The sequence below is a fragment of the Gymnoscopelus microlampas genome (assembly GCF_963454915.1).
Source record: "Gymnoscopelus microlampas genome assembly, chromosome: 18".
Lineage (NCBI taxonomy): Eukaryota > Metazoa > Chordata > Actinopteri > Myctophiformes > Myctophidae > Gymnoscopelus > Gymnoscopelus microlampas.
This window is the reverse complement of record NC_139955.1, coordinates 35,520,568-35,638,606: the sequence shown is the minus strand read 5'-3', so window position 1 is coordinate 35,638,606 and position 118,039 is coordinate 35,520,568. Positions and strand designations below refer to the sequence as shown.

Below are 118,039 nucleotides of genomic sequence, written 5' to 3'. Positions count from 1 at the left end.
AAAATGGCAGCCACTGCTATGCTCTATAGTAAATGGCCGGGTGCAGGTCCCTTTAGGGAGTCACCAGCCAAGGATGTAAAGGCTGCCGAGAATCTGCAGTAAGATATTCTGCGGACGGAGGGGCCTTCTGAGCAACAAGTTAAGGTCTGACTCTGCACTGCTCAAGATATCATGGAGAAGGAAGGCCACATACATTTTCATGGACACTAGGCATGGATTATGCATCCACATATGCCCTGAGCCTTAAGCCCCCTTTCTCCTTGTGTCAGTACTAGCCAGCCTCATCTGAGGATGGTCAGTAGTGATGATTGGCTATCAAGGGACGTTTCAACAAGGCAGTGACTTCAACTGTAAAAGAGGATTAGGAGGAGGGATTAAGTGTCCATGGTCACAGTGAGTCAGTGTCTATGACCATCTGCCCAAACACCACTGACCAGCCAATAAGAGATTTACAGGGATCTCCTGTGATAATGATAGCCTCAATGAGCACAATGGCAGCGGAGACATGGGCTATTGGGCTAGTCATGTATTTTCATGAGCATATTTCCCAGTGCGATGGTATTGACATTTTCCAGCAGACCAGTAAATGCGTCAAAAAAGAGCAAATAAGGATGGCCACACATGCTGCCACACTGAGAAGTGATGCTGGTATATTACTGTATGTCTCTCACAATCTATGGTCAATACGTTTTCACTTGTATCAACAAGAGAAGTATCTAACATCTAGTTAAACAGGTCTCTCAAGTTTAAATAAATATTTCTAATGATTTCAGAGGGAGATAGTTAGACACTAATAACATCTGGCACTGGAACTGATGATATACTGTACCACATGAGACTAGGAGATTTGAGAAAAGCTTGTTTTGTTTCTCTCAATGTCCTTATGTGCAGCTGTGAAACCATGACTTGCCAAGTCAGATGGCTCACTTGTCGACTTCCGCTTATTGACTTGTCGACTTGGCCGTTCACAACACCATTCTTTATGCATTTGAGAGTGAACAAAAACAATCCAATCCAATCTAGTCCAACCAATCTAGCACCAATACCAACACAGAGTGTTCTGATGGACTACAATCTGGTGAGTGTGTTTATTTTCTTTGTGGTGCCAGCCGCTTACAAGTGACAATGGCCGCGTTTCCCAAACGAATTTGAGCTCCTGCGTAGCCTAGAAGCTGCGTAGGTGCCTCCACGCATCTGCGCAGTAGCAACCCCGCTGCGCACTATCTTCGTTAGTAGCAGCTGTGTGTGCCCAACGTCTCATCTAAATTGGCTTCAGTAGACACCATCTTCGTAGGTTCCGTTTCGTCTGTGCTAAAACTACATTCGTGAGACAGCATGTGCGTGAAGAGATCCTGGACGTAGCCTACGTAAAGCCTACGTCAACTACGTAGTGCTATCCTACTATAGTTTAAACACCCTTTGCATACATATATCTATATATACAGGATTTTGCAAGAATACTAAGATAAAGTCGCACCTTTATCTAACTTACCTTTATATGAATTGGACACTTACATTTTTATAGGTACATTCTGTAATGTATTAAAATGCATTTTTTTAAGGTGACATTTCAATGATCTTAAATAAACACTGCGGCCATTGTTCGCCGTTCCAAAAAATTCAGAGGATAGAGGGGGCGTCCCCCTGCATGATTGACAGCTTAACGCGTAACGGGCGACGCCTCCCCCAAAAAACAGACATATATACAACAAACACACTGCGACATGCCGTGTTGATAGCTTGCAGATCTGTTATTTTGGGTAGGGCGAGCGGCTGCAGTGCTTCGTCCTCTATGCATGAACCCGAAGTTTACAAATCGTACTCTCACGGATAATCCGATCATCTAATAAAAATATTAAGCACATGCCAAGTTAACTAAAGGTATATAAATGATGCTGAGCTAAATATGTTTCCTTAATTTCGAAGTTTTATAGTTAAACGTTATGATGAAAGTGCAGTTCCTCTCACAAAGTGACAGCTGTTGCGCTCGGCGAGCGCAACAGCTTGCCATGTTTATGAATGGTTAAAACATCTTTTGAAAATAGCAGATCTACAAGCTCACAACGTGTCACAAGCTTGTAGATGCGCTGTTGCGCTCGCCGAGCGCAACAGGTGTTACACGCGGCCCAGGGCGCTCGTTACAAAATGCTTCGTAGGACAGTACTCCCCTCCTACTGTGGGCGGGGAGTATGCTGCGCGCATTCTGTCTCACGAATGTACTTTTACCACAATCGCAGCCAGTTTAGATGGCACGCAGGGGCACAACCACCTGCTACTAATGAGGGTAGAGCGTAGGTTTGGCCGAGTCCCAGCTGTGTAGGAGACGCTTGCGCAAGCTGCGTACGGCCACGCATGACCTGAAATCTACGTGCCTGCTCTGGTACTGCGAAGCATGTGACGTCACACGTTAGACCCGTCGTCGGACCTGCGACGATGCTCTACGCACGAGCTCTTTGGGAAACCCGGCCAATGTGTGTGTGTGTGTGTGTGTGTGTGTGTGTGTGTGTGTGTGTGTGTGTGTGTGTGTGTGTGCATGCATGCATGCATGCATGCCTGTCTCCATGTGGCATGCACAGCTGCAACTGATTACAAGACAAACCGGCAACTGATTAAAACACAAACAGGACAGCACAGCACTCAGACACATGCCACTTAAAAAGAGCACACACTGACCAGCACTGCCAACAGTGCACACTCGTACCACTTATAAACGCGCGCGCACACACACACACACACACACACACACACACACACACACACACACACACACACACACACACACGAAGGCAAAGCGGGAAGGAAAAGCATGAACGCCCACGCACGCACGCATGACGCAGACACACACACACACACACACACACACACACACACACACACACACACACACACACACACACACACACACACACACACACACACACACACACACACACACACACAGAGTGACAAGCGCACATGCACACCCACTCAAGGGCAGCAGCTTGCCATTTTGACCTTTAATTAGCAGCACCTGGGGGTGATTGGCTTCAAGTTGCGCTGGAGAGTAGCCTATTGATATGAATAGACAGGTTCTATTCATATCAATAGGCATGTAGGCTATAGCTCAATGAAATAAACTCATCAAAGACACGTACTGCTTACTTCATACTTTGTGTGATTCTTTTATTTTTTCACATTTACCATTATATATTTTATTTCCATTTCCTAGTGGGGTGGTAAATGTTGGTACATGTTAACATTTTCCACTGCACTAGAAACGTTGGGAACATTTACAAGCCCACTGTTAACATTTACCACACCACAGGGAAATAACAAACGTTAACATTTATTATAACGGTTTAACTTGATATATGTATGTATATATAATGTGTGTGTGTGTGTGTGTGTGTGTGTGTGTGTGTGTGTGTGTGTGTGTGTGTGTGTGTGTGTGTGTGTGTGTGTGTGTGTGTGTGTGTGTGTGTGTGCGCGCGCGTGCGTGTTTATATATATTTATTTAGTTTAGCGAGCTGGTTTGGTGAACTACCAATTGTCTTTAGAGAAAACACGAAGATATGCCACAATAAATTAAATAACTTCAATGAATTGTAACATGTAATGTTTTGTAAGAATCCATTCAGTTTGGCTTAAATATGTAGTAGAAGAAAATGCTGAATAGGTTGAAAGCTTTTTCTGTTGGTAACACAGTTTTGGCTTGGACGAAAGTGAGTACTTTGCATCTAATGCATCTGCACTAAAAAGCATATAAGACAAGTGACTTAGTGCAGATCAGCAAAATCCTACCCAAACACATTATGCATTCACTGAGTGGAAAGCCTCTCGATTATCGGAAAGTGCTTAATCTGGACCAATCAAAATCTGCCCCATATATTCAGAGAGGTAGTCGATGACAATCAACAGAAGTTGATGAACTTTATGCTTGGCTCAATAACTCAACAAAACAAACAGAACTGCATATTGCATTTTAAATTTACAATTTTGAAAGCTCATCATGGAGCATCAAATGGGACTGATTGAGGTAGGGAGACAGAGATGAAAAGGAAGAGAGGAGAGAGAGAGATAGAGATAGAGGGAGAATGAATGAATGAATGAATGAATGAATGAATTGCATTTCTCAAGTGAACATCAGCTCAAGGCTTGATGGATATTATTGATCACTCTTGCAAACCTAATAAAATGAATCTGTTTCCCAATAAATTAACGTTCAGCCCATTCCTCTAAAGGCTTCTTCTTTTACATTTTTGACTATGGCTAAGGAAATACACAGAGAAAAGTGTGTGTGTGTGTGTGTGTGTGTGTGTGTGTGTGTGTGTGTGTGTGTGTGTGTGTGTGTGTGTGTGTGTGTGTGTGTGTGTGTCGGGGGGCGGGTAGATAGATTTTATGGTTGAATAAAGTGTATACCAAGTAGTTTGGGGCAACTCCGCACGCAAGTCCATAAATGGGTTGTCACTCTGAGCGCGCGCTGCGTCGTGGTTGTGAGAGGAGTTTGAATGGGAGAGAGCGTTTGCTCCCCTTGTGCCCAGAGTCCTCATCACTGCCTGTGTACTGAGGGTGCCACGTTATGGTTGTCCACGCACGAGGGTGGAATTTCAGCACCACGGACAGCGCCTCCAACTTCAGCACCGATGCCACCGCCAGTGTTCTGGACTCGTCCTCGGTGCTCCAAGGCTCCTCCGGGCTGAGCCGGACTGGCCACACGGTGGTGGCAGTATTCCTCGGGCTCATCCTGGTGCTGGGCATCTTCAACAATTGCCTCGTTCTCCTGATCTTCGCAAAGTTTCGCTCCCTGCGGACGCCCATCAATCTGATCCTGTTGAACATCAGCGTGAGCGACGTTCTCGTGTGTGTTTTCGGGACCCCCTTCAGTTTCGCTGCGAGTCTGCAAGGAAGATGGCTCATTGGAGAGCACGGCTGCAAGTGGTATGGTTTCGCAAATTCACTCTTTGGTAAGTGAAACAGGCGCATATTATTCTAAGATCACGGGAGGTCTGTTCACTTGCCCTCTACCTTTTCTAATGTGTAGCAACATGCGTGCACTGTTTATTTGAATGTAATTTGCTGAAAAAGCGTTGAAAGAACAACATTCTGGAGTCAAATGAAAATGCCCAAATAACATTATTTGGGAGATTGTCTTCTTCTATTAAAGCTAGATTTCTTTTCTTGGGCATTAAGATGATGGAATTCGTACTGTAGGATCAGGCTGTGTTGCTGAAAATAAAACTAATAGGCAGTGTTTTGACCATGACAGCCAAGTGTATTTTCGGTTGAAGCCTGGGGCACGTGACAAATCACCACCAAGCACCAATTATAGGAATAATAGACAACGACACACACACACGCGCACACACACACACACACACACACACACACACACACACACACACACACACACACACACACACACACACACACACACACACACACACACACACACACACACACACACACACACACACACACACACACACACACACACACACACACACACACACACACACACACACGAAATACCTCTTTAAATACCTCCGAAATGAAAAAATAAAAATAAACTAGTATGACCATTACTATGCCAAAAGTAACCAAAAAACTATACTATAAAGAATTGTCAAACATTGGCCAAATTGTCAAATATGACCTAAGAAAGAGGTAAACATTTTGAAAATAGACGATCTCCAAGCTCACAATTGCGAGGCGTTGTGAGCTTATAGTTCGTTATTTTCACAATATTTATCTGTGGAACCCAGTCAAACAAAATGTAATGCCTCATCTCCTACAATTGGAAGTGCTTGTCAGGGTGGGGGGTCACCAGTTTAAATATGATTATTTTGGCGGGTCACGGCCTGAAAAGTTGCTCTAGGACAGAAACACTTGCTCTAGGACAGTGGTCCTCAACCTTTTTAGGCAGCGACACCCCAAAATAATCATATTTGAAGTGGAGACCCCCCACCCTGACAAGCACTTGGAATTGTAGGAGTTGAGGCATTACATTTAGTTGTTAGCTTGTAGATTGGCTATTTATTTATTTTTTGCCTCTTTCTTATATTATTTGACAATTTGGCATTTTTTTTATAGTATAGTTTGTTAGTTACTTTTGATGCAGTAATGGTCTTTTTTCTTTACTTTATTTTTCTTTAAAAAAAAATCTAATTGTCACTTCACCGTCATCTGGAGACCTCCCAAAAATAATGTGGAGACCCCCCCGGGAGGTCCCGACCCACAGGCTGAGAACCACTGCACTAGGACACAACACACAGCCAGGAGGAGCCGGGGAACATTCCAGCTCCTGGATTGCTTCTCTGCCTCCTCAACTTAAAATGATTTTATTTCATTTTGAAAGTCTCTTGAAACTCATTCCATGCTATAGGAGCACACTAGCTAAAAGCACTGCTTCCCAGCTCGGTGTTGACTCATTGGATCTCAAGAACCAGAAATAGAAACAGTTGGAGGAGTGAACCGCCCACTCTTCCTCAAATATGAAAAGCAATGAGACACTTGGTTATCAGTGAGATCGTTGACAGCAATGTGTTCTAGACTTTAAAAAGCTCATTGCGGTAATTACTACACTGGGGGATAATTCATGAGTGTAAGTAGGAAGGAAGCATGCACAATTAAACCAAGAAAATGGGACCCAAGTCCTCTATTCCATCAGGTAATTAAATGCATTCATCGGCTATGCCAGGCCCAAAGTAGCCCCAGATTATATGTCTGGCTTTATATCACTGGAGCTGAGTCATCTGGCTGGCTAATGGGATAATGTGAAGAACTCATATGTATAGAAATACAAGACGAAAATAGGTGGCCATATAGATGAGTGTGTAGAGACTGAGTTAGTCTGGGAATCGTCGGTTCATCCGTCGGCCCACCCTGTCTGCGTCAAAGTGTCCCTGAGCAAGACACTTAACCCCTTACTGCTCCCTGGGTGCTGTATTAGCACCCACTGCTCCTAGTAGTTAGTATGCAGGACAGATTTCATGTATTGGCAAAAGTACAGTGACAAATACCCCCAACAACAACAATTTAGCTTGCAAGCCAGCTGTACTGTATGTTGCTGAGGTTACTGCGCTGACAACACGACGGGTTATTGTAAGGAGTTCCCGCTTGGGGCTAGGGTTAAAGCCAAATATCTAGGCTCTCTCTCCCTCCCTCCATCTCTTCCTCTCTCACTCCCTCTCTCTTTCTACTTCCTGTCCCTCTCTCTCCCTCTCTCTCCCTCTCTCTCCCTCGCTGATCGAGCTCTGGTTTGTGACACACAACAGAAACCATTGCCTAACAACACAGATTTGCACTTATGTTGGTGATCCCTCTATATTTGGGTGTAATATAGGTACACATTTTACAGTTCCTTTTGGAACGTGGAACATAACCTTTTTAGGTTGTGCCCACTGTCCTGCCATAAGAATATATTGTATGCAGTGGACGACAGTAACAATGTACATTTACTTGAGTACTGCCTTTGTATTTAGTACTTGTGTACTAAATATATTTTGTACACAATATATTTATTAATTTATATTTATGACTTTCACTCCACTACATTTCAAAGACAAATAATTGTACTTTTGACTACATTTCTAGTAAGGGAAAAAGTACAATTAACCACTTAAGCCCTATTTCATCCTATATTAAAATTGGCTAATGGGAGGACCAGCAAGCCGGCGGACCACGTCATCAGGCTCATGTCACTATGACTCAGCCATAACCAAATAAGGAGTTCCTAATGCAGGTACGCCCAAATATGGAATCAAACAAATCAGTCAGCTGTAAACTCCATATATGGGGACAAAAGAGGGCATGCCCATATATGGGCATGCCCTCTTTTAAGGACTGAGGACTGACCGATACAGAGATCTCCATATATGGGCATATCGTTTAGAACGGCGGTGAAACTTGTGTGAACTAGTATAATGAAAATAATAGATCCACAGTACAAGCTCAGAAAGCGTTACGATTCAATGCTTTGTACTTCAGTATTTCAACAAATAATTTACTGAGCGACTTTCACTTGTAGTCGAGTCACATTTGACCAGGAATATCTACAGTATACTTTGACTCAAGTACTGGGGTTGAGTACTGTACTTTGCCCACCACTGACTGTATGGCTATATATATATATAATGCTAGATTATTAACTTAACCTCAGCAATAATGTGTAACCCGTGTTGATCATGCGTCCCTTTCCAACGCTCTCTTGCTTCCAGGGATTGTGTCGCTGGTGTCCTTATCCATACTTTCCTACGAGCGTTATACTGCCGTGCTGTGCTCCACCAAGGTGGACATCTCCAACTTCAGGAAGGCGTGGCTGTGTGTGGGGATCTCCTGGCTCTACTCGCTCTTCTGGACCCTGCCGCCCCTCCTGGGTTGGAGCAGCTACGGGCCCGAGGGGCCCGGCACCACGTGTTCGGTCCAGTGGCACGTGCGCTCGGCTACCAGTGTCTCTTACGTGCTGTGTCTGTTCATCTTCTGCCTGTTGCTTCCCCTTCTGCTTATGGTGTATTGCTACAGCCAAATCCTGAAGACCATCAGGAGGGTGAGTTTGCACCTTTCAAGTGCAGCACTTATGACGATGCAATGTTGTATCGGCAAGTAACATTTTAGTTTCTTCTCAATGCATATGCCAACAACACCACGTTGCTAACATTTACAACTGCGGGATCAATGCAGACCTCGGGGATCACTAAGAATTCCTTGTTTGGCACAGCATAGTATATAATCAGTTGAAAGTGAAAATGTGCATCTTTACAAATTAGACCCAGAGATGACTAGAATATAAATCCATATGATTATTGGTCTTAGTTGAACTACTTGTTTACTCAAGAGTCACAAGGTCAGACTGCATACACATAGTAACACAGGTATTTGTTTGAAATTATAAATCATAGAATCACATTCCCTATCCCATGACCAGTTTCCCCTCATGAACTAAAACCTCACACTACCAAATTGAAAGTGGTGGCAATGAATAAATCATACAGTACTGTAGAATCTACACCTATGGCGTATATCAACTTACATTTGAGTAAAAGAAAAGGGGATCCAAACCTAAGGAATGAATAAGTAAATGAAGAGGCTCCAGGAAAGGTTTTCACATTATAAGAATATTGGATCATACAGCTCCAGGTGGGTGGATTGATTTGTTTTTATCTTATCTAATTTGAAACATATCACCAAATTGCTAAGCAACAGAGGCGCAGTAGGGGGGCCTGGTGGCTTCCAGTATAATACGATTATTCTGCATGCTTGCTAAAAGAGATAGAAAAGGAATCTTTCCATTTGGTTCTTGGGGCTGATTTGCAACTTCTATTGCCATTTCGAAAGTCCAAATTTGGAGTAATGCATGCGGTAGCTTGTGCACATGTAGCATAATATGCTTACTGGAGGCAAGTTTGCTGACACTGGGCTAGTTACTGCATCAGAAGGTAGGTATGATAACGGAGGCAAATTACGCTGATGACAACACTTAAAACTCAAACTTGTATTGCAGTGGAAAAAGGTACCATGTATTGAAAGGTTTAGACAAAATCAAGAAAAAGACAAACAAAAACACAGTATGGCCATTCACAGTTATATATATTCAACACGATCCAAACAAGGCTCCTTCAATAAAGCAACCAGCTCAGTCTTTAACCCTGCACTCCCCAATCCCCAAGCCCAGGTAAGGCAGTCAGTGTCAAGTCAGAGGGGCATGTGTGGGGCAGTGTGTGTGTGTGCGTATGAGATAGGGGTTTGGGTCAATGGTGTGTTGGCTGTTGCAGATTGTCCTACCCGCCCTGGCAGGACCAAGAAAGCTGTGGGCCTCCAGTGTAGTGTTGAAGATCAGGTTCGAATCACTCCAAGTGGGGTATGTCGCCATCATCCTCAAACATATCAGAACTCCTCTGTCGGCTCATGGTCTCCGAAAAACCTGGCCTGTATATAACATAAAGGCCAATGTAAAATGCTTGAACTAAATGACAACCAAGTTTAACAAAACAGTTTTACAAGAAAAACACTGAATATTGAAATGTTTTATGTTTGAAATGTTATTTAAAGTTTAAAGTCATCATGTTTCACTCACCAATCTGATTTCAGTCACATTGTTATGAATTGACACCAGCAATCAGCAAAAGGAATGGAAATTTTAAAAAACAGCTGTTTTTGAACATACAATAATGCATCAAAGGTACATTCTGAATGTAAGCAAATGTGTCTCAGTACCGACCTGCAGCAGCTCCTGTACTGAAGCATTTACCTCACTACTGCAGGCTGACACTACTACTTTTACCAAGGTGTGACTAGTTTGGGACTGCTGATTGCTGTGACTGGAATACCCACCCACAGGAATGCACAGACAGCAGTCACATTGCCATTGACACCAATACATTTAACACAGCATTGACACAGAATTGTGCCCTACACACAAGATGTGCTACAATTATAGTTGCCAGTGGCCCAATTCCAGCATTCATTTGGCATTTCCCCAAGTTCCTCTTCTTGTCTGGGTTGTCACACAGAGAGTGAAAGAATAAAAAGATGGGGACCAATTACTGTATTGAAACCTGGGTGTTCATTGCGACCGTAGGTCGCATTTACTATAGAAACCTGCTCCAGGTGTCCGTCCGTCCCTCCGTCACACACGTCCCGTCACACTTTTGCCTCCGTCACACACGTCCCGTCACACTTTTGCCCTGCTCATATCTCCGCACCCGTTGCCCCGATCCATGCCAGATTTTGCACACACACTCCTTACCTGCCAAACTACACCCTCCAAGGACCCCCGGACCTCCAGGGACCCCCAGCTGCCTCGGGGACCCCCAAGTGTAAAAAATGAGCACATGTGGACAAATTACCAAATGACCACCCCAACGGGGCTGCTCACGGGGCATTCCCGGGGACCACCCACTCCTGGTGCTCCAGAACGGATGCAAAAGTGGTGGCGCCCCCAGTGGAGGACCCCCTGCCACTGCAGCTCACATAAAATGCCGTAACTCGGGCTAGGAGCGTCCGGGAGAGCCGCGGCCGGTACCTATTCGTCCGCCAAGGCAACGCGGACACCCCACCCCTAATTTCTCACATGGCCCTCTTCTAGCGCCACCTTCAGGCCGCTTTTCACAACACATTTTTGCCCACTACTCCTACAGTTTTGCCCCTAAAAACACGCAAATTGCTACACACTACACAGTATGTGTACACTCATGTCATCAACATGCCTGCCACCACATTTCTTACACCACCAAACAAAACTATACATTGCCCACACAACTAGGAACCAATCGCCGTTACAGCCCTCTTCTGTATACATGTGACCTACGGTCGCTTATCTCCCGATTAGGGAGTCTTACTGGTTTAGGGATATATGAGATCCGATGCAGTGGTGATACTGTACCATATGAGCATCATTAAAAATGACATTGCTACCATCGATATCTCAGAAAGGTAATTTCCTGCGACAGAGACAGAATGTAGAATCCAATCTAGATGGGGGAAATTGATGGCCGTTATATACTGTACAGTATATGGGACATGGACAATCAAAGCTGAGCTAAACTGTGACCAGATTGTTAAAGTGGGAGGAACGACAGTATTGGGTGACTAATGTCTATGGGGATAGTGTCAATCTGAATGTAAACAGGAATGTTGACACACATCCAGTAGAATTACTTTGTTACAACGCAGGCTAGGGGTCACTACTGTAGGTGTAACATAAAAAAATTGAGTCTCTCTTTCCCAGTCCCCAAACAGCCAGGCCACGCAGGTTTATAATCCCAAGAATTAAGGATTTATTTTTAATATAAAAGCAATGTACACATTACCTCAGGTTGGGATCATATAAGCATAAATACAAAACAAACCTTTTCTTACCTAGCATAAAGGAAACCAAAAATACAGATATCTTACCTAATATACTAGAAAAAGTGCTCCTCGGAGCACAGGTCTCCGCCAGGTCAGGTAGGTTATTGTGGGCCAGCAATATCGTTGGAATATGAAGAATTGCACAGATCCATCTTGATCACATGACTATAGAGATAATGTGTAGCCTACCGATATGCATGATGTTTGGACAAAATCTGTAGGAGTAATTTAACATTTTTTTTGGGGAAAAATCGTCCCCCTGGTGGCGCTATAATAGGGCAATGTCAAAAGGGTGGCATTTGTTCCTCAATGTAGTGCGAATGTGCGTGCAAAGTTTCACCGCAATCGGACGTTGCATTCATGATTTGAGGCATTTTGTTCAAAACGAGCCACTCCTGCAAACTTTAGATGTCAGTCTTAGCCAATCAGGGTGGAATATGAAAAATCAAACAGATTCTTCTTGATCACATGACTACAGAGATCATGTGTACTGATTTGCGTGACATTTAGATACAATTTGAAGGGGTAATATAAAAAATGTGTTTTACATAGGTCGGCCTCCTGGTGGCGCTATAAAAGGCAGATGTGAAAAAGGCAGGGCAAAGGTTTTTCCTTGGCATCTAGGGATCTGGCATCTAAGTTTTACGCAGGTCGGTGCAGTTATAGTTAAAAACGCGAATCGGCCTGTTATAGCACCACCATGACGCTGATTTGAAAAGTTTCAATTATTTGAGGCATTTTGTTCAAAACAGAGCACTCCTGCAAACTTTGGAAGCCAATCTTAGCCAATCAGAATGGAACATGAAAGAGCCGTTTTTTTATACGAAAAAAAATGTTTTGCAAAAAATCAACCTCCTGCTGGCGCTATAACAGGCCGATCTGAACATTTTGGGGCAGAGGTTCTGCTTTGGCATCCAGGAAGTGTGTGTGCACAGTTTCGCTGCGATCGGCCCAGCGGTGCCAGAGATTAGCTGCTCGCAGACAGACACACGTACGCATGGACGGACGGACAGGGTGCAAAACATAGTCTCTGCCACACCTTGTCCTGGCGGAGACAATTAATAACAAAAAGAGAGGTCACCCACCCCTACACACACAGAACTTTAACCCATGGCAACGGCAATTCTAAAAGCAGGACAGAGTGCTGGTGTTTGGAGGCTGGCTAGAACGATGACATCTGATAAACAGGAGACTGTCAGCGTTATAGTGCAGTCCACCAACACAGGATCCAATCACCACCTATAGTTAGCCAGTCACATTCAGACACCACTCAGTCACCATTCACACCAACTGGCAGTCAATCAGCCACCCAAACACACCAATGAGGGAAGAAAGATAATACACAGGGCAACACTAGCCTGCAGGAACCAGACTGCTTCGCTACGTTTGGCTGATTTCTTTTTTTTACAGTTTTGACAGGGTCCTAATTGACTCATATTTCATTCTATTTCCAGTGCATGAAGATACTGTACTGGTACAGAGATTTTGCACATTTAGCGTAAGATTTCAACTTTGAAATTGCACTAAAGTAAACATTCAAGTTTGGGGTCACCAAAAAGTGGAGAACCCCTGGATTAGATTGATACACAACAGCTGTGTTTTCATACCCAGCACAAAGTCTAATTAGTTTTAGCAAGGCCAGGTGTGACTGCTAAAATCAGCCATCACCCACCCTACAATGCTAAAAGTACAGTATATCAAGGGGTATGCACATTGGATTTTTCCTTCTTCAGTACAGATGGAGCAGTGCCATCTGTTGTTGACTAAACAATCTCCTCTAGTCCCATCCCAGGCCCTGTTCCATCCACCAATCTAACCCAGTACATTATTACATCTTATTACACGGCTTGGTTGAATGCTTGATTCTGATTGGTCAATCATCGGTCATTATTTCTTGATAATGACCGATGAGCTCAATAACAGACCGCTGTCTAATCAAAGACTCAGAGCACCTGCTCATGTCAACCTGCACTGTTTGGTTTTATGCTGTAATCCAACATGACAGCCATGTAAAAAACAAACAATGTCATTTACAACTAAACGTTGCTCTCAAGAATGTTTTTTGAAAACAAGTGAGAAATAGATGATGCAAAAAGTGATTTTATTTGATCCACTACACTTCCTTGTTTATCGTGGCGCACCAACGCAAGAATATCAAAACACTCGCCCCAAAACACTGTCGCCCCGGGGCAAATCCGGCTGTATTATAGGCATATATAGTATATACCTGGTGGTATATACTATATAGAATGGTGGCGAGTGTGTTTTGGGGCGAGTCTTCGGGTTACCGTATGGAATACTGTCATTTGTTTTCCGAGGTGGACTTCTCCGCCCAGCCCAATACTTATGGAATACTTTCAATGCCGTAAGCAAGGAAATACTTTGTTTTGTTGTTACTTTTGGGTCCATTTTTTTTTTTTTTTTTTAAGTAGCCGTGTAATAAGCAGGATAATGTATGGGAGGTGGTCATTATTGAAAATTAAAGCCCTTCAGGGTGATTATCCACCTCCGCGATAATCACCCTGTCTGGCTTTAATTCTCAATAATAACCACCTCCCCATACATTATCCCTTGCATATTTCATGTGTCCTCACATACTGAGAGACTGAAAAAGGAGAGAATTGGAGGAATATAAGTGTGCGCTCAGAACAGAAGGCAATTTAAATTTGAATTGATCCTTCTGTCCTTCACATCTCAAAGGATGCCATGTGCAACAAGGTGTAGGTGAGATTGAAAAAGAAGAAGGGGAGAATGGGAGGAATATAAGTGTGCACTCTCTGAATATGAGGCAATATACACTCATATGCTACTCAAGTTTATGTTCTGCATCTATGTGCATGCTAACACACTTTCTGCACAAGACCCACTGGAGAGTACTTCACTTTTATTTACTTCTTATGAATATCCTACTTTGTGAACATATTTCACCACTTTTCTTTCCTTTTCTTTTTACTGCACAAAATGTTCAGTAATGTCAGGTATTTATAGTATAAGCTGTGATATACACCTTTTCATACAATGATGGCTCACATGTTCCTTTCGTTCTATGCCTCAAGTCATTACACCATAGATTATAGATAATTGTAAATGCCTATCTTAATTAAGAATATAGTATCGTATTGTATCTCTATTACCATCATTGACGGCATCTCCAATGCCATTGGCAACCGTGTGACAGTCATTCCCTGACAATGGACAACCAGAAAAATGAATAGACATGCCTAAGAGACAGAGATGTCATTTCCACTGCCTTCTCCTATATATATCATTCCACTCAGTGGCAACGCCTCAATGGCCCTAATTATGTCAGCAACACTGTGGCAAGTTGAGATGACAAGTTCCTCTGCTTGGGACAACAGAGCAGGTTGCAGGGTGAGTTATGTCTGCACAGGCTCCCATTAACATCTGTAACAAAACATGTGTTTTAAAGGTTATACGGGGCACAGAGTTAGACAATCATATTGTGGGAGGCCAACACTGTATGTGGCTACTCCTGTTGATTTGTCCAGCGAGTTCAGAATCGGGTGGGGGTTCAGGGGCCAGGAAAGCAACGTCTCCTATTGGATATCAGTGACTCATCCGCACCTCAGAAGGGATTACATAAACCGAGCATTCACCCAGGGAATAGGTCATTAGGAGCTCTGGACTGGCGGTCGAGTCACTCTGTGCGCCTTGATGTCACCTGTACACATGAATGAATCACCTGTGAGGTATTTTTAGATTGTAAGAGAAGTCCGTCTTGTCTCTATTGGCTACACGCTATTATGTAAGTGACAAGCCTTTTCTCTTGGAGACGAGAGCATCTCTGCAGACTTGATTAGTGTACTGGTGAATGCGTCTCGGCCATCCACCCGCCACTTTCCAACCGAGAACCCTGCCTCAGGGATTTTCTTAGAAACAAACAGGGCCATCAACCTCAGCCTACAGTACCTCTGGTGTCTAAAAGGTGACTTAAATTCAAATTAGTATCATTACGGATCAAGCTTGGATTTCATGTTTTTATTTTATTTTTTATTCCTGGCTGTCAGCAGCATATTGAAATGCCAGACACAATACAGCAATATTTTGCCTAAGTTTATTTGTACTAAATAGGCTCCAACCACTTCAAAACACACTTTTTGCTACTACTCAGATTTTGTCCAAATCTCACACAAACCAAGATGATCAAGATGTATTAAGTTAGATTTTTCAGATCCCATCCCAAGTGGCTTTGACCAAAGTTCAAAAGCGTCCAATGTTTTCAGGCCCTGGGTACGCAACCCGGCCTGGCGGAGACCTGTGCTACGAAGAGTAAACCTTTCTTGTTTTTTATGTATTTATTCCACTGTGTAAACCTGTGTAAATGTAAAAAAAATATCAATTTGAGAATAAAATGACAAAAAATGAGAAGAGGTGACCGACAGAGGCGTTGGGATCATGACAGGGCAGTCCTCTGATAAAGCTCTACCACTGGGCCCTGCATGCTAATTTTAACTCCAACCTCAACACCTACAGTAGTATCCTGCTGCTCAACTCCACCACACATAAAACACCAAGTAATTGGCGTGTAAAATAACGAATACGTAATGCTGGATATGTTTTGTCTCTAAGCCTACAGGGTTATTTTTCTGCTTTAGTTAGATATACTAGGCTGGACCAGGCTGGACCAGAAGTACAAAAACCCTTAATGTACCAAAATAGCCAATCCCATGCCTCACCCCTAGCCCTATAGACACTTTCGGCTGTAGATCTTTTCCAGGCTTTTCTCCTCATGAGATGACATAAGACATTAGGTAGATAGCCCGGAAAGTTTGGAAACCGAGGGCAGAGTGAGAGGGAAGGACATGCAACAAATGTCTACAGCTGGAATCTAACCTGAACTGATTGCACACAGTCAAAGAATAACATTTTGTGTGACACTATATGAAACTGAAATGAATGAATAGTGTCATTGATCAGAGCATCTCCTGAAAATGACTGACTGATGTGGTTGTTTTGGCCATGTTTGCTTCTTTCTCCTCTCCTCTTCCCTGTGTCCAGGTGGGTAAGGTCAACCTACTGTCGGCCCAGAGGCGGGAGCAGCACATTCTGCTGATGGTGCTGTCCATGGTGTCCTGCTACCTTCTCTGCTGGATGCCCTATGGCATCATTGCCCTGCTGGCCACCTTTGGTCGGTCGGGCCTGGTCACCCCGATGGCCAGCGTGGTGCCCTCCATCCTGGCCAAGCTCAGCACCGTCGTCAACCCTGTCATCTATGTGTTCCTTAATAAGCAGGTGAGGGGGTCCGCACAGTCGAGGAGTGGGTGAGGATTTGCACAGGCAACGTCGCTGTTTACATACTGTTTTGACCGGGACTGAATTAATGAGGATTCGTGCAATTTCTTTCTTTCATATCCCCTTAATGTTTTTCGATTTTAGCTCAACCTTGAAGTTATTGTGGCAAACACGGGGGGCTGTTATGAACTCTGAGTGGATTTGTTTCAATGAATTGGTGGCGTAAGGATATTAAGGGGACACATGATTTCTCATGATTGTCATATTAGCAAAAATTAGCTTATCTGTTGTTTATTGGATACAAAATATGTATTACTGAGGGCAAGGTCAACATAAAAGTAATAGCCAAGATATGGCCTTTTATTTACTTTGTGATACAAAATGACCGTGACATTGATCTATAACATGCGACTAACACATATCTAATGGTAATGATATCGAAAAATTAAGGGTCTGGTCCATGGACAATCGGGAGGACTACGGTATAACACTGGGGCTTCTGTGACATTAAGGACCCTGTCTAGACTTGTAATTATCTTGTCCTTCTCTGTGTGCTCCTCAGCACCGTCCCCCAGATGCTGCATACAGTATTTAAGACAAAGGTGGCATACTTATGTGGCAACAACAAGAGCTCTATTGAGCCAGGTCGATGTGAGGGATAATGTACAATGAGCCAAAAATTATTGGAAAATAAATCCAGACAGGGTGATGCGGGACCGATGCGATGAGGTCCTGCTTTACCCTGAAGGGATTTATTTCAAAATCAATAATTTCACACAAGGTATGGATTTACTACGGCTTTTTTTATTAGCTTGCAAGCTTCATCTTCCATAGTAACCTAATCAGATGCAGAGCAGCGGTCTGTTATTCAGAACAGTGGCCTGCTTTCAGGAAATAACAGTCGGCGGAATGCCTTGATTGACTAATCAGAGTCGAGTATTCAACAAAGCAGTATAATTAAGTAATAATAAGAGATGTATGTGTATGTGAGTGTATGTGGAAAATGACTTCACACAAATGTCTAATGCATAAGTCCATTATCTGTACTGAGTATGTGATTGATTGGTATTTTCCTTAGTTTAATAGGTGCTTTGTGGCCTTCTGGAAGTGCAGAGAGGAACCCCAGTCTGCCCATGGCTTTAACACCCAACAGAGCAGCAGAGAGGTACACCCGACACCAGGGACACAGTCCTTTCGCCTCAGCATTGCCCACAAACATGTCTCCCCCAACTCCTTACAAACCCACAGGAGCCTTAGTAACCCTGCAAACAAGATGTCCCTTGTTGTCCACTACACTCCATGATGGTTCTCAAAACCATGCTTTAAAAACCATTACATGCACCTATGTTTGCCTTCTATCTGTATTACTCAAGACTTATCTTGCAAATGAATGTAAAGTAAAAAAAAGCCTTTAAATGTTTGCAAACCCTTAATGCTCCATGAGTGCCATGTTGTTTCTGGGGCTGAACTATGGGTTTATCCCAGTAGAACCTAATAATATGAATATACTGAGTTATTTTGGATTTACTTCCGTCAGTATCTTTGTCTTCAGAGATGTTCTATTGCCTTCCAAAAGCAGAGCATTACATGAGCACAAGGGGAGGGCATTGATGAAAAAAATATTTGATTGATTATTTATTATTGATTATTTTATATATTGTATTACCTAGAAAAAACATATTTTATGTATTTGTTTTTTAAATGTTGATCAATCAAAGGTAAGTTAACAGTAATGGCGTATCACCTTCATACTGTTAATGCCAACACCAGTTAAAAGCCGGGTGCCACACATGATGACAAGTTAGTAGATTCATTGGATTTAAATGAATTGAAGTGAAAACATATCTTTAACCAGATACAATCAAACCACTAAAAGATATTAATTTCTTTCTGATGTCAGCTGCAGTGCCCCCTTAGGGTGCAGTGTCTTCACTCTGCCCTCTGCCAGGCTTATTCAGGCCTATCCTTGTCTGTAGTTGCAACTGTTGGTAAAAGCAAGTTGGAAAATAAGCACATGGTCTGTTTTTACCCTCCTATTTTTTATGCATGCTTGAATATACATCAATTTCACTCCGGTGTCACTTTCAGGCCTCTACTATACAGTCCACCCCTACGAGCATTTGATTCTAGTTGTAAAAAGTAAGCACAGGGAGTGGAAGCCTGACAGGGAATGACATTATGGCAACACCCGTATACGGTTCTCTTCAGTAACAAAGGTGCGTTGAGGCGTCCAGTTTTCAAAGTAAATGTACCAACACAATGCTATACAAATCAATGGCCATATCATCAGACATTATCTATGGTCAACCAAAAGCATAAATATATATCAGTGTCTCCTACAATACAATATAGGGAAGACCCAGTACAGAATGTGAAAAAATTTACATTGATCTTTGGGAATAGCGCCTTTTTATTGCACTTTATTGTTAGAGCAAAATGTTTGTAAATGTATTGTCTACAAATGAATGATTCATTGTTTGACAACAAGTGCAGATACTCTGGGTTTTAATGTTGTTTGCACTGTAATCTATTACTGAATCATGGCTCTCTTATAGTAGGACATAGGAAATAGGTAGGAAATAGGACAACTATTTGAAGAGCCACATTTTGTGGCAACAGACTGAACTGTAGCTAAAACAAAAATTCCCTCACAACTACTACTACAAATAAACCACTAGGGGAAGCTATGAGCCATTGAAAATGATATACATCCAGTGCAATTTATAGGAACATATATGTACAATACATGTTGCATGTCGCTTTAGCAGTTATTTAAGCAATTGATGAATATTGTCTTGTCTGTATGTGTACAGTATGGGTATAAACTATCATATTGTTATTTTTTGTTATCGTTTCACATTTTCCCAGATGTTGTAGCCAGGTTTTTTTATATAAAAAGAACTGAAGCATTTTGTAGCTCAATGTAGGCATTTTTGTACAATTTCTTCTTTTGGAAATGTGCTTTAAAAGGTGTTTCTCAAAAGGAAGCACCAGCAATGGCTTCCTAGTAGGAGATGAATTCATTTACATTACGTATTTTCATTGCAACCACCTGCATATTTTGTCAATACATTTTGACAATAAAAGTTACATCTAATTCTTGTATGATGTTCCTTATATTCTTTATGTGGGAGTCAGAAAGTCACCTACAGTATGTGTCGAAATGTCCCTGAGCAAGACACTTAACCTGCTCCCCTGTGCTGCATAGCACCCGGTATTATTAATGGTAAATGCAGAGTACAAACTTAAGGTACAGTATGTGCAAATGTACAGTGACAAACACACCTACAACAACAACTAAAGGGGACTAAATTATAATATTTGTTTCCTAAATCTTTGAAGGCAGCTCTCCTACCGAATAATAGTCAGGAGAAGGCGTGCTCTACTCAAGGGAAGTCTTGAGAAGTAGTCTCTTGAGATTAACTGGGTGCAGATTCTTGAGAATACATACAATAAAGGATTATCCGCACTCTCTTCAGTTATATTCTTGATTTATTTTTAAAGATGAACAGCCGCAGCAGACAGTCTATTTGGATAAACAGACGCGTTTCGGCACGTCGGCCTTCCTCAGCGTTTCAAACTAGAATACATCAAAAAGGAAGTGACATATATAACTATGCGATAGTGTACAGCTGATTCTCATTGGTCAACACAGCTTGTAGATCTGCCAGGTTAACTGTTGCAGGCAGCACCATTGCACATAACGGTCCATTAATGCTACTGTATTTGAAAAAATGTAAGGAAAGAAACCACCTCCCCAATGTATTATTCTATTACATTATCTTTTTAAATAATTAATTAAATCGATTAGTTCAATTAACTGTTACACCCCTAATCTCATCCTCTGTGTCCCCATTCACAGCAATCTTCCTGTCTACCAAATGTCTCACTGTCATGGTAATTGTGGGTAGGGTTCTCACCACACTTTAAAATAGAGTTGCATGGAAACCGTCTTTGCCCGCCAAAAGACTGGTTGATACTGACTCATTGTGCAACCAAGAACAAGGTAAGTAGAAGTAGGCTAGTAAGGCTACCACACCTTGGTTGCATCCGCTACGTCGACAAGCATTCTTGTTGCTCTCTGACCAGCGCGTCAACTTAAAATACTATGTTGTCTTACCAGAACCTGTGGGTATACCTGAACACAGGAAACTGAAAGTGGCCTCATTCAAAAAAAGAAGTTCCTACCCACATTAACCACTCCCAGCATAATACACAGTCCACCATGGCTTATACACTACAGTGTAGACTTAGTGTACAAGTGCTGTGTCAGGCTTTCCTCAAGATACCGACGAAGTCCCGGACCTAGGCTCTAAAGTAGCCTGGCAGCACATCGCGGGTTCAAGTCCCGTTCCCGACGACCTTTGCTGCATGTCTCTCCCCATCTCTCTCTCCCTGTTTCCTGTCCATCTCCACTAATCACTATAAAATAAAGGCAGAAAAAGACCCCCCCCCCCCCCCCCCCCAAAAAAAAAGATACTGACGGAGATATAATAATACTGTATGTTCTGTAAGAAAGTTGGGACATGAATACAAATATTACACACAAAAACAATTATGACCTGCTCCAAGTCTATAAAAAAAAAAAAAAACAACGTTTTGGCTCACAAGGGAATGCAGAATTTGGATCGATTCACATTTTTCCTCAAAAGGGGGGCACTCACTCTATGGGCATTATAAATGTCGCTATTAGAAAAAAAGTGGTACATAATGTTTTTGCAGCAGGGAATATATGTTTTAATTGCAAGTGAAGAAGACAATATGCATTTTTTCCCTATAAGATCAACTGACAAAGAAAAAGTTGTGCTTGACTGTTCAGCCAATACTTAACTAACTGTAACTATATTGTTCACCTCTGTCATAGTTATAACAATATACTTACAGTTAGAGTGCTTGTTGTGGACAGTAACAGTTTGCAGAATAGATTTAGAAAATTTCTAAACATTCTCATCAAATATGGTTTCTTTGCTGTGGTTCTTTGCTCTCAAACATACCCTGAGCACTTATTTCCAAGTGAACAGGTGGATAATTCTGTGAGTCTTACATTGCATAGTAACTGTTCCTTTGTTGCCCTAGGAACAAAAAAAAGGTGCAAAGCTGAAGCACCTACGAAACCAAGATGTGTGCATGCCTGTACACAAGCACACCTCGTGACCTCTGTCACACAGCAGCACATAAAAGCGGTCAGAACTTCCTGAAAGTAACAAGAGAAGAACTGACTTGCTGGGCAGCACAGTTGTTCAGAGGTACATGGGATGTTACGGCTGCCAGGCCTCTCTGGGTTTCACCATCTCTCTGTAAAATGATCAACACGTACCACACTAGCATGGCTCCTCCACCCATTCCTCCACGACTGAGCAGGATGGACCTTATTCCAGGTCCATCATATGGACACAGCAAGTCTCTCATTAGGTTTCTGGTTGGAGTAGCATTGCTCCATTTGCTGCTGTCTGCTGGAGGATTCATCTGGTTGTATCACATTGGAAGGAAGGTAATTATCACTTTTTTTCTGGTTATAAAATACTTTTTGTACTGATTACACAGGTAATAAGGATGAAGACATTTATTTTAGTGAATCTAGGAAAACAATAAATAGGATTTATTATTATTATTGTTGATATCATAATTTTTATAATGCCTTTTTTATTGGAAACCAAAGTGACAGAATAAAAGTTGAATACAATCTACTGAGTACATTCTTGTTTCCTAGACATATCATTTGTAACTACCGCTTAAAGATAATCTATTTCATTGTTAGTTAACCTCAGTTATTTAAATAGTCAAGAGTTACTGTAACAATTCTGCATAAAAGATGTGTATTTCAATATAGAAATACACATGTGGATATTTTAATACATTTTTGACTGATCTCTTAAAATATCAATGTTATTACCAAAATTAGATATGTGTTAGTTAAATGACAGTTAAAATACCACCTTGCTATCATTCAAAGAACAATTCATCTAAAGAAACAAAAGGTGTGATGTACCCAGAAAAAAACATTTATACTGTAAGTGCCTGTAGTTATGAGGAAGCAACACCTTTTTTTCTCTTTCCTTTTTACAGAAGGACGCAAACGACACAAACGCAAAAGGTATGCAAACATTTACTTACATCTCATATCTTTTGCAGTATGTTGCAAGAACATCTGAGAAAGCTCTGCACAGATACAGTGTCTGACTTTTCTGTTCTCTCTTTCAGCTGCTTTTGTCTCTATGGAAGCATCTTCTCACCCTATCATGGCGAGCATGATAGTGAAGCAGCCACAACCGTCAAGCGAATGTAAGAATCTATATGTCATACTTGTGAATGAATCACCCCAATGATAAGAAGCAAAAAGAGTGGCACATTGAACTTCAGAATAAATGTACCTTTCCTCTCTCTATAGCGCCAGGATACCTGCCGTGGAACATGGACCGATCGAACCTCAGGGACGTCGGTTTCTCCCACCCCACCTGGGTGACGGTGGAGCAGCCTGGTGACTACATGGTCTATGCCAGGGTCGGCTTCTCCAAGGGGTCCAGGCTCCCTCTGGCAAGCAGAATCAAGCTGAGGCACGGTGAAAAGGGCCAGGAGGAGGACATAGTGAAGGCCTACTGCAGCCTGAGAAGCGACATCACTAACATGTGTACGGCCTCTGGGGAACAGCTGATCACTCTGAAGGCAGGGGACCAGCTCGCTGTCTGGGTGCAAGACCTCTCCTCGGTGGACTATGAGAAGGAAGCCACAACGTTTTGGATGTACAAGCTATAGGACACATACAATACGGTACCGTGGATGGATGTAGGTCATATGAGGGTTACCTTCAGCCATCATGGAGAGGACTCAATGCCATTGTGGATGCGTTGAAATAGGACAGAACCAAGAGACTTATGGAATGAGCAGTTTGATGGTTTTGCATCTTTGATGTCAAGAGACTACATTGTTGAACTTTAATTTATTACAGCTGGATTGTATTTATTGATTTAAATTAAATCTATGTGCAGTAAAATGATTTTTAATATTTAAACCAAAACAATGTTCTATTTCTTCTCCTATGTTAAAACTTCTGTCACTCTATTTTGAGAGTTTTGTCAGAGATACACAGACACAAATTGGAGATGAAATTGTTGACACTCGACACTCTAAATTATTCACTAGATTTGTGTAGCACAAGTGGAATTGCACAGATGTTTCAGAGATAGACAGTCAAGCACACTGAAGGGCATCATGCAAGCCAAAAGGCCCCCTAAATCAATTAGAGAAGGGGGCATGTAGGTCTTTCCTATGAAAAAAATAAACAAAAAATAAGTTTCTGCTGATATCTGACATTCAAAGACAGCTCACTACCATAACACATCCGAGGGATTGGCTAGCTGAGTGCTTGCTACTAGCCAACTAGTAAAGCAAACTATGCCTATATTTCTAAATTGCAATTAAGTGTGAATAACTTATTGCATTTAATGTGGTTAGAAACGTGTTAGAAAAGGGATTGATTGATGCTCTAGTTAGCCTACTAACCTCTGTAGCCAAATCTCTAGCAAGAGTTTTGTATGCCTGCTGTTGCACAACCTTTTGGGGGAAAGAAAACATAGGGAAAGGGTGTGTGTAACTTATGGAGGTATGGCCTATGACATAATTATTAGAAAATGTTTGACTCAAAATATAAAAAGATCATAACTAATTTATTATGGAAAATAATAGCCAACTGTGAAAACAAATTAGAGGCACATTTCTCATTATTTTCAGATACTAAATCATTATTTCAATCGAAGTCATCATTTTGATTGTCTCGTTATGCGATGCGATTTTGAAATACTTATTTCTAGATACATTATTATTTTGAAATAAGTCAAATAGCAAAAACAATGTACAGTAAAAGTGTAGGCTAATATACATTAGGAAGGCACAGCACAGACCTTTTTTGATTGATTGATTATTGAATATTTCATAGATATAAAAACAAATATTTAGATCTTAGTAGGCCTTAAAATGATTGGTGAATTTGATTTTTTTTAATGGGTGACAATCTTGCAATTTCTTCCAGCAATTTTGTTGATTGAAAATAAATGAAATATAAATGCCCAAATGTTTAACAATGCACTGTGATGTCAAATGAGTCATCAGCACCAGTTTTGGGGAATGTATTAATTAATACTGTAATGTTATTACTTTCCCCAGTAATTAGGAGTGTAACTTATTACAATTGCCAAAACAGTAATATTAGTTATTGGTCCAAGTAACTTTGAGTTATTGAACACGATTCGTTTTTGACCGAGATAGATATATTATTAAGCCTATAATTTATATTCCATAGTAAGAGGTTGTCAGGTGCGTAGAACAGATCTACAACTAAGGTGTCAACACATTGGGGGGCAAAAGCAATATAGTAATATAACTTGTAATGTAATTACACTTGATACCAAGTAATGTCATGTAAGTCATGTAATGTTATTGCTTTTTGAAAGAGTAATAAGTATCTAGAAAACTATTACGCCTCCCGAGTCATTTGCCCAACCATGATCTTCACAAGTTGTTGCTGAGCTAGAATAGATATATTTAATTCACAGCCACAACTAACAAACTAGCTAGCTAGAGCCAATAATATTAATACATATACATATATTGTTGCTGTCAGGAACAAACCTTGTATGTCCCTATTTCATGACCCCGCCCCCAATAAATGAATTTTATACTTTGAAAGTGCCAGTTGTAGGCATTACATTAAGTGTGACTCAGCTCCAGTGCGAGGGGTTGTGAGCTTGTAGATCAGCCATTTTCACAAAATTTGCCTCTTTCTTATGTAATATTTGACGATTTGGCCAATTTGATGTTGAAAAGGTCTTAAGTCATTAGATAATAACTTTAGAAAATGTGCAGATTCCCCATAAAACTTATACTGTATGTTAGTTTGTTTACTATTGTGTGAGAAAACAATGTTGCACATTAAGCTAATCATCTGAGGTTTGGGAACCACTGTTCTATTGAGTGCAAAGCAGTGGCAGTTATGTTAATTGCCTTAAGATGAAGTTTAAAAAACCACATTCCAAAATGCTGTGCTATGCAAAATGCTCCGATGCCACACAGCCTACTGCTGCCTTTCAGCAGCCATTGTCACAGCATGGAAAGTGTGAATGTTTAATGTACAATATAGCGCTGGGAGGAGGATGCCCGCTCTCACAGGATGTCTGTTTCACTCACTCCTTCCATCCTGTCAAGAGCCTCTCGCTACCAAAATCTGCATAACCCACCGAGTCCATAAGCTTCTACTTGTGTGTGCATGTGTTCCTGCTCATACAGTACGTGGAAAACACGGTCTCGGTGGATTTCCCAGTGAGAATAAGTGAACGCAGTAATGCTAATGCTGTGTGGAAGGTGCATGTTAACCGTGTTATGGAATTGACATTATAGTGAGATTTTCATCTGGTATTTTTTGTAAAGGTCTACTATTAAAACCCTTTAACACCGGGAGAACATCTTTGTCATTATAGATTTTAGTGTTGGCTATTCAAAAATAGCAGATCTACAAGCTCACAGCGAGCTTGTACATCTGCTGTTTTTGAAGAAAAACATTTTTTAACACAAATCTTCTCTTCTTGGGGTCCCTGGCACAAAATATTTTCAGATGGGGGGTGTGCAGCCAAATACATTTTGGGGGTCCTTGACATGAAAAAGTTTGAGAACTACTGATTTAGAAGACATTTGTAGAATCGGCCTCAATGGTCGGTCTTAATGGGTTGAGATGGGACAATGAAAGAGGAACAAGGAGGCGGAGGCAGGGGAGGGATGACATGCATGGGGGCATTTTGATCCTAAGACAGTGAACAGAGACGGAAAAGGCCGGAGAGAGCGTGCTGACATGCAGGAGGGTCAGGTTCAGCTGCGAGAAGCCTTATTTATGTGGCATGCGCTCTTATAGGGGGCACCCCAGGATTCTCAGATTCTAGCTGAAAACGCGAAGCCGTCTGTCAGACTACAGCTACAGGAGAATTTACAATATTACACTTTTTTTATTAAAAAGAATTGTCGTCAACATAACATGGAAGTTTGCAGCGTTTAGAAAAGGAAAAAAAAAGCATTACAATATAAGAACAATGATACAATTGCATAGAACAATATTTCAAAAATGAAAACACACGATGGCCCGAAGTCACAAGTTTTGACAGACAAGATGAAAACGGCCTTTGTCTTCATTTCACTGACAAGTGCTCAATGAGGCCATCAGGCATTCAAAACTACAGTAAAATAAGACACTTTATGAAAAAAACAATTCAAGAGCAACAGCAACAATCGTAATCTCAAGTAAATACAAATATCCAATGAGACAATGACATACATCTGTACAGGTAGATGACATGCAGAGCTTCTACAATGCTGATGACCATATCATGAATACAGCGGTAGGTATATTCCTATAGACCTGGCAACTGAAAGATTCCAAGGACCAAGTGTCTCATTTGTAAATACTGATTAGGGATCAGCCTGACCTTTGAGGTTAAATCAATGTGGGCATAACTGATCTTTAATCAGTCTCCTATAGTACAAGGCAAAGGGGGCAGAGCCGATAGCTTACCTACTGTACGTATGCTGAGGCCACACTACACTCTCTGGCCTATTTTGGTTGGGGGGGGGTTACTATAATCAAGATACAGGGACGTGCACAGATAGACTCTAGGTGGTGCTGAAGCACCTGCCCTTTGCCCTCTTGACCAGAAGTGCCCTTTTGAAAAAAAGTTGTTGTTTTTTCAGTTTACAGCAGGGGTCTTCAACAGGGGGTTCGGGGACCCCTAGGGGGTCCTCAGAGTTACTACAGGGGTCCGCCAAATCTTTATGTGATATGATTTTTCTTTTTACCATAACCACTCGAAACCTAGCATCCCTTTTCTGAGGAGAACTTTAGCCAAAAATAGCCGATCTACAAGCCCACAACGCCTCGCGCTGTAGATCGGCTATTTTTGGCAAAGAGGTATAGGTGTAGAGGGAAAAAAGAGCAGACCAAGTAAACAAAAGAAAGTATAATTTACTTGAGCACCTGCCCCTCAAAATGTCTGTGCACGCCACTGTCAAGATAACATTATTGCAAGTGTTTTTCCCCCATAATATCCGGCCTACTGTGTCTGACCAACACATAGGTCAGGTACCAAAGCAGTCACTTATTGCGTGTCGATAACAGCCCCGTGCTAGTGCTGTGCAGCGAGCGCTGACATCAGAGTTAACAGTGCATGCACTACACCCTGTTAGCAGACAGAGCGCTATATGTGCCCCGTGAAAAACGTTGCATTGTGACAAAACAATAAAGCCTTATGAAATGTTAGTCGGGAACTCAAGAGATGCCCAATAGCATCTAGACGTTATTACTGAAACCTTTCCCATTATCATCTAGTCATTTTCACTGAAATATTAAAGTGAACCACCAGTTTAACTTTCAACATAACACATCTTACATCTATTCTAATTCTTAATCTCTTGTGAGGCTTGTCAACAATCAGGAGGCACTTGAATAATATTTTCCTCTCCTTTGCACAAACAAAGAAATCCGTCTCTGGATCAGCTACTGTACATAGGATCCTGCCAACAAACCATACGGGGCATGTGTTCAAAACGCAGAGCGTGGAATACAAGTCGGCCTCACTTCGTTAAGGCTAAAATTAATTATACTTGTCAAGCAGCCCCGTTTGCCGAACGAAAATCATTTTAAAATACATTTTCCGTAAAAAAACGTCATTTTCGTTGCGCGACGAGGTATAAATTAGTCCTTAGATCCACTGGGATATTGTACTTGCGAATTTGTTCTTTTTTTCTACACAAAGCCAACATGACTGCTCAGATGACTACAAAATCAGTGGAGCTCAACTGAATCCCAGAAAGTGGAAACAAAACAAAACACATCTATACACTCAACACAAAGAAATGCTCGGAGGAACAATAAATAAACAATACTTGTTTAAAAACCAAAGTAGAGCAAAGCTATGCCATTAGTAAATATTAAAATGTTATTTGTGTACATTTTAGTATGAAAAGTATAAGCAACATCCTCATTTCTGTGTATTCTATACTACATATGATACACATAGTTTTAAGTCTTTTCTAGTCTGTTATGCATCCCTGATAGCTTTGGACTATATATATATACAGTATATAGATAGTTAATAGCTAGATTATCACATTTCTAATGCAGTATATTATACTGTAGAAATACTGTACATTCATGCAGATGGTGGACACAGCAGAGAGCTGCATTTTGAACTCTGGACAACAGCTTTGAAATCAGCTCAATGAAATTTGTGCTGGCCTATTTTGATAGTCAATTTAACCACTTATATTTTATTGTAAGATGAATAACGAAAAACAGACAATCTACAACCTCGCAACACGTTGTGAGCTTGTAGATCAGGTATTTCCGCTATTTTTTAAAGTTATTTTTTGTTGTTGCAGGTTTTAACCTGTAATGACATGCCCAAAATAGGGACGTCAGGTTGAAAGTGGTTACATTTGAAATGTGTCTAGGCCTACGAAAACAGCTTAGAGATTCGAGATGTCTACAATGCTAGAAAGAACGAGTGCCAAACACATGCTCGGTAAAAGCTTGATAAATGTCTCCGTTTCCCAAATGGATAGCAGTGGGTCCTCTGAATAACAGATGAAACACATGAAACGTCAAAAAATGCTGTAACAGTCATGAAGGAAGGGGAAACCCCGGCGAGAGCCAAGTTCCTTGGTAAACCAAGTGCATGCAAACAGAAACACCTATAGGACTTAAGATGGCTTTTATCTCCTTTTGCATTTCCTATTGTATGAAAATTGCCTGCACCAGATCACTACTGGACATTGTGTACCATAGTCACTTTAGTTCATCATTATTACCACCAGTGTACCATAAATATCTCGTATGACAACTATGTTAACATATGCTATTTTATCTATTTGTATCCTTTTGTTTGGAGTTGTATTACATGCCGCTCTTGTTCTTGCTTATCCTACAGTAACGTATTGAAGTGCCCCTGGAGTGCTTTCCCTTATCTAAGGACAGGTCTGTTGGTTGAGGGGCAGTCACAGTGCCTGGTAGCCAGGAGGAAAATGTGCTAGAAAACGTCCTGTTTGATTGGTCTCTTGTTTTGCTGGGACGTTTACGGAAGAACCATGAGTCAATACCGCAATGTCCTTCAGTGAGGTTAGATCAGGAAGACAAATTTAACATCTTGTGACTATGTCGAACAAAGGGTCCAGTATATGAAGCCAGGGAATTGCAAAGCAGTGCGCTGAAGGGAATCCAACTCTGGTATGTCAAGGGACTGAATGGACAGTTGGACACACAACACAGGCTCTCACACACAGAAAGACATGCACGTACACACACACACACACACACACACACACACACACACACACACACACACGCTTCACAAGCTGGCTTACACAAACATCCCCAATACGTACACAGAACAGGCCACATTAAGGAGAACGTTGAGTGTAGGAGGCGTGTTCAGTGTGCGCCGTCCTCCCAGGTACAGTCATTCTTCTGTTTGGCCAGTTTCCTGACCACCCTCTCCAGCTCCTTGCGAGACTTCTGCTCCTCCTCCAGAAACTGCTTCATCCACTTGTTTTCCTGTATTGGATGAACATTGACAAGACATGGCTCAAGTCAACACGACTCACACCCATCATCTTCCTGCTGTGCATGCCACAAACTGCCAGTAATGACCAACTGGCCTGGCAAGTTAAGGCAGAACCCCACCCCAGACCAAGATATCGATATACAGTACATTCTCCACCACATGAACCAGAGTGCCCACATGGTTTCAATTGACAAAAGACTCGACTACATGCTTATTAAATATACCAGCAGGTTGTAAGCTGTATCTTTAGGATCTGTTATTCATAGAGAACAGTAGGGACAAGGTGAAATAGGTGGAAAAACATGGTCTGTGAGAACATTTATCTTAACAATGTGTGTAGAGTGTGTATTGTGAATTGCTTGTTTGTGCTGGTGTATTGCACAGTAATCCCCCCGCCCCCTAATAATGGCATTGAACTGAATATATAAAACTCCTATGTTATAGGAGTCATAAGGACCTATGACGTACCTTTTTCAATTCATGGACCTCGTCCTTTAAAGCGTACACTGCATCAACCAGACTTCTATGAGGGGGGAAAAGGAGTTAGAAGAGTAAACCCTGGAGGATGGAGACAACACACCAAGGAGGCTGCTTTTTTTGTGGCTAATGAGTTCAACCACGCAAATCTTCACAAAGCACTGCCGAGGTGCCATCAACACATCAGCTGCTCAATGTGAGGACTTAACACATTGAGACCTGAAGCCAATTTTACATGTCTCCTAAATCCCAACAGTTTTCTGAAAAACGTATGTTTCTATATCAGTGGTGCTCAATCTTTTTCATGTCAGGGACCCCCAAAAGGATATGTATTTGGCTGCGGACCCCCATCAAAATATGTTGTTCCAGGGACCCCCCAGAAGCAAAGATTTGAGTTAAAAATGTTCGCTTTAAAGATATACATATTCAAAGATTTGCACACATTTTCACGAATTTTCAAAAATAGCAGATCTACATTGTAGATCTGCTATTTTTGAATAGCCCAAAGTGTAAAATAATGCTTCTTAGCTCAAATCTAAAAATGACACAGTTCCAGGTCTTAATGGGTTAATACTACAGACTGGCATGTTTTCTGGGAATGGTGGAGAACATTGATCCCATCAGCAAGTGCATCGATGACGTAGTAAGGCCAAAACAGGAGCCGTGGATAACCACTTAACCCTTTTGTTGACCAGTGTCCCCCAGGGGTCTATACTTCGCCCCATTTTCCCCCCTCTACACTGAATCTCTTCGCAGAAAATCTACACGCTCACCACAACGTTTTTGTATGCTTGCAGATCGGCTATGTTCACTGAATGTTCTACTATAATGACATGGCCAGAATAGGGATGCTCGGTGTTCACGTGGTTAACAAAAATGTGTAAGCCAAGCTTTTGCTGCTGCTCGATGTGCGTGTAGTTAGGAGTCGGACCCTAGACAGGAACAAGCCGATGAACAGAGTGTTGATATCAAATGATAGGGCACTTTGTTGTAACACTAGCTACAGGCGACTCAAGGTCGTGTCTGCAGGGTGATTCATGTTGCTCGTCGCCGTAAACAGATCAATACTACAAGTGTATAACTCTGATGATGGGGCACCAGAGCGCATCTAATTACAGACACTGATCCAGGATCAGCACAAATGGCGCATGCATGTTGCATCCATCAGCATAATCACACGTTCTCTCCGAGGTGAATGCCGACCCCCTTACTTTTCCTCAATCACGGTCTGTCCATTGCTCTTCATCTCCTCCACGATGATCTTCTCTTCCTCCGGTAGCAGCACCTGAGGGACGCACTCTTTCCGCACTGCTACACACACACGCACACGCACACACACACACACACACACACACACACACACACACACACACACACACACACACAGGTTAGCTTAATTTAGAGTGTAAAACTAGTTAGTTTGATTCATGGCTATGGCTTCCTATCCATGGGCTGTTAAAAACAATAATGATGATAATCATTCAACAGTATTTACATAGCACTTTTCATACAAGAATGCAGCTCAAAGTGCAATACAATAAATAGAAAAATAAAGAAAAGATAACTAATTAAAACGTGCATTATACACCAGTGGTTCTCAAAGTGGCTTCCAGGGGGTCCCCAGCAAAATGTGTTAAAACAGCATCACAATAATTTTAACACCTTTATCCATTTCGTTGGCTATTAACTCTTTCATTGCCACACTTATTTCAGACTGTGTCGTCCCAGTGCCACGAAAAATGTGCATTTTTTCTTCCGTTTCATTTTTAACATTGAAGTGAATGGAGCAGCATTTTTTGGGATAGCGTTATCTCCTAGTTCCTTTGAGATAAACAAAAAAAAACAAGACTAAAAAATATATATATATATATTTTTAAAAAAAGAAATTTAAATAAAAAATGTTTTTTTTTTTTTATAATTTCGTCATTTCCATCGGACGGGAATTCCCGTTTTTGGCAATAAAAGAGTTAAAAATTGCAGATCGACAAGCACTTTTGGAAAAATCAAAAAAACTATATTTTGTTTAACACAAATCTTCTCTTCTGGGGTCCCTGGCATGACAGACTTTCAGATGGGGGTCCGCGGCCAAACACATACATTTGGGGGTCCTTGACATGAAAAAGTTTGAGAACCACTGTTGTACACAAGACATACACGGGTACACACACACAAACATGTGCAGGGCTACCTGCGGTAGTCTGGTGTAGACTGGCACCCGTGCAGTATGCCTCAATCACTTTGAGGATTTGTGCGTCTTCCTCCAGAGCGGCGGTGCCTGTGGACCACAGCCAAACAGAAGCCAGAGGTTATCCTTCATCTGCCCACCTTGGCCACACACACCCACACATATACACCTAGGGGCTTTGGGGGGAAGTAGGAGCTAGCATGAAAGATTCATAATGTTTTGTTGCGTTTTATGTGGTAGTTCCATTCTACTGACCGCAAATGAGATGACCCAGATTCCTACATATCCACAGATTCCTACATACCGCCCCACCCAACCACCCACACACCCACCCCCACACACACACAGAGGCCATGACTTTAACTGTCAAGCAAAAACATCAACATTACAACATGGTAATGTTGTATTTAATGTAAATTTGTGCAATTGTATTATTGGTGATTTATAATCCCATAAACGATGGGTTGTGTCTTGGGACAAGACACAAAAATATTTAATTCATATACCTATATCTACAGTATGGCCATACATCTACTTCAGTTGTTCAAGTTATGCTCAACTCCATTTTGCTAGATGTGAGTGAGTAAAATTTACATAACTTTGAATGTTTTTACATTCAAAGTTAAAATGAACAGAGAACACAACTTCTAATACTATATATATATATTAGAAATAGCAGAGTTCACCGTAGTGAGATTTGTAATCTTGTTTCACATTTACTCATGATCCTCATCATACATGACGCATCACCGCCATACAACCTACTTTTCCTGAGAAGAGCGTCGTCGTCAGACGGCTTCCGCTCTTTCTTTCTGTTTCCGGGCAGGAACTTCTTCATGGGCCGCGGGCTCTTGCTGGAGTCCTGGAAGAGTGTGACAGAGAGTGTAAGAGCACATGGCTAACCACTACGCTGCAGCACCAAACCGAGCAGTACTGCAACCCCCCCATAAACAAACAAACAAAATATATATATATATTTTTTTAAAGTACACAAACAAGGAGGCACGAAGCATGTGTGATGGCGGTAACCAAGGCGACCGGGCATTTGGTACTGCATGTGAAAAAACAGGTCTTTCCTTTATGTAAGTTTGTGGTATGACATATGACTCAATTTCCAATCAAAACCACTTCTTTATTGTGGGCAAAATGTATGTAGACCGTAGATGATATGAATGTATCATGTGTAAGGATAATTCCTTTTAACAGGTCGTTCATGAAAGTCCTTGCGGTCTTGTTTCCAATGAGAACCTGTGAGCAATTAGGGGTTAAGAGTCTTACTCAGGGACAAATTTCATTTCATCGACACATGCTGGCCTGGCCTGGAAACGAACCTGGGGCAACCAGGGCCTCTGGCTCCCTAGGCGGGCTCACTAACCACTCAGCTATGGCCGCCCCAATGTATTTGCAGTGATAAATTGATGTGACATGTCATTCTTTACCCTATTGTGTTTAATGGGTAATGTTACAGAACTATAATGTAACCATATATGTCTGCTTATGTACCACTGACAACATTTTAGACAGGAAATAAAAATATATAATACGAATCATAATTTAGAGATACAACTCTCCTGAAATGCAATGGATGCAAGTAATGTGAATGTGAATCTCATTCAAAATGTTTAATATCCCTAAAGGCATCCAGGTGCTCTCCCATTAGCGTCTCAAGCCAGACTACCTCTTCCATAATCTTCGAACGCTATAGTCACTAAGTACGCTCCGGTAAAAGTTGAGAACAGGAAGCTACCACCTGCTCTTCAGACCGGATGGGTATTCGACCAATCACGACTACAGCGTTAACGAAATTATCTTTTGGAATTTCCATTTCTGCTAAAGCAGCTAGCTACGTTAGGCTTCAACTAATTTAGTTTCCAGTAGGAATTATTTGACATCCACTTTTATTTTCTACTAATTTTCAGAGCTTCCGAAGTACAGACAGTTAGGTGAAAGCATTCGGGAATTGTGTGAGTCAACATCTGACCTGAGAGACTAGATAAATGAGGGATATGTTCTGTGATGCCGTTTGTGGTTTTGCTTCATCCGATGAATTTCAGGTGGTAAGACTCAAACATGCACTGATGACAATGATGTGCTTTTAGTAAATCGCATTCGCTTGTGAACGCCACATACTGACAACAACAGTACTGGAGGTTGGGATGTTTCCATGGCTGGCAAAGGGACAAGGCAAGCTTGCACAAACAAATAAGCAGCAATCAGCAAACCCATCCATGTAGCTTTTGTTCAATAACTGTCATAAAGTCACACGCAGATGCTACATGTACTAAATTAAACAGAGCACTTTACCCATTTTCAACGTTATCTTCATATAATTGGTCTTCACTAATGCTAATTATAAGATGGCACCAATTCCGTCTACTCACTTTGCGTATCATTGATGGTTATGGTCCTGCCTACCAATGACATTATCGATGTGGATTCCAAGCTAATACAAACTACAGCCTTTCTCTTCCTGGAAAGTTAGCCATTGTTCTTGCATTAATAAAAAACAAACAAAAAAACAAACAAGTTTGATTTAGTTTGAAATAGCCAAACCTGCCTACCAATGTCAACGGTAGGCAGGCCTCCACTGAGACACAGAGCGAGTAAACAGAAATGGTGCTATCTTATAATGAGCATTAGTGAGGCCCAATTGTAAGAAGATGGGTTGAAAATGGGTGAAGTGGTCCTTTATCCACCTAAGCCTGACACCATCATAAAACGAAGGCAGGCGATCTACAAGCTCACAAGGCATCGCTATGTGCAGCGCTGTGACCCTGTAGATTGGCTATTGCCGCCGTTCCATCCCGCCTTATAACTGTGTCCTCTTTCTCAATAACTAAGGATAATAATAAACTACTTTCTGCTGAATGCAACACTGACAGGCTCTGAGTGTAGTGGATGAAAAAAGTACAGAGTACAGAACAGGAAACAGAGAAAAAAGCAGAACGAGCAGCAGCATGCCACTTACACATACAGTACAACACACACGCACATTCACGCTTTCCCCTTCCCACACACAGAGAGGAAGAGAGTTGTTCTAACCTTACCTTCATGATATAAGACATCCTCTACAGAAGACAGAACGGAGGAAGAGAGAGACAGAGAGAAAAGAGAGGGAAGATGTGCATGAGAAATATATGATGTGAAAGAGATGTGACAATTTGAATGGTGATTTATTTCTCCCGCACACACACCCACGCCAATCCTTGTTTAGTGATACAGAATAGGGAGATAAATTCCTATAGAACAAAGAAATTAAGTATACGATGGAGAGATGGTTTAAAAAAAGAAAAGAAAAAAAAATGCATGCATAGTCAAAAAAAGAACCCAGATGAACTCTATAGAATAGACCCTTGGGTGGCACCTATATTCTCATGCAGGTACTGGAATGAGTTTTTGGACACAGAAAAATGCGTATTAGGTGGAAAAAGGGCAACAGAGATGCAGCCTTTTTGGATAACTGTTGCTAAAGGGCAACTATGACTCATGACCCTGACCTACATGTTTGTGAATGCCGCAGCATGCTAATGTGTCGTGGGAGTCCTCAGCGGCTAACGACTAGGTGCTCATTCTGTGAACCATGCTTTTTTGTTTTTGTTTTGTGTGTGGGGGGGGGGGGGGGGGGGGGGGGTTACACAATGCCAGAGCGAGGTTAAACTTTCTATCTGGTGCAACTGACCACAGCTGGGAGAGCCTACTGTACTGATCAGAGGACATCAGCCGACCGCTGCAAGGATGCTGCCTTTAGGTGCGTTTTCCATCGTAATGACAAGGCAGCGTGAGGGACTGAGGGATATACTGCAACTGGAACAACTCAAGCATTGCGCTCATTTAACAACCCCCCCACTCGTGCATAAAAACCCTTTATTCTCTGTGATTCTCTGTTTGAACCAGCATGTTCTTTGTGTTGAGAAAATAATTTTCTTTTTGAATAATTCCAAGACAGTAACTTGGAAACTTCTCTTGAGTAATCATTCTATTTGTGGACATTGCTGCTCAGATGACTCTGTGGGTTTGAGCTGCTGCAGATTGAAGGAGAAAGATAGAGAAGGGTGGTGGGGCTTATTGTGGCTTGTCTCCAGGTTGCGTTCTGACTCACCGGTGGCTATGAGCGTCTGTGCTTATGAGTGAGAGTAATGCTGAGATAGCGTATTATAGAGCCTATCTATAATAAAGGCATATAAAAGCCCCCAAAAAAATCTAAAAAAGTGTTAATATTTAAACTGCTTCTCGATTATTTAATACGGTATACAGTATTTATTTTAACATTAAGTAAAACGCCAAGAAGAGTAGCATCATGATTGTGCGAAGTAAAGAGGATAAAAAGTATTTCCTCATTTAATTCTGAGTAGTAACATTCTTCTGGTGTGCAGTGAGATTAAGTACCTTGGACATTGCATCTGATGATCTAACAGATGACAATGATGGACCTCGAGTCTGCAATAATTGCCCAGCCCTAGCGTATTGTACGCTTGTCTGTCTGTCTGGACCCCGTACCTCTTTGTATCCCAGCGCAGCAGACGGTTTGAGGGGAGGTGCGGGACGCAGGCAGCTGAGGGACCAAGGCTTGCTGATCTTGGGTGGCTCCAGGGGGCCGCGGCTCACAGCGCTGAAGCTGCCCAGATGGGACAGGTGAGAGGGGGCGCCAACCATGCTCAGAGGCTTGCCCTCTGAAGGCTGCACAGGGCGTGCACAGACACACACACACACACACACACACGCACAGACAGAGAAGACATGAGAAGTGTGCGCTAATCAGAGATGGGTCTTTCGCAACATCCGCCCACGGTTTTGACACTGCAGGGTGTGAAATCTGTGAAAAGACTCCTCACACTTAACCATGTCCAAGTGCACAGTTCATTATCAGTTTACAGCAGTTAGTTTACAGCAGTTTTTAAAACCTTTGGTGTCCAAGGCACACAAAAGGGCAAGACAAAATCTCAAGGCACACCTGTATCCTTGCAAAAGAGCCTATAATATGTATTGTACATTATATTTCTTAGGTTATAGAATTTGCCTCTGTAATGGGAAATGAGTGCACACAAAATACTGATATAGTAAATTAAATATATAATAATGTGCGGTTGTCACACAATCTCAAGGTACACTGTTTGCGAATCACTGTGTTACAGTATAAGGGTGTTTTGACGTGCGTGTGTTTATCTTTAACCTTTAAGATGGTGCCCACAGGGCTTCCTCCTTTGGTAAATGGCTGAAGATGTTCCAACCACTCCTGTAACTCCTGGGGGTTACTGCAGAACACAGTGATACGGTCGATCATGGTTCCTGCGAAACACACACACACACACACACACACACGCTTACTTCAACGCTAGTTCACCGTCCTACGCACTTTCCATTCCTCCTTCACACTTTTCGGTGGGTCTTTGCAGATCGGTATTCATTGGGCTGCTGGCCCTGACTGGCTAATTTCACTGCCAGTGCAAACTACACTTTACATAAGAGGTTATTCCTCAGGGAAACCATTACTAGACCAGACATTTATACTCAGCACGGCCTGACTTTTGGCACGGGATTGTGGGGATTGCATGTATTTTAATTGACTCCCGCAAATGTGGCTCTCATAATGCTTGCATAATCTGCCCACCGCCACTGGTGGCAAATGTCTAGCAGCCAAATGGCAGGTTTTAGCCTGTCAGAAGTACATCCATGGAGACTGCTGTCATGTCAGCAGCAGTTTGATTATCTTTTTTTTTCTAAAATAAAATTAAAATTTTGGTTTTAACAAACTCGTTAAACGGAAAGACATGAAGCAACGGACACTGAATAAAATAATAGAGCACAGAGACAAGAGTAAGAGGTAAGAATAAGACAACGTTAAGACCTTTAGCTCACAAGTAGTGAGCCCAACCCCCCCCCCATGTGAAGCATATAAGGGGGGAATTTCCCACATTTTTCAAAATTATTTTTTCAAAATGAACCCTGAATCAGTGTGTAAGGGTTGCCACACGGTCAAAGTCATAAATATGTCACCCAACATGCCACCTCCGCATCAGCATGTGACCATCGCACCAGCATGTGACCAGCACGTGATGTGTTTGAAATTAATTCAAGGACCCCAACGGAAACAAGTCCGCAAGGACTTTTTTGGTCAGACCTTTTAGACAAAAGTATTATAAATGTAACTGTGTTGTTTTACATTCTTGTGCCTAATATAAAATTCAATCAATCAATCAAACAAACAAACCACACAAGGCCGTAAAAACGAGAAGTGTTGGAAATTATGAGCAAGCGTTAAGGAGCCGTAAATAAAAGCACAGAATGACTGTAGTCTTTAAGGTGATACTCATTGATAGAATTGCTCCAGTATGAGTTATCTCAGTCACTTGTCGCTTGCCGTATTACCTAATCACCACTTAAGTAATATCAATATCAATCACTTTCCTAACACTGAAGTGTTAGGAAATGAGCCTTTGGTCCTGTGCATGCGGTTGTCACTTGCCTTATTATCTAATCACCATCTAAGTAATATCATCAACATCAATCAATTTCCTGACACAGAGTCATCAAAAGAAGCCTTTCCCAGGTCTACTTCAGTGTATTGTGTGATGAGTCAAACCTGTGATGTCAAAGGCATAGTGGCTGTTCTCCACGTCCTCTGCTTGCCTGGTTACAGTGGCGCCTGTCAAAGGCAGTCTTCCCTGAGGAAACACACAATGAAAAGAGGAGAAATGTGAGACGCGACATAGAAATAAGACACTCAGATCTTGTAATTGCTTTAGGATATGAGGTGAAACTGAGGAGGCACCAGCGGCGGAGCTTGCCTTTCCTGCATATAATGAAATTATATACTCAACTATAATACAGTCCAGGTTAAATTGTAAATGGAATCGATGATATCATATATATGTATTTTTTGTGTGTTATTATTGTATATAGACGAATCCACAGAGCGCTCGCCTGGCGCAATCATAACTGCGGTGTCAGAATGCACACCGCAGCAGGAGTCTGACACCGCAGCCACAGGCAGACGCTCTGTGGATTTGTCTATAGGCAATAGAGCTGAAATTAGAAATTGGCATGGTCTAACTCTTACTACACCAAGCGTAAAAAATCATTTTCTAATATTTCATGTCTGAAAATGTATCAGTAGGCTTAAAAACATAAAAAAAATTGTAGGACAATAGTGTGTAATAGTTCATAACATTTAACCGTTCCAATGTATATATTAGTATTTCATAAAACAAGCAAAATTCTAAGGCATTGTCTAGATATTTGGTCATGGGTGTCTGTCACCCACTGAATCTGCTTATTGGTGACAAAATGTGACGCCACATTTTAGTTATTGTCATTACATATCTGTAATGTATAATGTAAGCCATGTGAGGTTTGAGGAGTGCCATGGCAGCGATAAAAGCAGGGCAAATATATTCTGTTAAAAAAAGAAAAGAACTGGGCCAGGTGCTCTCTGTTGAAGCTCACCTGATAGATGAAGCCACTCATCCTGGGACTGGCAGACAGCATCACCAGCACACTGGGGAAAAGCATTAAGTAGCGCTCCTCCTTTTCCTGTAGGAAACGTACACACACACAAAGTTGGTTTTGCTAACTTTTGGGGAGTTTGATTCAAGTCCATATATCCTTACTTACCCTAACCTTCACCAATCTAACCCTAACCACAAAAGATGCCAAATCCTAACATTATCAGACAGCAGTCCGAAAATGTGGCTTACAGTATGTCAGGAACGAAAACGCACGCACACACGCCACCTGCATGTTATTCATGATCTATGAACTGTAACTTGGCCAATTTCAAGAAGCTTGGACCTGCCAGATGTGTGTGTCGGTGAGGCGACAGCTGAACCTTTGTCTGTTTTTTCCTGTGAGCTGAGTTTATGTCATGCATATTATCACTGCCACCAACAAAACCTGGTGCTGCGGTTCGCAATATGCTAACTCAAATTCACAAACACACAACAAAATAGTGAAGAGATTGGTAAAACAAAACACACTTGAAAGACCACCACATTGCAGTGAAACTGAAAGTAGACCACCCGATGTGGTAAGATCAAGCCTTCCCTGTATACTTCTTGGTTTCTTTGAGTAAGCTGCAAGCTTCTCAGGCAAACCGATGTCGAATGTCAAATATCAACGCTCAAAATAATAATAACGTCAGGCCTGATGTGAATGTGAACCTCAACAACCAGGAAATGTAACGTGGAACTTCCTGATAATCTGTGTAATCCTTACATGTATAACGCTATTTGTTGCAGCTGTCTAAATTAGACCAACATTGTTGGTCTAACAGCAGGGACAATTCATCTTTTTCCTACTTTTCCTTTGTGATTTTGCGCATGACTGAATGAGAAACCACGCACACTTTCACTGATGTAACTTTCCTGCACCGGAAATAAAAAATATCCTAGTCTGAACCAATTTTCTGGCAAATGATGTGCTTAATCTGGCACTGGTACCAGTTTATTTTGAAGGCTATTGATGGGAAATTACCACCATATATCACACTGCTGTGGAAAAACAGAACTTAGCAGACCCGCTCAAACAACTGGCTTACACTTAGGGTTCCAAAATCTGCTTTCTACTATGACGCTCCAGTTTCATATAACAATCTACAACTCGCGTTAAAACTTAATGCCCCAATATCCTATGGACACTTTAATGACCTGCTCTCAAATCTACCTACCTCACTATGTAACTGTTTTTAACTTACTAGTTTTCCATTTTAGTCTTATTTTGTTGTTTCTGTGTTTTATATCTGTGTGTGTCATAGATTTTTGTGTGTGTAATCTCAACAGAGTTGCAAATGAGGGTAAACCTCAATGCTCTTTTCGAGAATAAATAAAGGTTTCAATCAATGAATAATACACAAGAGGCCATGGTATATTGTTGAACATTTCACGGCTACGGATGTGGTTGCCTCTAGCCATGATATACAGTACTGTAATATGTTGGCCAGCAAATAGCAGCAAGATCCACCCACAATTGTAATTAAAAAACATTATATAACAACATGTTGCATAGCTGTTGGTTGTCCTCATTATAAAATGGAGAACTTCAATTCTTTCCAAGGTATACTGTTTGCTTGACCACAAATACTAATAATGTTATTTAGATAGCATGTTATTTAGACAGAAAATAGGTGTGAAATGTACCTGGTATGCTAGTTACTTTATGCACTTAATTTAATCTTACACTCTACTTACATGACCATTTACACTATCGTTTGTTGACTAGGGTTCACTTCAGTTACTTTAATCTTTGCACTTTGTAAATCGCTCTGGATGAGAACCTGTTACTGTAAATGCCTTAATTATAAATTATAATGAGGAGTCCCAATTCGATTAAATTAATTTCTACACATCATGTAATGCATTCTAAGAAGCCCATCTAACTTGGACGCAGATCTGCGTCCTATTAGATAAAACCGTGGGCTGCCAGAGTAATCTAGGACGCAGATCTGCATCCTAATGTTTAATTTGGTTAATAGACAATCACGCTGTTTTATTTACATTCCGAGATCATTTTCGCTTCCCAGTCACATCCGCTTCACCCGGAAGCAATTTCAGCGATTTCCGTTTCCGGTTTTAGCTTGAAAAATGCGCTAATGCGGCCAAAACACGTTTTTTCACACGGTATAAAAAAACAAACGGGAGAGCTCCACTTCTGTTTTCTTTAGTCTGGGTGACGAACAGTCATCGGCGTCGTGTATCACATCGTATTTAAGCCCGATCAGCGATTGTCGAAAACGTCACATCCGGTTTATGACGTATTTGACTGTTTGAGCCTGTTGGGGGGGGGGGTGAGTCAGCGAGTCATCAAGGTGTCATTTTGCTGCTCTCTGGTGGTCTATCCTCGTATGTGTTTAAAACCATGTCCAGAGAAACTTAAATGCATTTAATAACAAAAAAAGAAAAACACGCTAATCGCTGGCAAGGGGGTGAGTACATTATGAATAAACTCTGGCAGTCAATGTGTTAATAATTACATCCTGCATCATCAACCCTCGCAGTAGACTTGTTCCGATACCGATACCAGCATCGGAAAAGCTGCCGATACTGCCAAAAATGCTGGTATCGGTATCGGCGAGTATGCCAGTCTATGCCATTCCGATATCACGTAATTTATCACATGATGATCATTCATTTACAGTCATATTTTGACTTCAGTTGATGTTGCACGACTGTTTTATACTCTTACTGTAGTACTTACATTATAATTCTACTGACTAACTAGCACATTAACAATTATTAATGGATTTTTTATTTATTCCTTGATCAGTGGTTCTCAAACCTTTTAATCGGAATCGGTATCGGGAAGGAAAAAATGGTATCGGTACATCTCTATTGAGCAGCACTACTCGGAGATCCAGGCCCTTGCTATGTCATTACTGTCATGCTATTGGCGGTCTCTCACCTCACTGGCTCCGTTCTGCATGTGGACCTGGGACATGTAGGCCACAAGGCCCAGGCTCTTCATGCCGTCTCCCTCCCATCCCCTCACTGGCTCTAACAAGATCTGCAGCTCCAGATTCTTGCGCTTCCTCAGGTCCTGGCACTGAGTCTGTGTGCACACACACACACACACACACACACACACACACACACGCACAGTAAAGCACGCATGGAGAAACTGTTACACTACACACACTGTCAATGCATATTCAAGACATTAAAATCACATATTGAGGCTGTTGTTGTAGAACAGAAAGCAGGGTTCCTCAATTCAAAACAAAATGTCCACTTTCCATTATATTTCAATTACACACTTATGTAATTTTGGTCTGGTCAATGCAAAATATGTAAGAATGCATTATTTTTTACATGCACACACCTCTAGAAGGTGACCAGCTCTCATCAAGATACAGAAGATAGCTAGCTTGTAGCTTGGATAACCTACTATATGAGCTGCGATAGAAATACAGATATCCAAACCAAGTTTTCTAGGTACTGAACGCATGAATAGGCTTTATTTGCCATTTCAACTGTTGTGCCCAAAGAGCCTGGATGCTACAAGAACTGGTTGAGTAAAACAAGAGGCTAATAACATTGTTCTAATAACATTGCAGCTTCCCTGTACAATCAATATGTTTAGGAAGTTACTAGGTGTGCAAGTTACACTAGGTGTGAACTGTGTTACACAAAACTTCCATTTCGGTTTTCTTTTTCTTCTTTTTTTACTCAGAAATATATGAGAGATGAAACATGCTATGGTTAGACAGAACACCTCTCAGGTACCAGGTGGGGGTTTTCCCTTTTCAAAAAAAATGAAATGAAATGAATGAATGAAAAGACAAAGTAACAATGGCATGTTCCATCAAACCGTGCACTGTAGGAACTTATGCAGATGATGATGCACTACAGAAACATTATAGGTGTGTCTGGGGTTCCAGGGTCAGTATACGTTTTCTTTTTGAAACCCGATTGTTCCAGGCTGCTGCCATTTAATCACACCCACAATTGGAACTACATAATCACCAGGGATACAGAGAGAAACAGGGCAATTTAATATATTCACTGAAGGTTTTCCAACCAGGCCATCTGAAAATGTGTAGCGTTTCCCACAAAGACCATATTATAATAAAAACCCAATAAGAAGGCAGTTTTTTTAGCTCATTACTCACTCGAGACTATTGAGTGTGGGTGTTTATCAGTTAATCTACCCTCGAAACACTTTACTGGTCACGTGAAGAGCATCTCTTGAGGGGATCGTGCAATATGCTGTTATGGTTCAATTAAGATAACATTTTCCACTTTTACAAAGACAAAATAGAGAAGGCAATTCATCAAAAAATGTCATTGCTGCATGTCATTTCATCATCTCTCACTCCTGCCATTTCCAGTCTCTCTCCACTGTGACTATCAAATAAAGCCTTGAAAATGCCCCCAAAATATCTTTAACCCATTAAAACCGGGAAAGAATCTGTGTCATTTTAGATTTTAGCTATATATACTGTATATAGCTAGTTTAAAAAAACAAATCTATTAGGATTTAGAACAGTGGTTCTCAAAAACAGCAGATCTAGAAGCTCACTTCGAGCCACGCTGTGATCTTGAACATCTGCTATTTTTTGTCTTTTTGAATATTGTTTTTTTTACACAAATCATCTCTTCTGTTGGGGGGTCCCTGGCACCTTTTTTGTTATGGGGGTCCGCGGCCAAATACATATCATTTTGGGAGTCCTTGACAAGAAAAGGTTTGAGAACTACTGGTTTAGAAGTCATTTGTAGACTCGGACTCAGGTCTTAATGGGTTAAAAAATAGAAAGAAATGCACAGAGCTGATTCAGTGTGTGGTATCAGACCTACCACAAGGCTCTTAAACACTGCTGTCGCCTTTACTATGTCAGTGTAGTCTGGATGGGCCTCCTGCAGTAGACATAAACAAGACAATGCATCAGCTCATATTTTATACATAACAGCCTATATCAGTGGTTCTCAACCTGTGGGTCGGGACCCGGGGGGGGGGGGGGGGGGGACCTTTTTAATACCTCAAAAAAGAAAAGAAAAATGCCATTACTGCATCAAAAGGTAATCAACAAACTATACTATAAAAACTGGTGAAACATTAGCCAAATTGTCAAATAATATTAGATTGTCTATTTTCACAATATTGATCATATAGTCAAACATAATTGAATGCCTCAAATCCTACAATTCCAAGTGCTTGTCAGGGTGGGGGGTCCTCAGTTCAAATATGATTATTTTGGGGGGGGTCACGGCCTGAAAAAGGTTGAGAACTACTGGCCTATATGACCTCTAATATGTTCAGCAACAAAAACAAGTGGTCATTAGAACAAGAACACAGAGGAGAAGGGGATGTACCTCCACGTGTCTCTCCAGCTCCTGCAGCAGAGTGGGGTATTTGTCCAGCCTCATGAAGGGTTTGCTGAGACTTGTTGTCAGTGTCAGGATCCCCGGAACACTGGCACCCTGGCTCTCCATGAACTTGTCCAGCTCCTCGCTGTTCACACACACACGCACACACACACACACACGCACACACACACACACACGCGCACACACACACACACGCGCACACACACACACACACACACGATGTACTGCTTGTTTGGCACATGCCATTGACTTGCATGCATTTCCTAACCATAAAGTTGCATTCCATAAGATTTAATGTCCTACTCGGGAATTGGTACCCGGGTCTCCCGCGCAAGATCTGACATTACTACTGCTGCGTTAAGACGGAAAGCCTGTTTGAGCTGGGGGAGCTATTACACTTGGAGTTACATGCAATACCTCTTGTCAACCAGTAGTGGTCCTATCCGACCAGAGGATATACATTTATCACTAGAAGAGCAAGTAGACAATACAACCACCCCAGTTGTGCTAGTTATTGTATGAACATACTCTACCATACAGATTGGTCAAAATAACCAGTTTTTTCAAAACAAAAAAAGCTTCTCGAATGCAGTTTTAAAACAAAATATCTGTCTAATTAAAATTGTAAATCTGTCTGAACCCTACCCTTAGTTCCCCTTCTCCTAATGTAGTGTGGGAAACAGTTGTTGTAAAACAAACACTTTTTTCATTTACAATTAGGACACCACAGTATAGTTCAACCACAAGTGCATGAGAGAAAACACAGCGGTAATGATATACAGGAAGGAAGTTCAGACCAAAACAAGTGAGTAGGGCAGTTTAGTTTAAATCGTGCTCAATTCCCACGTAATGGTGTTGATTTTAAATAGGTCCATAGTGTTCATTTAACTCTGAAAAGGTTTTAGAATTTGAAATGAAAATTTCCAACGACGTGGGCCCTATTTTATACGCCGTTGTACGATGGTGTAAGAGTCAATGGTGAAATAGCTCGCAACACATCATTGCATCACTACTTTATAGGCAAAAATGTTCGCCTATATTGACATGCCCAATATAGGGAGCCAGGTTGAACGTGGCTAACACTCTGGATTTTGCTAGGTAATAATGACACCCATGTACGTTTCCATGATCTGAATTGTCAAATACGTATCATTTGCCAAAACGTAATGTGAAGGGAAAGGCTCCTGCACACAAAAGATGAACACAAGCTTAATGTGATTATCAGATCTGCCTGTCAACTTAACCACAACAATACATATCCTGTCAACAGACAGCTTCCTGTGTGTGGAGTTCCATTTTAAACTGTAGCACCATTATTTACCCTGACAACTGCCAAACTGCCTCTGCAATACTACAAGAGAGCACATTGTTTCAATGGCACAGTGCCTTACTGCCTTACAGTTACTTTGTTTCCCTATTACTGAGACCTATTACAGCACTCGACACTAAAGCCAGAGTTGTATCTAGTTGTGCGTGGGTGTCGCACACCGAAAATAGACGATTTACGAGCTCTCAATGCGTTACAGCTTGTAGATCTGCCATTTTTGGTAGAAGCTTGCAGATCTGCTATTTTCAATAGAAGCAAGGCACTTTGGTTTATCTAAATTACACTGGAGAAGCCCCTGAAGTGAAGCCTTTGTTTATCTACTATTTACTAATGTGAGAATGTCTTGTAAAGTGAAAAATAACATGCTAACAAAATGCATGTCTAGATTTATGTCCACCTATGCACTTCGACATGCAGCCAGGAGGAGCTGGGGATTGAACTTTCAGATTCCAAAACGGCCGCTTTACCTCCTTAGCCATTGCTGTCTGTAAATGCAACAATTACCATTGCACAGCCTCTTGCCTGATCAAAATTACTCTTTACAGCTATGTGCGAAGGCGTCTGAACTGAAATGGACAACCTCCTCTTGCATGCCACATGTGTGAAAGGGCTTATGTCCCGGACCGGATTCCCTGGACAATTTCCAGAGTTTATACTCATAAAGAGAGTACAGATTTGCATTTGTGCCTTTCTTTCAATCTCATTCTATGTATACAATCCAATGCGGAAACAAATCTTTTTTTGCACTCCTCTTTCCATGGCAAAATCCACATGTGTACCCACCAATGGAATTTAAGCTTCTCTCACTGAAGGGCCTGCCACTATTCTTCTGAAACAAAAGTTGAGCTTAAGTTGCTACTTGCCATTTACAGAGAGAAAGCCTGTCACCTAGTGGCTCAATGAAGAACTACACCATCATCAAATGCAATTTTTTAATGGACAAAACTGTATAGAGTCTAATGAGGCTATTTCCTAATTCTGTCTAGCCTACATGTCAACTTGTCACATTGTACAAATGCATTGCTAAAAAAAAATATCATTTCTTAGTTCTTGAATTTTAGGATTTTGTGGTCATTTATATGCTGAGAAAGTCTTCTTGGAAATCACTTTAAATTCTGGACAAATCCACCTATGCACTGACACTCCGTTTCCAATACCATCCATATTTTTGAGAAAATCTTTAGAAATTCAACTGCTAGCTGTTTCTTTGACTCAACAGTGCATGGCTGTACTGTGTGATAAGGGGAGAGCCTTATCAGATTTCCTCAACTCACTATCGGCTACGGCTCGATCTCTTCTCGTAGCCCTGATTCCAATTGTTATACTGGTACTTCCTCCTTATCTGATCCTCTAGGATCAAAAGGAACATTTCTATAAGCAGTAGGTGTCTAGACTAGTATTTCAGGTTGCCTGTAATGTTGGTGATCTAGAAAATAAAGCTTTTTTTTTTAACGCTTGCACTAATTGTAAGATGCAGTATTAAGTCAACTAACTAATGTCACAGTAACAAACAAAAAGCACAAACATCCACCCACTTAAGTTCCAGGTGCCGGGCAGAAGTCAGAATCCAAAAAGAATAAAGTCTGCACACTGGATCATGCTCCAAAGTTTAAAATGCATTGGTTTCCACCATTTGGACGAGACGTTTCGAGCATCACCGGCTATTCAACTAATTAAAGGTAGGGTAAGTGATTTGCATTGGTTAAAATAAGTGTTAAATAGCTCTATATTAAATACTCTATTGCTATAGAGTGTTTGTCCAGTATTAGGAGTCTCCTTGTCTCTCCACCTCTTTATTAAACAGAAAATGCATTTCCGTTTCATTTCCAATTTTATCCAACCAGGATAGAGAACTCAATCAGGATACAGATTAAACAAGTGAAATTGGAAGTGATGACACTAAGACATGAGCAGACAAAATTGGAACTGGAACACTATACAAATTAAGCTTAAAAATGAGATTTTGACACCTACCGAAAAATGTATTTTTTGTTTATTAAAGAGCTGGAGAGACATGGAGACTCCTGTTACTGAACAAACACTCTATAGCAATGATTACTATCAGAATATAGTGCTTTAACCTTTTAACAAAATACTTTTTGTTTTAACCCAAAAATATCACTTACCCTACCTTTAAGGTCTCAACATAAAAAAAATGTACTTTAGGGTATTGTTTGTTGTCACTGCACATTAGCATACAGAACATGACATTTGTCCTCTGCATTTATCCATCTTAACTATTATGCCCGGGAGGCAGTTAGGGGATAAGTGTCTTGCTCAGGGACACTAAGACTGGGTGAGCTACCCATTCAGCTATAGCCGCCCCATGTCAACAACATCCTGTATTCAACTCCCAGCTCAGGTCCTGTGTCGTATTTTATCCCACCGGTTTTGTCCCATCGTAACGAAGCAAAAATAAAATCTTATCTAACCGTCAAAAATACAGATGTGAATTGATTTCTTAACTGTACGAGGGCTGACCTGTGATCAGTGAGGATGCAGACGGCGGAAGGGTGGCTGGAGCAGTACGATAAGTACAGAGTTCGGATCTGACAAATGAGGTTGAGATAGCAGCCTGCCACACGTTGCTGGCCCTCTGGAACTCTGCAATACCATACACAAAGAGAGAGAGATAGAGAGAGTCAGAGAGTGAAAAAGATGGAGTGCAACATATGGATGTTTGCTCACAACGCGAGGCGTTGTGAGCATGTAGATCAGCTATTTTCAAAATGTTACCGTGGTCAATGTTTGACCATTTTTATAGTATAGTTTGTATAGTATAGCATTCATTTCAGAGGTATTAAAAAGGTCTTAAAAGTCCTTCTATTGCCACTTTAGAAATGTGCAGATACCCTGTATACACTTATACTGTATGTTGGCTTGTTTACTGTTGAGTGAGAAAACAATGTTGCACATTAAGAAAATCTTTTGAGGACCCCCCAAAATCATGTCAGGACCCACAGGTTGAGAACCACTGTAGTAGAGAGTGAAAATGACTTGAACAGTAAAGTCTCGACGCTGCTGTGATTCAAACTGCATTCAGTTCGTTAGAATGTAGATGCTTGGAATAACATCTGACTGAAATGCTCAATGCCATTATCATTTGCTCAGCAACCACAACAGAGAGATCTGTAAACATTCCCGTTGTACAGGACGTAACCGTATGCAAATGAATAGAAGGTGCGGGTTCAATTGGACATACTTGGTGCATTCTTCCAGCGCCACGCACAGGCCCTGTTGGAAGGTGAGGATCTCCTCTAGATTCCCACACAGACTGCTGCTGTCTGCACTGCTCAGCCTGCACACAAAGCAAGACCAAACAAGCTGATTGCTAGCCACAGAGCTGCTGTAATTCATTCAAATCATATAATCACTTTATTGTCAAGTACGAGGTGATTTGGCATGCGGCTAAGCGACACAACCCAACATTAAATGCTTAATGTAAGACTACTGACAAAGCACAACTGTGTTATGTACAACATAAAGTGATGCATGCGTTAACATTTTGCTGTATATGATTTGCGTAATGAGGACTCTGCGTCTCCTCCTTGTCATGTGACCCTTACTTGTCGCTGCCTTGCAGGGGTCGTAGGTAACAATTCAGCACCGTCTGTAGTTCTTTGACGAACTCCCGCTCGTGTTCCAAGATGTCCTGTACCACCTACAGTGTAGGAATAAATATGACACAGTCAGAAGCAGAATTGGTAAATTCTTTAATGCTTTGCCAAACATTTATTTAAAAACATGGGGTTTCAAAAGAACAGAAATAGGGTGACCATTCAGTGATATGTTAAAGCAGCACTATGTAACTTTCCTCTTCTACCCCGGATTTGAACCTGGTTTCCTGTGCAGGTGCTGACATTTTTACCATTGAGCTAATAGAGCCGCCCTGCTTGCTCATACATTGAATCTTGACCATCAGGTCAAAATTCGAGTCAGATCCTGTGTCTAGGTCATGTCTCACATGACATTTGACACAATTTACTGTAAATGTCTCAATAGAAGAGCAGGGAGACAAAATACAACCACCCCAATTGTATAAGTTGCATTGTATTAACACATTCCAGAGGTCTTTTTTTGTTTTACTTCCCCCACTGCCAATGTTAAAAAAAAAAAACACAGGAGCCGAGATACAGGATTTTAAAGTAATAAGTTAACCAAGGAGTGAATGGAGCTAGACATCTTTGGATGGCTATATCTCTGGTTCTGTGTGGATACATTGAAAATTGAAAAAAAAAAAAAAAAAAGATTCCCCCCCCGCAATCACGGTTATACTCGTGACTGGCAGGTAATGTTAACATACCGTACAGACTGGACAAAAATATATTTTATTCATAAAAAAACAATAGTGAGGCTTTCATTGAGTCCACAAAAAAAGCAAAAATTTGAACATTTTGGGATTCCTGCAGGACATGTTGGCATCTAGAAATAATATCTCCATTATAAGTGTCCTGCATAATGCCTACTCACCACACTGTAGTAGTTCTTGGTGAGCGGAGTTCCTTTGGGAGACACTGGTTTGTCTGCAGGGCCAAGAGAGGAACAAGGTTTTTCACAGCACCAGCAATTAAACATCATAAAAAACCTTACAGACAATATAAATGCATCAATCGATACTATGAACGGATCATTATCACTGTTCTAGATCAACATATTCCTGTGGAAAGCAAAACGTCCCGAGTGAAGAACTTACACCCGTTGAGTTGTCAGGGACAGATGTGGACTGGAGGCACACAAGTTATGTAGAGCATTGGTGCAAGAGAAATTAGACATTTGCCCGGGACCCAAACTAGTGAAAATAGTGATCTAAAAGCTCAAAACGTGTCGCTGCCACATTGTGAGCTTATAGATCTGCTATTTTCACTATTTCTTAAATGTTTTTATTCATGGAAATGTGTTTGTTTTTTTATTTTATTTATGAAATACAAAAAAAAGGGGGATATTTACTCGAAACCCATACAATTGTGTCCCACTGTTAATTGGGAAACAAGTGATGTAGAGGTCTAAAGCGGTCACACTTGAATGAAAATGAAATGACAAGTGTCACCGCTCCCTTAATGCCCCACTCACCGCAGGGCTTGATCTCGCGGACATAGTTGCTGGGGAACCAGCCGGTCTTGCCGCCGAGCGAGCCCTCCCACCAGCCTCCCTCCTCCTGCCGTGTCACCACGATCAGGTCGGCCTTGTTGAACGACAACTCGTCCTCGTTGTTCTGCTTGAAGTTGAAGCGCGCCTTCACCATCACCTGCCCACCACTGCCACCACTGCCGTTCTCACACATCTCCTGTCAGGGCAGAGGGCACAGAGGGTGAGTTTAATGAGGGCCCTTACCAGAGTAACTTACGAAGTGCAAGATCAGAGTAAATGGCGTGAACCCTTGTCAACAAACAACAGCGTAAATGGTCATGTAAATATAGTGCAAAGACAAAAACTAAAGACACTTCGTCTTGTCGTGTCGGGATGAAAATAGCAGCTCTACATATGCTCACAACACATCACAACATAGCCTGCAGATCTGCAATTTTCGAAGGTTTTCTATGAACATTTTTGCCTATAAAGACATGCCCAAAATAGGGATAGATTATTCATCGATTTTTTTAAAAAGAAAAATCACACAGAGAGAGAGATAATTTACAGCCCAAGAGAGAGAGAGAGAGAAATAGATCAAAATGTGCATGTGCTGTTTGTGTGAGAGAACGTACCGCTGGCTTAGATTGTCTGCGCAGAGAGCCTTTGGACTTGGCAGAGGACAGCGTGTGTGAGGAGATGGAGTGACTAGGAGATGAGGCACCGGACTGCGGACATGATCTCTCAGTACCACAATCTGTGGACACACAGACACACACACAATGATATTTGACTGGTATTTGGCTTGTGAATCTCTGACGTGTTCCTCTCAGGGAGACACCACTACTGTGAGACAGACACACATGTACTGCACACCTGGGGTTCTCAAGCCTTTTCATGTCAAAGGACCCCCAAAACTATATGCAATTATATGACCCCCAGAAGATTTGTGTTAAAAATTCTCACTTGCAAATCTACGTACGATATCATAATGCGGCATAGTGATGCGCTATGAGCTTGTATATCTGCTATTTTTGAATAGCCAAAGTATAAAATATGGTGAAAATGGTTAAAATGATTGTGATGCTATATTAACTTATTATGCTGGGGACCCCCTGGAACCCACCCAAGGACCCGGGACCCCACTTTGAGAACCCCTGCTGTACACACAAGATTTGAAGCAGTTGCATAATGTTTTATGAGGCCAACAGCTTGATGGCCGTTCATCTGCGGATGAGCTGCTGTTCTGCTCAGCCCCAGGGACAGTGGGAGCATTATGGGCTGGCACACACACACACACACACACACCTAGACAGCATGACAAAAATCGCATCATCTAACACAGTAGTTCTCAAACTCTTTCGTGCCAAGGACCCCCAGATTGATATGCATTTGGCAGCGGACCCCCATCTGAAAAGGTTTTGTGCCAGGGACCCGCAGAAGAGAAGATTTGTGTAAAATCTTTCAAACACATTTAAAAAAAAAATCATATAAATGGATAAAGTGGTTAAAATTATTGTGATGCTATGTTAACTACTTTTGCCAGGGACCCTCTGGAACCCCCTCAAGGACCCTGGGGGTCCCCGGACCCAACTTTGAAAATCAATGACCTAGACAGCATGACAAAAATCGCATTAACTAACATCCATTGAATACTGCTCTGTGCCAGGGGAGGGCCAGTAGTAGAAAACCAAGGACCAGTGGTCGAATGCCCATAAACCTACAAATTGGTGAAATTAAAAGATATGCCATGGACTTAAAGCAGAGGGCTAATAAAAAGACCCATTCTAATTTCCAACTACTTGAAATGGCTCCGTTTAAGAAACTCACTCGACCCTACGCCTCTCACCTGAATTGCTGTTCAGTGGCTCTGCGGGGAGACACTCTCATTCATAGAACATTTGACATGAAATCTGCCGTACCAATATCTGAGCCCGTGGGGAGTGCTAACACTTGGCCACTGTAGCAGAGGGGGATGTATGTACTGTAAGTAAACTGAGTATGTATGTAGGGCCAGGTGCTGCAATGGCAGGTCTGCAGATGCGATGACTGTTGGATCAATATTTGTTACCAGCACTCACTCGCAAACCCTGAGCTGAACACACTCAGTCATGACGCTGCATATAAGTATATGTACACTGTAATGCTAATTACAGGACTATATAAAAAATAATAACAATAAGAAAAAAAAAGATTTACAAATCTGTTGTCTAAATATTGACATGCAAATTAACTTAACATCTTTGTCTAAAATCCGACCCTGGCCTCCTTACATGTCTGAGAAATGAAATGACTAAATCTGTCATAATATTCAGACAGACCAGAATGCAAACATCAGGATTTGACCCTTCACCATGCTTTCTTAAGTAAACTGCTGCAACTGAAAAATGGTACAGCTGCCCTACCATCTGGAGAGTAGGACTAACTAGACACAGTCAAGAGTCTTGACACTAAGGAATGATTACTTTTACAATGCAGTCAAGGACACAGTAGGCAGGGGGACCGTTTGCCTGCATGCTCTGCAAGGAAAGCTCAATGTTTCGACATGCTACTCCCCAGAGAATCCAAAAACAAAACACTTTCCGCCAGCTCTGTGGCCAATGCAGGTTTCTGCAGCTGCAATTGAAAACATACACAGATATGCACATGCGTTTAAACTGTAAAAACCTGACAGCAGCCACTCACAAAGTTGAATACATGCAGTCATGCACATAAACACATAGTCACACACATAAGAGTGATACCGAAGATGATCCTGCCAGAGTATCACGAGTAAAACACACAGTCACGCACATCGTTGTCAGTGATCAAATTAGTTAACTTTAACCTGGGGCCACTTAATTTTGAAACACTTCAGGAGCTTCAGGATATCTGCAGCTACATTAGACTTGCAAAGCAGAGGCCATTTGGGTCCACTTCACAAGCAGTGGAATGCAACCTCTACTTCAAACAGACTTAAGATATAGGCTAGGCTGTCGGTGTCTACATAAAGAAATGTTATTTTACAAAGGCATAGAAGACACATTACGTAAATTTAACAAGCATTTATAGTAGTTTTGGCATTATGTAGTGGTTAATGGGGAACCCGTTTTTTTTTTAGACGAAGGAAATGCATTATAACGTGTCATCTCCAGCAGTATATCAAACATGCAGTGACAAGCCTGAAGGTGGAGCGGGCTGCCTAATGACTGGAAGGGTGTTGATTCATTTATTTCCTAGGGTCTGCTGGATGGTACTGCTATATTGCTACTGTACTGCTACTGTGAGGTAAGGACTGGAGGGGAAAGGTATCAGCTATTTGTATTTGATGCCCACAACACTGCCAAAGTGTCTCAACTGCTCTGATTGCACTACACCATGCCATGATGTTTCTGACAGGGAATATGCAGAGCAACAAGGCCAGTAAAAGGAAAATCTTGCCAGTTTTCCACCTAAATCGCATTGTTCTGATGTGAGAAGATCACCTATAGTGTGCTCCTTGGAGCACAGGTCTCCGCCCAGGCCGGGTTGCTTACCGGGCCCGTAAACTTTGGAAGGCAGTCATGGCCAATCGGAATGGGATCTGAAAGATCTGACTGATACATCTTGATCACATGACCCCAGAGATAATGTGTACCGATGTGTGTGAGTTTTGGACAAAATCTGTAGTAGTAGGAAAAAGTGTGTTGTGAAAAAAACGCACAATGACAGGAAGTATAATCTGGCACAAACTGGGCCTATAGAGTACTGAAGTCCTGACGTCACTCGTTAATCCCCTGAGTTGCGGAAGTAATTTCTCTATGGAGAATAACATTGGGTCATCTTAGAATCGTCTCATATAAGAATTGTGGTCCAAAAATAAACAAACCGTCCCGGCGATATTGTCAGGGAGGTGTCGCTGCATCGTTTATGATAGTCAGTCACTCATATTTGATAAAGTCTATTTCTGGCGAAAATGTAACTAATTTGGCCGCAGTAACATTAGCGTTTTCTCACCGTCAGTTGATGCTTCATATCCATATGAGTCAAACCGCCGTGGTCATTTGTTTATTTTTGGAACACAGTTCTTATTTGACACGATATTAAACAAGTCTATGGGAATTCTGAATGGGGGAAATAAACCGCAACCCAGGTAGGATGAGTCAATTACGTCAGACTTCGGTGCTCTATAAGTTGTGTGAATGTGAAGTGGCCTATTATAGCACCATCATGAGGCCAATTTGAAAAATGTAAGGTGGCATTTTTTTTCACATGGCTATAGCGATAATGCGTACTGATTTGCATGATGTTTGGACAAAATCTGTTGGAGCAATTTCAAAAACAGTGTTTAGCAAGAATCGGCCTCCTGGTGGCGCTATAACAGGCTGATGTGAAAGATTTTGGGCAGAGGTTTTTCCTGTGCCTCCAGGGAGTGTGCATGCAAAGTTCCATGCTGATCGGTCCAACTGTGCCGGAGATTAGCTGCTCACAGACGAACGGACACGCGGACGGACAGGGGCGAAAACATCGTTTCGGCCACGCCTTCGGCCTGACGGAGACAATAATACAGGGTAGTAAAGAAATAACCTATGCCTCTGTGTGTTTCTCTGTGAAATGTTGACGTCACATAACAATGACGCCAAACAGGTTGTTTCACGTTATCGATCATACGGAATGTACGCCTGATGATAATCGGTGAGGTTTCACTTTGACTTAATTGTGTAATAACTTTGCCTAGTCATAACCTTAAAGCGGTTAACTAACATGAACACGTACCGTAAATGCCGAAGCTTAGGGTACTGGATATGAATTGTGCGGACACTGGATGCTCTATTAACCGTGTGTAAACACACGTTTTCGACCGTGTGTAAACATGGAAAACGGCTTGACACCAACACACACTGCCACGCCAGCTGCCCTTGAGCAGCACACAGACTGTTGAAATTCACAGGGGTTCCAAGAGCCGAGCCAGCCAGTGAAAAATGACAGGATCATGCACACACATGCATGCCTGGACATGTGCACAGACACACACACACACACACACACACACACACACATGCTATGGGCAGTGAGCAGCACTTTAATCTACAATGCCAGCAGTAGAGGTTTCAGGTTTTAAGTCTGTGAAATTATCACAGCTCGTTTATTAAAGCAGTTACAACCACTGACAGCAGGGGGTTGAAGGGTTTGAAACACAGAACGTAGTATGTATAGTCTATTAAAATGCTGTAGTCGTAGCTTGGAAGAAAAATTCTTTCCAGCATTCCTTTCTGTCGGTAACGTGACTGACCGACTCGTTCAGAATGAGAGCCCTGGGGCTGCAGTCAGATAATGAGAGAGAGACAAGAAAGAGAGAGCGAGACCGTTTCTCCTACCTTGAGTGGCAAAGTTGACAGCCAGCAAAGTGGTCAGGACCTTGCCAAAATTCTCCCCAGTGTACAAGCACTCTGGTTCAAACCCCTGGAAAATAAAAGCAAGACAAACTTAAAATCCACCTGGAGTTGGATTCCAACTTGAGCCCAACCTGACACACAACCGATAAAAAACAATTAGGTCAAAATTCACTATTTCTACTGATAGTACCAATAAGCAATGATGCTGCAACCAGAGCAGAAGCAGATGTATTGAGACACACACACACACACACACACACACACACACACACACACACACACACACACACACACACACACACACACACACACACACACACACACACACACACACACACACACACACACACACACACACACACACACACACACACACACACACACACACACACACGACAGAGTTAAAAGATGATTTTCAAAATAGTGGTTCAGCAATGAAAACAGTTTCCTACTCATTTGCGATGTGATGCACACACCAAGCCAACATACCTTGTTGCCTGTGTCTCTCCCTTGCCCCCCCCCCCCCCCCATACACACACACACACACACACAGCTTGCTCACTGTGTCTCAAAGACAGCTATCCTCTTTCTGCCTGTAGATAAGGTTTCACATTTTAAATAAAACATCTTAAATTTGAGTTTGAGTAGTAAAGTATTACTCATGCGTTCTGTATGCCAGTGGTTCTCAGAGTGGGGTCCGGGCTGGGACCCCCAGGGGTCCTTGAGGCGGTTCCAAGGGGTCCCCAGCAAAATGCGGAACAGTTGAGTCTTTATTTTCTAAAAGCATCACATTGCAACGTGTTGTGACCTTGTAAATCTGCTTTTTTCAAAAGACTTTCACAAATCTTCTGTTATGGGACACAAAATCTTTAAATGGGGGTTCGCCGCAAAATCCATATCATTTTGGGGGTCCTTGGCATGAAAATGATTGAGAACCAGAGCTGTATGCTACTGTGACCATTAGCACACTGACTGGGGATGTGATCAGGCTCACTTTTTCTATGGCCATTAACACATATTTGAGCCCAATTTATACTTTGTCATAAAGGTCATCGCTCATCGAAAATAACAGATTTTCAAGAGAAAAATGTTTAGCTTTAGCCTACCAAATAACCATATTAACAAAATGTATGCAAATCATTTGTGTAAAAGTATGGACATGTGTTTATGTACACTTGGTATCATGGTGGTCACTGGTCAGCAGCATCGTGCAGGAGGAAAACCATTCCATCAACAAACTCAACCCATGGGTTTAACAGGCCAAAACGTCACTATAATTAACTTGGATAAGGAACAGCCACTACAGATGTTCTAAACCGTGGGCCAAGGCTTACAGTTGCAATGACTCACACTGTGTTGTTACAGTACCTCACTGACTCTATAGTTATCTATAAAAAAAACAACCGAGCAGCAGCACACTCACATATAGTATATATTCCTGTATAATTTATGACATGTCCAAAAAGCCGAGACCGTTGCTGCTGCTTCCCCTTTCCAGCACAGAAGTGAAAGCAGTATCATGACTGCTTTCTTTGTGCAGTCACATGACGACGGACAGGCACTATGTGCATAATTTGGCTGTGGCTAAAAGGAGAGGGGAAAGAAAAAAAGTCTTCTAACCATGATGATCACATCACTGCTGACCAAAGGATGGGCAGGGCTGAGTGCAGTGCCACAGCAAACCCCTGGATGAAATCATTGACAGTGGTGGCTCTCCAAAAGCCTTCTTCTGCCCCACAAGCTACTGCACTGCCACAAAAAAAAAGCCTAATTATGGACTAGGGGATGGATGGTGGATAAAAAGCAACGGGGACCTCCCAAACATTAACAGCCAGCCAGGCAGAACTACTGAACCACTTGACTTGCAGCTGGCCAGCCTGGTTGACTCAATTAGCCATTTAGAGAAACCAACTGATGTGATTCAAGAACCCAAAAAAAAGGGTCTATTTATAAAGCTTGTGGAGTGAATGTCCAGTGCAGCAGCCACAGGCATACTGGTACAAAGAACAGAACTGAATTTAGTCACTCGTAATTTGCGGCGTAAAGCTCCATCTAAAATGTGTCTTTGAAGGTCCATATGAGACAAAATGAGTGCAGAAGGGAGAACATAACATTCTCTAAGTCTATGGGCTGTTGTGAAAACAGAGGCACTAGTCATACGGACCAACAGTTCCCTTTCTGTCTGTTCGGAGGGGGTGACTGACAGCATGCCTGTTTATGAAGACTAGCCCACTCCACATGGAGGTGTGACAGAAACATATGTCACTACTACTGAACGGGGAGGGGGCGCCTGTCTGATCACAACATAGGCTAGAGCAGGGGTCTTCAACAGGGGGTCCGGGACCCCCTAGGGGGTCCTCAAGAGATACTACAGGGGGTCCGCCAAATCTTTGTATGATGGGGAACATTAGCCAAAAACAGCAGATCAACAAGCTCACAACCGGCTATTTTCTGAGAGTTGGTGCAGAGGGAAAAGAGCAGACCAAGTACAGAGCCAAAAGGTAAAGTTGACTAAATATTAAGGGTTGTCAAGTTGTCAAATATACATTTGCATGAATCCAACTATCTATGAAAACTATGAAAAAGTTTAATCTAGAACACAGTTTTATACAATATGTAAAGGTGGTCCCTACTTTATCTCTCTCTCAGCTAAGGGGTCCTTGGGCTGAAAAACGTTGAAGACCCCTGGGCTAGAGTGTTTAACTTAGTAGTCAGGTAGTCAAGTTAAGGAGCTCATAATCTGTATGGATAATAACGGATTATGAAGGTCAGCTCATGCATCAAAAGTCAAGATCAACACACGACTGTATCATGGAATAAAGACCCATCGTTTTGACGAGTTGTTGTGACAACTTACCTCTACTTTCAAGGACGTGCATCCTCGTAGAAACTCTCTTATATTGGCAATGCAGTCGGCTTCGGCTCTCGGGTCCTGACAGTACTGAACAAACACAAGGAGATGAAATAAATAATAAACATACTGTGCCAGATAGTCATTTTAGGCAAATCAATACTCATCAAACGCTCCCCGGTCTATGCCGAATACGATTGCTATTTCAGTATTTATACAGTAAAAATAAATGGCATCAAGTTTGGAATGGTATCGTTCCGAGGGTTAAGTAACCTACAGTTTACCAAGTATAAGTGTGGATTCCTCCTGCGTCTTCTTCATTGCATACATTAGACCACTAACAGGAGGGGGCAGTGTTGCCAGGTTTTGAGAGAGATACAAGCAACCGGGTCTAGGAAAACAAGCCCAAAAGAAGCCACTGGTGACTGGTGAGCAGCACATGAGCACTTTATTTATTGGCTATTTGAAAATAGAAGATCTACAAGCTCACAACGTGTCGCGAATTTGCTATTTTCAAAAAGATCTTGAAAAGAAAAAGTGAAATATTTGGAATATAATTTGAAAGTTACAATGTTTCTCAGATGGGGATCTGCAGAGAAATACATTCATTTGGGCGTCCTTGACATGCACATGTTTGAGAACTAGTTTAAACAATAATGAAAACAAATTTACACAATAATTACACTTTAAAACAAGCCCAGACAAACGCAACCCGCAACTACCAATATTTACAAGCAACTTTACAGAAAAATAAGCCCAAAGTGGCTTATAATAAGCGGACATGGCAACGCTGATAACAGGAGGGGGCGGTCGCACGGAGAAGACAGGCTCTCAGGAGGAAGTGACGAGCATGCGTACATGCGTACCGTCAACTGTTATGATAGGCTGATAGAACCCATAGCCCGAAAGGACGGTCACACTTGTGATTGGTTCGTTGGTTGGCAGGCAACCGTTGACGCGGAGAGATAACGCTGTCAAAATTGTACAATGACAGAGTTTTATATTATCTCCACACATTGTTATTTAAAAAGACTACAAGTAATGTGAGCAGTTAGGTCTAAGCTATGTCAGTTGCCGTTCTGTTTGTTTGTATGTATTGGATTTATTCTAAATAATGACTGTTTTACAACGTCTATGCAGTGGCGGAAAGTAATTAAGTGCATGTACTCAAGTACTGTACCGTAACTTCCTTCAGTATTTACAATTTTCAATACCTTTACCCCACTACATCTCAGAGACAAATATTGTACTTTTACTCCACTACAATTATACGAAAGCTTTAGTTACTAGTTACTTTGTAGATTTTGTTTTGTTTTATTACAAAACACACTAACCACTTCAGCCCTATATATATCTCGGCCATTTGAAAATAGCAGATCTACAAGCTCACAATGCAAAGTATATTTTGATGCCAATTACTTTTGTACTTTTACTCAAGTACATTTTGAATACAGGACTTCTACTTGTAACAGAGTGTATCTACATTGCAGTATTGATACTTTTACTTAAGTAAAACATCATGTGAGTACTTCTTCCATCACTGGTGTGTTGGGACAAGACAAGAGGGGTGGTTGACACTGACAGGTGCGTTAGAGGCTTGATTACCATAGAAACCAGAGGCACCCAAGCTGCATCTCATATGACGCTATTCCTCTCTAAGATGTCTCCATTCATGAAACCTTTTAGACAAAACAGACCTAATAAGGATCTAGGTGTCTAGGTGACAGGCCTAGATAGGAAGCTTCCTAAAGGCCAGACCGCACCAATGCAACCAACTCCTTGCAACAAAACCAGTCCACACCAGTGGTGGAAAAAGTACTCAAATGTTTTTACTTAATTAAAAGTATCAATACTGCAATGTAGAAATACTCTGTTACACGTAAAAGTCCGGAATTCAACATTTACATGAGTAAAAAGAACACAATAAAAAAGTATTGGTATCAAAATGTACTTAAGTTTTCAGCTGTATAAAATGAATAAAATTATTTTGAAAATAGCAGATCTACAGCTTGTAGATTGGCTATTTTCAAATAACCGAAATGTATATAGGGCTGAAGTGGTTAATGTATGTTTTTTTTAATAATAATCAATAAATCTACAAAGTAGCTACTGTAGTAACTAAAGTTTTCAAATAATTGTAGTGGAGTAAAAGTACAACATTTGCCTGAATTGCCTCTGAGATGTAGCAGTGGAAGTCAAGTATTGAAAATTGGAAATACTCAAGTACCTCAAAATTGTTCAGTACTTAAATAAATGTAATTAGTTACTTTCCACCACTGGTTGCAAGCAGTTGTATGTTGCAAGGAGTTGCATTTGGTGTGGACTGGCCTTAATACTGAGACAGGGCCCTATGTCGCTGGCGTTGCCTGGCAACCAACTAGCCAATCAACGGTGCGAGTGTCCTTCTGGCCTATAGAATCTGGACCATGAGTTATTTATCACTCAACTTCTTCAAAGCAAATTTGCCTGCAAACTCGATGTACAAAAAAACAACAAAAACAACGCTCATCACTTGAGTTGCTTCAAATCAATGTTAAGTGTGTGAATCTCTGCACCAAGATATCTTTATTCTGCTTATAACGGAGCGAATATGCACAGAATTTCCTCTATATTTGAGGACGGCGTGTTACTGTTCACACATGTCAAGAATGCGGAACATTTTATTCGCTCAGAAGAAGTACAGGAAACATTATCTTCACGATAGAAAAAAAATGGATATATATTTCACCACGTGCGACAGCGCGTTATTTCTAACGCCTTGTTCGCACACATAATGAAAACCTATTCAAATTGAGAGGCGTTGTGAAACGTAGGCCTGTTCGGTTTGTTGTAGATGATTAAAAAGTTGGTATCTTTTCACCAAACCCCCTCCCCTCCTACGAACGGGCGTCGAACATTAACCACTTACAGCCCATATGGGTAACCATATGGGTAACCCCAGGCTCAATACTAGTGTCTTCTTACCGTTTTCTGTTAATGTCGGGTAAAGCTTTTGCTGAAAATAGCCGATCGACAAGCTCACAACGCGTCTGAGCTTGTCGATCTGCTATTTTCAGCAAAAGCTTTCCCCACGACACCGATGCTGTTTTTTTAAGTGGCTAGGATGTTCGTGGCAAATGTGTTGCCTATTGATAACTTTCACTAGTTAACATTGATCCACTTACCTTTGGGACAAACCCAGGTACAAGCCGCTCCATAAGCTTGCACAACACGACCCCATCCTTAAGGGAGGTTTTCAGAAAGTCCTCCGGATCGGCTATGTTCTTTTTGGGCGAGCCGAGTACTCCTAATGATATCAGCCACGTTACCGTCTGCTCCTCTGGATTCATTGCTCCTGATAATTCTCATTTCCTAACCTAAACATCCATTTCAAAACATTACAGACGGCCTTGTTCCGTGTCAATATGCAATGAAACTCACATCCGCACTTCTGCAAAAAAAAAAAAAAACACGGCGCGGTTCTAGACGAGACACGGATGATCACCCCTACTGGCTACCAGGCACCTTAACAATATAGATAGGATTATTCATCTAGATCAGTGGTTCTCAAACTTTTAAATTTCAGGGACCCAGCTTAACTCTGACAGTATACAAATGGAACCAAATGGACCAGTCATTTGTACACTGTCAGAGTTACACAATTGTAGGGGCCCATTTAGAAGCCCCTCAAGGAACCCTGAATCACAGGACCCAACTTTGAGAACCACTGAATGAATGATCTAGATAAATAAGTACAGTTCATAAAGTAATTCGTTTAAGTTTCTTCATACCAGTTCAGATATTCATCCCCAGCATAAATATATGAATGTTTATGTATCTGAACCTCTACATAATGTGACACATAATGCCAGTGGCATCCACCCATTTTAGATAACTTAAAATATCCACTCATCTGGGCAGTACTGCCAATATTGAATTGACTACATTAATGTCAAATATAATTTTCAAAGTTAGCTTGGGGCAGCTTATCAGATATCCGACATCAGTATCCAAAGCTCCTTAAAATATAATCCAACCAATTCAGCAATGCACTGAGGCGCTAAAACACTAATTCGCAATTCATTGACATTCATTTGCACAATCAAAAACACCATCATTGTCTGGATGGTTAATCTATAATACAAATAAAAAAGTATTCTTGGTTATTCGCCGTGGACATTAAATCACTGATAAAATAAAGTGGCAATGAAAACCACTCCATGTGGTTAATTGAAAATAACTTTTGCAATAAGGATTGATGTGCCCAGCATTGCTTGAGAAAATGTTCTGCACCTCAAATACATTTAGATAAGCTGCCGATTATAACCATTATCTGGGCAAATCCAAGTGCAACATTTAATATTTTCTGCACAGAAAATATTCACCATGCTGACGTAGAGAACAATGTCATTCACAACAACAAATGATGTCTTGGATTTAAAAGTATATATATATTTATCTTTATTCAAAAGACCATAAATTCCTGTGAACAGAAGTCACTCCTCAGCCTGTGTTCTGTCCATAGCCTCTCAAGCTCCACCAGTACGAACAGAGACCTATACCAGGATCTGAAGGACAAAAAACAAACAGTTTAATTCCAACATCTACAGTAAGAAAAAAAAAACATTGTTCAACAGTGTTGCCAGATGTACGATTATCGTATTTGTATAACTTTACCCTCTCTACGATCAAAAATGCCCAAATGAAAGATCATTTTGCCATATCACAAAAAAAGTGAGAATTTACGAAATTCCCTGGCTGCTGATTCAGGATCCGGTTTGGCCTTTCAAAATAAGTCGGTAAATCTGACCCTAGATATGTGCTTGCTTGGAGGCATTAAGAACACCGGCCGCGTCTTTCCAGTCCAGTTTCAGGCTTTTATTTGTGTAAGGTCCAGGAAGTTGTCCGATTCCACGCAGCATATGTCATGCGTTTTTGTCTCGTAGAGTCTCAAACAAGGTTGTTTCTTACAATAAATATGCAATTTTTGGTGAAATTTCATATTTATACCTGTGAGCTCTTTTTTGGCTGTGTACAATAGTTTTATTTCAAATACTATCATTTTGAGGCTCCGGTACGATAATTTAACATTTCCCATCTGCCAACACTGTTGTTCAATACTCCCAAGTCCTAAAGCGATTGTGGCATTTTGTGAGAAAACTTACAATATCAAACTGCCATATATAATCTTTAATGGAGAATGTGAATGTCAAGCAGCAATGATTTTATTAGTGTTACTTAATTATACGGGTATTTCACATTTCAGCATTGATATGTACAATTGCCGTCTGGCATATGTCCACCTGACCACATTCTGGCATATATTATCGTTTTTTGCAAGTATGATGCAATTGTACAGGAAGACATACCTCTTAGGTAGCCTCGAATGAGCCTCCATTGGTCATTGGAGCATTGTGAAGACATGTTCGGTATGTTGCTAGGGGTTATCACCACAGCAGCCATCCTCATCCTGTAACAAGGACACCAATGTTAATATGATGTCTCGCTCTTGGTTAGGTACTTTCAAAATATGAAAAAGAAATCCTGTAATCCTTGGTCCGACTGCGCTTTTTGTTTTTTGCGCTTCAATGATTCAGTTTCCAGTTTGGCTGGTTGGATGATGTTCTTCCAGAGGTCTCCATTATCAGAATTGGCATGCTTGAGGAAACGGTTCGCACACTGAGAATTTGCTTTTAAATATATATATATTTATATATTTATTTTTTAAACGTACAAAACTGGCAAATTCCTTATAAATGACCCTTTAAGGCCTTTTCCTACAATAAAAAAACATTGTTGCCAATTATTCTTTATAAAAGTTGGGGAAGGTAGGCAAAAAGAATCTTCAGCGATGACAAAAAGGTTGTACAATTTTCATTGTTGACTTGGGAGGTCACTTCTGAGGTAGTTGCAGATACTGACAATTGATGCCATGTTTAGTGAAAAAGCCAAAATCAGTTGACCCGATTTTTTTTTTTGGTCCCCTGAAGCACAAGTTGTCTTGAACAGCAGCTTTTGGGTGGAGATTGCAATACAGGACAATGAGAAACTCATTTACAGACGAGAAACAAAGAGGTTTGCTTTGCTTACCAGCTGTTGACTATCAGTTGAGCTGAAAAGACTCTTGCATTTGGTTGTTGTGGTCTTTGGTTTTGCCGTTGCAATCCATCATACTTTGACTTTATGCTGCTGATGGGTCCATTTCCAAGGAAACTACATGATTGGAAAGTTTTAACAGTGACATTTGCCTAAACCCCAAGTAACAGTAGGGACCATAGGGAAGCACAGTGGTGTTATCAATTACTTTAGGTCAGTTGGTCATTGATGACTCTCAATTGGGATCGATATAAAACTTGGTATAAAAGTTTGTATACTTAGGAATGAATACTTTACATTCATGTCATCGTCTTTGGTGTGATGTTTTGTATATTGATCAACGGTGCTCAAGATCTGCCTAAAAACTTTTATTAATGTAGGAAACCAGGACGTAGGGCATAGCATGTTTCAACAGCACTAAAGGTACAAAAACTTACACGTTGAAAACGACACCATTACACGGGCAGGATAAATCAAATTAAAAAACAAGATACAACCCTGTACTTTTACACTTTAAGAAACTGGAAAAATTAGGATAAACAGCTAAAAAAAAAAAGCTCCATAGATCCACATAATTAGACATGGCTACTTTGTCATCTTTTCAACTTTTCTTCCCACATTACACGTGTTTACTGAGCTCGAAGGCATTAACGCTTGCTTTGACGTGATTCCCATGTCCATTTCAGTATCTGCTGCGAGCCATTCCTCGATCAACTCGATTTCCCCCGCGGCCCCCGCGAGGTGCTCCACGACTTGAGCTGCTGTACGAATCACGAGGAGGGTAGCCTCTCTCGACAGGGGGAGCTGGCCCCCTCTCCTGCCTGCCCATTCGATCACCACGGCTAGGTGGATATGGATCACTCCGACTGCTGGGGTAACTGTCACGGCTGCCATAGCCATCCCGGGAACTGCTTCCATATTCGTCATAACGACTGCTTCCACTGCTCCCACCATAGGATGGTGGGGGGCCCCTTGAAGGTGGGGCGCTGCGAGAGTTACCTGCAGGGTCAATGGGTCAGGTAATTGGAAAGTTTCAATTTACACAATTTATTGCACTGTTAAGTGCCCATTTCTTGTTTGCCAATGTGATAATTTATGCTGCTAAAAAACTACTGAAATGAAGCCTTCCATCATGCCAACGATCTGACTGAAATTCAAAGTGGGAAGTTTAGGTGAGATATGGGCAGTAATTTATCCAAGCCTACTATGGCAATACAACCCGTTTCAGCATGCCATTGATTTGAGTAGCCATTTTTCCTTTTAGAGCTCCATGTTAGAACCATACGTGGATTTCAGAGGTCTTGGTGGTTTTGTGAAGGTTACTCCTTGAGGGAGTACAAACCCTGTGGTTTCGAGTGGTCAGAGATGTTTCCAAGGACTTTTTGAGATTCCTTTATGGTTGCCCACTTCCAAGGGCACATTAGGTAGCGTGCATTAGGATTGCATGACAGTGACAAGAAACTGCAACTCTTTTGATCTGTTGTTGAATTTCAATGAATACTGATTGCCACACGAATTGGGATATATTCTCACATGGGTTTTTCTATTTTTCCACGAAACTTAAGGTTAAATGCAATGAAAAAGAACTCTCCAATATACTTCATTGTAGGTCAGGGATTCTGCAAAACATCTTAGGGCATCATTTAAGAGGCTGCCTGAAACACCTTTTCGTCAGGTGGGAGAAAAAAGCAGCCTCTTGTGATTTTGGGTTTGCAGTAGTAGTGTGCGTTCAGTAGCTTTCAGAATTAATTGTGCAGCCCTAGTTCTCATCACAGTAGTATCTCTCCTCATTTCACTGTGGTCCAATCTTACCATAACCATCATAGGAGTCTCGATAGGAGGCGCCACCACCACCACCACCACCACCACTTGGACGGTCAATATAGGTTCTGGGTTCCCGGCCTCCTCCTCCTCCTCCTCCATAGCCCTCACGGTCACTACATACAAGTGCCAATTGTTACTTTCCATAGGTAGCATATCATCTCCAATCACACGTCATCTTAAATAACACCACAAACCTACCTATATCCTCTGGACATTGAACTATAATCCTCTCTCGAAGTGGAATTGGAGTATTCTCGATAGGAGTATTCCCTGGGAGGGGGCGCAGCATAATCTCGTGATTCCCTGGAGTTGTAGTCACGGCTGGAGTAACTATAAAAGAAGTTCTACATTAGGACTTTAAAGTTTGAAATAAGGTCAGGCAACAATGTCAAAATTAACATGATATTTTTCAAATATATCGGTTTCACAATATTGGTGATATTTTACTTAAATATAAAGCTAGAAGATTTTCGATTAGTGCTCTAATAGAATTTAAAGATTTTAATAGAAAAGTCATGGGGTAAAAAGTATGTTAATTTGCTTTTACTTTTAAATTGCCCATTCAAAAATGTTGTAAAACCTTAGTTTTCCAAAATCGGCAATTGATTTTTTTTATTCACTCTTCATTAGGAATTGAATACTTAAAATATAAATAAAAAAACAACCGGAACCATTTCAAAATGACCCCAAGCTGTATTATGGTTTCATATTAGATATGTGACGACGGTTAATATTACTTGTCCTACATACCTGTCCTTTGAGCTGTAATGTTCATCTCTTGGTGATGGATAGTCGTCCCTCCTCATTGAGTCTCTGCGAGGGGGGGGTGGACCGTAGGGATCTCTGTCCCTGGACATGGGCGCTATAACAAAAAAAGTAACCAACAAATGCCCTAGATTAACACAGTTTCATCATCGTACCTGTAAAGACCACTAACTGCCCCATTGCAACCAGTTGCTCTGTATGCCTGTTAGCATTTTCAGTTGTACATTTTTGAATGATAAAGATTTGACGTTTGAATGTGTTCACAATACCATAACAAGAGTTTAACAATCACCAATCTAAGCGGTAAGAATACTTTCACGTATGATCCAACTTAGTGACGGCTCGTCTATATGTGCGAAATGGGAAAAAGAAAAGGGTTTATTTACAGTGGAACTCTAAACGCTGCGACTGGCCATTGTATAGTGTTACACCAAAAGAGGTGCCTTTCAAACTACCTACCGAATGTCACAATCCAATCAGTGTCAATAGTCCTGTGTAGCCGTAGGCCCGCTCACCTTAAAAACTTGATATGCACTAGGTGGTCTCATTTGTCACCCACCCCCTAAACCCCCTTTTAGTTGACCTAAACCCCCTTTCAGAACAACTCCTCCCCTATAGTAACCCCCTGTATAAGTTGGCTCTTAAATTAGGACCACCCACACAAAAGTTAAACACAAGGGAGGTTTCTACAAAAGGAGGGTAAATCATAACAAGGGGGACGGGGTGCACATAACTGGAGGGCATGCGTGGTCATAACAAATGTTGCGTGTTAGATCAAACGAAAAGCATTCTTGCATACCTGTACCAACATCTTATTTATAGAGTCAGACAGTTACTAACTCTGGTGTGTCACGTACCTCAAATGTCTATCTACTTCCTGTAAGTAGACTTAAAAAAATAAACCAGCGTAAACCAAAGTGGCTCTTATTTATTTTGAAATCCGCCATTTTTAGAGGAAGGCAGATTTCTGTTGAAACCAAGCTGTCATGGACTTTTGATATAGAAATGCCCCCCAAAAAATGGCATCTATTGTTAGGCGTGTATATTATGACCACTGATATGCTCCGACAAAAAATGTGAAAAACGTATTTTTCATTTCACCAGTTCATTAAACTCTTTGAACCTCTGCAGCATTAGGCGAGTAGTTCATTTCATCTGGCTCATGCTGGCTAAAGTAATGTTGCGGTAGATGAAAGACATCTCCAATAAAACGCTTACTGTGCAATTATCAGACACAATGTTTTTGCCATGGCCGACATCTTTTCTCCATTTGTCTTGCACCGGTGCCTACTGGATGTGCACAGCATATCTGTTGGTACAGTAGCGTTGCGTGTTAGAACTGTAGTCCTATGGCAGCTCTCCATAGCACCGATTTGGGTCCGACTCAGCGTTGGGAGGCATTGGAAAGCATCTGCTGCCCTACAAATTGTTGTCGGATAGCGCCGTTCCGTCGGGTCATCTATCGACCCAACGATGCGAAACCGAACTTGGTCGGTTGGTCCAGACTAGAGCCCGTAGTTAGCCCTGGGCTGGTGGAGAATGCTATGTGTGTTTTGTTGAGTGATTTGTTGCCAGATTCTGTGAGGAAAACAAGCGACCAGGTCTAAAAACAAGCCCAAAAGAAGCGACCAGTTTCACCACTTGAGCCCTATTATATATCAGCCATTTTCAAAAATAATTTTGAAAGCCAGCCCAAATAAGCAACTACACTTTAAAAAAAAGCCCAAACAATAGCAACATGCAACTATGTATATTTACAAGCGACTTTACAGGAAAACAAGCCCAGTCGCTTATACTAAGCAGACCTGGCAACACTGGAAAAAATCTTGCAGGCCACTTCTGCCAGCTCTAAGACATTGGCCGACTGCTTGTGAACTAAATGCCAACTTTTAACAACAGACATGACAACATGGCCACGATGCAACGTTGGTTGGGCTTTGTTAGTAGATCATTGTTTGTTCAATGACAGGGGTTTATATTTTTAGGTTGGGATACCAATTGTATTGATTCGGAGACCTAACACACGTAGTATGCACATTACATTAGAAAATACAAAAATAAAAAATATATATATACATTTCACACTCCCTGAAAGATTCGCCAGGAGCCGCCACCATCACAACACCAGTTAAACAAAAACCTATCAAAGTGTTTCTCTTCCTCTTTACGTATGATCTAGTTCTAGTGCGTAACTTACCTCTGCTCATGGGACCAGAAGGGGCTGACCTCTTGGCTGGGGGACCTCCGTTGCGGATTGGGGGTCCTCTTTTCATTGGTGGTGGACCTCGGGATGACATCCCTTTAAAGAAGGGTTCTACATTCCCTACGTTATCATAGTAGTCTTTCGACAGACAAGAAACGTGGGCATCAAAAGAATACGCTCATTAACACTATGAAGACAAAAGAGATAATTCAACAGTTCAAAGTGGATTTTTGTCATCTTTCCAATGGCAAATTCAGTTTGCTCAAATACCTCTGGATGGTGGGCCTCTGGATGGTGGGCCTCCCCTGGAGGACCCCCTGGGCCCTCTGGGTGGACCACGACTGCGGGAAGAGAATGATGGTGGTCCTCGCCTCCCTGCCGTTTCAAACTGAGGCTTGGTAGCTTGCTCCACCTTGATCGGCTTACCATCAAGGGACTGTAAACAACATAATTCAGCCATTATAGAGACAAATCCATACCGATGGCAATGGCGCTATGTCTGATGACATCGATTGTGCATATTGCCCTTTACCTTTCCATTCATTTCACGTGCTGCGTCCTTTGCGTCTGCGGGGCTCTCAAAGGTAACAAAGGCAAAGCCTCTTGACTTGTTTGTTTCTCGGTCTTTCATCAGAAGAACTGAAATTACAAAACGCTGCTATAAACACTACTACAGACTGTCATTAACCCATTAAGACCTGGAACTGTGTCATTTTTAGATTTGAGCTAAAAAGCATTATTTTACACTTTGGGCTATTCAAAAATAGCAGATATACAAGCTCGTAGCGCGGCACCGAGTGCCGCGCTACGAGCTTGTAGATCTGCTATTTTTGAAAATGTGTGAAAATGTGTGCAAATCTTTGAATATATATATTTTTAAAGCGAACATTTTTAACTCAAATCTTTGCTTCTGGGGGTCCCTGGAACAAACTATTTTGATGGGGGTCCGCGGCCAAATACATATCATTTTGGGGGTCCTTGACATGAAAAAGATTGAGCACCACTGATATAGAAACATAAGTTTTTCATTCAGAATACTGTTGAGATTTAGGAGACATGTAGAATCGGCTTCAGGTCTCAATGAGTTAAATGTTGCAATTAATTGAATTACACATGGACCCCAATGTAAACAAGCCATAGTGCTTTCTTGGGTTTTAATCCTTTTAGCAGACCTTGTATTGAACTGTACTCTGTTTTTTTTGCAAACTGTTAATAAAGTATTCAATCAATCTAAACGTTTCGCTTATCGCATTTGTCCATCCATACCCTCCACGATTCTTCCATATTTGCTGAAATACTGCTCCAGGGCCTTCTCGTTGGTCTCAGTGTTCAAGCCGCCGATGAAGAGCTTTCCTGGTCGGTCTGCCTCTGCCATCTGAACAAAGGAAAGAGGATTCACAATAAACATCAACTATATTATGCTCGTCGAACAGTGGTGCCATATTTTGTGAGAAAAATAAGCAACCAGATCTAGGAAAACAAGCCCAAAAGAAGCAACTTATAGGCCACATGAGCACTTTAAACCTATATATTTAACTATACCCATCTATACCTACATCGGCTATTTAAAATAGCCGATCTACATGATCTCGACGCGTCGAGAGCTTGTAGATCTGCTATTTTCAAAAACTCTTGCAATAAAATGTGGAATATATATATTTTTTTAAACATTCTAACAAATGCTCCCCTCGACACAAAACATTTGAGCAAATATTTGAGAAGCACTGGTTAAAATGGTAACACATAAAAACACTGTCGTCGAACTGCCTTGCCTGTGTTAAATTACCAACATTACCGTTATAAAGTCCTGCACTTCTGAATGGGCAAGATGGCGATACAATGTGTTTGTAGCTGCCTAGCTTGTTAGCTAGTTTTTAGCTCAAGCTGATACGACCAGGACAACAACAGCTGGAAAACGCGAGCCTGTATCAAAAGGTTTGCACTTGCAATTTGTTCACAATTACTATATATAAGAATACGGGTGTATTGTAGTTATCATGCACATCATATATTATACCTGTGCGAACCGAAACGTTTCCAACACAAGTTAAAATGAATTGGCGGCCAGAAGACAAAATGCTGCTCAGATGATGCCTCCCTTTCCTCCTTCTGCACTGCCCTTTAGTGTTGCCATGTTTTGCGAGAGAAATAAGCAACTATGCAGGTCTATGAAAACAAGCCCAAAAAGAAGCGACTAAAAGAAGCGGCCACATGATTGATTGAATACTTTATTTAGAAAGACATCACATGGAAACAGTACATGGAAGCACAATACAAGGTCCTCTAAACTGGATCGCTCATAAAAGCACTTGGCTTATTTAAAATGAGATCCCCGACCCGTGCACTCAAATCTAGCCCTTGATGACATTTAAGACATACAAATGAGCAATGAGCATACAAATGAAGACAAGACATACACATGAGCAATTCAAATCTAAATTCATCTTCTATTTGAAAAAAATCCAATCTACAAGCTACGAGCTTATATCTGCTATATATATATATATATATATATATATATATATATATATATATATATATATATATATATATATATATATATATATATATATATATGTATATATATATATATATATATATATATATATAAAATAATTAAAAAATTGCGGAGCAAGCCTAAATAATCAACTACACTGTAGAAACAAGCCCCAAAAAACGCAACTACTGTACCATTTTTTACAAGCATTTTTACAGAAAAAGAAGCCCAAAGTCGCTTATAATAAGCCGACATGGCAACGCTGCCTCCTTCTTCTTCTTCTGTAATGTTTATTGGTGGATTAGCAAACCAGGTATTAGGCGCATTACCGCCACCAACTGGACGAGTGTGGAAAGAGAGATCATGAAATATTTGATTGATTGATTGAATTATTATTAACAGTTTGCAAAAACAAGGCACGGTGGTGCAGATTTATACAAAATAATGCTAAAAGGATGATCCTATAGCACTGCCACCAAGGAATGGAATAGTCTAACCCCATCCCTCAAAAAATGCAGTTCGCTGGGCTCATTCAAAACAGCCCTAAAAACTCATCTTTCTGGAGGCCTAAAGAGGAGCTAGTACCAGTTTCCCTGTAGACAGACGACCCCCCCCCCTCCTCCCCCTTTTTTGTACATACTTTTTATTTTATTTTGATCATGTTTTGTTTTGTATATATTTCATTATTTTCCCATGACCTTTTTTGTACATAATGGTATATATATATATATATTTTTTCCCCTCTGTATTCTTATGTTGATTTTTGAACTGTTTGGTTGCTACTATATATGTCTATGAAATTAATTCAAAGACCCCAATGGAAACAAGCCCGCAAGGACTTTTTTGGCCGGACCTTTTAGACAAAAGCATTATAAATGTAACTGTGTTGTTTTACATTCTTTTGCCTAATAAAAATTTCAATCAATCAATCAATCCAGATAAGCCCTCAGTGCTTGTTTCCATTAAGGTCCTGTGTATTCAATTCATCGAGAGATATTTAAAGACAAACAATATACAATAATTTGCAAAAAAAAACATCATATGAAAGAAAGATATGTACAGTAGACAGTTGGGGGGGGGGGGTCATTTCCGGTGATGAGCTTAGACCTTAGACCTTTTACAGGGGCCAGTTACAATTTGCAGCCACCGATATGTGCTCTTAGAGCGGTTTTGAAGGAGAGTATAGAGGAGTCACACTTTTGTATTCCTGTTGGCAGAGCATTCCACATTCTGGTGGCATAACAGTAGAACGAATTTGACCCCATTTCTTAGCCGAAACTGGGTTCAGTTAGATCAGTAGGGTTCCTTCTGGTGTTGTGCCTTTTGTGTGTCTTTTACGCTATTGAAGTAGTCTATTCATTATACAGGTACATGGGTATGGGTATCCCTGCCCCGGACAGTTAGTAGAACTCTGGTATTTGTTTCTTGATGTGATCAACTGTAACTGAGATTTGTTTTAATTGACACAAAAACTAAAAACATACCGCAAACACCGGCTGTCATGTGTTTTCTTGTCAAGGTTGAGGATCCCTGCTAGTGTCACAGTGTGTTCCTACTGACCACTAGGAGATCCTGAATAAAAAACTTGTTCTTTGGTTGACTTTTCTGATTACTTTTGTTGCCATTTTTTCATTTGAGACGTTGGCCTCTAAGATACAAATACAGAAGATACAACTAACAACTTTTTGTTTTGCCTGTTGCTTTTCCTAAGAGACCTGACAGTGTTAATGATGTTTTACCTGAATGTGTATGAGTCATAATAAGTGGTTCACTTCTGCTTAATGTACATATGTCAGTCTATCTGCTTAATTCTTAGTGTTTGATTGGCCAGAATATCCATCTGCTCATTTCCCTCCACACCACGAGCCGGAACCCACAAGAAACGTGTTGCATGCCTTTATTTACCATTACATTATCATAAATATTTCACTGATAAGGTCCATTCTGAATGCGGATCTTCATCCTCTTCGTTTATTTCTGGCAGACAGTATAGGCGCATTGTTGCCATCTACTGTTCAGAAGTGAAACATCCATGGGAGTAAATCGGAAGGACTGGTTTCTATCTTCTGTTCTGTACAACACAGGTCTAAGGCCCGCCTACTGTATCTGTAAAGTTTCAGAGAAAAATACATGCAAACAAGAGACGGTTTCCGTATCCGCTCTAGATCGGATATGCAAACCAGGGCTCCAGGGCAGGCAGGCAAGGGGATGTAGGCTACCCCGCGCAGGCCTCGTATCTCCTTTTCGATGTGACCAGTGTTGCCATGTCTGCTTATTATAAGCGATTTTGGGCTTGTTTGTAAAGTTGCTTGGTTGCGGTTTTGGGCTTATTTCTAAAGTGTAGCTGCTTATTTGGCCTTGCTTTCTAATGTTGTTTAACCCAGTGTAGCCCTGACACATGACAGACGAGACGACAGTCGTGTGATCCATGGCTAAACCCAGTGGTTCTCAAAATATTTTCATGTGGACCCCCAAATGAATATTTATTTGTCCACAGACCATTTTTCACTTTTTTCTAGAATTAGAAATAGCAGTGCAGGGCACCAGTGCAATCGACTACTAGGGCACTAGGCCACAACATGAGCAATGTTGGGTTGCCAAACTGATAACAAACTATCATTACACCTGGGAAAACTGAATCCATTCTCTTTGGGTCTAGTTTTAACCTCAGCAAGGCCGACAGCTTGTTCACAATCAAAGTGGGTGATAATGTTATCATCAAAAAAGTCAACCAAAGAACACGTTTTTTGTATAGGATTTCCTCTCTAGTCAGTAAGAACACTTTGAGGATTCTAACAGGGGCCAAGGTCACTTCGACTATGCATGCACCTCATGGTACCACCACTCAGGCCTTAAAAACAAGGCTCCAGACATGCCATAACAAACTGGTAAGGCTACTCCTTGACCTTAAACCTACAACTCATCTAACCCCTCACTTTGCTATTGTCGGATGGCTCAGGATAGAGGACAGAGTACAGCAACTTGCCATGGGCCTGGTCTACAGTACAAGACACCACAACGTTAAGATACCCATGTACCTGTCAAAGTACTTCAAAAACATAAATGAAGTCCACAATCACAACACCAGAGGTAGCTCCACTGATCACGTCCAACCCAGATTTGGCACAAACAGGGGGTTGAATTCGTTCTCCTACTATGCAACAAAAATGTGGAATGCCCTACCAAAAGTAGTGAAGGAGTGTAAAACCCTACTCTCCTTCAAAACTGCCATAAAAGATTAAGGTGGCTGCAATTCGAAACTGGCCCCTAATAGTCATAAACTAACCCCACCCCCTCTTTGAACTTTTTACTGTAGACATACATATTTGTTGTTTTTCTTATTTTTCATTTCTAAACTGTTTATATGATGTTCTGCATAGTAGTGTATATCTGTCTGTCATGTAATGTCACTATGCATTGAGTACAAAAGGACCCCATTTGAAACAAGCCATTAGGCTTTCATGGGTTTTATGCTATTTAGTTGACCTTGTATTTAAACTGTACTTTCATGTGCAAACTTATAAATAAAGTATTCAATCGATCAATCGAAAAACTTTTCTGGCCGCCACCCCCAAAAATAATCATATTTGAACTTGTACCCAGCACTTGGAATTGTAGGCACTACATTTGACTCGGTTCTACATATTTTATTGTGAAAATAGCCAAACTACAAACTGCTTGTAGATCTGCTATTTTCACAATGTTTGCCTCTTTCTTACGTAATAATTGACAATTTGGTAAAAGGGTCTTAAAAGTCGTTTACATTTTGTCATCTTAGAAATGTGCCTGTACCCTGTACACTTATGCTGTATGTTTTTTTTTTTTTTACTGTTGAGTGAGAAAACAATGTTGCACATTAAGCTAATCATCTGGGGACCCCCTAAAATAATGCCGTTTTTTGAGAACCAAGTGCTGCCATGGCATCGAAGAATCGGTGGCCTTGCGCTCATAGACGTGGGTTGCTTATTTGTCTCGCAAGAATCTGGCAACGCCGGCTGTGTCAGTCATGAGTGGAGCCAGGTCATCAGAGAGCAGCAGCAGTAAGAAGGAGGAGGCTTGTAGTAGTAGCCACACAGCAGAACAAACGTTGTTTTCTTCTAGTTCCGAGGAGGAAAAAGTCGCAGTTATAAAGACCACGGAGCCCCGAAAAAGCGTTCCGTTCCTTCCCGAGACACAATGAAGAGGCGGATAGAATCGGATTTAGTGTTTATATTCCTGTTGTTGTTATGTGCGTTGTTCAGTGTGTGTTCGGCGTTCTATCTTCCGGGTTTAGCCCCGGTGAGCTTCTGTACAGTGAAACCTGAAGGAGGTGATGACTGCCAGGTAAACAAGGAACCGAGGGGGGGGGGGGGGGATACCTTTTCTTAGTACTTTACTTGTGAATTTATGTGTGGGCAGAATTAACATATTCATGTTTTGTGTTTTATTTTTGGCATTCTTTATCAGCCTTTAGTGTTAGCTTGACGTTAACGTTTCCCTTTAGGCCCCGATCCGACTGGATCGGAGAATTATATTAGCTGGTCTACTTCTTGTCCAACAACTTGGGCATCAGATAACATGCAACAGTATCGGCACAATGCTCAGGGCGCTAATGTTACGTCAGTCGGTGTAGAATAGAGATCTAATACAGCAAACAGCTGGAATCTAATGGCGTTTTGAGTTGATTCTGGCTCTTTTTTTGATTAGACAGGTCCTAAGCTGGGTCATATGTCTTGAACGTGGATTTCCATTCAAAACAAAGCTGTGATTATGATTATGTGGGTATCACGGAAAGGGAAGTAAACAATACACTTTCACGTTCCATATGAAGATGCATTTTGTATGGTATCCATAGCAGTAAGCATCATCCTGTCCCCCGGTTAAATGGGTGACTGAACACGGAAGTAGAGTGCTTAAGACCTGCCAATACTTTTATATCTAGGGCTAGGTCACTAAAATGATGTGTATGAATGGATCTGCAACATGGGTTATGGTCCTGGCTAGACCAGATAGAGCTCACTAATACATATAACAAAATGGTTATTTGTACCATACAATAACCAATAGGCTATTGCATGATACAAATAACGTAAATGGAAACTCATTTGATTTCCCCCCCCCCCTTTACAGACTTCAATCCAGCTGTTTGTAAATCGCTTGGACTCGGTGGAATCAGTCCTGCCTTACGAGTATGACGTGTAAGTAACAGAAGCTGATCTAATCTGATAGTTTTTTTTACGTGTATGAATGCCAGCATGTCAGCAGCCCATAACACTTGAGTTCTTGTATATTTTTAAAGGTTTGACTTTTGCAAAGATGACAAAGAGAAGAGACCGTCAGAGAACCTCGGGCAGGTGCTATTTGGCGAAAGAATCGAGACTTCACCATACAAGGTGAGAATCATGCTGGAATATGTTACTAATTTTGTCTGTAGTGTTTATTTTTTATTTCTTAGGTTTCCAGTTGTTGTTACTGTCTTTTGAATGTTTTTGACTGTCTCTTGTGTATTCAATATTCCTTCCATATTTTTCAGTTCAACTTCAATGAACCAGTGACATGCAAGGAGGTGTGCACAAAATCGTACAAGAAGGGTAACCAGGAGGATGCGACCAAGCTTGAATTTCTCAAGAGAGGAATGCAGTTGAATTACCAGCACCACTGGCAAGTTTCTGTTATTTACTTTGGGTGTGGGATGTGTGCGTGGGTGTCCTGGCATGGAATATTTATTCAAATGGCATTGTCATTTTCTGAAGCCGGTCATACTAGTATCACCGTCACAAGTGCTATTTATAATTCAGGCATTTAGCTTTTTTTCCTAACCTTTTTTCAGTATTTCAAAGGATTACAAAAAATACAAAATAATTTTCAGTCAATCAAACATTTTTCAAAAGAACTTTGAAAGAAATCCAACGTAAAATCAAATAAATTCCATAAAAAATAAGACGTAGAGAAAATAGCAGATCTGCAAGCTCACAAGTGTTATGGGCTGCTGACATGCAGGCATTCATTCAAGTGAGCTTGTAGATAAGCTATGTTCACTAGTTTGGATCCCAGGGAGACATCAAGTTCAACAAGGTAATTCGCAAGAAAAGAATTCAGACCAGCCTGACGGCTTCAATTTCAGGATTGTTGACAACATGCCGGTGACATGGTGCTATGACGTGGAGGACGGTCAGAAGTACTGCAATCCCGGGTTCCCCATTGGCTGTCTTGTCACTACAGATGGCCGTGCTAAAGATGCCTGCGTCATCAACGTGAGTCCAATTTCCTCTGTCACTCATAAACTCGCATTCGGCTCTTCACCTTTTGGGAAACTGGATTTCAGACCAACCTGTGGTTTAATTAATTTAACATGATGGTAATTGGCCCTGGTGTCCTTATTATGGACATATCATTATAGGCAAAAATGTAAAAATAAATAAAAAATCAACCATAAATATATTATATATGTATGTAAACATTTTCAAAACATTTCAAATCTTATAATACAATTGGCATGCACGGTTTGTTCCAAAAAAAAATGTGCATGTTAGGTTTCGCTTTCGGTTTGCATGCTGCAGTTAGGTTTCGCTTTCGGTTTGTGCGTTGGCAAACCATGTGTGAGAAACAAGCACCGGTGTTGCAATGAACATCTACACGCTCCACTGTCTCTGTCTCCGATGTGCAGGCCAGGCTACTAGACGGGAGGGCCGCGTAGCGGCCTGACCTTCTAGTAGAGCTGCAATTGCAGATCCACCAGGTCATAGCTATGAGCTTGTGGTTCCGCTATTTTCAATAAAGTAAAATAGGGCGTGAAATTAAGTGTACCGTAGTTTACATACCAATGGAGTCTGCATTACCAGTGTAGTGGAGATTTAATTAACCTGTATATGTTGTGTTTTTCAGTCTGAGTTCAATAAGAAGAACACATTCTACGTCTTCAACCACATAGACATCAAGATCACATACCACAGTGGAGCAACTGAGGGATGGACAGGGGCTCGGCTTGTAGCCGCCACTCTGGAGCCAAAGAGGTTAGTAATATTGATCATGATGGTCCTATATCATGTCGTTGCTCTCGGGCAGAAACGTCCATGTTTCAACATTTTATGGTTTTCCACAAATGAATGTCCTAGTTCGACTGTGTTGCACAGAAGTAGCGGAAATAGCCTTGCAATGCGTCGTTGATCTGCTGCTATACTCGCTCGTTCTATTAGAATTTATGAAGTGTCTGTGGGTTTTGTACATATTGAACCAATGAAAAGTTTTAACAAGACCTTGTGACTAAATCATACCTACACTGGATCCATTGGAACATTGGTTCGTTTTTTCCATTTCCTGAAAAGTAATGTTTTTTTGGGACATACAAGGTTTCCACCCGACAGCGATGATGTTATAATCATGTGCTACCATACAGTGAGAGCGCTTTAGAGCTTTTCTGCTTTATCGTGTTGCTTTTGGACGGACAGCACTCAACAACTTCTTCTTAAGTGTTCCATGCATTCTGTGTTAACAGCATCCAACATAAGGATCCGAAAAGCCTCACATGTGATGGAGGCCCTCCCACAGAGCTCCCTGGGGAATTTGACAGTGATGTGCAGATAACGTACACGTACTCTGTCTCCTTTGAGGTAGGCCTCCAACGAAGATGGAAATAACATGTCTTACTAGACCAGCAATTCTCAACATGTGGTCCGGGGCCCACTGGTAGGCCGAGAGGACATTGCAAATGGGCCCCCAAATAATTTGCAAAAAAACTAAGACTTTAATGATAAAATAACAGGAATATTTAAAACATAATGTTAAAAAATGTCGTGATTTTTTTCTTCTTTAAAACCTTGTAAAAATGACTTTTTATTGTGAAGATACATTTGTACTTAAACTATACTTTGTTAGTTCCATTGATCCAAGCCGGAACACAATCGATTGATAGATCATTAACTCTTTGACTGCCAAGGACGAGTAAACTCGTCATTTGGCACTTGGTCCACAGTGCCAAAGACGAGTTTGGAGTTTTCAGTGGATTTCCACCAGATGGCGTTGTTGCTACCCTATGAATGATTTCACTGCCAGATGACGACAGACCCTGAATTGACGTCATTGAAAAGAATAAAAGATTGTTTACTTCCTGTTTATTTCCTGTGTTAAAATGCCTATATCTCAGTTCCTCTTGCTTTACGGCAAAAACAAGGCACATTCAACTGGCCACAACTATGCAATGGATTACTACGAGCGGATATGTTTTTCCTGACATATAGGAACAATGTAGTCTCGGCTCAATTACATATTTTATTGCAGTATTTGACATCCTCTCTTTTACAGGAAAACAATGCCATCAAGTGGGCCTCTCGGTGGGATTACATCTTGGTCTCCATGCCACACACCAACATCCAGTGGTTTAGGTATGTGTTAATGAGGGTTTATAAAAGGACTGTATATGGGGGACTGGTTCTATGGGTTTCTGCTTCATTCGCCCCCGGGGCGTCGATCAGGACACAATTGACAAGGAGATTTGATGGTAGGTTTATGACCGCTTTACTGTTGTTGTAGGCACAGGTGATACAGGCATGGGATAGATAATGAAGGATGGTACAGGCACTGAGTGCGACTTATTGAATATGGTTCTGCAATAAACACACAGATAACAATAATGAATACAAAACCCACACATAGGCCTCCAATATATCACAGTCATATCATATATGATACTATCCTAAAATAGTATATAGTATGCATTTACAGACGGTGCACAGTTGTGAGATATGCATAATACCACTGATCTACAGTAGTGAATTGACTACACCATACACCTCTAACAATACACCTTTCATGAGCTGCTAACATCAAACAGCCAATTATGGTGATAATCACCGCAGCCCTGGACTGCGCTAAAGTGGCTTGGCTAAAGGGGCTTGATTGGGCCAACCGCAGCTGCGGGACGTTGCGCTAATGACTGCGCTCGTCAGATTCACACAACCAAACATTTCCCAGACCTGAAGCGCTGCAAAGCGCCTAAACATATAAACGTGCACCCAGACCCAAATACACTCTCTTGCATTACATGTTAATATAAACGTAAAGGAAGGTTTAAGCACACAATGTGGGGCATCATAAGAAAGAATGATACAATCAATAGCTGTCACTCAAACCAGTACAGGAGCCCAAATAAACGTACAAAACCATCAGTCACTCAGATAATCATGGTAGATGACAACTGCAGACATTATAGAACTAAATAATGAACTTACTATAATCAATGACGCATATAGGCACTGCAGTGCTGTACAAATGTAGTATGTTTGCAGTGAGGTGAACGTGGATTTCACCTCTCTGCTACACGCTGCTGAATGAATGAAAACGCCCCAGAATGCATCGCGCACTTAAGGTGGGCAGGTGCATATTACTCTTAAGGTGGAACCAAAGAGATAAATGATAGTCAACTTATAATACTGCTTGGAGCCTTTCTAACAGCCGCCCCCGAATGTACCGGGTACATTCGCTCCACAGAAAGGCGATAGTCTCTAATGTACTACGAGGGGGTGGCGGTGACGGTAGCGCTGTCCTCCTGTTCGCCGGTCAGGACAGCTGGCAGGGGGACCAGCCTGGCTACTGGTCTGGTGTAGTTGCGATATCTGAGCCTCTCCTCTGCTGAGTGGACTTGGGCATCAGTGCTGGGGTGGAACTTGGTGACATGGCCGATGGGCCACAGAGTCTGTGGAAGCTGAGGGTCCATCAGCATCACGACAGAGCCCTCTGTGAGGTCGGCTGGTGTAGAGTGCCACTTCTGGCGAGTCTGCCGGCTGGGCAGATAGTTACAGAGGAAACTGTACCAGAAGCTATCTGGCGGAACTTGGGGGTGCCTCCAGCGACGTCGGTTCAGTAGCTCGGTCTCTGGATACAAGATCTGGGGTACGGATCCATCCGGCCGCCCCGTCAACAAGACATTGGGTGTCACGGGATCGAGGTCGGTGGGGCAGGACGAGACGTACCTCAGCGGCTTAGAATGGTGCAGATGACTGTCGAAGTCTTGAGTGATGAGTCGGCCAGGATCCCACACAATTGGATGGTCGAGATCTTCGGCACGACAGAGTCTGCCGCAGACACGAATGAGCCTCTCCTCTTCATCCACCTCAGGTGACAAGGTGAGCAGTCTGCTACTGGATGGGACAGGCTTGCCTGCTTTCAGGAGCCGCAGCTCATCTGGGGAGCTCTCACGCTGGGCTTCCTTGAGTATGAGGACCTCTGCATTGCGGTAATCTTCAGCAGTACAGCTGCTGCTCTGATCTGCCGCCCCATGCAGCATCTGCGCTGTAGCTTCTAACAGCTCGTTACAGGTGTCATACTGCTTTGCCTCTGTGTCTAGTGAGCTGGGTGTGGTCGAGGTGACACCACAGAAGGTTGACTTCCGCAGCTCAGAGGCGTCGTTGTCGTGTTTGACATTGGGCTCGACAGTCCACCTATCTACGGGTTGAAGGAGGAACGGAGGCCCTTGGCTCCAACTGTTGGGCTTCACAAGGTCTTGCAGGGTCTTGTCCCTTGTGATATCGTCAGTGGGGTTCCTTCCTGACTCTACAGATCGCCAGGCATGTGGGCTGGTTAGTTGCTGTATTTCTGCCACTCTGGTGGCGAGGAAGATGTTGAAGCGGCAGGACTCTGACTGCAGCCACATCAGCACCGCTGTGGAGTCTGTCCACAGGACAGTCTGATCGAACTTCGACGTGAGCTCATTCTCTGTGAGCTTAGCCAGTTGGGCTCCAGTGACAGTTCTACACAGCTCGAATCTGGGTGGGGAGAGGAGTCGCTTGGGTGCAACTCTGGACTGGGGCAGGGGGAAGGGCAGAAGGACTTGGCCTCGACTGTCCTCATGATTTAGCTTGGTGACGGAGCCTGCATCCTCCAGCTTCTGGATCTCTGTGCTGTAGGCTTTGGCACGCTCTGGATCTTCAGCCAGTTGTTGTTCTGTGGTCCACAGATTCGGCATGATGGCTTCTTTGGGGGCATGAAGGAGAGGCATGTCTCCCTTGTGCGGAAGGGGCGTGTCGTAACGCAGGACCCCTGCTACCTCCATGTGGAGGGTCTTCTCTTCCAGCAGGGCTACCGCTGCGTGGTCTTGACTTTGTGCAAACTCACGTGGGTCCCGGTGGCTTAAGTTGGATACGGTCGGGCGTGGGCCCCTGTAGGTCTGTTCTGCTGTGGCTGCTGTGTCACGGCGCAGTGGAACAGAAATCTGCTGGCCCCGTCCCTGCATCCATGAGGCTTGTGTCATGGAGACTGGAAGGTGCTCAGGCTGTTGGAGTTTATAGGTTGCTGCATAGGACAGGGCTCTTGGAGGTAGAGATTGTGCATACACCGGCTGGTGGTGGTTTAGAGGCTGCTGAGGGGCATAAGCGGCTGCGTAGGGCGTAGCTTTGATGGGTAGAGGCTGGGCCGCAGGCTGGTAATGGTACGGGGGCTGCTGCGGCGTCGACACTGCCATGTAGTGTGTAGGCCTCAGGGGTGGAGGCTGCACGGCAGGCTGAAAGTGGTGTAGAGGCTGCTGAGGTGGATAACCTGCTGTGTAGGTCGAAGCTCTGTGTAGTGGAGGCTGTGAGGTAGGATCCTCCTGATGGCGCCGAGGCGCGGTGAAGGAGGAAGCCATGTGGGGAGGATAGGGCTCTCTGCTTAGCTGCCGGGGTTGGCGGTGCAGTGGTTGACTGCCGCCCTTTGCCGGTGACTGTTTGCAGCAGCTGGCTGACATGGCTGGGCTCTTCATCAGCTGTAGTTCCACCATCAGCTGATCTACTCTGTCCTCGATCGGTTGAGCTGACGGCTCTTCGAGGTCCGCTATGTCTGGCCATGGCGGGGGGTCTGACCAGTCCTCTTCGTCCTCCATGCGGACAGGATGGGGGTCACAGTGGCTGACGGAGTGTGGCGTAGCATGCTGAGGGCTGACTACTGTGTTGGTTAGCCTCCTCATCTCAGCTTGAACTTCATGAGTGAGTCTAGCCACATCACCGTGCATGACCTGCTGCGTCTGCTGTAGCATGATGTGCTCTTCCTGTACGTTCCTGATGTCATCTCTCAAGGTGCGTTGCTGGGGTGCATGATGGAGTGAAGGTGGTTCTCTAATTTCCTCCCTAGGCTCACTCTCTGGATACCGTAGGTGGGCTAGCTGGGTTTCCGGACTGTACCTCTGCCGCTCCCGGTAGTACAGGTCCGCCTCTTGTAGGACAGCATCCCGCCCGTGGTGATCGATGTAGGGAGTGGGGGTGGAGTAGAGGGGGGTCATCTTGGCCGCTCCCTCCTCGTGAGATGGCCACTCTTGCCCATGCCTGTTTCGCTGCCTGTGCCACATTAAGTAGATAACTTGGTAGTTATTGGAGTGGCTTGGTGGGCATGTCTGACGCCATGCTTGGTGGTCTTCAAACTCCATATTGTCCAGGGGTAAATGAAACGTCCGGCTCGAGGGACCAAATGTTAATGAGGGTTTATAAAAGGACTGTATATGGGGGACTGGTTCTATGGGTTTCTGCTTCATTCGCCCCCGGGGCGTCGATCAGGACACAATTGACAAGGAGATTTGATGGTAGGTTTATGACCGCTTTACTGTTGTTGTAGGCACAGGTGATACAGGCATGGGATAGATAATGAAGGATGGTACAGGCACTGAGTGCGACTTATTGAATATGGTTCTGCAATAAACACACAGATAACAATAATGAATACAAAACCCACACATAGGCCTCCAATATATCACAGTCATATCATATATGATACTATCCTAAAATAGTATATAGTATGCATTTACAGACGGTGCACAGTTGTGAGATATGCATAATACCACTGATCTACAGTAGTGAATTGACTACACCATACACCTCTAACAATACACCTTTCATGAGCTGCTAACATCAAACAGCCAATTATGGTGATAATCACCGCAGCCCTGGACTGCGCTAAAGTGGCTTGGCTAAAGGGGCTTGATTGGGCCAACCGCAGCTGCGGGACGTTGCGCTAATGACTGCGCTCGTCAGATTCACACAACCAAACATTTCCCAGACCTGAAGCGCTGCAAAGCGCCTAAACATATAAACGTGCACCCAGACCCAAATACACTCTCTTGCATTACATGTTAATATAAACGTAAAGGAAGGTTTAAGCACACAATGTGGGGCATCATAAGAAAGAATGATACAATCAATAGCTGTCACTCAAACCAGTACAGGAGCCCAAATAAACGTACAAAACCATCAGTCACTCAGATAATCATGGTAGATGACAACTGCAGACATTATAGAACTAAATAATGAACTTACTATAATCAATGACGCATATAGGCACTGCAGTGCTGTACAAATGTAGTATGTTTGCAGTGAGGTGAACGTGGATTTCACCTCTCTGCTACACGCTGCTGAATGAATGAAAACGCCCCAGAATGCATCGCGCACTTAAGGTGGGCAGGTGCATATTACTCTTAAGGTGGAACCAAAGAGATAAATGATAGTCAACTTATAATACTGCTTGGAGCCTTTCTAACAGTATGAGTCGTTCTTTATTCCCATTCCGTTAACCACTTAAACCCTAGCCTGGGCAGCATTCCTTTTCGGGTATATGATCCGGTCGGGAGCGGAAGTAGCCCTACGTCACCGGGCCCGTCATCCATGTCATCAGCGACCGGATCGCGACAAACCGGAAAGACGTCTCACCCCAAAATAGGTCCGTCCTAATAAAATCCTTGATGCGGCGTAGTTTAGCTTATTTTTTAAATATAAATGTGAGTGTACTTTCCGGAGACTATTTAGCGTCTGTATTATCCATATTATACCATGGGGAAATTCTATTCCATTTAAATAGGGATTGGGGAACCAAAACAAAGCGGCACCGCAAAACCGGATCGCGACAATCCGGAAAGAGGATTCTTATTTCATTTTTTTTTCAGTAGGCGTGGCCTAGACCGGATCATATGGGTCTTTAGTAACGCATACCAGGCTTTCGTCCGAGGTGGAAAGACTGGTGACGCGAGGTTACTTAAACCCTATGTACTCAGTTGACCCGGACACGGCAACACTGCTGCTGAGCTGAACTGGCTGACTTTTGAAACGTTTGTTTCAGAGAGAGAGAGAAATACAGAGAAATTGAGAATTATTTAATGTCAATCATTAGCGTCCTGTCTCGGTCTCGCGCATATATCACGGGAGCTTTGGAATAAAAACAAATATATATGTACGATATATTTAGCCCTATTTAAAGAGAGAAACTCGTGCAATGTGAAATGCTTAACGATATGTTCACTCGCCGACCATTTCAAATATCGTACAGTGTGTAGAGGTCTTAAGGAAATTCTGGATGGTTGTTGAGCCCTTTTGGGTCCTTATTCTCATTGGCTAATGGTATGGTTTGTTTTGGTTTGTTTGTATTTCAGCATCATGAACTCCCTGGTGATTGTCCTCTTCTTGTCTGGCATGGTGGCCATGATCATGCTAAGGACCCTGCATAAGGACATTGCCAGATATAATCAAATGGACCAGGTAATGGCAGATTACCCCATTACATTAGTAAAGATGTGTTGAAGGTGCTCTTATAAAGAGTTAGCCTACTTTGAAATGAAAAAATATGTGCAACTGAAATCTGATTTTTCTTTTTAAATCTGTGAATATCTAAGGGAAGAATGGCAATGCAATGGAAAAAAGGATACTCAGTTACCCTATGTTGCAAGTAGGTGGCAACATAGGCAGTTTAGATAGCCATTTCTATGCAGAATAGTGAGAATACTTGTAAACCTTTGCTAACACTTCACAGGGAGACATTATAAAACTTCCATCACCACCAGGAAAAACCTCTGTGCCCTACGTATGTACTGTAATCTTGTTGAAAGACATTTTGTTCACAACCCGTTGTGGTGTTTTGGTCGACTTATGTGTGGATGATTTCTGGATGGATGGCACATGGTAAAATATGGTGTGGGTCACCTTGCTTTCCTCATTTGCTGGACAGTAAAAAAATCAAAAAAAAAATCATCATGACCAGCGGTAATTGTTATTCACACCATATTTTGCAGCCTTCGGCAAAGCAGTGTTCTGACTTGCACCGCTATGCCAGTGTGTGTCAGATTGTATTCGTTTCACTTGTAAATAAGCACTGCTTGGTGATTGGCTGACCACTGTAATCACTGTCTGGTGATTGGCTGACCTATTTCTTAGTTATGTCGTTTAACCCAGTGTGATCTAATATGAGAGTGACGACACTAGTGTTGACTCCCAATGTAAGAATGGAATGCGGAATTGCTCGTTCTATGTCAATGAGATTGTTCCAATGTTTGGAACTATAGCCCAAATCGGCCCGCTTTGCTCCGAGATCAAAGCGTGTCATAACTCTCTATGGGCAGGGGTGCACATAACTGGTGCGCAAGTGCGCATGCGTCGTCAAAATGCATGCTGCGCGGCATATCAAGCGAAGGGAGGCGCTCTCGCGTACCAACAGCTGGGACCGCTGGCACAGGAATTTACTTCCTGAAGCCACTCTCACACATTCACGGTGAAGCCCGCGTCCGCCCCATACGCGCCCCATACACACCCATGGGGCGGAGGGGGAGGGGACGCATGCTACACGTGTCGTGAATGTGTGAGTGTGGCCTTCGAATCCTGACACAGTCAGTCGCACACAGCAAGCTGCTGGCTGCGTTACAGGCACTCGTCACCGATGATGAACGCACCGTGATGTGGTGCAAAATATGCCGTGAACATCCCAATCTGGCGGATAAAAGCAGCGCCTTTTATACAGGGACAAACAATTTCAGTCACCCAGCTTTTGATAAGCATGAGAAAAGCAAAGAGCACATCAACATAGTGCAAACAATTGATAACAGGAGCAGGCAAGTTATCCATGTATCCCTCTTTTATCCATCCTGCGAGACGTGTCGCGGCAAAATGTATTTATTTATTTGGTGCGCACCAAGTAACATATCCAGGTGCTCCCCTGAGAACTAGACCAAAAAAGTTATGTGCACCCCTGTCTATGGGTCTGGTTTAACCCTAGCATCCCTATATTCACCCTATTCTGCGGGAAACATTCGCTAAAAAATAGCCGATCTACAAGCTCACAATGCACCGCCGCAACGAGCTGTGAGCTTGTACATCTGCTATCTTCAGTGAAGAGAGTTGGAGTAGTGGTAAGAAGAAAAAGAAGCTGCCCTGGGGGACCCCGGCCAACTCGGTATTAATTTACTAAGTCCAGAGGGTTTAAGTGATTAAATGTCAAGAGCTTCCCTGATTTTGTCTCGTCTCCCCCCCTCCCAACAATAGGAGGATGCTCAGGAGGAGTCTGGGTGGAAACAGGTGCATGGAGATGTGTTCCGCCCTCCGAGGAAGGGCATGTTGCTGTCTGTGTTCCTGGGACAAGGCACCCAAATCTTCATCATGACTTTCATCACCCTCTGTAAGGACTCTTTTACAGTTGGTTCTGTTTGATAACTGCACAGTAGCATGCTTATGAAGTGGCGTCTTCTGTACACGCCCTGCACCCAAATACAGAGCGAAAGGCGGTTGGTTTGAGTAAAGATTGCTCTACAATGCAAAATCAGGTTACGAAGTGCTTCACAATCAAGGAAGAAAACGTATTGGTCAGCTAACAAAGTAAAATAAACAAAAAATGAATAATTGTAAGGTTTTAGCTACAACAATGCAACAGATGAACGAAGAAACTTATAGAGAGTTTAAAGAAGAACTCCAGGCTGCATTCTGGCTCATATAATATGTTAAGCAGTCAGAAATATAACTCTGGTAATATTGGCCTGACATCCTAAAACTACCATGTGCTGCAGATATTTCATAGGGATAAGGCTAATAATGTTGAACATCTGAAAGTAATTTCCAGGGGTGGTATATAAAAGAGAAAAATCATATCACTGAGGGTGTGTTCATGGATCCACTCTGATGCTGTGGTGTGGGATCGGATCACTCTCCTCCGAGTGTGGCAGAGTGCAGAATTAATTTGAACTTTGCCAGAGTGTCAAGATGGCCAACAGAAATAAGTTACTAGTTACTTTGGCCAATGTTGCATTTTCTAAAAACAGTGTATATGAATTATATACTTGCTTGATAACACTGTCTAGGTAGCCAAACAAGCCACAATCCAGCACCCTGTAGCTAATACATGAATGCACCCTAAGTAATAGCGATGTTGTACCTCAGCGATGGCACTAATGACACATTAATGTCCTGCATTGCAGTCCTGGCCTGTCTGGGCTTCCTATCCCCAGCCAACAGGGGAGCTCTAATGACTTGTGCTGTGGTCCTCTGGGTTCTGCTGGGAACCCCCGCTGGCTATGTGTCTGCACGCCTATACAAAAGTGAGTACTACTGACTGACAGAACATAGCTGCCTGCAACCTGACTCTCAACTTGGTGTTCTGAGCCATTGTAATTCTCTGAGCCACTTTCTCTCCTCAGCATTTGGAGGTGAAAAATGGAAGACCAACGTCCTGTTGACTGCACTCTTGTGTCCTGGGTAGGTTAGCTGTCCATACTTGATTAGATAACATTAAAGGGAAAGTCCACCTGTACGCAGAATTTAGGTTGTGCGATTCCAACGATATGAACTAGGGATGTCCGATATTATCGGCCTCCCGATATTATCGGCCGATATTAGCATAAAAATTGATATCGGAAAAATATCGGTATCGGTTTTTGAATTTTTTTTTTTTTTTTTTTTTGGCTTTATAAATAAGTTACAGGAGTTCTTACTGTATATGGTGTGTGTGATATGAAATTTGAGCTTACCCTAATCACAATAATCCCCGCATATATCGGTATCGGTTGATATCGGTATCGGTAATTAAGAGTTGGACAATATCGGTATATCGGTTATCGGTAAAAAAGCCAATATCGGACAACCCTAATATGAACTTGTCTCCTCCGCTGGAATTCAGAGCATCAAACTCGACTTAATTACCCCTTCCTCACTGACATGAAATTCCTGTAAATTACTGGTATGTTTAATTCTGGCATGCTACGGGAACAGGCGCCGATTTTGAATGCCGATATATTTTGTATCGCCAATCTCACATCTGCCTACCGTTGCAGATTACCTGCATTGCATTCACACAACTAGCGTGTGAATGAAAAGCATCTGTCTACCGTTACATGACAATGCTTACATAAGAGATGTTAGTTCTATGAAACGAATACTTTATAAAAACGATGTTGGTGTTAGAGATTTACTTGAGCATGAGATGTAGTGCACATTATGATACTTAACCACTAAGGAGGCCAGTGTGGGCAATCTGGGCATGACCCGTGGAGAGCCTATGCTGGCTATTTATGTTAATCTTTTACCCAGAAATGTACTGGTACTCCAGTGGAAAAGGCACTTATGATGTCATCATCAGGTGACAAATCCTGGGGCTGCTTCATACACAGTGAATAATGGAACAAGTCCTAAGACAGAACCAATGGTCATTTTATATTGTGTGTATATACTGTCGGTGAATTTTCTGATTCAGAGTTGTAAGGCCTACATTCAAATAAAACTCATTTGGATGCAATATCTCTAACAAAATATTCTATGAGCCCACAAATTGGTCACTAATTCAATGGAACAACTCCAAACGGCAACGTCAGTGGTGACATAAATTCAGGTCTTAATGCTCTGATTTCCAGCATAGGTAGACAGTAATTTGTAGATGTTGACATAACTGTCCAAGATCAATGCAATAGCACAATGTGCATTTAGTTTTAGGGTGGATTTACCCCTTTTTAAGTCATCACAGATGGATACTACACCCATCAGTTACTTGCCCGGAGTACTGGACTTTTCTTTTCCCTCTCTGATTACGCCCCTTCTCTCCCATGTCTCCTTTTTCTCCCCCAAAGTATTGTTTTTGCTGACTTCTTCCTGATGAACCTGATCCTCTGGGTGGAGGGCTCCTCAGCAGCCATCCCCTTTGGCACTCTTGTGGCCATTTTGGCCCTATGGTTTGGAATCTCTGTGCCCCTCACCTTCATCGGTGCCTACTTTGGATTCAAGAAACCAGTAAGTTTGGCCTCCAAGCATGTAGAGCAGAGTCTTGTTCGAACACACTAGACATAATGACCAGTTTGGTCAAGTTTGAACAAATATATCATTGAATTATGCTACTCAAATTCATCACCCTCTTCCTGGAGCTAGCTAGATAAATCGACCTTTACTTTTTTCAGGATATCGGTATTGGCAGTTATGCAGCCGATAAGTTGTACTGTAGCTGAACATTTTCATTTTAAATGTTTGAATAGGGCTTAAGTGGTTAAATAAAATAAAGTTCAGTTCATGTGTTTATTTTGTTATCAAAAGGTCTTTTTTTTATTGAGATTAGAAAATGTTGCGCTTTTTGTCAAAATATCCTGAAATCTGGAATCAGTCGGACTACCTCTATCCCACTATCTTCTGTTGTGTTACTGAGTAGTACATCTCTCTTTCTTGGGTCCTTTCACAGGCCATAGAGCAGCCAGTGCGAACCAACCAGATCCCCCGTCAGATTCCCGAGCAGTCATTCTTCACCAAGCCCGTCCCTGGCATCGTCATGGGCGGCATTCTGCCCTTTGGCTGCATCTTCATTCAACTCTTCTTCATTCTCAACAGCATCTGGTAAGTTCACAGCGACACTCATGCCGGATAAGGAGTCCCAGAGATCAGTCCCGCCCCACAGGTTGTGACTAATCAGTCTGTTTTGATTTTCTGATCTTCTGATCTGTAGAAGAATGTTTCAAAACTTTCAGAATTTTTATTTATTTATTTATTTGACACTTCTGAAAGAACATTTCTGTAGAAAATGTTAAACAGGATATTTACCGAAACCAACAATGTTCAGGAAACACTGCAGTATTTAGCAGCTTATCTGTGGAGGTCTTGTGTTTGGTTCACAGGTCACACCAGATGTACTACATGTTTGGCTTTCTGTTCCTGGTCTTCATCATTCTGCTCATCACCTGCTCCGAGGCCACCATCCTGCTCTGCTACTTCCACCTATGTGCAGAGGTTAGCACATTGTTGTAGTCACACATTCTCCTATATTCAATTCATAACAGCCATCTAAGCACGGAAGAGTACTTGTGCATGTGTTAACACATTCCCTGCCAGAGGTCTTTTTTTTTTTTACTTCCCCCACTGCCAATGTTAAAAACAAAAAACACAGGAGCCGAGATACAGGATTTTAAAGTAATAAGTTAACCAAGGAGTGAATGGAGCTAGAAATCTTTGGATGGCTTTATCTCTGGTTCTGTGTGGATAAATTGAAAATGTATTCAATTATTTCATTCACGGTTATACTCGTGACTGGCAGATAACGGGGTATTTTTCCAATCACGGTTATACTCGTGATTGGTAGGTAATGTGTTAATGATTGATGTCGAGATGGGTATTTATATAATTTACATTTTGACTCCAAAAGGCTTTCATTACTAAGAGTTATAGCCATAAATGGCGAGATATCTTGCTTGGTTGCGCCGTTGATTCTCATCAGTTTATTTTTTAAATGAAACCAACATTTCAACAGTGAAACAGTCTTTCTCAGGGTTAACTAGTCTCGCCAAATGTGCTAGTTACAAGTCTTGCCAAATGTGCTAGTTACATCATGATATAGTAAATACACAACCCAAACCTCTACCAAAGTTTCATTGCGCTTTAAATGTGGTGTAAGTGATATTGTAGCTTGTAGATTTGTAATGTTTGAAAACCTTCGCCAATAATAATGACAATGTCATTATGACATGCCCAAAATGAGGACACCAGATTGAAAGTGTGTTTGTGGGTTTTATAAATATTTAACCAATGAAAAATATTGACAAGAGCTTGTGACTAAATAACTATTAGATCCATTTCCTGTAAAGTTACTATTTTGGACATACAAGCCCCCCCCCCCCCGACAGCAACGATATAATACTGTAAATAAATATAATATATTTCAGACCATATCTATGAGCATGAGTTCTGCTACATCTTAACCTGCTTGCAAGGAATTGGTATGTTGCAGGATTAGGATCAAAAGATACCAGCCACACTGAGAGAACTGTAAAATCGGTGAAGTCAGAGCCTATACCTCAATTAATCGATTGTGGTTTTACTGATAAAAGTCGCTCTCACTCAGTACTGTACAAGTGTAGGCTGGAATTCCTTGATCTCATGTCTAAGAAGTCTGATGCTGAGGTGCGTTGTGTTTTGTACCATATCCAGGACTACCACTGGTGGTGGCGCTCTTTCCTGACCAGTGGCTTCACGGCGGTCTACCTGTTCATCTACGCTGTCCATTACTTCTTCTCCAAGCTGCAGATCATAGGAGCAGCCAGCACCTTTCTCTATTTTGGCTATACCATGATCATGGTCCTCATCTTCTTCCTTTTCACAGGTGAGTCCATGAAGGAGATGATGCCCAAGCCATGAGCACTAATTGGGATCCTGTATACATTTAAATGAGTCCTTTCTAATTGTCAGAAGATAATGTTGTACAGTATAGTCTGCCATCAGGTCTGTCGTTACTTATTTGTATGGCATGGCTCAGCAGGGGTCTAGCCGTCTAGAACAGGTTGCCTGTCTGTGTGTCCTGAGCTAATCTCGTACATTCTTCTTACGTTTCATACCTTTTGAAATATCTAACTAAAATTTATAATGAAGTCAGTGGGGCTTTACGGGCTGAAATCTTAACCCATTAAGACCTGGAACTGTGTAATTTTTAGATTTGAGCTAAAAAGCTTTATTTTACACTTTGGCTATTCAAAAATAGCAGATATACAAGCTCATAGCGCGGCACCGAGTGCTGCGCTATGAGCTTGTAGATCTGCTATTTTTGAAAAATCGTGAAAATGTGTGCAAATCTTTGAATATATATATTTTTAAAGCGAACATTTTTAACTCAAATCTTTGCTTCTGGGGGTCCCTGGAACAAAATATTTTGAGATGGGGGTCCACGGCCAAATACATATCATTTTGGGGGTCCTTGGCATGAAAAAGTTTGAGAACCACTGATATAGAAACATAAGTTTTTCAGAAAACTGTTGGGATTTAGGAGACATGTAGAATCGGCTTCAGGTCTTAAACACGAATACACGTCATAGACAACTCTGACGACTCGCATCATACTGTAGCTGGCCACGTGAACTCCGAGATCCACATGGGAGCCACGGTGTTCCACATGTTTTGATTTTTTTAATGACAAGTAGAAAACGATAGCTGATTCATTGTCGATTGGGAGTGAATCGACAATGAATGGGAGTGGTTTTTACACTCGGAGGTAGATCAACACTGGATGTAGGAAGGTGTGTGAATGCTGCTAAGTTAATGTGAGTCGCGTGCAGGATCCCTGTCCTGTTCCTGTGACATTAGATACCAGGATGTAGTCTGCATTATTGTTTGCTCCCTTCGCTGAGAGTCAAGCACCTGTCACCTTTATTGCTTTGAAGGTGTGATGCTCATAATAAATGAGCACAGTGTCAAATGAGGTTGGAAGAGTTCACTTACCACTTGAACCATCAGTCTTTTGAGGAAGTTTGAGGAAACTCTTCAGACAAGATCCTTGTGGCGTCCAATGTCTGCCCAGGGTCTGCTATAAATCCTGACAGATTTCTAATTAGGAGGTCTGTGCGGCAGTAATTTTTTGTGGCTTTACACTGAGAAATGCTTGTCATAGGACCAGTGCCAGACGTATTAACTGCATTTGTTAGCTTGTTTCCTCCAAAGATAATTTTACATAATCTGCTCTATGCTAAATGCTTAATTTGTGACCCAAAAAGAACCCTGACCTACAACACATTACTATGTGAGAGAGTGTCAGACTGAGTCTTTTCAAAGTCTTCTGGTGTATGATAGGCGTTAGTCACTGTTCTTATTGAAACACTTAACAAGTTGAGCAGTTTTTGTGAGCCAAGCTCCAGTCATCCATGCCCCCAATAACCCTCTTTCATAGTCATTTAGATTTGCTCTTGCCATCTTGATCCAAAATGTAGGTCAACTGGGCCTGCTCAACATTTATCTATGATTTGAATTGCTTAATTGCAGACAGTACACCTGTCCTGTATGGATGCAGATGCATTTGTTATTTTTCTTTACTCAGTTATTCAGGTTTTTCCTTTCATTTGATGAGCTGATGCTATCAAATACTTTGTTTTGTCTTCTTTTGATGAAAAGACGCAGAATAACCTTGTTACCATGGATGATAATAAGCCTATTAAATAGCCAGTATCCCTGGGCCCTTGCTATGGCTGTTATGGCAACTTGCCAGTGCTGGCACTTGAAATTTCACTGTGGAACTGTGGGTGCATGTATCCAGCACAACAATGCTATCAAAAGGCTTGGGCTACACGGTGTGCCCCCTCCTCTCCTTTCTCTATGATATAACAGAAAGAGATGGACACAGGTTGACATGGTAACAGCACTCCTTGGTCCTTTCCAGCATCACTTGCTTGCACTCCCACACAGATGAAGCTCAGACTGTGCAAAGAGATGGTGGCCTCTAGCTTGACGGCAGTAGGCGTTGATGTTTATCAGCAGCATTTGATGGGTTTGTAGGTTTGACACACAGCAGTGAAATCGGTACTGCTGGCGCTAACTTAAAAAGGTTGGCCTAATGAAACGCATCACAAGAACACTGGCTTTTATTGCATTTTATTTTGTCATTTTATTTACATTCCTCAAACAGGGTTCTCCAAATAAAGGGGAAATATTTTTTGCCAGTTAGTAATGGCTGTCATTATTAAGAAATTGCACGTTTTCAGCTGAAATTTGCTGGCACAAAATTGGGAGTGTCATCTATGATGTCCATGTCTGAATACAATAATAAAACAGTGCACTGAGTCGCCTTTAGTTGAGTGTGCCAAATTACTGCCCTCAAACAAGAGGCCAGCAGATTGCATAGAACTTGGTAGGACGTCGATAAGCTCCAAGCTTTTGCCGTCGCCCAGAAATTAAGCACTGAGCACCATCATTTCACATGGTCATCACACGGTGACATCCTCACAAATGTTACACTGTCATTGGGCCAGATAAAGTTAGCCAGTAGGCAAATCTTGTCACCACAGCATTACCAAGACACTATCTTAAGACTGGGGCATAAGCAGCAATTGGAAACTATGTCAGAAGATCATCTCCAACGAAGAAATAAATCCAAGGGTTCAAGGAACAGATTTTCCATTTCTCTTTGATCTAAATCTACAATCTGCCCCATTTTCAATTTTTATGAAAAGCTTTCCTTTTTACCTCCAAACTTTGATGGGAACTTAATTCTGGAGTGAGCTGTGTTGGCTCCCATTGAGAAGTCAGATAGGGCTTTCACATCCAGATGAATTCATCCCCTCCCAGTATTCTTACCAATTAAAATGTTATCTGGCTGCTCTCTAGAGAGGAGCTCGGGAAAATGTGTTATCTCCAGATCCCCCAGCCTGACAAATTGAAGCCCTGGTACTTTGGCAGACTTGTGGCTTCACTCCCTGTCTCCTGCCAACCTTCTGAAAGGGAATTTACCAGCCTTTTAGCAGATGGAAATTGGTGACACTGTGATGGTGATCCGGCTGCAGTCAGATAATGTCACTGGGTTATTTTTGGTATTTATGCCAATGAAGTATGTTAAACCCCTCCCCACAACCATGATCCCCACCCACTCATGATTATTAAAAAAATATATATTCATGTATTTCTGGTCCCCACCTCCCAGAGCTACATGAGACCAGCTCAGCCTTCTTTTTAACCACATGAAACAATGTCCTTATTCTGGGCATGTCTTAATAGGTGAACATTCGCCCAAAATAGCCGATCTACAAGCTCACAACGCGTTGTGAGGTTGTCTACAAGCTCACAGCGCGTTGTGAGGTTGTCTACAAGCTCACAACGCGTTGTGAGGTTGTAGATCGCCTATTTTGGGCTAACAGATTTGGTGTGTTGAGGGAAAAAAAGGAGAGGGCCAAGTACAGATTCCTGAGGGACCCTGGTCAACAAGATATACAGGGTTTAAGTGGTTTAACTACACGTGTGCAGTAAAACAACCAGCTGCTCATAAGCTACTGGTCTCTTACTTTTGATATGATCTTAATTTTCGATGTGGATGCTTGTCATGTCATTCTTACTGCTTTACAATAGAGCTGTACAGATTTTAGTTTTAAAACACAATCTTGAGTTTATAGTTAACATTTATTTCCCCCACCAGATTTCCAATGTATTTGCCAAATCAGTCCCGCTAAATGTCTATCTTGTCCTTTCCTCAGGTACCATTGGTTTCTTTGCCTGCTTCTGGTTTGTAAATAAAATCTACAGTGTAGTCAAGGTGGACTGAAGTACAGGAGAGACTCTCCCAGTGCCAGCTTCTTCTTTGCACTGGTTCTGGAAGGAAGCGATGTGAGTGGACTCTGACTAAAACATCATTTATCTCAGAAAAGACCCGAAGAGCCCGTCCTCTTGTGCTCGAAACCTACATTGCCGTCATTTTTTTCAATAATTTTCTGTTCACTTTTGATGATTAATTCACTTTTTGAGTGGCGCCTTGATCATCAGGGTGTGTTCCAAAGATCTGGCTGTCATAGTGCACAACTTGTTTTAGTCGGTTTAACAGGAAAAAGTTTAAATACTTTTATTTTGCTTTTTCTAATGAGAAAATGTTCTTTATTTTGCTTTTCTATTCCCGTAAATCTGTTATATTTGTGATTTTGTTTTTTGGTTCACAACCTCTGCTGTAACGATTATATATATGTAAATATATATTGATACTTAACGTAAAGAATGTCACCATTATGAAACTGTCCTTAAAAATGGTTTATGGTTGTGGGCGGTAAAGACAGGGGTTATAGATTCTTAACTATCAACAGCCTCTGTTATAGTTATCTCACAATGTACAGAATCTCTGTGACCATATTGCTATTATCTCATACCAGGTCCATGTTCTCTATTAAATGGCTATATTTTGATTTACATAGAAAGCCAAGACTTAATCTTGGTCATGAAGCACATCTGTATCATAGAGGATTAGGCTACTACTACCATATTGTACATGTAAGTTGATCTCTCAGTGACACACCCTGCTTGAAGAGATTCATGTTCACTTCATGCGTTTGTAGATGAAGTACATACAGTTGCACCAGTTAATGTTATTAAAGTGATTTACAGACTGTAACTACAAAAAACACTGCTGCTTTTTTGCTTCTAGCAGTGTGGAGTCATCACCCAAGGTGATAAGATTTTTACTTGTAATAAATACATTTAATCAATTGGAAATTATTTATTTCTTTTCTTTGTTAGCTGCCAGACTGAAATTGTTAACCTATTAAATGCCGTTGACTGTCACAGGTCTTCAGTAATATGCAAAGCATCGACTGTACAATACCCAACAATATGCCGTTGATATGCAGTCGGTCTAGATTAGGTTACACTATTGCAAGAAATGGGCTTCATCCTTCTACTTTTACTTTTTAATATGGATTTTAAACTGGTGGCATCATCATTCAATATGAATTAGAAAAAGGGTTGAGTAAAGCACATTCACCTTTTTATTAATGAATTGTATACAGACAACTTTGGATGTTTGACAATGGAAAAATTATTCCAAATCACAATATAATTAACAAAAATATGCCATTTGTACGCACTTATAAAACCTTGTTTTCTTTAACTATATTACATCATTTTGTGTTCTTTAAGGAAAAGAAAAAGAACTTAGTGGCTTCTGAAATGTTACATGATTTTCTATTACACTTTTGATTGTCAACTATGCTATGTTTCCCTAGTGGTGAGTTAACGAGCTCAAATCATTCCACACACAAATATTTAACACTGGTCTTCAGTTATCAGTTTCTTGTAGTTTCTTAGGCACCATCTATAAGAGCCACTGTTGGTAATAACGATTAAAGGTTGGGTTTTCCTGGTGGCTCATTCTGTTAAATCCCAAACCGGGAAAGCATCTGTGTTATTTTCGATTTTAGCTATATATCATCTCTGCCGGATGGAAACCTCATATGCCCAAAAGTGTTACTTTTCAGGATTTAAATTCAAAAGTAGCAAAACTCTTGATGCCTCTGTGTGACGCTGTAGTGTGATCAGGTCGGGCATTCATTTACAAAAAACACCAAGTTAAAATTTGGAGATAAGAGATTTCTGCCCGACAGCAACGATATACAGCAACATGGGTTTTTCAGAAAAGTGTTAGGATCTAGAAGGCATTTGTAGAAACTGCCTCAGGTCTTAATGGGTTAATGTTTTGCTATGGCATCTCTCTCTGCCCAACCTCCTGTGTTGATGCACAAAACTCAACACTTGAAAAGCTACAGGTCTCCCCCTACTGTCTGGAAAAAGACACTTGAGATCCCATAGCAGCTATTAATTTACCCTGTTAATGTGTTACATTTACCTTTCTATTTGCACTGAGGCACTATAAGCACCAACAGTGTACACAGAATGTATAGTCATTCACAGCAAACATACAATAGTAACAGTATCTACTTCATGGCTTTAAGCAAACTGTATCCATAAAAATATGAGGTATCTTCAGAGTTATGTTTACATGTGTTCAGTGGGTTATCATGGCATAGATATTTTAGATATTAGAGATGCTATGGCATGCACCCTATGTATGAGTAAATTACTATTGCCATCTGTTCAAAGCAAATATGGGTTGTCATCACTTGTTCCCTATGCATTTGTACTGCCAGGTACAAAGTAATACATCTAGAGTACTTCCACACAAAAAAGGTGTCATTGCTAAGGTAGAAAATACTTGTAGGATCACAATGAAGCACAATGACACAGCACATTAAGATAAGAAGCAAATTCTGCATGTAGTTACTGTACATTTGTTAGGAAAGTGAACCAAATTAATACTCAGCATGTATTAATCTGACATGGCCAGACTAATATCAGGGCCATTTTATTTTTTTTGCTCTGACAGATTCGTCTGGTTTCCAGGCTAAGGGCAGAGTGCTTTTCTAGGTAAGACACTTAACAACACAAAACATGACTTCATTAAATCAAAACATTTGTAAAAAATAAAAAAAAGGGAAAGAAATCATGTTGATTTTGTCATGGAAAAACTAGATAACTGCATTTGTCAACAAAAATGGATAATATTGAATCAAAGCAGCTCATTCATTCATTCAAAAGGTGCTTTGAAACGGAGCGGAGACATCAGTGACAGAGACACAGACAAGAGACACATTTGCTCAAAATGTTTCAAGACTAGGGTGTGGGTGTGGGCATAACTCATTTGTACACAAGACAAGACCCTGAGCTCTTTATTTGCAGAGGCTGGTTGCTTTCACTGACACATGGACAGTGAATCCTGTGCCCTCCAACTGTTTCAGTGTGAATAGTGAATGATAAGGAACAGGGTCCAAAATGTGTTGGAGATAGCTGCACGGATAGCGCACATCACCAATTTAGCAGAAACTGGCCAAACGCTGCTAGACCAAATTTTAAACATGAATCACTATGATGACATCAAACAATTTCTACCTCAAGCCTATGTATAGTATTGCACTCAGAGACTTAGATTAGATTAGATTATAAAATGTATATTTATAATAGAACACCTCTCAGACTCAGGCGTGCGTCGTGCGAGTAAAAATAAAAATAAACGTAATACCTTGTCTTGGACCTTATTTTGGTCCCTTGTTCATTGAACCTTGAACTCTGATTCAGATGCTCATTCTGAAACATACTGAAACTGTCATATACTGTATAGAAACATACATTTTAACATACTGAAAATGATATACTGTATGGAACATACATTCTAACATACTGAAAACTATATAATGTATGGAACACACATTCCTAACATACTGAAACAGTCTTATACTGTATAGAAACATACATTCTAACATACTGAAAATAATATACTGTATGGAACATACATTCTAACATACTGAAACTGTCATACTGTATGGAACATCCATGTTTGACTATTTCAACATGAATGTCAAAGATTGATGTGCTGATTTGTATAGAAAATATATGACAACTGAGAAGTTTTAAAGCCATTAATAAATAGCATGGTTGTCTTATAGATCTGACCAAGCGAAAGTATTGTTTGTAAAGGATTTTATAAAGGCAAGTCTTGTAAATCCATATTGTCAAAATGGATGAACCATCAAGTATACATATCCTACGATAAGCTATGTTAGCTGTTTGACTTGTTATTACATTTTTCCCCCCAACCTTTAATGGTTCATGAACACTACGTTGATAACTGAGTGGCCAATACCACCTCTCCTAAAAGCAAAGTTAAAACATAGAACCCTGTTTTCAAAAGGCATATTAGCTTAGTTGTGACCTTGGTGGATAACGAAACTCTTCAACTGAGTGGAGAACATGACCAGACTGCGAGGCATTGTCTGTGCTTCACTTGCTGTGGACTATGAGCTCCCTCTCTGAGCTCAGGCTGGTGGAGGTGGTCTCTTTACGACTGTCCCTGGACCGCCTGTCTAAAGTGGGAGAGGAGGAGGTGGTGCCCTCCTCCCAGGTGCGTAATGGGAAGACACGTGCGGCTAGGCTGGGCAGGTTGGGGTGCATTCCGCTGGCACGCCCATCTGTGGCCGTGAGGCAGCTGTCTACAGCAGAGCTCTGCCTCGGGCGACCATGCTTGCAGAAGGGCCCACACAACAAGGCCAAGAACTCCTTCCTCACGCTGCGGTGCATGTAGCCATAGATGTAGGGGTGTAGGCAGCACTGCAGGAAGAACAGTATGAGGGCGAGGGAGGATAACCAGGTTGGCACAGCGGCACTGGAGCACATAGACACAGTGTTTAATATGCTGTATGGTCCCATGCTCAGAATATATGAGGCCATGATGACAAACACCACGCGTGCTGCCTTGCAGTGGTAGTGGAATCGTCGGTGCCTTACTCTGACTGGGTAACCCCCCGCCGAGAAGGCGCCCTCGGGTGGAGCAGCCTGTTGGAGCTGCTGGGGGGTGCTGGGACAGGGTGTCTGGGAGTCCGACCGGTCGGGCTGCGAGTGGGAGTGCGTCTGTATGGGGTGCACCAGGGCGTTCTGCCTCCGAGCAGCCCTGAACACCATCCAGTAACAACCGACCATGACGAGCACGGGCAGCCAGAAGGAAAAGGCGGACACCACGGTGGAATAGGACAGACTGGACGACCACACCACCGAGCACACGTTGTGGTGACGGTCAAAGTCAATGGCGCCCCAACCGTAGAGAGGTGGGGTGCTCTGGAGGAGGCTGACAACCCAGGTGCAGATGATGAGGTTGGTGCCCAGGTGAGGAGTCATGCGGGTGGGATAGGACAGTGGGTGAATGATGGCCAGGTAGCGATCCACGGAGACCACGATTATGGTGTTGACCCCCGCGAAGGCAAAAAGGTGCATGAGCACCACCAGGGCCTGGCAGAGGCGGGCATCCAAAGGCCAAATGCTCGGCACCGTGGCAGCGATGGTGAAGGGCATGACTAGGACGGTTTGCAGGAGGTCTGCCAGGAGGAGGTTGAGAACAAAGCGGTTGGCCACGTGAAGGAGCTGGGGCTTCCTCTGGAACACCAGGAGGACCACCACATTCCCAAACAGAGACATGCACACAATCAGAGAGATCAGCGCCATCTTCACCACGCTGTTGGTGAATGCGGACCATACTGGCCTGCCGACGGAGCCCGGGTCCCAGGGCACATCACTGAAGTTTGTGCTCACACCGGGTGCCTGGGAGCTGGGCATGGTTTGGCCTACACGTTGCAGGTGAGGACATGTGTGGCTGCAGCTCCAGAAAAGCCTTCACCAAATGTCTCATACAGTCTTCTCTTAATGACGTGTCAGTCTACCGTCATCTTGAACAAGAAAAGGGAAAAAACGTGTGGATTCAGATTTAAGTTATTTCCATTTTATGTAGCCTATATGGCAGGTCTGACAGCTCATGTAGATGGCTAAGAATGAATTCACTGAAGGCCTAGTGGATTCATCTGAAAAAACAACAACATAGCTGTATAGCTAAAGAAAATAATATCAAGATTCAGTAAATATTCTAATCATTGTGCACATTGAAGCACATACCATTCAAAGTGTGCAAATGGACACCTTACCATGCCGACAATTATCACCACTAATTGGTTGATCTTCATCATCACCCAATTAGTGATTAATCAAACATTGAATCCATAAAGGCATTATTCCTCCTGTATTTTAGCCACACGTATAGGCCAAGTAAACTGACTATTGTTTAAGATTGGCCTACTATATGTGCGACAATTATGAATGTTATTCCCACCGAAATTCCATTGATGTTCACTATCACCATTGCACATAGTAGATAAATTCGTCTCCGTCCATGGATTGATTCGACTGCATCGTAAGAAATAATAATGTCATCGTCTAATTATACATTACCGCGAAATTGCAGCTTTCTTTTGGCAATAAAGTGCTTCTTTTTGCTTCATTCGGTGTTTTTGTTGATGATGCTTCGGTGTCTGGTGATGAGCGCTAAGGATTGCCATCGCTTTGCCGTGCTCCCATTTTAGCCGTCGCTCTATAGTCAATGGCAGCCCCCCCCCCCCCCCCTTCACGGCTCAACTGTTAAAGCGCATCCATAATGTCTTCTTTACCCGGCGGGGGTCTTTCATTTAGATAAGCATCTCCTTTTGGATTTCACCAGAGATCACTCACTTCCTACTGCTCCGATTCCTTCTGGGCTTCAAGGCAGGGCTGTGTCTCCGAGTCGAGTCCGAGATGAGTAGGACGGACACCTGCACTGAAAGCTCCTCTCCTCCTTAGCCATGGATCACACGACGGTCGTCTGTCACGAGTCCGTCATGTATGAACTTCAACCTGGTGTTTGTACTTTCTCCCTTTTTGGCCCGTACATCTACATAAACGTTCAGATTTCAAATATAAAGTGCTAACCTTATGGCCACGGATATTACAATTATGTACGGGTCCTCAGAAGTACCCGTATTATCTGTTTTGTTCAATAAAAAGCACTTAATTCCGATCTGTGGCTATTTTCTCTAGAGTTATAATGTATCAGAGTGCAATACACATCCCAGCCAATAGGGTCACGTAGTTGAAAGCGTATGGCAAAACTACGGAGAAAATGGCCACCAATCGGATTAAAATACGTTTTATTGAACAATACGGAAAATACGTGTACTTTTGAGCACCTTTACACAATTTTAACATCCGTGCCCATGGGCTAAGCACTTTACATTTGAAATGTAAACATTTACTAGATGTACGGGCCAAAAGGGAGAAAGTGCAAACACCAGGTTGAAGTTCATCCATGACTGTCATGATATGTCAGTAATGTATCAGAGCTACTCTCCTCGTGAGCTGTAATCAGCTGTTCAACCCCCTCCCTCGGGTTTTTGCTTTGTCTTGAATGGAATTGGAAATGGTGAATCTTAAATGGTGGCATTACAGGGTACACGCGTTTTCTCTAGTTGTGCTTGTACATTTGCATAAGCCCAAGGACACCGTTTTTAAATTATCGGACTAATAGAGGGAACGCACGCACGCACGCGCGCACGCACGCGCGCGCGCACACACACACACACACACACACACACACACACACACACACACACACACAGAGCTACTTGGCTATTAAGCTACCAAGATTTTAGGTATAGCTTCCCTAATGAAACAGAGCCATTCCTACAAAATTGTCTTTTAATCTCACAAATCTCAGTGGCAACAGTATCTGTGAGGTTAATCCAATCAAATGATTAAGTGATAATCATAGGATGAAAATAGCAGAACTCAAGTTAACTAACTTCCTTTTGCAGGGAGGCAATTAAGCTATCCATTCTGCTCAGTATAATGGACTGTCCTCCATATCATGATGCTTCTATTATATCCAACCCTAATATTGACCCACTGATGGCTCAAAAAACAAATTCTGGTTAGATTTTTTTTAATTAATTATTGAAGTCACTTCACACGCATAGGAAAAGAAAACAAGGACACTTTGTGCAAATGTACCGTAGCTGTGGCAAACATGTGGCGTAATAATTAACATGAGTAATGAGCCCTTATTCCAAGTCTTTTCTGTACCTGAGGCGTCAAACCCTCCTTTGATTTCACTGCATATGAGATGCTAGTGGCCGTAAAGGGATGTGAAGGTGTTCCCCTTCTTGATGGTGCATGTGGCGCCTTGTTCAAAGGAACACCCGTGGCCGTGGGCCACTGCACATACAGGATTAGTCTGGGGCCTATGGTATGGCAGTCATGTCCCTCAGGCGCCCTTTCTGTCTGTCAGTTTTGTCACAGTATCTGTCTATCTGCCCACATGTCTCTTTCTCATTTCACGAGACAGGCACTCACACAGACAGACAGGCAGACAGGCAGGCATGCACTCTCACACACACACACACACACACACACACACACACACACACACACACACACACACACACACACACACACACACACACACACACACACACACACACACACACACACTGGGAGATGGATTGGTGAGGTGGAGCGCAACACCTTCCATCAGCTCTCAGTATGCTACTTATCGCACGACTTGCCACACCCACGCTGTGCTACTCATACTGTAAGCTACATATGCTGAGTAAAATATATACATTTGTTGATCTTACAGTATGTGCCTTATGACTCCACGTTTTGGTGGCATTGCAGTAGAACGAATTTAACCCCATGCTTGTGCCAAATCTGGGTTGAACGAGCTCCCTCTGGCGTTGTGCAGGGATCATTGCAAATTGCAAGATAAATCAGTCAAAAGAAAGTTCCATCAGCCTGGAAAGTGGCCACGGTAACGCCATCTTAAAATCTGTCACCAAAACATTGGTGGTCAACTATAGGCCAATCAGCATCCTCCCTGATATAGTTGGGTCATTTCCAGAAGTTCCGTGACCGTGGAGAGCGGAGGTCCTCTTCTCAGTGGATTTGTCATCTATGAAGGTTAAACAAATCAAATTGAGCTCCCATGCCCCTCGCACAAGTGTGGAGAATTTCTTTTATAGCCCCATATGCAAATTAGACAGGTTCATTCATATATGAAAAAAAAAGATCCCTTAACCCCAAAGAAATTGATACTGAAGATTTTTCAATTGATTCTGGTACCTCTAGGTATGCTTGAGAACATTACATTGACTGGCTCCTCCTCCAGTGAGAGATTTCATCCACAGGAAGAGAGACACTGGACGTGGCACTAGATCAGACACCATCGTAGGCAGACTACTTTTGGACAGAATGCCCTCTCCTTCAGGGGAAGCGTGTGATGCATATCCTTACAGTTACCAAGGCCCCATGCACCCTTTAAAACACAACTAAAACAATGGTTAAAAATGTCCCAAATATGTGAGGTTTTACATATTTAGATTAGGTATCTGATGTTTTAACCTGGGGAACATAGAACCTGGGGAACATAGGGATGACTCCGTTTTGGGATGACCCCGTTTGGATGTGGGGACTATGGATGCAAATTAGCTTAATCCGACCTGTTTACATGACATTATTAGCTGATTAATTTCACCTACATGTATGGACTGTTCATTAATGTGCATTGTCCCGTCTAAATAAATAAAGAAAACTCCTCACACCAGCACTACTTTTCTTCCTTGTATCAGTACTTGTTGACTATAGATGCTGTTATCCAGATACAGTTAAGATAGTAGTGTTATGTTTATTAGACAGATGCTAGGATTGATGTTAAGCTGCTATCCTAGTTACTTCATAAAACAAAATTGTTTTCTCAGCACCCATATTTACTTGACCGCTTAACCTGTTGTTTGTTGACTACGGTTCATGCCTCTAAATTATTAGCCTGGTAAACCCTCCCTCCGGAAATCCGGAGGGAGGGTTTACCAGGCTACTAAATAAATTATAACAAACAACCAAACATTCATGAAGGTATAGCCATTTTCCTTTTAGACCACACTTTTAGACCACACTTTCTTTAAAATGTATTAGATATGTCGAAAATGATATAACAACAGACGTAATCTGTCAGTAGGTTTTAAGAGCTTGGTCCATATATTCTGACAAAATGTGGTGGTAGCCTAATCGTTCAAACAGTGTACTGTAGAAGGAGCGGTTAGAAACATATTTTATTTAAAAGAAAAAAAACTAAATTGCAGTGAAATGTACTGATGCTTGGTGGTCCAACTTGTCTATTAGTCCCATGCCTGAATATGTTTGGATTAACAGTGTAGTATTGCCTTTCAAGAAGAAGAACTAGGTTAATCTTTAAATATAGATCATTAGATCAAGATTACCAGTACCACTGGATGTGTAATGTACAGAGCATTTGGCTTTACAGCCCCAAACACAACACAATTTTGGTATAATTGCCAATGTTTTGTTCAAGTTGTATCCTGTTCACCTCTGCAGGTAGGCCTAAAAACATTCTGGTTTGGTCTCCAGAGTTTTACATCCATGGGTTAGCATGGCATCTCCCATACAGCAGGAGTTCAAGAGCACCACCTAGTGGTAATACAGAAACATTTATTTCTTCAGCGCACCACACCAGGTAAGGTAAATAAACTACAACTACTATCATTGTGTGCTAAAACATGACATCTCTGTACCAAAATATCAATGTGACACTGTCAGCAAAGCCAAATGTAACACGTTTAAAAGAACAGCTCCATGTGTTATTATTACTATTAGTGGGCACTGTGGGCTAATAGCTAAGGCTACGTATTAGCCCACTAAATTGTCTCGAGGTTTTCAATGCATGTTCATAAAACATACATACATGCAAGACATTCTCACATTGGTATATTAGTCAGAATCAAATATGAGGATGAGTACGGGTCATAATCATAATCAGAATTATTTATTCAGCTTTATTGTCACATCACAGGTTTACAGAAGTAAACAAGTGGGTGAAATTTGTTTGGTCTTGGGGAATTAGTAGCCTTTAGGAATGAAGGGGACATTAGTCTTCTCCCTCCAACCTGTCAGTAACCATTTAAAGTACTGTATACTTGATGTGTCAGTACTTGCTTTAATAAATGTAGGCCTACTGACTAAAGAATATACAATTGTGCATGTGACACACACACACACACACACACACACACACACACACACACACACACACACACACACACACACACACACAGGATAAGGGGTGGTTGTGGTGGGCATGGAGATCGAGGGCTTTGTAAACAAACAGATAAACAGATTGAGAGCAAGCATCACACCACTGCTCCTGAAAGAGAGCATTTTCATTTCCTCAACTCCTACAATGGCAGTTGTCTCCAGAGCCCAAACAGTTTAGTAAGTAATTACTAGTGTTTTCCTCAGAAGGTGATTACTTTGCCACACTTGGAAGCCATTGTCACCGGCCGCGCTTTACACTCATCAGCCCCACAAAGGGGAGAAGTGCCCGATTGATGACGAGCTCTCTGTGGCCCAGGGAGAATTTAAACGTACTTGTATGAGGCTCTTTCAGGAGATTAACTTGCTATAAGGGCTACCTGCCACGGACACATTCCCTGTATTCATGGTGCAGACACAAAGGACTTTTTTTTTAAACAGGGGCACAGCTGCATGAAAGCCAATGGTGAATGGGGATAATGGTCACAAAAGACAACAAACCTCAAGTGTAGAAGAAATAAAGTGTCCTTTAAGATGGAGCCATTCACAGCTCTTCTTTTGACCATTGAGGAGCCGGCCACTCTGCCACCTAAGGCCCCAATCTAATTATTTTCGGACAAGACGTGTTGTGGTGCAAACTGGCAAAGAGAGCGCTCCACTCTGGACCAAAGTGCACTTTAATTCAATCGTTCTATTTGACAGATTCCCCCTTCGAATGGAACGTCGCACACCAGTGAACTGACACAATCAGGAGGCTCCTGGCATGGCAAGACAGCGGGCCTCTTTCCTCAAAGGGACAAACACAGAAACACACCATAGACTTCTACAGATGTATGGATGTCATGTCTTCTTTACTGGGATGTCTCATTTCTTGTGTGTTTAGCCAAGCAATAATAGAATACACATTAGTTTTCATTTTGCTTTAAACCCTGTAGGCCTATACTTTGTTATACTTTGTCCCCCAGGGCTCTATACTTGGTCCTCTCCTTTTGTCCCTCGACACCAAATATCTTAGCCTAAAATAGCCAATCTACAAGCCCACAACTTGTTGTGATCTGCTATTTTCACCAAATGCTCGCCTCCAGAATAGGGACACTGGGGTTCATATGGTTAAAATAGTCCAAGTTGGCCTCAAAAGCAGATTAGACCGCAGCCACAGGGGTCAGACTGTGCACCGTTCATTAAAAATGAGTGTGTGTGAGAGAGAGAAAGAGAGAAAGAGTGAGAGAGGAGGAAAGCGATAGAGGGAGACTGCATGTGTTCCTGCTTGCCTAAATGTGAAAATTGCTCTTGCCATTATTTCAGGGTTATAGATGAGAAAGCGGGAACTGAATGGATTTGCTTTAATATAACAGACATAGGACGCCACATACAGAGAGGCAGAGGGAGGGCCAGACTTCTTTGATTGTGCTCACACAGTGGAAAGCCCATGACAGGTGTGCTTTTGTATGCGCATGTGTATGTGAGGCTGAGGCAGTGTGTTTGCGTGAGTGCATGCACATGCACACATGTGGTTTGGATGTGGTTGTGCACGTGCACTTGCAGCCATAAGGTGTGTGTGTGTGTGTGTGTGTGTGTGTGTGTGTGTGTGTGTGTGTGTGTGTGTGTGTGTGTGTGTGTGTGTGTGTGTGTGTGTGTGTGTGTGTGTGTGTGTGTGTGTTTGTTTGTTTGTGCACGTACGTGAGTGTGTGTGTGTGTGTGTGTGTGTGTGTGTGTGTGTGTGTGTGTGTGTGTGTGCACGTACGTGAGTATGTGTGTGCGTGCATGTGTGCGTGTGCTCCTGGAGCATGGCTGGGTGTGCCTTAAGCTTGTCTAACTTGTGCTGACACTCCCTGGTGAAAAGAGGGGCCTTCTCACTCTTTATTGGATTGGTCTCATAACAGGCCAGACACCAGTACTGTCCTGCACATGGACGCAGAGCCAAAACTGGGAGACAGAGAGGGAGACTGGAGAAAATGTTTACACGAAAAACCTCAGTGGCGGGGAATTGAGAGAGAACTGTACCTCAAGTAAGTAGCTTGACTCTTACTACCAGTTGAGCCACTCTGTTTTGGATTAGATTTAAGATGGACGAAGGAAGTCTTTAAAACGGTCCTGAAGCTTGGATTGTAAGGAAATTAAGATGGTCTGCTTATTAGTTATTCGTTTAGTCAAATCTATGAAATTTCTCTGGTTGTATGGATGACAAGGACGTGTCAACCGTCCTTTGTAAGAGATTCAGGTGTAAGGAGGAATCAGCTGTCTAATTTTAACATCAGTGAACTGGACAAAGGTCAGGGGGTCACCTCATCCTGGGGTAGTGGACTCTTAAACTATAGGGATTAGTCCTAAAGTGGTGTCTGGATATCCTTCGCTTTCTATTGGTAGTGGTGTTAGCTAAAAGCATGTTTCCTTTATTAAGGTTTGAGTTAGATACAATACATTATGAATAAAGAAACCAATTAAATGTGTTTTTGTTAGACCTTACCTTTTATTGCAGGCAACTTCACCTTGATGTAATGCTATGAGTCACCACTAGATGTCAGAATTTGCCTGGTAACTGAGCACCCGCCCCCCCACCAAGAACCTTAGGGGAAAGCTTGTGAGTAGCCTGCCTGCACATGGTGAGACAGCTTCCCCAGGAAGCCTGGGTGACATTTGCCTCACTTAATGACACAAGCTAATTAATCATTAGCGGTCCCAGAGGTATTCCTGTTAGAGAGGCTTTGTCGTGCCTCTCCTCAGTAGGGGGTCTCAGCTTCAACATGTTATGTATGCATATCGCCTCGTCCCATGCTAAAACATCTTAATTCTCGCCCGTTTAGCTACTTTGACTGCACTGTACTAGCTCTTATTCCACCCTTCTTGTATAAAGAGCAGTGACAGACCAATTTCAGACTATTTAACCTCATGGAAGTAACATACCGGTAGAACACAGTGTTCCAAACCATATGAACCCTGTCATCCCTATTTTGCAGAGGTCGTTATAGGTGAACATAGGGCAAAAAAGGTGAAAGATAGCGATCTACAAGCTCACAATACGTCACATCATGACACATTGTGGGCTTGTCAATTTGGTATTTTCCCTATGCAATGTATGACAAAGTATATAGAGCTTACAGTAAGTGGTTCATCAAGGCCTGCAGATCACATTCATGTTGAATGACTATGCGATTCTGCTCTCTGCCGCTTATTTCATCTAGGCCTTATAGTACTGTTTACTTTTTTTTGGACTTGGTTAGTTTTGAAAAGAGTTGTGTGTCTCTGCGGTCAAACGTCATGGATGAAAGAGAGGATCACTGTCTAACTTCAAACAAAGAGAAGGATTGTTTTTGTTGTTGCAGATCCTCTTGTCGAGCAATAATGGTAATGGAGCGGCTGTATTTGAGCGTGTGTGTATATGAACCCCAGCTAACGGGGCCATTTGGGTTATGACTAATTATCTCTCATGGGGTGAAACCCTCTCTAGATGGTCTTTTGAGTCCAAGAAAAATGTGCGAAAGGCTTTTGTGAGACGCAGAGAAAATGAAATCTGCCCCCTGTATGTGTTTCTGCCCCCTATGCATCATTACCGTCCCCCCTACTGGGTTCCAGGCTTGTTTAGGAGAGGGCAGCCCTGGTCATCACGTACTGAAGGCTCCAGGTGATCCACCCAGGTTGCCCCTACGCTCTGGCCTCTTACCAGAGAGGAGCTTTGGGTTGTGTGGGGGTGTGAGGGGCAGCAGTGGGGCCATCAGGGTCGCTTGGTGATGAGGGGCTGGGCTGCAGGAGGTCTGTCACAATGTTAGAGGTTTTGGGATGAGACTCAAGGTACCCTTGGGATAGCATGACCTCTGACACCTGCTTGCTAGCCTCAATTCTTTTTGCTGTGACCTGAGAGGGGTGGGTGTGTATGTGGGGAGACTCAGGCCAGCAGCCCAACTGAAAGATTATCTACAAGCAGACAGTGAATATTGCAAATATAAACCTACCAAATTGAACTGTCTGAACCTTACACAGTACAGCAACCAGATGCTGCAGATCAGGACAATTGCCCATTGTTGAGGCCATTTTGTTCTCATGTCATACTCGGGTTGGGGATGGGGACCCCACACTTTCTGTGTGTGAATATGGTCAATAATATGTTTTTTGCGCACATTATTGTAAATTATCCATTCAAAAATGAAATATAATTGCATAACAACTTTCTGTCTACCTAACAGCTTACAGTGTTGGCAATCATAGCACCCAACATATTTTTAATGGTTATTCTTTTCGTAGGTCAGACTGGTTTGCATGTGCAGCTCCTCCATTAAAGGTGACATTTGTGGGCCAATACAGGCAGATGAATTATTCCGTTTCATAGTCGTGTCTCCTTATTGGTATGCAAAGGAAGACCGGGTGAGGCTTTAGCTCTCTTGCTCTGCCAGGTGCTATTACATATCGCTTGGATATACACAGGATCCTTCATTTCCACTCTAATTACGCCAACATAGAGGACTATTGTAATTCTGACACTGGCAAGACTTAATACCACACTGGGAATATTAGTTAAACCTGATACCTGATCGACGGTGACAGGAAAGCGTCTTTTAAGCACATGAACCCTGGCGTCCCTATTCTAGGGCAAACATTCAGCGAAAATAACAGATCTACAAGCTCACAACTTGTCATGTTGCGAAGTGTTGTGAGCTTGTAGATCGGCTATGTTCGGTGAATAGATTTTGGTGTAATAAAGGAGGTGGCCTAACATAGACCCCCAGGGATCTCCGGGAAATGAATTGTATACGGTTCGAGTAGTTAAAACAAACACTAATACCTGCTAATCCCAACCGGCAAGGACACTTCTGACCCTCATGCCGCCATGGTGGAGGATTGCGCATGACACCTATTTTCCCCATTACATCAGAAATGTATTGTATGTCTACAAAGAATCTCTACGATAGATATCTGATCCTTTTTCTTTTCTTATGTATATATGGACACTTTGGAGCTTTCTGAGCTCTCTGGGTGGCAGTAGCAGGAGGTAGAGCGGATGTTTGGGAAACGGAAGGTTGCCGGTTCGATCACTGGGTTAGTGTCCTTTAGCAAGAGACTGAACCCCTAACTGCTCACGATGAGCAGGTGGGTGCCTTGCATGGTTTCTTCTGCCATCGGTGCGTGAATGGGTGAGTGTAAAGCGTATAAATGCACCATTTACCATTTCCGCCTGTCCATAGATGAGCAGAGATGCAGAGACGATTGGAGAGTTGCTGCACTGTTGCCACATTAGATGGTAAACTGAGCTGGTGAGAAGATAGAACTGCCACCATGGTTGCAGATAAAGTCTCTGTCTAGGAACACACCGGGGCGTGTCCTGCCTGTGGGAGACCCATCTGCAGGCCTCTAGCACTGGCACCGCCCCTTCCTCCACACCCATCACCACTCTCTGTTAATAATACACACGCAAACACTCAGACAAATGCCACACACACACACACACACACACACACACACACACACACACACACACACACACACACACACACACACACACACACACACACACACACACACACACACACACACACACACACACACACACACACACACACACACACACACACACACACACACACACACACACGTATGCCCAGACTCAAAGCACATTCAGCAGAGGCACAGTGTGCGCAAATTTACCTGCCTCCCTTGCGGTAGAAGCGTTTGTACCCCGGAATTAATTCGGTCAACACCCATTCCATCTCGGCAGGGGGCCACAGGAAACAGATGAGAGCTAGTCAGGTTGATTCAGGAAACACCGAGGCCTATACCTATTCCTGCAATGGATGTGACTCTACAAACTGTGGGGATTGTTAACAGTGAATCAACATCGTTTTGTGTAGAAAGTAGTGTTTAGACTTGAAAGAAGCTGCCACAGAAAGCGATGGCGGTGATAGAGGGAGGGGGGAGGGGGGAGGAGAATCACTTGTCGCTCGGTGAAGCTTCCACCCCTCCTGATTCCTGGTAGAGGCAGCCCATTCACCACTACATCTATCAAGCTCCACGCATGAAATTGCCTTTTCGAGTCAGCAAGTGGTGGATTTGTTGCAGGGCCTTAAGGATAGCTTATTTACTCACTTGTTTATGGTGAATCAAAGTGAGCAAAACTTTTTCTGCTCATCCACCCTCCCCTTTTGCAGTTGAAGCCTCTTAGCCATAGCCCTTTCATGGTGTCAGGGGTGGGGCCAAGTGCTGCATGTGACTCTGTATCTCTGGGAACCCCGCAATTACATCTGGCACAACTCTGCATGAAGTAACGCTTTATAAGCCTTTGTGCATCTCGGCTTTGAAGAGCCGCGGCCTTCTATAAGTTAGCTTTTTGTTGTTGTCCCCCCGTCGCCCCCATCCCCCTAGCACCCAGCTAGAGACTGGAAACAGAATACGATGTGTCGTCTCCCTCATCACACAAAGCCCCAGTCCATTGGACACACCTTGGACGGCACAAAGGATGAAAAGCACAGCGAGGCTTGGACACGCAGGACCACGCTGCCAACCCAGATAAAGACGCTTCAAAAGTCGAGCGGTAAACAGCGGCTGCCTTCTCCTCCATCGCTGCCTTCCGTCCTTCCCAGGCCCCAGGAGTGAAATAAGAAAATAAAAAGAGAAAAATAAAGTCATGGATGGAAAAAAGTGAAAGACATTTTTGTTTCCTGCATTTTGGACTTTGTGGGGAATGATAATGTCCTGTCTAATGTTGTGTCTAGGGCAAAATAGAGATGAGGGTACATTTCTGTATAAACATGTAGATTAGTGTGTGTAAATGTGTGCTTTTGGTCAGAGCTTAGAATTGACCAAAAAACATCCCAGCTTTGAGCCTGGAAACCCATAAATAAACACAACACTTCTACCCCATCTCAAATCCCCCAATCTCTTCTGCCCTTTGCTCACAGCAGCAAGCCATGGCAGGACTGGTGCCGTCCATTTAGCCAGAAAAATAGACGCCATTTTGATTCTCCCTTAACCACTTAAAGTATAGGGTGAGTCTCCCCGTATTTCCAGCTCTTTAGTAATTAGAAATAGAATTTTCAGGTCAGGATACCAATTGTATTCAATCAGGAGAGAGAGCTCGCACAGGATACAGATTAAACATGTGAAATTGGAAGTGGTGACACAGAAATGAGCAGACAGAAATGGAACTGGAACACTATAACATTTAAGCTGATAAATGAGTACTCTCTCCTAATTGGCTGAAAAATTGCAACCCCCCTGAAAATGTATTTTCTGTTTATTAAAGAGGTGGAGAGACAGGGAGACTCCTATTACTGAACATACACTCTATAGCAATGAGTGCTATCAGAATATAGTGCTTTAACCTTTAAACAAAATATACATTTTGAACCAAAAATAAATATCACCTACCTTTAAGCCATACTGAATATAGTTTGTCATACGACTAATAGCGAAAATAGTTGATTTAAAAGCTCACAACACTTCGGAATGCGACACATTGTGATCTTGTAGATCTGCTATTTCTGCTATTTTTGACAAATCTTGAAAATGTATAATGACGTCCCTGGCGTCCCTATCAACATAGATAGGTTGTAAGTGGTTAAAATCACAATTTCTGCCTTTTTCTGGTTTTATAAAAAGTAGGAAAATATAGTAATATAATTTTCATGACCACACATTAATGTTCTTTATGGACTTGACTTTTGGCTTGTACAGGCTACAAAGGAAATTGTACTTTATTTCACCAGCCCATACTGAATTTAGGTTGACTTAAAAGTGCAACTGAATATCATTCTGTTCTCCTCTCCAATGTCTTACTTCCTGTCAGCATTTTAATACACAAAGCCGTTCAAAAATGGGCGAGGAGATGACTTTTCCCTGGTTGCAGAGCTACCTCCTCCTGCCTCTCTCTCTCCCTCCCATCGAAACAGATGGCGTTTTATGCTGAGCACAATCAGGACTATTCAGCGTCAGGCTGAGCAAGCCCTCCCCACCTGCGCTCGGCCCCAATCACAACTTAATGAACAC

General features: G+C 42.1%; 6 protein-coding genes across 12 annotated transcripts; 3 read left to right on the top strand and 3 right to left on the bottom strand.

The window, feature by feature from the left end:
• Positions 1-4,558: 4,558 nt before the first annotated feature.
• Positions 4,559-18,382, top strand: tmtops3a (teleost multiple tissue opsin 3a; the record flags this gene model as incomplete). The annotated part of the gene is made up of 4 exons (XM_084041774.1): positions 4,559-4,943; positions 8,196-8,524; positions 16,846-17,079; positions 18,158-18,382. The coding sequence occupies 4 exons, from the start codon at positions 4,559-4,561 to the stop codon at positions 18,380-18,382; spliced, it is 1,173 nt and encodes a 390-aa protein (XP_083897900.1).
• A 3,916-nt stretch (positions 18,383-22,298) lies between these two features.
• Positions 22,299-24,659, top strand: cd40lg (CD40 ligand). Its single transcript, XM_084086034.1, has 4 exons — positions 22,299-22,570; positions 23,146-23,173; positions 23,281-23,361; positions 23,468-24,659. The coding sequence occupies exons 1-4, from the start codon at positions 22,382-22,384 to the stop codon at positions 23,830-23,832; spliced, it is 663 nt and encodes a 220-aa protein (XP_083942160.1). The 5' UTR covers positions 22,299-22,381; the 3' UTR covers positions 23,833-24,659.
• Positions 24,660-27,048: 2,389 nt separating this feature from the next.
• On the bottom strand, positions 27,049-64,189 carry arhgef6 (Rac/Cdc42 guanine nucleotide exchange factor (GEF) 6). 4 transcript variants are annotated; one of them, XM_084041947.1, is made up of 22 exons: positions 63,915-64,189; positions 60,757-60,840; positions 57,882-57,966; positions 53,181-53,302; positions 52,549-52,762; positions 51,949-52,001; positions 51,045-51,139; positions 50,681-50,776; positions 49,960-50,082; positions 46,137-46,275; positions 45,621-45,680; positions 43,729-43,875; positions 40,780-40,866; positions 39,917-39,998; positions 38,507-38,622; positions 37,834-38,013; positions 36,384-36,404; positions 34,102-34,198; positions 33,340-33,426; positions 32,363-32,462; positions 31,143-31,197; positions 27,049-30,664 (listed from the first exon to the last, which is right to left on the bottom strand). In XM_084041947.1, the coding sequence occupies exons 1-22, from the start codon at positions 64,077-64,079 to the stop codon at positions 30,542-30,544; spliced, it is 2,331 nt and encodes a 776-aa protein (XP_083898073.1). In that variant the 5' UTR covers positions 64,080-64,189; the 3' UTR covers positions 27,049-30,541. The 4 variants fall into 4 exon arrangements, with proteins under 4 accessions (XP_083898073.1, XP_083898074.1, XP_083898075.1 ...); XM_084041948.1 differs by having other exon boundaries at positions 32,363-32,459; XM_084041949.1 differs by lacking the exon at positions 36,384-36,404.
• A 2,989-nt stretch (positions 64,190-67,178) lies between these two features.
• On the bottom strand, positions 67,179-73,731 carry rbmx (RNA binding motif protein X-linked). 3 transcript variants are annotated; one of them, XM_084041163.1, is made up of 9 exons: positions 73,635-73,731; positions 72,884-72,992; positions 72,150-72,256; positions 71,888-72,053; positions 71,612-71,755; positions 69,400-69,511; positions 68,848-68,979; positions 68,638-68,762; positions 67,179-67,824 (listed from the first exon to the last, which is right to left on the bottom strand). In XM_084041163.1, exons 2-9 carry the CDS (start codon positions 72,990-72,992, stop codon positions 67,508-67,510), a joined length of 1,212 nt encoding a protein of 403 aa, XP_083897289.1. In that variant the 5' UTR covers positions 73,635-73,731; the 3' UTR covers positions 67,179-67,507. The 3 variants fall into 3 exon arrangements, with proteins under 3 accessions (XP_083897289.1, XP_083897288.1, XP_083897290.1); XM_084041162.1 differs by having other exon boundaries at positions 73,413-73,718; XM_084041164.1 differs by having other exon boundaries at positions 71,612-71,728; positions 73,413-73,718.
• A 4,413-nt stretch (positions 73,732-78,144) lies between these two features.
• tm9sf5 (transmembrane 9 superfamily protein member 5) lies at positions 78,145-100,273 on the top strand. 2 transcript variants are annotated; one of them, XM_084041954.1, is made up of 18 exons: positions 78,145-78,437; positions 79,224-79,291; positions 79,393-79,486; positions 79,627-79,754; positions 80,218-80,347; positions 80,979-81,106; positions 81,589-81,703; positions 82,395-82,474; positions 88,474-88,579; positions 88,851-88,901; positions 90,353-90,485; positions 91,279-91,398; positions 91,498-91,555; positions 92,920-93,079; positions 93,519-93,670; positions 93,949-94,060; positions 95,255-95,426; positions 99,271-100,273. In XM_084041954.1, exons 1-18 carry the CDS (start codon positions 78,291-78,293, stop codon positions 99,336-99,338), a joined length of 2,022 nt encoding a protein of 673 aa, XP_083898080.1. In that variant the 5' UTR covers positions 78,145-78,290; the 3' UTR covers positions 99,339-100,273. The 2 variants fall into 2 exon arrangements, with proteins under 2 accessions (XP_083898080.1, XP_083898081.1); XM_084041955.1 differs by lacking the exon at positions 88,851-88,901.
• A 3,117-nt stretch (positions 100,274-103,390) lies between these two features.
• On the bottom strand, positions 103,391-104,716 carry gpr101 (G protein-coupled receptor 101; the record flags this gene model as incomplete). Its single annotated transcript, XM_084041154.1, has 1 exon — positions 103,391-104,716. One exon carries the CDS (start codon positions 104,714-104,716, stop codon positions 103,391-103,393), a length of 1,326 nt encoding a protein of 441 aa, XP_083897280.1.
• Between the last annotated feature and the right edge of the window lie 13,323 nt (positions 104,717-118,039).

Coding starts and splice junctions, on each gene's coding strand:
- cd40lg (XM_084086034.1), top strand. CDS start 22,382: ATGATCAACACGTACCACACTAGCATGGCTCCTCCACCCATTCCTCCA. Junction 22,571..23,145: donor TGTATCACATTGGAAGGAAG/GTAATTATCACT, acceptor TCCTTTTTACAG/AAGGACGCAAACGACACAAA. Junction 23,174..23,280: donor AAACGACACAAACGCAAAAG/GTATGCAAACAT, acceptor TCTCTCTTTCAG/CTGCTTTTGTCTCTATGGAA.
- arhgef6 (XM_084041947.1), bottom strand. CDS start 64,079: ATGAATCCAGAGGAGCAGACGGTAACGTGGCTGATATCATTAGGAGTA. Junction 60,841..63,914: donor TACCTGGGTTTGTCCCAAAG/GTAAGTGGATCA, acceptor GTGTTTGTTCAG/TACTGTCAGGACCCGAGAGC. Junction 40,867..43,728: donor TGCAGAACGGAGCCAGTGAG/GTGAGAGACCGC, acceptor CGTTTCCTACAG/GAAAAGGAGGAGCGCTACTT.
- rbmx (XM_084041163.1), bottom strand. CDS start 72,992: ATGGCAGAGGCAGACCGACCAGGAAAGCTCTTCATCGGCGGCTTGAAC. Junction 69,512..71,611: donor TTCTGGTCCCATGAGCAGAG/GTAAGTTACGCA, acceptor TTTTTGTTATAG/CGCCCATGTCCAGGGACAGA. Junction 68,763..68,847: donor TCAATGTCCAGAGGATATAG/GTAGGTTTGTGG, acceptor ACTTGTATGTAG/TGACCGTGAGGGCTATGGAG.
- tm9sf5 (XM_084041954.1), top strand. CDS start 78,291: ATGAAGAGGCGGATAGAATCGGATTTAGTGTTTATATTCCTGTTGTTG. Junction 79,755..80,217: donor TTGAATTACCAGCACCACTG/GCAAGTTTCTGT, acceptor CTTCAATTTCAG/GATTGTTGACAACATGCCGG. Junction 88,902..90,352: donor GAAAAACCTCTGTGCCCTAC/GTATGTACTGTA, acceptor TCCCAACAATAG/GAGGATGCTCAGGAGGAGTC.